Raw genomic sequence first — 144,179 nt, forward strand, 5'->3', positions numbered from 1 at the left:
ATACGAATCATTTGGGCATCTTGCTCCAGTAAGGAGGCAAATAGGAGGCAAACCATGAGTGAGCTAGCCCGTCTGTATCTCCTTTAAAATACTTCAGCATGGAGATACACGTGTGTTTGCTAATCTGGATTTGTCTTTAGGGTTGGCTAGCGCATCCTCTGCAAGTGTGTTAGAGACACAGAAGCTATTATCTCACACTGGATTCTAAGCCTAGGGACCGTGTCCCGTGTGGTCAGCAGCCTCTCCCCTGGGCCCGCGTCTCTGTCCCCGCTGTCCCGTGTGGTCAGCAGCCTCTCCCCTGGGCCCGCGTCTCTGTCCCCGCTGCTCCCTGAGTTCACTCCCACTGGTCTCCCAGCTGCTCCACGCCCGGCAGGCATTTGCCCTGGGACCTTTATCCGGTTCTTCCTGCAGCCTACTATTCTTTTCTCCTGGTTGGCCTTTTAGCCAAGGCTTTGGCTTACCACGACAGTGGGCTTTTCACCTTCTGAATTGGAAACCTACCCTCTTTGACGCCATAGCCTCTGCCCTTTCTCCTGCTATGCTGCGGTGCCTCTTATCCTGGCCAGAATCAAGAGTTGCGGTGTAAACCCTAAAATGAATGGAGCCATGGGGTTAGGCAGGGTTCCTACCAGCCCCCCAACACACACAACTACAAGTTGCCCAAAGGTCACTGAGACCTTACACAGAAAACCACGTCTACAAAGGCGTCTGCCCACACTATTTAACCCTGCAACACACACTCTTGTTATTAATCATTGTGGCCTCTAAATAGGTGATGTAATCCTGAGTTTAAAACTTCCCCTTTCACCAACCTCTATGAATTTGTCATAGTTCACTGTGACATACATATTGTCACTGCAATGCTCTTTTGCCAAATATTAGTTTTCTTTGCCCCCCCCCCCGACTGCTACCAGGAAAACAAAAACAGTAAGAACCCCCCCTGGCTTCCATTTCTTGGAGTTCATTTCCATATTTTCTGTGGTCATATGCACATAGCTATTGAGCTTTTGTGATCCTCTCTTAAGAATATCTTCCTTTGGTCTCGCTGAATGTCTAGAGAGCTGTTTATGACCAGTTTAATTGGGGTGAGATGGAATCTTCAAAGTTTTGATTTACATCTCTTTTATGGCCAGGAACGTTGAACATTTTCTCATGTGAATTTGCCATTCTTAACTTCTGAGCAGTCTCTCTTAAGCGCCTTTGCCCATTTACTAATGGCTTATTAGTTTTATGAGCTCCTTGTATATTTTGGGTATTAGGCCTTTGCCAAACGTATTGCTGGTAAAGATCTTCTTCCTGCTGGCTGTCCTCCGAGTTTAGTAACTGTCTTTTGCTGTAATCCCACTTGTCAAGGGTCTCTATTGCTGTGCTCCTGCGACTCTTCAGAAAGTCCCCACCTCTACCTAGAAGTTCTCATGTTTCCCCTACTCCCTCTTGCAGTAGTTTCAAAGTTTCAGATCTGACATTGAGTTCTTTGATCTACTTTGAGTTGATATTGGTGCATGGTGGCAACAGGGATTCAATTTTAGTTTTCTACATATGGATGTCGTTTTCCCGACTCTAATTATTAAAGAGTCTATCTTTTTTCCGCTGTTTAGCTTTGGCTTCCTTGTCAAATATCAAGTAACTGTAGGAGTATGGCATTATTTCTGGGTCTTCTAGTCTATTCCATTGATCTTCCAGCCTGTTTTTGTGCCAGTACCAAACTGTTCTTGCTATGATAGCTCTGCAATAGAGCTTGAGGTCGGATTGTGATACCACCAGCAATTTTTTCCTTTTTCTTTTTGCCTAGCTCTGCTTTGGATTGTTTTCTCTCTCTCAGTCAAGAATGTCATTGGGATTTTGATGGGGATTGCATTATTTGCATTAAAAATGCATTATTTTCACAATATTAATTCTACCTATTCATGAACATGGGAAGGCTTTCCATTTCCTGATGTTGTCTGCAATTTCTGTCTTCAGATTTTTCCTCCTTCAGAATCTTGTATAATTTTCACTATAGGCATCTTTTGCTTGCTTGGTTAGGTTTGTTGCCCCCATTTTTTTTTTAGGCTATTGCAAATGGAATTGTTTTCCCAATTTGGCTTTTGATTTTTGTGGGTTGATTTTTTTTTTTTTTTGTTAGCCTCGGCACTGTCCCTGAGCTCTTCAGCTCAAGGTAAGCACTCTACCACTTGAGCCACAGCACCACTTCTGGTTTTCTGGTGGTTAACTCGAGATAAGAGTCTCACAGACTTTCCTGCCCAGGCTGGCCTTGAACCGTGATCCTGAGATCTCAGCCTCCTGCTAGGATGACAGGCATGAGCCACCGGCTCCTGGCTAGGTGGGTTGATTTTAATGAGTATCTTTAACAGATTTATTCTGCATTCTCTGGGTAGTGGGGTGAGGAGCCTTGTCTTTCTGCTCACTTCTTCTTTCTCTCCAGGTGGCTTGCCTCCTCACTTCATGGTGGTCTTCCCGAGGCTTGGGTTTAGTTGGTGCACAGCTGTGGGAGGCCCGTGGCTGGGTGTGGAAGGAGCGCTCCTCCAGGGGGAGTTAGTACAAAGACAAACAAGTGTGACCTCTTGGGGAGGGAGTCTCCGCTCCTGCTCAGCTCAGGGACTCCAGAGTTTTAAAGCACTATCCCTCCCTCCAGTTCAGTTCCTGGGCTTAAAACCACGCCATGCATCTTGAATTATTTTGTCATGTGCATTTTTCTTTTCAGGAAGAATGTTTTACATTGGTGGTACCTACGAAATTACAATTTATCCTTTGCAAGTCTGCTTTCATGGCTCATACCCATCATTCAGCGGCTTTCTGATGCTAGAATGAATCTTGCCTGGTTTACAAAAGCAGCTAGCGATGACTCTGGGCAGTGGTGGGGGAGTGATGGGCAGCATAGTGTCTGAAATGTTAGGATATCTATCTCCGTCATGAAACAGAAACCAAGTATTTGAGAAAAATATCATCAAGTGTAGTATTTTTGAGTTCTAAATCAACAAAAACAACTCTATTGTTCCTACTCCTGCTTCTGCCTGAAGGTAATTTGCTTCTTTAAAGCTTTTTATGTTTCTTCCCAAGATTAATTATTTTTTTTTCAATGCTTCGTTCATGGAGGAAAACATTGTACTGCTAAGCTATCTTCCTATGCTGGGTTCCCAAGATTGTGGGGCCTGAACTCTGGGCCTGGGCGCTGTCCCTCAGCTCTTCAGCTCAAGGCAAGTGCTCTACCACTGAGCCACCTTCCCAGCCCAAGACTGTGGAAATTTTAATTGTTTTTCCTCAAGAAATTTCGTAGTGTATGTTGTAAACGCTGGATATCATCTTAATTTGTAATCACTCTGGTGAGGCTAAACTTATAAATACCTAAGGCCAAACTCACTTGTTCTCAGAGTACAAAAGAATTTTCAAGAATATTCTTCCTTATTAACCCTTCATAAATAAAGCCATGGCAAACCAGTCTATGCCTTGATGGAAAGACGAAAATTTCTACATGTGTGAAGTCTTAAAAGAATAAAAACATATCGGGAGAGTAGTCAGAGCTCTGGAAATGAATGATACAAACTGTGGAATGTTCTTGTGCTAAATCAATTTGTAAGTGTGAGAAAGTTAAAGCTATAGAATGGTTGCTTTATTTTTCATCAATGACACAAAATATTTATACTTTGTGCATATGATAAATAACAAGAAAATACTCAGTCATATCACTGACTAAACAATAAGTATGTGCAAGTCATTTAGTCTCTACTGGCCTCAGTTTTCTTTCCATTAAAAATGAGAGTTTGACAGGGTTGATTCTAAGGCCCTTTCTACGTTTAATATTTTGGGGATACAGTAGAAGCTATGAGGATAAATGCATGTTTTCTGAAGGATTAGTGAGGCTTGAGTTCAAGGGCATAAGTCACATCTTACATGTACATTGCCTAAAGAACTTTATCTACATTCTTATACATATCAGATAAGGAAAATACATGTTGATATTTTTAATGAAATTGTTCTTTCAAATAAGTTGATAAACTGAATTATTTCAAAGGAGTTTTCCCAGGGCTACTACTTTATGGTAAAAATGTATAGATTAGGCCAAACAGTATGGTTAATGTCATTTTAAATTTAAGGATAGAAATCTTGTCATTAAAACTTCCTATTTTCTTTGACAGGTTATGAAGAAACTACAGATTATACTTATTTTACTTAGTTTTTCAAGTAAAGGTGAATGAAGTACCTATAACCAATTAGTGATTTTCCTATTACCTAACTCTACCTGATAGAATATTAAGTGAACAAACTGAAATTAATTGAAATAGTCAACTTGATTGAAATAGTCAATTCCTTAGCCTTCCTCAATGAGGCTAAAATAATTGCCTTTTCCATACTTTATAGTCTAAATTTCATGAAGAATAAAACTGAGAAGCTGACATAAATCCAGTTTTATTTGTGTTAGTTGTCGGAGGCTTTGTTATTAGTCAGGAAATCAAATTGCTTAAGAGACTATACTTGATCTTTACCGCCACTTACAGCATAGGTTCCACTGTTAATAAAAGCTCACAGTTAATCACTTGGTGGAGGACGCTTTCAGGTACAGGATGAAGTAAGGGGCGGAGGCTCTGCGGGAGGCGTGACGCACGGTGGAGGCGGAGGCAGGAGGAGAGGGAGGATTACAGAGTCAAGGCCAGGCTGGTCTACATAGTGAAACACTGTCTCAAAAAAAAAAAAAAAAAAACCCAAGGTCCTTCTTTTAATAAACTTTAAACAGAGAACATGTCACATGAAATGCTAAAGAGTTTATAAGCAGGGAGAAAATGAAATTCATGTGTACCCTATGCGGCATGCCTCTTCTAATAAAACACAGTAAAGGCAAACACATGACTTTGGTTCATTCATTTGCACTTTATGCTGGGTTTTAATAGAAATTAAATTAGTCACGTAATACGCACAAGGTAGCATTTGTTTTCCAGTCTAGTAGCTTTTCACCATCCACAGGGAGTCTCAGAGAAGTGGTGTTCAGCACGGTGATGCTGCTGGCTGAATGAGCAGCGTTCGCATCGGCCGCTCGTAACAGAAGACAGGGGGGTTGGACTTACTCTCCAGCAAACAACGTGGACACATAAGAAGCACAGACCCACAATAGTATCAACATGCATTATTAGGCCAAGTTTCAAAGTTAACCCAACCCACAGGGATTTCTTCTAGGAGGAGCGCGCACAGGGATGACTTTATCGAGGTCCATAGCCGTAGTAGTAAGGCTCATCGGGGCGGAATCCGTAAGCGGTAGCAGGGCGTGTCAGGATGCCCACCGGCTGGCCAAAGCTATCCATTGCAAGGCTGAAAGGAGGAAAACCAGTGATGAGCAGGTTAAATTAGAGACCTCAAACCTAACATCTATACTGCCAAGAGTCTCCTGCTACAGTCACAGTTATTTCTACTGGTATCACTGCTTTTTTCTTCTCATTCACATGTGTGTAATAAAATATTTATTACTAAAAACATGTCTGGAACTCGGCCAGGCGCCAATGGCTCACGCACGTTATCTTAGACACTCAGGAGGCTGAGACGTGGAGGATCACTGTTTGAAACCAGCCTAGTAGAGAAGCCTCTAAGACTTCATTCTCCAAAATAACCAGCAATGACTCCAGTGGTAGAGCCCCAACAAACTCTGAAAACACAATCCAGTGCCAGGAAAAAGTCAAATCTATAACAGAAGGCCCTAATATAGTCTAAGAATCAGATCAAATACTCCTGGCTGAGTAAATTATTCATATATATGGCTCTTTGTGACAAAATATAAATTTATTTTACATACTAGCAATAATCAGTATGTGTGGCTAGAAAATGATAAAATTAAAGCTGTAGAAAAAAGTTCTGCGCTTGAAAGTCTGTCCCGTGAAGACAGGGGCAACTCTCCCTCTGTTAGGACAGGCTGCTAACCCGTGGCCAGATCGTAGCACAAGCCCCAGAGGCACAAGGGATGTCTCCCAATGTGAAAATGAGCATCAGCAGTGGCGAGCGAAGTCATATGCCTTTTGAGTTGACAACCAACCGTTACAGGTTCTGATTCAACTACGGTGTGGAAATTAAAGTGGAAAGGTCATCTTTTGAGTTGTAAAGGCAGCCTGAAGCATACATATACTTGCAATTACTTTAAAAATGTATTCTTGCACTCAAGATACACTACTTCAAAGGAAATCCGTTCACCAAGTGCTTTTCAGGAATGAGTGAGCTACGCAGCGCTCCGGAGAGGTGACCCAGCGCCCGCCTCTGCCGCAGAGCGGCCAGCACATGCTCATGCACAGCGCATGCAGTCCAGGCATGGACTCGCGAGGGCGATTCCAACCAAAGGAAGCAATTTAATGTGCAAGTGTAAGCTCTGAAAAACAGACCGAAATGACGTACGGCTGAGATTGTACTAGATGGAAACATGCTTCACACCTGCGGAACCTCAACGTGATTAAAAATAGGTTCCCTGAACAAAGTGAGATTAAGTTGAAACATTTTACTAACCAATTAAGATTTTGGATAATGTGCATGTGTGTGTGTGTGTGTGTGTGTGTGTGTGTGTGTGTGTGTGTGTGTGTGTGCGCGCGCATGCTCATGGGTGTGTATGACAGAACTGAAGAGCATATGCAAAGAATCAGAATATATGAGACACATACTTCATGTGAATCTACCTCTCAGAGGAGTAGAATTTCTAAAATTTAAGTTTCCGTTAGTATCTATACTGAGTAATCCTAGACAAATAAAAATTTGAGTGTTCCTTCATTATGAAAAATAGCATGTGTATAATTTCCAAAGTTGGTTGAAACTCGTAAGTCTGAAGTCTATTTTGAAATGGTTAAAATATAAGCATCTCTTCTTACCTTGGTAACATGGAAAATAAATTTAAAATTTGAGATTATATATACACAAACACATATGGTTCTTTATTATATGCATATGTAAAATGTACATTATATATGTATAACATGTATAATATGTATAATATATGTATATATATATATATATATATATATATATATATATATATATATATATATATATATATATATATATTTGTGCCTGTCCTGGCGCTTGAACTCAGGGCTTGGACACTGTCCCTGAGCTTTTCTGCTCCAGGCTAGTGCTCTGCCACTTCAGACATAGCTGCTCCTCGGACTTTTTGGTGGTTAATTGGTGCTAAGAGGCTTTCCTGCCTGGACTGGCTTTGAATCTTGATCCTCAGATCTCAGTCTCCTGAGTAGCTGGTATTACAGGCATGGGATACTGGTGCCTGACATAGAACTTAATACTAGTTTAAAAGTAGCTTAAAAGGTAATTTAGAATTTATTGGATTCAGTGAACTTTTGTTCATTCTCAAGATACACCTGTGTCAGTTTAGAATTACAGAAAAAGCTGGCTGTTGATATGTTTTCTCCGGTGGGCTGAGGATAGCAAACTGCATGTGGCTCTAGAGAGCTCTCAGCTACCTAAGGATTGACGGCATGTGTGCAGATTGCAATTCAGTCTCCTCCATCCCTCTACTCACACCTGCCTTTTATCGCTCCATACCCTTTTAACACTTCCAATGAGGGTGGAAGCTGAAATTAGTTGTCCTCTTTTCTCAATTTAGGGACTATGGTCACATAATGGATTACTGAACAAATATGAAAACTATCTTCAGAACAGAGCATCTCACAAAGGACCTTTTGCCTAGTGTTGCAATTCTGCTAGAAGAGGACGGTCCTCCACAGGGCGTTTAACCACTCACTCAGAACAGAGCTCCTCTCCAGCGGCGGTGCTGGCAGCAGCAACCAAGTGGTTCCTTGGTGACAGGGTGACCTGGACCCCTAAATCAGGAGTTCTGACTGATAAAACTGGGTCCTCAATGAGAAAGGGCATTTAAAGGCTCCTGGGGCTTTAAGAGGTTCTCCGGGTATCTCCAATGTCAACTTCTATGACTCCTAGGCAAACTTCTGTAATTTTTCTTATGTGCTTTGCCAACAGTGAAAATAACTTTAGTTGTGCCACATGGGCGATATTTTCTATTGTAAATTATATAACTTTTCGAACATATCATTTAGGAAAAATTAGGAAAGAAAATTTGAAACTGACTCTTAAAGCAAGCTTTTTAAATATTTAATCATGATGATTAATTTGAAGGAACGCTGTGAAGTTTATGGGTACCTTTGTATTATACAAGAGCAACTAAAATAAAGTAATATTTTTAAAATCAAATTCTCTCTGAAACTACAACTTGCTTCTTTAATATCTGTTTTGAGTCTAATGGGTGGGGGGGGGGGGGTGGGAAGTACTTCCAGAATGCTCAAACCTGAGGTAGGCATTCTTTGGGAACACGCCATACTAATCTTACTTGTGTCTTGAGATAAGGATGTAGCCTTGCTAATATGAGTCTGATTCAAATCTAGGAGAATCTATAGTGAGTACTCCTTTAAATCAGGCGTCAGAGATAGGGACATATCTGTTCTGCCAAGGGCCATTTGGGTATTCACAATATCATTCTTGGGATGCACACAATTATCAGATGGTTAGGGACAGCTGATGAGATGTGTCTGTCACATTGTACACCAAATGGTTGCTCAGGCCAGATCCTTCAAATAGAAATACAGAGACTCTTTATGTAAATTCTAAAAGGGATAGAAATCAGGCTTACAAAAGGGCCGCGCTATAGCAAAAACTGTTCTTTTCTTATTCAGGAAGACTTGACTTGAACAGCATCAGAACCGGGGAAACACCTCTCTCATGTGCTGTCTCTGCTCTTCTCCTGTGTGACCATTCTGCTTTAGATTATAGTTTGTGTGTGTGTGTGTGTGTGTGTGTGTGTGTGTGTGTGTGTGTGTGTGTGTATGATTGGTTACTTAAGTGGATGGAAGCTCACTGTCAACAGTGTGTCTCTATGTGTGCATATTCTTTTCCTGTCACTTCAAACCTACATAAAAAGTTACATTTCCTTTCGCATTGATCTAAGGAGCAACTGTACTACTTTTTCTTCACAATTAGATAGTGATAGTTAGCCTTTATCCTAGTGTTCAGATAACGGATTTGGAGCCTTTCCCCATTCAGTATTTTTTTTTTGTATAAATTGTGTGAGAAGATAACCAAGAATAGTAAAGACAACAAATTAATATGATATTAAGTTTTAGAACCTAATAACTGTGAATTATTCTTTAAAGTGAACAATTATGTTTAAAATTCACCAACAAATATAAATTCACTTCTGAGTTGGTTTGTACAAATGTAGAAATCTAGCATACAGGAAGCAGGAGAATGAAACTGGTCTAAGTATTTATGAGGCTTGAAACAGACCCTTCACAGCATTCATTAGAAACCTGAACGTGGGATGGTTCACAGGGAAAACAGAAATCTGTAAATGACACGTGGTGCTTCGCATGCAGCACATTACAAGGAAACACAGCCAGCATGGGCCCAGGATCCTCAGGGCACTGATCGGACAGTCCTGTGGCGGGGAAGCAGGTCACCTACCTCTGGCTGTTTGTGAGCTTTAATTAGTGCATGTTTGCAAAGCACTTTGAAATCCTTGGATGACAAGTGCTGCATAAGTGAAAAGTATCATCATTATTTGATTACAATTAGATACAGTGATGTCTTTTTCTTCCTTTATATTTTAGGTCAGCAATATAAAGACATAGCAAGTAAAATATTCATGAATGAATAAATTCAACCCACTTGTTTCATATGCTCAGATGAGCTCTAACTTGAAAACAGTTTCAGAATCGGTGTTTACCCTTCCGTTCACAACATCCTGGCCAGAGAGGATCCGAGGCTGTGAGTACGCCCCCAAGACACAGTGCTCATTACTCTGCAAAGGCGGTCCGCCGAGCTGCCAGGAAGTTTTGTAACCTCTTCCAGCCTGGAACCTCTTTGACTGAACCACCTCAAATGCAGCGGTGGGCTGGGCTTGTATGCTTTGGAGCCAGTGAGCGTGGGAAGACTGATTTGGTCATGATGTGATGGTATACTACTCTAGTATGTGTGTAATTAGTAGAAAACAAAAAAAATTAATTCTTACAGAAGAATCCTGGAGGCTAGAAATCCTTCATAGAAACTAGTTAGTTCTATTTCATAATATTTTATATTTCCAGGCATTATATATATTTACTATCTTCTCTTTTTTTTTTGGGGGGGGGGTCTGGTTGTGGGGCCTGAACTCTGGGCCTAGGCGCTGTCCCTCAGCTCTTCAGCTCAAGGCTAGTGCTCTATCACTCGAGCCACAGTGCCACTTCCGGCTTTTTTTTTTTTTCTGCTTATGTGGTGCTGAGGAATCGAACCCAGGGCCTCATGCATGCAAAGCAAGTGCTCTACCACTGAGCCACCTTCCCTGCCCTTTTACTATCTTTTCTATTAGAATGTGGGTACCACAAAAGGCCAAGATTGTCTTATTTTTGGTATTACTGTCACATTCAACAGAGAGCAGACTTTAAAGAAGTATCCAAATGCATGGATTGAGAAGTCACAAAGGATAGGTAGGATTTCAGAGCTGAAGAGAGGGAGATGTTAATAGCAGCCTAAGGAACCAACGGCAAGAAAGAACTAACCATCAATAGACTTAAGTTTAAAGACACAAAGCTGTGCTCTAAGTTTGTAATGCAAGCTGGAGGTAGAAAGGTAAATATGGAAAGCGAAGTAAGGGCCAGACCCTGAGACTCTAGAGGGCGGTATATGCCTACCCTCCCAGTTAGGAAAGCAGGAAACGGAGATGGATGGAAGTTCAAGGCATGCCCAAACCAAAAAATGAACACGATGCAGCAGGGTGCTGGTGGCTCACATTTACAACTGAGGCTCAGAACTGAGGACTGCAGTCTGAAGCCAGTCTAGTCTTCAGATGGTATTTCCAATTAACCAGCAAAAATTCTGGAGTGGAGGTGAGGCGTAAGGGGTAGAATGTCAGTTGTGAGCGAAAAGCTGAGCAAGATCGAGGTCCTGAGTTCAAGCTCTGGGACCAAGCAAACACATAGACCAAAACCCAGGTGTGGAGGCACATACCTACGATCCCATCTTCATGGGGAATTGGAGGCAGGAGAATCATGGTCTGAAGCCATTCCCTGGCAAAAGCAAGGCCCTATCTAAAAAAGGCAGAAGGGTGAGGGGTGTGGCTCAAATAGCAGAGTGCTTGCCTAACCCGGGTTGAGAACCCAGAGAGACAGAATACTTAACACACTATACACTCTGGGGGAGTTGTGAACGGTTGTAAGACAGCAAGTGGCAAGTTCTGTGGTAGGAAGGGGGTTCAGAGGCAAAGGCATGGGAAGAGACTATTACGGCTGTCCAGCTGTGAGATCGTAAGGGCTGGGAGGCAGTGACAGCAACAGTGACCACATATGCTGTATTTGGCAACAAAAGACGACGTCTTTCCTCTTTTCAAATGAGTTTTTAGTTATAACTGCTCGTTCAGAACTGAGAATGAAGGAGAGAAGTTAACAACTGCCTGAAAAGTTTAAAGGCTGCAGTCAATGAATATGAAACATTATTTTGCTTCTGTAGTATAGGGAAATGCTTCATCAAATAACTCAGAGGCTGCGGTATTCCATGTAGGTGAAATTAAATAGCAGAAGAAAACTGCCTCTGTTTAATAGGAGGAGAACATTTTCTTCTTCAAGTTATGAAAAGAAAGTAAGAGAGAAGTAAGGCCTATAAAATAATACCTAACATTTGTAAAGTGCTGCATGATTAGATCTAAATGCCTGTAGTTTACAGACTAGCCACTAGATGGAGATCTTGTACTGCCACTGAGTACTCCTAATGCACAAGGCCTAACAAATTTAAACTCCGATACTTAACATTAATAGAAATGAACAGGATGTGGTTTGTAGCGCTTCCTCAGATGATCAATCCATCATTTTATAAATGTGAAATAATTGAGAGCTACACAGGAATATCAGTAATATGCAAAAACTTTTGTGGCATGCAAAAAGCATTTGTAAATGTGGGGACCTAAGAAAACAGGCTGGAAAGATGCCAATCATTGTGGACACGGAAAAAATACAGTGCACACGCACATTCATAGTGTTAACATGGTTCCTTGAAGTAATACCAATGGTGTCTTTTTTCTATAAAATTTACCTATAATACACACACACACACACACACACACACACATTGCTCAAAGGTATTACTTTTTGCTTTGAACACACATTACTGTATTACTAAGAAATTGAAATCCAGGAGCATAGTTAAGTAGTCTTCACTAATATATAAAATACGATATATATTATTATATAGTATATATTATATATTAAGTTTCACATTTCACATTTTTCTTTCATTCTTAATCTTTACATGCATAGGAAAATTTCTTTCATTATGATGAAAACAAATGTCTAATGTATCTTAGAAAATCATAGTTTGAATGAAATCAAAGTAGTATTTTCTCCCAAATTAAGGGCAAATTAAGTGAGTAGTAGGAGGCTGTATTTAAAGTACTCATCTGGAGTTTATTAAAAAAAATTCATATAGACATCTGTCAGCTCTAAGAAAAAAAAACTACTACCTTGGGGACAGATTTCTTCAATTTAGTGACTATGCTGAGATGCTTCAGATAAACTAATTTGTACTAATGACGGAGGGAGCATGTGTAAAACAGTCACTAATCTACTCCAAATGGTAAAGAAATCCTACTTCACTCGCTTGAGTCTGGGCATGAATTTCTCCTTTCTTACACGACACCTTAATCTGGTAATTCATCTCAAGCTATTTTACTGATTATATTATTTTTATGTGGGCCTTTTAAAATTAGAATTTTTATTCGACTTTGTCACTGCACTGTTTTCTATTAAAACTTATCATGTTTCGTACTCAGTGAGATTCTTCTCTTAATTCTAGTTTGCCTAGTGTATCTGATGATTTTCCTTCATTATGACCCTTTCATTATATGCTTTCTAATTTTTTTACTGTGTTTAAATTCAATCTTTTCCCTGTTGTTTCTTGAGTTCTAGTAATATTCCTGGAGAGAGAATTTTTTTAATGACATACCTGGGGTTTGGGGAACTATCATTTAACAATCTGTGTTTTGTTTTTCAGTACTAGGACTGACTTACGGTCTCATGCTTGCTGCCATCTCAGCTACCCCACTAGTTCTATTGCTTCTATTTTGGATCTCATGCTAATCTTACCAGGGCTAGCCTTGGGCCACGGTCTTCTTACTTCTACCTACCAAGTAGACGAGGCCACAGGTGTGTGCCACCTCGCACAGGGTGGTTTTTGGAGACACGGCCTCATGAACTTTTCCCCAGACTGGATTTGATCCTCCTCTCACTGGCAGACTCTTGAATTTATTTAATGTAAGGTCTGAATCTGTGCAGGTGAATGGAACAAGCTTGTGGTTTTCCTTCTCGTGGGTCACTAGCTCTCCTACACAGGGTTTTGCAATGCAAGACAAGGTTTAGGAGTTTCTCTGGACTGGCGGATTAAAATCAGTACATTCTCTTTCATTTGAAGAAAAAGGCAGGTAGCTGTTTGAGGAGCCTGGCTTTTTTGGAGAACTGAATTTCATCTTCCTATACTATACAACCTATACCCGTATCAATGCTCCTGTGGGTGGTTATTTAATTTTTTGACACTTAAAATATTCCTATCATTTGTGCAACTTTGCTCATGTCCTACACAATTGTGTCACACTTCCTCTTAACATTTCTGTGCATCTATAACGGGGAGTCTTCCAAGTTAGTCTAGGCTGCCCTCTTGATGGGAGTCCTTTCCATTTTCTTACTTAATCTGTTCTGCACTAAGAAAAAAAAGATAAACTTTGTATCTTTGAGAGTCAAAACTGGCTCTCTTAAAGAGAACAATGATTTAGAAAAAGTAACATAGTATTAACAGGCATTTTATTTGCCCTGATTTGTAGCTAATAACAGAAAGGGCACTCTTTGTAGGCACTAATGGAAGTTGTCAGATAAAATGATCAAGCTGAAGTGAAGCAGGCTTTTGATAATAATGCTTTAGTGAATGCATTCAGTATCAAGCAATGTCTCATTTCACACCATCAAATGCCGGGGAACGCGATGAGTGGCTGAAACAGCCTCTCGGTCAATAAACGGCGCCATTAGCACCTCTTCTAAATAACTGTTTGTTACTCGTTCAACATTTATATAATCTGTCCTAATGCCTTGATTTTTTTAGGTTACAGAAATTACAGCAGTTAAGTTTAGAGAGTATCAGCGAGTAGCAATGCTTTCTCAGTGCCAGTGTAACCAGACCGTCTGGTACTGCGTGAGTTAAACCCTGAGCACCACAGCTAATTACTGTGTAATGCTAACCTTAGTTGCTGGTTCATTTTGAGACTCTTTAAAATATGAACTGTGTATTTTACCCCTATGCACTCTCTTAATGATTTGTTTTTTTAGACTGAAATCACTTCCAGCCATCAGTTATACTCTTAGTCTCTACATATGCACTTTTGCAAGCACAAATATTTCTTTTTCCTATTGGTCTGCCAGCCCTGTCAGAGCAAATTTTACTTTAAACTAAATGCTATGATACTTAAAACCTCTTGGATTACTCAGGCTGCTAGTGTGATCTATGACCTTGTAAGAATGACAGCTGAACCTTCCAATTTGCTTACACTGCTGGTGGAGCTGGAGAGCACATGCCAGAAAGGAAAATGTTTCTGATGTTGAACAGAGAGAATTCCTGTTGGAAGTGGGAGCGGGAGGCTATTAAGTACTGAAAAATACTAATAAGAAATGAAAAGAAACTAAACATGCTGTAAAGTTGAATACCTAAAACATAATTCAAGAGCTAAGGTTAGCAATCAAACTCTTTAGCTGGTCTAGCTGGTTAAAACATGAGTAATGGTCTTTAGTTACTCTAATTTAAGTTCCAACTAGAATCTTTGTCATAATGCACTATCAAAATGAACAAGTTCAAGAAGTGGAATATAAGATAAACTTATCCTAAGTAATACACAGAATAGGATATATAAATTTTCTATCATTATTAGTTAGGATTCTGACAAATGAACAAAATCAAAAAAGTAATGTCGATTTTCTAACAACATGCTTAGCCCTGGGGACATAGTATCAGTCTCCTTTAAATGAAATGTTAATATGAATTTTCTGTAAACTCATGTTTCCAAAGCCTTTAAAATAGATAGTAAATAGTTCAGGATACCTTTCTGTAGCTTTGAAGTGCTTACTTTACTACCTTACATAAGATGGGGACAAAGGCTTGACTTTAAAAAAAATCTCAAAAATCTCACCAAATTTATGATATTTAATGTAAACTTTCCAATTTGTCTCATATTTACTTGTTTCATTTTTTTGAACAAATAATAGATAAATTATATTAGTTTGATAAAAATCAAGCAGTGATTGGTAAAGATCTTTTTTGGTATTTAGTTTTCCAGGATTAAGGGCAGAAATAGAGTTAACAGAAACTAAGTTAAACTAAGTTAAACACATTAAAAGTCCATATAATTAAGTACTCAGGCAGGAATATTTAATTCTAAATAAATTTAAAATTACAAATATGTAAAAAAGCATTTCGCTTTATTAGGATATTTAAAAAGATCTATTGGGAGTTATTTTCCACTTTCTAACCATCAAGTCAGTAATTGCAGTAATGAATAGAGGTCAGATAGGTGTTAGTGTCCTTTAGCACATTTTGGACCTTAGAACAATCCTTTATATATCAACTTTACAGTTAGCAAAGCTTTGCATTTAAAAATCTCTAAATTAATCTTATAAACTTTCTTGGTCCTTAAGAGTAAGAATGTATTTTAGCCAGGTGCCAGTGGCTCACACTTGAAATCCTATCTATTCAAGAGGCTGAGATCTGAGGATCACGGCTCAAAGCCAGCCCAAGCAGGAAAGTCAATGAGACTTATCTCCAATTAACCACCAAAAAAGCCAGAAATGGAGCTGTGACTCAAGTGGTAGAGTGCTAGCCTTGAGCACAACAGTTCAGGGACAGTGTCCAGGCCCTGAGTTCAAGCCCCAGGACTAGCACCAAAAATAAAAAGAAAGAAGAAGAAAAAAATGTGTTACATCATGAGTGTATTTAAATCGCGGAACATATTTTTTTTTTTTTGCTTAGATTTAAGGCTAATTATTTATTAGTTAATTACAAGTCTTGCAATGATGAAATAAGGTGTGACTCCATTGTTTTCAATATGACATACTATACATTGTACACCACACTGTCTTCAATATGACATACTATACACTGTACACCACACTGTCTTCAATATGACATACTATACACTGTACACCACACTGTCTTCAATATGACATACTATACATTGTACACCACAGTCTTCAATATGACATACTATACACTGTACACCACACTGTCTTCAATATGACATACTATACACTGTACACCACACTGTCTTCAATATGACATACTATACATTGTACACCACAGTCTTCAATATGACATACTATACACTGTACACCACACTGTCTTCAATATGACATACTATACATTGTACACTATACAGTTGAAGTCTATGATGCTAACAATTGTTTATCTTACTTGTGGCCTTATTGCTATACCTTAAAATTATTTTTAAATTAAGCTACAGTTACATGAGCAAGGTAATGAGTACACTTCTCATCCAGCATTGCCGCCTCCGCCTTTGTTTTTAAAGAGCATAACGGTACACTGTACTTCTCCTTTATCAATCGCTACTCTTTTATCACGTATACGGTACCTCTCCCTTCATTTTGAGGACTAGCCATTTTATTAAATTCAGCAAAAAAACAACAAAAAATAACAAAATGAACTTACCTACTCTTGTTTATGTTAAAGTTAGTGGTATACAATGCGCTCTAAACTAGGGTGCCTGGATGATATTTCTATCTTCATTGCTACAATGCCTTTGTCTATATCTACAACTTGGTCATTTCTTCCATTGTAGAATAGTTATCAATTTTAATATCTCTATGCCTTAAGATGACTACATTTCCAAGTTTCGAACAAGAATATGATGTATTTGGTGTCATTATTGTTATGACTTATGAAAATGGATAATTTCCTTAACTATGCTTAGGAAATCTGGCTCCTGACATCTAACCTAAACATTTAAGTGCCATTCTGTCACACTTAGCCTGCTCCTTACACACGCTTTCTGTTTGCCTGTACAGGGCTCCTACGTAAGCTACAGAGGAACACTAATTATAACTGCACTAAAATAATGCCATGACCAGCCATATGTTCCTTCTACTATAGCAAGACTGGACTGCTGTGTAAATAAGATTATTTGATCTAAAACCTTCACTTTCCACGTCATAATTAATGCTAACGAGGCAACTTTTAGGGTCAACAACTAGGAAACTCTCTTTCCATACCTTCCCATGCTATTTATATTCAGTGAGGTTATTTTTAAAAGGATAAATCAAGGGCAAGAACTGTAGTTACCTCATAGAAATAATTACTTCCCATATGGCTGACACATACCTGTATTCATTTTTCTAAGAGTAATGGTTTCTGTCAGAGAAGTGTACAGGTCATGAACACACAGAGGATGGAGGATTTCTTCTGCTCCGTGATGGTCACTGTCTTAGGGGTTGTGCTAATCTAACTTTCTGACTTAAAAACAATCTGGGCAACCGTGAGAATTTTCAGACATATGGGAATGTACCATACATTTAAAAAATTATCTGTGTTTACTCAGGTGCTAGTGGCTCATGCCTGTAATACCAGCTATCCATTCAAGAGGCTGAATGGAGTCCAGAAGACTCTGATCTCCCATTAGCTGGTAAAAAGCCACAGAGATGTGGCTTAGGTGGTAGAGTGACAGCGTTGAGTAAAAAACACCAAGTGTGGGTATAAGGCCCTGAGTTGAGTGTCAGCACATGTGTACAAAAAAGATCATCTGGGCCAGGCTCATGCCGGCAATCCTAGCTACTCAGGAGGCTGAGATCTGAGGATCACGGTTCAAAGCCAGCCAGGCTGGAAAGTCCGTGTGAGACTCTTATCTCCAATGAACCACCAGAAAACCAGAAGTAGAGTTGTGGCTCACGTGGTAGAGCGCTAGCTTTGAGCTAGGGACAGTGCCCAGGCTCAGAGTTCAAGCCCCATGGGAAAAAAAAGTAATAATCATCTGCCTCCTGAGTAAATTCAAAGCCAGTGACTGGTGGTTTCCAGTGTGCCGGCCGGGAAGCGTGTGATTCCATGGTGCCTGCCTGGACAGGGGCAGCCACTGCCAGCGGCCAGGGCAGCTCCTGTGCTCCTCATCATGCTCACTGAGAATGAAGTAACTTTACAATAGTGTAGTATTTGCAAAGGCCTTGACAACCGAACCTTAAAAATGCTAGAGGACTTTTTAATAATCGCTGTTTATTTATTACCCCAAGTAAGAACTCAGGATGTGGTTTGAAATGCTAATGAAAATATCAATTTCCAACCTCTTTTTTTTTTTCTTCTGGTGCTGGGGCTTGAACTCGGGACTTTGCACATGCTAATCATGTGCTCTATGTCGAGCTGCATCCCTCTGAAAGATGTCAACTTTAAGTTACTGGTGCAACATAAAACTCACCTGCCTATCCATCTATCTGTGCCCCTACAAGCCTCTCCTGTCTTTTCACATGGGAAGGGCTCTCAATTACCCACTTGATATTGTCTACACAAACAGATTCCTTTTTACGATTCTTTTGTCTTTTTAATTTCTGATAGGCCAGTACAAAATTACCTTGTTTTTGCCGGGAAAAACCTGAAATATTAAGAATTTACAGAAAAGTGAGATGTATCAACTTGAGATACAATTATTCTAAAGTTAAATAAACAAAATAGCCATGTATACTTAAAGGCATGCAACATTCCTTAAGACAGGATGTGAGGAGACTTGGGAAATTACTATGATCCTGTTTAAATGACTAATGGTGGTGGAAAACTCCTGTAAGCTCAGCTACTTTGGAGGGAAGATAGCAAAAAGGGTGGGAAAAAAGGCAAAAAACATGATATATTATCCCCCAAATAACTGAAAACCAAAGAGGTCTACAGGCGTGGGTCAGAAAGGTGGTGGGAAGTCCGAGCGGATATGAAGTCCCTTCTGCCAGCTCAAATCTGAGTACCACCACACATCACACTAGTACCCTATGAAAAACGAATTATTTAAGATCTTCAAAGGTAATAAAAAAGGGCTAGGAATGTGGTTGAGTGCTTGCCTAGCATGCATGAAGCTCCGGGTTCGATTTTTTAGTAGCACACAGAAAAAGCTGGAAGTGGCGCTGTGGCTCAAGTGGTAGAGTGCTAGCCTTGAGCAAAAGCAGCTCAGGGACAGTGCCCTGGCCCTGAGTTCAAGCCCAGGGCTGATTTTGTTTTTAAAGGCATTTGCTCATTATGCCTCCGTAGTCTGAGACACAAAAACATGTAGCTTTTACGTAAAAACCAACATAGACGTAGACAAAACTTCATCTATACCCAAAGGAACAGTACAAATATAGTTTTAGAAATTACTGAATTTTACTACTATTCTTCTCAAACAGTAAAACCACTAACACTGAAGTACATTTTATTAGAGTGCCACACTTATCTCTAAAGCAGGTCTTCGTTCTCTCTCATTCACAGAAGTACTGAGCAGTTGTGAGAATACCAACTAATGCCTCAAATTCCTACAGGCAGATTTTACATCATAATCCACAGCTGATCCTTTAGACTCCAGACAGGCCCCCATTCTAGGGCAGCCACCAATAATGACAAAGTCTGTGTCTTTGTAAACACTTTGTGATCTGCATCTAGCAGCCGCAGGTTGAAAGGGTTCTTCCCTAGCTATGATGTCGGTCACCTGCTCCTGGGGGACCCTCACACACTCTCCTCCCTCCTCGGTCCTGCCCATGTGTATTAGCTACCTATCTGTGTAAACACAGGCAGTGCACCTTCTGAGCATGAGATGGGAGGCACAGAAATCAGTATTTACAAACAAGCTTTCAGATACCATGGCTCTCCCAAACCCCATGGTTATTTTTCATTTTGTAGGATAGTAGTGCTTTTTTTGGGGGGGGGAGGTCAGTCATGGAGCTTGAACTCTGGGCCTGGGCGCTGTCCCTGAGCTCATCAGCTCAAAGTGAGTGCTCTACCACTTGAGCTACACACAGCGCCACTTCTGGTTTTCTGAGTGGTTAACTGGAGATAAGAGTCTCACAGACTTTCCTGCCAGGGCTGGCTTTGAACCGCGATCCTCACATCTCAGCCTCCTGAGTAGCTGGGATGGCAGGCTGAGCCACCCACACCCAGCACTAGTGCATGTTTAAAGGGGATATCTCCATGACCAAGGCACGGGAGCTTCTGTCTGGACTGATCCATTCATGCTGATTATTGGTGCAACCTTCTAAACTCTAGTCAATTACGAAAACATCAGAGTGCAGTGATTTACAAGTTGTTCACATAATTTAAGAAGTTATATTTCTCATGTCGAAAACGAACTTTACAACTTGAGGGGGGGGAGGATTGGGTGGGGGGGAGGGAGGATGGGAAGGGATGGGAAGGGTAAACAAAGGAGGCGGCTACAATGCTTGATAAGAAATGTACTCACTATCTTGCCCATGTAATTGTAACCCCTCTGTACAGTATTTTCACAATTAAAAAAAAATTAAAAAAAAGAAGTTATATTTCAAAAGTAATGCAATTCTTTGTCAAACTTTTCATTTCTTGACTTAAAATGGCAGAAAACCTTAATCTATGTCATTAAAGAACACTTACCATAATATCTAATTAGTCTTTTTCTCATAAAAATAATTTATGTTTCTGTAACAGAAGTTAATAAAAAGACCACATTCCACGTAGTAGGCTTTTAAATATAACATGGTATTCTTTTCTAAAGGCCATTAATTTTGTTTCTTCTAAAAATTACTCAAAATTAAAAAAGTCCTTAAGATACCTATTCTACTGGCTGTACATACACCCATACACATATGGATTTATTTTACTCAAGATGTGAGAATAACATCAATTTGGCAGGAACAGGTAAAAGATTACTGATGTTCAAGTGCTAATGTCAGAATTAATTAATTTTCTAACCCTGGCAATACTCAATAACCTTCAATACTAAAAAAATCCAAGCAAGATGAACTAAAGACTAACAAAGGAGGCCTGAATGTGTGTTTGGAACTGTATTTTAACACCAACTCCAGGCTTCTCAAAGGACAGGTGACGTCCTCGGTGCTGTGCGAGTCCCTAGATCCCACCCCAGTGTCTGCCACATTTACAAGCCAGCCAGAGCAATGCTGAGTGAAATTATGTAAACTCTAAATGTTCTATTCATCTTTCTGCATGAAGAGTTAGAATTTCAAATGCAATTCCAAGAAAAGATTCTTGGAGGGAGTAACATTTGAGCTGCCCATTTGGAGTGGGAAGGCTATTCAAGCTAATCACAAAGGTCACAAAGTGAAAAGGACTCTTCTTGAATGAGAAAGAAAAGAAGCCTAGAAGAGTTAATATACGCAACTGGGGTATTTGTGACACTGGAGGACAAGGTAAGAGTCAAACAATGCAGTACCCTAGGTGGAACAGAGGAAGAATTCTATGTCTTATTACATGCAGATGTTTTATGATCCAATTTGAGTCAGTCTACAAAGGCAAACAGCTGGACGTGTAAGTGCTCCACTACTGTGGAGAAGGCAATGGCAGAGAAGAGGTTAGACTCAGGGAAGAGTCCTCAGCCGACCACGTAACTACTCGGTGGGTGAGGTGGCGCGTGTTGACATGGGAGGAGCAAGGGAGCAAGTCCGATAATTATATGGAATGTTCAGTTGATAGGCGAAATGGGGAGTGTGGTGCTCAGAGAAAAACGCAGCTAAAAACAAGCTACGGACAGCCTATCGAGTCATGTCGCTCAGGTGAGATCCTACAGGTTGGTGGGTAGTTAGAAAACAGGATGCCCTCCTCAGACGGTATGGCTACAGAAGAATACTGCACCCTGAAACAACTGGCACTCCAAAGGTGCCAAGAGGAGGAATGGCTGGCGGAGAAAGAGGACATTGAGAAGGACCAAAAGCTCAGGAGAAAGGTCAGGAAAGTGGTGCATTTAAGAGCTGAAAGCAGACTTTCACAAGGCAGGGCTTGGACAACCGTGTCAAACACAGCTGGGAGTTAAAGATGGAACAGTCTGTCCCTTGGAGGCTGAAGAGAAGAGCACATGGAAGTCTGTAGAAAGGCCGTCCGTGGGGAAGTAAGAAATGGGCAGCAGCTGGAAGGCAGCGTGGGCCCAGAGACAACCTCTGGGGACTCCAAGTGATGTCTGCATGCTGCAGGAATGGCCCAGTCGAGGGGCAAGGGCGGCATGGAGCAGAGAGACGCCTGGCTGGATAGCTGGAATCAAGGGAAAACGAAAAGGAGGATAACCTTCACTTACATGTGTGCTCAGAATGAGTTTAGGAGTGGGTGACAGGAAGATAATCTTGAGCAAACTGCTTATTTCCCTAAATTTGTTTCCTTAACAATGTCTTCACTCAGTTGTGAAGATTAAAGTTGTGCTCACTAAATACACTGTAATCCATGTTACCACCACTATTGCTGATCATACCTCCAACTGTGGACAGATCTGGATAATACAATAAGAATAAAGATTAAGTCCGTATGACAATGCGGCCAGCCTTGTTCCTAACTCCTTTTCAATAATTTCATTTAAAACTGTACTGAACTGCTTATGTTCCAAAAGCATAAAAATCTTCGTTTCACTGAAGATTTATGTTTTTTTAAAGGACCACAAAACTGAAAAAAAAAAAAAACTAATGTTATTTTGTACAGAAAATTCCTGTGAACATTCAAGTCCAGAATTTTGAATTTGAACTTGCAGGAAAAAACCACCTACTGACCAGCCTGCCAGATACAGTCTAAAATTTTATTTTAACCATTAAAAAAAACATATAAACAATCACAGGCTTTTTTCAAACAATAATTCTAAGAGTACAAGCTTCAATTTTAAGATAAAACGTTTCTACATAGTACTACATTTCTCCTGAGTACTTTCTAGAAAGGTCAAGGATCCTCAATACTATACCTCGCTCTTAAAATTTTCAAAACTCTCCTCTTTCTTACCCTCCTTTCTTACTTGGATAACCAACAGCTTGTATTTTTCCAAAAGTATATCTTCTATTTCATGAAAAATCTCCAATTTAGATGCATTCTCCTAAGTTCTTAATAATGCTTTTAGTGATTGCTTTTACAATACTTACTTAAATCAGTAAATGGGTATGATACACATTGACTTATCCCATCATTTTGATTGTTATGAGAAAGGAATGATTTAAGTTTGTGAATTAGATGGCTAAAGCCTTAACTGTAACTTCAGGGGTGAGAAACTAGAAACTGGCTTCTTTAAAAGATATTTTATTCAATACTATTTCATATTTATATATGTAAATATGATCCATATAAATGCAAAAAAATATATATTTTGGCTGCCATCCAAAATGACCTCTTGAGAAAGTCTCCAAATTTCTTGACAAAACTAAGTCGCTAAATTTTAATTACCAGAAAAAAGAAAAAGTATAAATGAAAAATAATTCAATATATATAGTGAATCAAATAATAAATGATTAATGGGAGAGATCTGATTACAACAGGAAGAAAATAGATTTTTTGTACTTTATCATAAGGGATGTATATATTAATGTAAAATCAGCTTATGTGTGCTTTGAAATTTCATTTATTAAATAGATATTTGTAACATTTCCTCCAAATGTAGGGCCCTATTTTTCCTTTAAGAATAGCTCTCTTACAGGGCTGGGAAGGTGGCTCAGTGGTAGAGTGCTTACCTCACATGCATGAGGCCCTGGGTTCGATTCCTTAGCACCACATAAGCAGAAAAAAACCAGAAGTGGGGCTGTGGCTCAAGTGGTAGAGCACTCGCCTTGGGCTGAAGAGCTGAAGGACAGCGCCCAGGCCCAGAGTTCAAGCCCAGGACCAACATAAATGGAAAGGATAGCTCTTATAACACGGTAACTACATTTTCTGGAAAACTTCAATTTCTTTTAGATACTATGATATCGTCTCTGTAATCAAAAGTAAAAAACAATGTTCTGACCCATTAAATAAATTCAATTAATTACAAATTTATGTTGAAACTGAACATACCATACCAAGGTCAGAGCAAAGGACTGGATTTTATTTGAAGAGACAACTTCCTGGTTGGAGTCTTCAGGCTAGCAGGCCTGTAGTCTGCCCACCCTGCCTCACCCTACCGACGACACCTCCTGGGCATTACTAACATTCTGAATTTCCTTTCCAGGTTGCCCTTGGACCACTTGACTCAATGAAGCAGTTCACTTGAAAAGGAGGAAAGTTCAATACAAGGCGTTGCAAAGGCAGAGATTACGCTGACTGCACTGTCCTCACGCATCTTAACTGAAAGTCTGCAAAGGTGCAGCTGACTGTGGTTTGGTATTTAACAACATGCCATCAGTGGGGGGGGGGGGATTGTATTCTCATTAACTGCTGCAGATTTACTGCAGTGAAAAAGGGCTGTGTAACCCGAGAGGTGACAGTACAGAAAGATCAAAGCCAGGGACTGGAAACTAAATAAACCCTCTGGCTACTTCCTGCAAGGAAAATTCACTTTGGCAATGTAAAACAGAGCCCAGTTAAAAACTACTCTCAGTTTTATGAGCTGTCATAGCAGCTCAAGTGGTTTGGACCAGCTGAGTTCAGAACATTATATTTCCTTGTTTTTGTCTTAGATACTTCTACAAGGAGTTTTATAGACTACCCCTCCTTAAAAACACACCAACAAAAAAACTCTTAGTTGAAACGGAGAGGGCAACCACGAAACTTATTAAAGCAGGCAGGTCTTCATTTGCACATTCCTTTCTCATTTACAACAGCTCAACATTTTACTCGTAGATTTACTTGGCAATATAAATTTACTTTAATAATTCACCTACAATCCGTACAATTCTTGTTCAAACTAAGTGCAAATGAGTTTACACTGCCCATACGGCTCAGGTGAGGGCTGAGTCATTTGTAGCAGCACATCTTCAATGGCTATGGGCAGTACAGAAAATATGGGAATTAATTACTATTATGTTTAAAAATGGATAGGCCCTGAGTTTCAGCTGTTTTTAAACAATATTTAAGAAAATATATTGGGTTTTATGTTTTCTACATAAAACATTAACAATTGTTCATAAATACTTAAGCCACACTGAAACACACGTGGGCTAGAATCAATCTATCTTAAATTAAGAAATACTTTTCACTTAAGGAGTCAGTTTCGTGTCACTGACTCCAGACTCAGAGGAAACAAAAGGCGGTGTGCTCGGGGTGCTCCGCTCCTCTCATTTTCTTGGAGGGAGGCAGTGCTCATTAACCTACAACATAACCAAGTGCTCGTTTCACTAGGGTAGAAATAAGCAAGTCTATAAAGGTAAAATCCCATATATATATATGTATACACACATATTATACACATATGCTGTTACTTAAACACATATATTTAAGTAAGAGCATGTCCTAGGTCAAATGTATCACAAGAGCATTCATCTTTGCATTATTTTCCTCTTACACTTATTCCTCCAGTTTTGGAAGACAGAGGTCCCTGTGTAGCCTAAGTGTACATTAAAATGGAGATCCTCTGACCTCGGTCTCCTGAGCGTTGGGGTTACAGGAATGAACCACCATAGCCAGCTAAATTTAAAACTAACTCTTCTATCTCTACAGCCAACAAAAACGTATGAACTTAACACTAGATAATATTCTTAAGTGGTGGTGAGTTACTTAACTGACTGGGAAGTCATCACTGGGTTAACTACTCTGTTATTCCTTCTAGTATAAAGGTACACCAAGATCAAGGTCAAAACAACTGTATGGAATCTGGTCATACTCACGTTATTTTATCTACAGATTCAGTCACACTGAACTTCGTCTCCTAAAGTCCTAATAAAACGATAATGAATTAGGTTTTCATTGGGAGTATCTTTGGATTTATACACAGCTATTCTGTGTGCCTCCAGAAATACTGCTTAGATTAACAGGTCAAAAATTAACACCAAGTTGATGAGGGCCGACCTGTTGCCAAAAACTTCTCAGGCTTCTAATAAATCTCTAAAGGAAAGTAAATAACTGAAAATACGATTCCAAGTTTGGACTATAACTTCTCTAGGATTATAAAACATCATCCCAAGTTTCCAGCATCCTAAGACTTGGTTTTTTTTGGCTTGTATTTCTATATTTCAGTGAAGTTTATAGTTTGCTAATGCTTATGTGTGATAATCTAATAAAATCCGGACTTAAAGGTTATAGGCCCAATTTACTAGTAAAACCTTAATTCAATTCTCCTTGGGAAACACAAATCATTAGTGTCTAAGTCGTAGAAATGAGTTGCCTTGCCTTTTCAGTGCTGGAAAGAGCATGTCTTGATGAAAGTCTCAATAAGACAGCAAGTGAAATTAACATTACGCAGCCCACGAGCATTTCTGTAATAGCGCAAAGCAACAGCGTCGGGCAGGCGATGCTCTCCGTGAGTTAACTAGCTGAGTGAGCAGCCCCTGTGGCCATTTCTCCTTCCACCCAGAGACACTCGCGCTCAATCTTTATACAACTGGATTTAATCTGCAGAGAAGTTAGTGAATTAACCAGAGATTTTAAAGGTAGTAAACAACTTAATGTGTCAATAAATTCTTTGCTGCTTCCTCCAAGCAAACGTAGAGAACCAATTTGTAGCAAACCAAATCAAATATATTAAAGCAAAACAGGTAGACAATCTGTCATGTTGCAACAAGAGGCTACATAGCTTACTGTAATTTTTGATAGAATTCTCTCTAAGCTTCCTCCAGCCCTGTTTGCTGCTTGATTAATCTATCTCCCCATCATCTGCCCACTGAGGCAGTGATGATCTAATACAAAGAGTGCTGCTTCTTACCAAGCGTGAAGACCTCAATGTGATTAGCTATCTGGTTTTAAGCTAGTCTCTGGGCTTTAACGCCCACATTGTTAAAATGGGGACAGCACTACTTTTTGCTCTACATACTTGATCAAATGTGAAACATGAAGACATAAATGTTAAGTAAATCCAGGTTATGACGCTGCTCACACAGATTTAAATGGTTTTAAAAAACCTTAAACATTTATTCTTTCAACATTTTAAGAGGTTCTTAGCGCATTCTGTCTAGTTCTTACATAAGAAAATCATCACGGGTATTCAGGAAAACAAAGCGATTTCACGTAAGGCTCATGGAAGGTGAAACGTCTCACAATACAAACTCTTCCTTGGGGTTGGGGTATGTCTGCTATCCCAACTACCCATCCGGCAGGGATGAGGATTGCAGTAGGTAGTAAGGTCACATCTCAACAACTGCTGGGAGTAGTGGTGCAGCTATGTAACCCCAGACATGAACAGGAGGATCAGACTCCAGGCTGGGCACTGGCCCTTATTCAATAAAACGACAAAAGTAAAATGGGTTGGGGTGCTGGCCCAAGTGGTAGAGTGCCTGCCTAGCAAGTATGAGTTCAGACTATTATACCAAAAGCAAACCAAAACAATATGAACCGGAAACCAAAGTTTCTGTTTACTTGCCTTGGTTTGATTCTCATCACAACTGTGTTGTTACATAGACATCATCATTCATGTTCATGTTACCCTGTTTTTAAGTCTAACAGTACAATGGTAATTTCCCCTCCAGATAGATATATAGATATATACATACACACACACACACACACACACATTTTTTTTTCTTATGAAAGGCTTTATTCACAAAAATTTCCCATCCATTACTACTTCATTAATACTGAAGGTATAAAGAACTTGAAATTATTTCTATTGATCAAGGTTGAGCATAGTTAGCATTTAGCCCTGGGCCTAAAATGGACATTTATGCGTCTTGTCGCCTGGGACAGTAAGTATAATCCGTAATAGAAGTGCGCGCGTCAACGTTTCCTGTTTGGTTGTGCTATGACTTGAGCTCGGGATCTTGCACGGCTGGCAGACCTTCCGCCACTCGAGCCCCGTCTTTAGTCATTATAAACATTGTTGTCATTATTATGGTTACTGCTATTTCGCCAGTGTTTGAACTCAAAGCTTTGCTCCCATTTGGCTTTTCTTTCCTTCTTGCTCATGGTTGGCACTCTACCAAAAAAAAAATCTAGCTTTTTGCTGGCTCATTGGAAAAAAAAAAAGTCTTTCAGATTTGTCTACCTGAGCTGGCTTTGAAATGTGACTCAGACCTCAGCCTCCATACAACTGGAATTACTGGCACCAAGTGTGCGCTTTAGCTACTTCTCAGAGAAGAGTCTTATGTTTCTACTTGGAGCCAGCCTCAGAGTCTGATCTAAAGGTGTGAGCCACGGGCACCCACTTTGCATTCGACATTTTCTTAGATAGCCTTGTGCTTGTATTTGAAGGCAGCCTTGGACTGTGAGCCTATTGTGTAGAAATGCTTCCTGTGTATCTGGGATCATAGCTACAACCATCATGCTCAGCTTGCCCGGGCCGACCTCCTGATCTTCACTTACTTAGTCTAGATTACAGGTATGTACTACCTAGATTCTTTTAGACAGACTCATACGCACTCTGTCTGGCACTCTGTCTGAAACAGAGGAATTTAAAACACTCAACAGGACCTTGTTGTTAATACCTACCCCAACGCTCTTCTCTGTGTGTTTTAGTCCTGGTTTAACAAAATCCTATTTAATCAGCTTTGCAAACATCCCAATCTCGACCCTCTAAGAACAAGCAGTAGGGACCAGGCAAATGTGCACGTCAAGAACAATAAGTAAATAAAAGGCTTATCACAAGGTGTTTGGTAAGCTTTGTTCATTGTAATACTGTATTAATATTACTCTTAATAAGAGTTGCTCCTTACACTACATAGTTAAGTATAAGCTACATAGTTAAGTATAATTAAGGTGGCCTTACAATGTAAGAAATCAGTCTAAATTTTACATGAAGAATTTTAGTCTTAGGAGAAAATGATACATTAACAAAGTTTAGATGAAAATTATTTCTCACAGCTTAATGAATTCAGCATGATTTTGAAACCAACATTTCTACTACGAACTAATGTTTGGAAAGAATGGCAGACAATGGGAGGTATGAATATGTAAGAGGTAAGATGGAGGCCCAGCAGTAATGCACACAAAAAAGGCAAGGTGCAGCTCTCTCAGAAACAGTCAGGCTGGACAAACACAGGGCGCACAAGGACCGCTCAGATGGGCACGCGTCTCCTCTGTTTCTGATCTCAATGCAACGGTCAGCAAGCGACATCACGGTGCCTACCACAAAGAGTGCCAAGCGCTCTGAAAAATATTTTTCAAAGTCCCAAGGAAACCTAAGCAGACTCTGCAACTTTTTCCCAGTTTATGAAAATTGGATTCCTATAAAAGAAAAATGGACCATTTTTACTGCAACAGAAACTGATTTGTTAAAGCTGGAAGCAGTTTAAAAATACTCTTAACATGAGGTTCTTGTTAGTCTTGAAAAGTAAGAGTTATAATAAAAAAGCGGTCCAAAATATGGTATGAATTCATGGTATATAACCAAAAAAAAGTCTTGCTCCTATTATTTTTAATTAGCTTTAATAGCAAGTTCCATTTCACTTTCTAACTCCAGTTCAGCTCTGGGGAGGGGAGATTTACACTTGACGTTCTGGACTGGCAGCTCCACGGCAATGCCTTGGAGCCCTAATGCATTTTACATTAGCTTGAAATGTCGGGAAATCCTGGCGCCAAGAGGTTCAAACCAATAGTGACACATGCCTAAGGCCCAGGACCCGTTGTCCAGCTGCCAGTGTCTATTTTATCTTGCAGACTGGATGGATGAGTTTAGCAGTCCTCACTGTTTCCGATTAAACTGTCTGGCTATATTACCAAAGGTAGGCTTTCAGATTACGAAGGGGCCTTGACGTGGATTTTGGGAAAACACCAATTTGAACTGTTAAACACTTCTCTGAATCTGGCTTGATTTCTCGGAGTTTCAGACATTTGTCTTAATACTTACTAAACTTTAAACACTTTTTTTTTTTTTTTTGTAAAAAAGCTCCTGACATACAAATTTATTCATTAGCTTGCAGGAATGGGAGATCATCCACTCAAGTAGAAATATTTGGGGAAAAAAACAAAGGCAGAAGTGGCGCCTGGCATTCTGGTACTGTTTCACATTTCTTCCACATCCAGCTGTCAGTGAGACCCCTAAAGACAACAGTGGTGGTGGCGCTTCACCTTTCATACAGTAACCTGCTATTATGCTCCCCAGATAACCTGGTAGGCCTTAGTTATCAAAGACATATGATAAAGCAGGGAAAGAGTCTGTAAATCATCGGGGCCATTTTCTCTGATTTCAATGACACATGCATACATGCATACGCACAGACACACACACACAGATACACATACAAAGCCTCCACAGGAACAACATTTTCTTGTTTTAGAGGGATTTAGACAACCAGTTTTTTAATATTTAAAATTCGGTTTAAGACTTACTCTTTCACAGTCTTAATTTTTTATGGTATCTATCTAGTCTGCTTATTCTCATCTTCAAAGTGGAGATAAAGAATAGAGTTCAACAACTTTTGCTTAAAGAACTTATCATTTAACAATGCTCATGCATTTTACGATAAAAAACGTACAAAAAAATAAAAAAGAACGTTTCCTGAAAAATATTCCTATTTTAAAATCAGTTAAAGTGGAGAAATTAAAAAATAATGTATTGAGTCAATATTATTTGATCTAATGAGCTCTGAATTTATCCATTGGATCTTAGAAGCTGAAAGTCAACCATTAGTTTAAAATATCTGACATATTATACAGCAACATTGTCATACTAAAATGTGAATAATTATGTATCAATTTAAAATACTTTAAATCTCTGCATAATTAAAAGATATGCCAAACTTAAAAATCCATGATTGGTGAGCATCAAGAATATCATATAAAACCCATTAAAGGGAGAATCCTAAATATTAAAAAAATGGAATAAGGGCTGGGAAGGTGGCTCAGTAGTAGAGAGCTTGCCTTGCATGCCTGAGGCCCTGGGTTCAATTCCTCAGCACCACATAAACAAAAAGAAAAAAGCCGGAAGTGGCGCTGTGGCTCAAGTGGCACTCTTGCTAGCCTTGAGCTGAAGAGCTGAGGGACAGCGCCCAGGCCCAGAGTTCAGGCCCCACGACTGGACCCCCCCAAAAAATGGAATAAATGAAAAGGTAAACAAATCCAGAATAATAAAGCAAAATGTGGAAAAGAACAAGTAGACCTCCAGCTGTATCTCTGTATCTCTACAGACAATGTAGAATCCCACTTCATTTGATTTATTATTTAAAAGTTTGGGGAAGTTCATTGCATATTACTTCTTCTGAAAATAAAAAAGTAGGAAAGTTATGTGATTTAAGGCCTGAAAAAGTATAAAAGTCAAAAGATGAAAGACTTAACTTTCTCAAAGGGAGGTGCTTCTTCTTCTTCTTTTTTTTTTTTTTTGGTTTGTTTTTAGAACAGTCCTGGGGTTTGAACTCTGGGCCTGGGTCCCGTCCTTCAGCTCTTCAGCTCAAGGGTGGTGCTCTACCACTTGAGCCACAGCCTCACTTCCAGTTTTCTGAGTGGCTTATTGGAGATAAGAGTCTCACGGACTTTTCCTGCCTGGGCTGGCTTTGAATTATGATCCCCAGATCTAGGATTACAAGTGTGAGCCACTGGCACCCAGCTACTTACAGCTATTTTGAGTAGCTTATTGGAGATAAGAGTTTCATGGACTCTCTTGTGTAGGCTGGCTTTCAACTGCAATCTTCAAATCTCAGCCTCCTGAGTAGCTAGGATTGTAGGTATAAGCCACCGACACCTAGCAGGACGTACTCTTTAAAAAAATTCCCTCATAAAAAATAATAAGTAGAACTTCACACTCTTGATTTGAAAAAGTCTAGAATATCTTTTATTAACTAACTTTTTAAATGTGCATTACTGTCATGTATCTTTTATAAAGTATAAGAAGCTACTTATATATTCTTAACTTTGAAATAAACAGAATTTATAAAAGTATTTTCCCCAAGTCACTGAAAATAATCAACAGAAACAAAAACAAATGACTCTTAAAAATAACCTAGTCACTAAACCTATGTGTTTCAAATGTTTTTTATCATTTGGGAAGAATGGTCATTCTTAAAATGACCATTTTTAAAAACTAGAAATAAGAGATTTTGCTTAATTGGGTTTACAAGATTATTATTTTGCCTAGTATTTAAAAATGTGTATTAAGTTTTAATTTTTTTTAGACAAAGTCTTACCGTGTATCCCAAGTTGGTCTCCAATTCAACCACCCTGCCTCAGCCCCCCACTGCTGGGATTAGAGTTCTGAATCACCATAACCAGTGCTGTACTTGATTTCGGTGGAAATGTTCAGCATCCTTAAACTCACACAATCATATTGAAAACATGAAACTAGCTGAGCTGGTTCACAACTCTGACCCCAGCCCTAGAGAGGTTAGAGAAGTAGACTGTCAGGTGTGAGACCAAGGGCGAGTTCCAGACCAGCCTGAGCTATCGACTCTCTCTCCAAAGAAAAAAGAAAGCAAACCTTCACATAGGTAGTTAGTAGCAGTCTGTTTTCTTTAGATGGAAATGTTTACAAGATATACAAAAGTATTGTTTGGTTCACAGTGAAATCAAGTGAGAGCATAGTAATTATAATGGCTGGATAATCTTACAAATGCTATAAGCAAAATTCTGTTATTTTTCTTTTTTCAACTGTTTCAGAAAACACTATACAATGAATTATCATATGATATTCAGTTAAGTAACTACACTATATATCCAGAAACACCAGAAGCAATTAAAAGTCATATGGTTTTTAGTTTTCAACCATAGTTTGCTTTTATTTTTTGAGGCAAGAATGTCTTACAGTGATGATTCACTGTACTGATAAAACCATTTATCGAGCGCTTTTTTTTTTAAATTGAAAAGCCACTACAGAAGACTGAGCTACACATTTCAGTTAATACTCCTAATGTTTTCCTATCACATTCTCAAACTTTGGGTCATGACCTTGAGTGAATTGTGAAATCAACTTAACGAGTTGAAATCCGTATTTAAAAATGTAATCAAACTAACACTGTACATTATAGATAGTAAGAGTATCATTTAAAGAAAATTTTCTTCTACACAGACATATACACAAATGTACACCTACATACACATACATACATGTATGTAAAAAGTATATATGTGTACACTAGGTGGAGAAATAAAAAGCACTTCTTTTAATATAGTCAGCGATAAACAAGCTTACAAGTCACAAACATATATTTTGTTTCCTCCAGCATTTTATACTGGAAAAACCATAAACTTTGGTGACTTATAGATCTGAGTTCAAATCATAACACTTCTATCATAACACTTATGTTTCTTGACTGCTTTGGTTTTTCTTGTGTGGGTTCTGGGGCTTAGACTCGGCCTGGGGACTAGTGCTCTACCACTTGAGCCACAGCTCCGTCACAGCTTTGGTGGTTAACTGGAGGTAAGTCTCATGGGCTGGCCTGTGTGGGCTGGCTTTGAACCCCAAACCTTGGGTCTTAGCCTCCTGAGTAGCTAGAATTACAGGCATAAGCCACTGGTGCCTGGCTAACTTAAAATGTTAGAGCCTTGATTTTTCACTCCTAAGAGATATAATTCTTGATTTAAAACATTGTTGTAGGGGCTGGGAAGGTGGCTCAGTGGTAGAGTATATGCCTTGCATGCATGAGGCCCCGGTTTGATTCCTTTGCACCACATAAGCAGAAAAGAGCCAGAAGTGGCACTGTGGCTCAAGTGGTAGAGCACCAGGCTTGAGCTGAAGAGCCAAGGGACAGTGCCCAGGTCCAAAGTTCAGCCCCCATGACCAACCAAACAAAACACAAAACATTGTTGTACACATTAAAATTAAAGAGATGAATATATATAAGACACATTATATCCGACAATCAATAATGGTTGAAGACATTATAATTGCAATTGAATTTAAATAATTATTAAAAGTGATCATTAAAGGTTAAATTGCATTTATCACATTTTATCATTCATTTAAAAACACATTAATGAATGGATCTCTTAAACAGAAAATAGCTTATACTAATAAAAATAACATTTTAAAAGCAGAAATTAAATCAATAGTTTGAATTAGAAAAGTAAGCTTCAGGAAAAATAAGATTATATCTATTATATTAGATAATATGAAATATCAACTATCAGCCTAAATTAAAATACTAATAGGTGTAGTATAAAGAGGAAATACTGTTTATATTTTTTGGCAAATTAAGAAATCTTTAACTCTATGAGGAATGAAGCATGGAGGGAACTGCATTTTTTTATTTATCTTTTTTTTTTTTGTCAGTCATGGGGTTGAATTCAGGGGCCGCAAACTGAGCTCTTTTGCTCAAGGCTAGCACTCTACCACTTTGAGCCACAGTGCCACTTCTAGTTTTCTGGTAGTTAACTGGGGATAAGAATCTCACAGACTGTCCTGCCCAGACCATCTTTGAACTGCGATTCTAAGATCTTAGTCTTCTGAGTAGCTAGGATTACAGGTGAGCCACCAGCCCGCAGCAATGGAACCATATTTTAACTACACAACAATGCTGGCCTGTCAGATATTTGTCCTGAAATATTTTACTTGAATGCTCTCTACAGTAGAAAAGTCATCAATTTAAAGCATTAACTTTTCTGCATAGTGACATTTGAACAGTTCTTGTACTATGCCTCTTTGTTCTTGGTTCTGTTTAATTGAAAACATCGAGGAAATAACCTGTGTTCAAACTCACCAAGGTCTAGTCTGTTTCAACAGTGTTTCCAAAGTGGTAAAGAATCTGTTCAGATCTGTGATGTCCATTTTTTGCATGGAATTAACTTAAAAGCAAACAAACATGCTCTTGAAAAGTCTGGGTCCCTCTCCACTTTAACAGAAAGGATATAAAAATTGGGAATGAAGAGAATTTTAACTTTTCAAAAACAAAAGAAACACCATACATCTGATTTTTCTTGGAAGTCTTTACCTGCCAGAAAACGCATGCTGCCCAGCCACATCTCCATTCTGAAGGTGATAGTCACTGAAGAAGTCTGGACTTATGGCTCCTTCGGAGGTAATTAATCCATCTAGAAATAAAGTGATAACTAGTAAAGTATATTTGTAAGGAATAACAAGGAAACGACCCTGTCAAACCGAGAGCGGCCTTCAGCGAGGGCCAGAGGATATCCCACAGCAGTGAACGTAGAGAGCAGCCTTCGTATTTTACACCTAGGCAACTTTCACTTGTGGAACGTAGAGTCAGGCATATCAAAAAACTAAACATTAACAAACATACAAACTGACAGTGAAATTTCACCTAAGTAAAATTTTATTCCATGTGTTTTAAAAAACCGTGTATTCTACAAAGTTAAATACTTTTTGATGACTTATCTTCATTAAAATCTAAGTTATTATATATTCCTACTTTTAGGACTCCCCATACTAAATGAGTCCATACCATTATGCTTTAGTTCCTTTTTTTTTTAAATTATAAAGTACTTCTGTTCCTAAATTTAAGTCTCTGGTACTGTTTCTCTAATTTAGAGTTACATTATTTCTAATTTGCTCTTTTATCTAAGAATCTAGATAACTTATTTTTATAGAATCATAAATAAGTTAATAAAAAGGGTCTGAGGGAAAAAAGATCTATGATCACTTCAGGGCTGTCCTATGCATGGAACAGACACTTTGGTATACGGCTTTTATTTAACCATCTGGATGACACTGAGAACTTCCATGTCTTCTGAAATGATCTGGGTTGTTGAAGTCTAAATACAAATATTGGCCAAGTTATATCCATCACATTATTTAAAAATTTGGCACATGGAAGGCAAATTATTCACCAAATGATTTAGTCACCAAACCATTATTGCATACCTAACACATCACAATAGGAAATATATAACATTATGTATAATATAGAATTATAATACATAAATGTTTTGAATAATTTTTATAAAATATGTACAATGAATTATTAATAAATAATACACAAAAGGAGTATATATATGTACCAATAAATGGCAGTGTTTAGAAAGTTCTTCTTAGAAGGCAAGGGAGAAAAAGTATAACTAATAAGTTTGGAAGAGTAGGTAGAATTTAAATAGCAAAATCCGAAGAATGGGAGTATTAAAAAATAGAGTATCTGATACAAATAAGTTAATAGAGTTGGCAAATTAGTCCATTTACAAAATTTCATTTGTATAAAACTTCATTTACTAAAAACTTTCATCCTGCTCATTTTAAAAAGAAGACTTCCATACTGCTCATTCGGTACATATATCCATTTGTGACACATCATATATTAATGGACTAGAATATTATTTAATTATTGAATTGTTAATAGATACTTTTGGCATTTATCTTGTGACTCTTCTAAATTTAAAATACTTGAGTTTTCACTGAAGTTTTAGTAACATTTAGTTCAGTTTTTATGTTCACTAGATATTAGGTTCTGTAAATCAAAAGACCAGCAGCTGTTGGAAATGCCAAGATACCACAGACTGACAATAAAGCACCAATTTATAAATAATAAATAAATAAATTTTATTTGTATGTAGGAGTTTGTGACATGGCACTATAATTAACAACTACAAGATAAAACATTTTCAATAAATCACCTTGTAAAATTAAAACCTATAATTGAGCATGATGGTTTGAGAATCCTGCCAATTTTGGAGGAACAAAGAACATTAAATAAAATGTTGAAATAATATTCATACACCATTTTGAAAGTGAATGCAAAGATGATCACAGTGGCACAGCAAAAAAGATCTTAGCAGTCAGTATTTCAGATATATATAAACCATCTGAAAGAACTTTTACCATGTTTTTAGAATTTATAGTTAGGAAATGTGACCTAGTAAAAGTAAAATATATAAGAAATTAAAAGTGGATCAAATTCTTGTTTTTTAAATCCAACGTTTCTGCTGTTTTTACAGAAAAAGTAACAAAATCTATATATGAAAATGTCACAATGAAACAAACCTTCCTTGTATAAATAATATATGCTAATAAATTTTTTTAAAAAGTGAGAATACAGGAAATTAGGATATCATAAAATAGCATTCAAACTAAATTTTTTTACTTCAAAGTTTTAGCCAGAAAATTTATAAAGATAGATACAATTAGCTTGTAACACAATAATCCAGATCTTATATAAATAAAAGGAATACAAATATATTTCTGAAATACATTTTTTTTTTTGGATCTGGTCGTGGGGGCCTGAACTCTGGGGCCTGGATGCAGTCCCTCAGCTCTTCAGCTCAAGGCTAGTGCTCTACCACTTGAGCCACAGTGCCACTTCTGGCTTTTTTCTTTTTGCTTATGTGGTGCTAGGGAATCGAACCCAGGGCCTCAGGCATGCAAGGCAAGCACTCTACCACTGAGCCACCTTCCCAGCCCCTGAAATACATTTTTAAAGTTCTAAGGTACTGCACAGGGTGTAGTTTTATAGTATCAATGGCACACCTTATGGGCTAGTGAGAATTGGGTAGTTCTGACATAGGAACTTCTTCTCTTTGACAAATTAGGGATTAACGTTCTAGTAAACTCTCATAGAAACATCTCATCAAAAGCATTCCAACTACTTTGTTAATATGTGATTATTCATGTTGAGCAATTAAAATGATTTCTTTTTGAAAATACTAAAAATTAGACATACAAGCTGGAGCTCAAGCCTGGGATTCATACAGGCTAGGCAGGTAGTCTAACACTGAGCTATGGCCTCAGTCCTCACAAACTCGATTACAAACCCCAAATAAATTTAATAGTAGGGTACTTTTTAAGTTTCTCCTCACAGCTAGTACAGCTACAATGAATAAATACATTTGAATGATCACAGAACAAACAGAAAAAAGGAGATACTATACAACAAAACATCCTAACTCTGGAGTATCATACATATATAGTTATTAAATTATACAGGATAACAGTTTTACAGTTATGTAACAGACCTTGCTACGATGTTCCAAGTACAACGATAAATATGGTTATGAATAAATGGAGTGTATACTGGAACAGTGATAAAAATCAAAGCAGATAAATTACTGACCTCTTGATTTCTAAAAGCCAGTAAAAAACTATCTAAGAAAAATCATGCACAGGGGCTGGGAAGGTGGCTCAGTGGTAGAGTGCTTGCCTTGCATGCAGGAGGCCCTGGGTTCGATTCCTCAGCACCACAGCTGGAAGTGGCGCTGTGGCTCAAGTGGTAGAGCGCTAGACTTGAGCTGAAGAGTTAAGGGACAGCACCCAGGCCCAGAGTTCAGGCCCCACGACTGGACCCAAAAAAAAAAACAACCATGTACAAAAGTGAAACTTACAACTTAGTATCTGTTATATTGGATTACTAGACTACTGGACTCTTGTGACTTTGTGGAAGGAAATGGATGACAATAACATAGAAAGTGAGAAAAAGAAATTACTAAAATGATGAACATTAACTTACTTGGGTACACTTGGTAAGATACAACATTAAACACAAAATAATGATTTTTACAAATTGTTTTAATCTTCATATTCTAGAAATATATTCACATTCTAAGAATAAGACAGATCAATCATGATTGATGAAGAACATAAACAAGTAAAAAGTCCTTTGTATAAAAAGTCAAGTGTGTAGCAGTAAAACTGTCTGTAAGTTACACTATACTCTTTCTCTATTTGTGAGAAGCACCTAAGCAGTTTACTTTCATGACAGCAAAGGAAATTAATCAATGACTATAGTCACTTTTAGATCCTAAGGAAAAAGTACTAAGTAAAGGGGATACCAGTCTTATAACTCTAACATTCTTACAAAAGCAAGAGAGAAACATATGTTTTGACTGACACCTAATCATTTGAAAATAGAGGGTGGCTCTAATGATCAGGAGACAGAAAATATCATTTCATTTTAAAGTAAAAGACTCAGAAGAATCACATTTGGCCCCTGTTACTAACTTTGTTTTTATAGGAAGCAGCTCTAACAAGACCTCTCAAACAAACTAAGTTTAAAATATTTATCTGGGATTTCCAAGCTACAGCTACATGTGATAAAAGAAAAGGGGCTATTGCCCATCACGTATAAAACTGCAGAGACTCAACTTTTATTTAGTCCACGAACTTCATGGAAATAAACAAAAAAAGGAATAAACTAAAAACATATTAGACAAGTTGCTATAAGAACTAAACAGCATGATATTTTCATGGTCACATAAATGTTATCAACAGGGTACAGAACTTTTAAGACAAGCTATGATTTTTGTTTACTTTAAGAGGTTAATAAAAACAAATTTTAGAAGTGTAATACAACTTAAAAATTCATTCTGAAATTTTCTATGCATTAAAACAATAAAGTTGAATATGAGGTAACTGACACTTTCAATTTTGGAAGCGGAATTGATTCATATTGACACATAGCTATCAATCTCCAAGGAAAGAAACTTGATTCTAAGAATATTCTGATTCCTATAAACAAAACAAATCACGTCACCCATATTTTACATCATTCTACTTCATGGATACTGGATATTCGACAACAGCTGCTTGCTATTACCGAACTTGGAAATTCTCGTTGGTTGAAATTAATGATCTTTTCCATCTGGTTTGAAACACAAAGCAGCATTTCATAACTGCTGTAGAGTTCAGTGAGGAAGAAATCTATTCAATATTCAAAATGTAGCACCAATTTTCTAAAGTTTGAGAATATATATAAAATATGAAAGGGATACAGAGTATGCTGAGGAAGTCTGTACAATATAAATTCATGAAAATGTGAATAGACAATAGTATTAGTGATTAGATGTGATGCTAATTAGTAGTGGTTAAATGTGATGATAAACTATATTATCAGCCATTTATTAATCACACACAAATTCTGATAAAATGAGAAAAACATGAATTGAGAACAAAGTAAACATATAGTAAGACTACAGAGTAGGAAAAAAAGATGAGCCATTAATTCGGATATTATGTGTGTATGTATGTATTTATTTGTGCTGGTGATTGACATTGGAGTCGTTTGGGTATTGTCATGAGCAATACCCCAGCCATAACACTTTTTATTTCCAAATTCTCACAGAGTTTCAAAAAAATTACTTTCCTTTCTCTTCTCAACTAAATGACTTCACTGCTGTAATAGTAACACTGGTAGCAGCGGAGAACACTAAAAAAGTCAGAATGTGCAAAATCTTATCTATCTATCATTCCTGGAGAAAGGCAGTACAGCATAATCAACAAAGTAATAATATATGAAAAGTTTGGACAAATATTAATTTTTGCCTTGAAAACCACTAACGTTTATAAAGGGGGAGAGAAATATTGCTCCAAAGTACCTAAAGTGTCCTACTAGTCACTAAGTAAAATTTAGTAGTTTGCTATTAAAGCAAAATATACCAAAATTAAACTGTGAAGTACCTAAGAATATAAAATATAAATTAATGAATTATATATTTATTAATAAGAGTAGAGAAAAATAAGTATTTTATTTTGGACAGCAGTCAGAAAAATTAGTATTTTATTTTGGACAGCAGTCAGAAATCTTGGTACCATTCATTTAGAATCTATGTTCTAGAGAGTCATAAACTTCTAAGAACCACTAATTTGACTAGCACCCATTTTTTTTTAATGGTGATTATATCAAAGACATACTTGAAAAGATAACAAGTTACTAGATTTTCTTGGTGTATATGGATGTTACATAGCAGATCAGTCATCAAAAAAAGTGCTTACACGTTTTTGAAATGTGCAAGGCTGGCATAGCTAAATGCTGATTTGTAGCACACAAATTGTTTCTTTTGGCCTTGGTGCTGCCTTACCTGAGTTGTAGAAAAGGTCAGGTCTTTCCAGAATATCTCCTTCATGGATGTACGGCTCAATTCGGTCATCACCATACAAGTACTGCTCACTCTCGTCCATCTGGCGGCTCTCGACCATCTCCAGCCACTGAGAATTATGCCAGCGAAACTTTTCACTCTGAATTTTCTTTGCCCATTCTTCATCATATTCCTATTAAGGAAAAAAACGTCAACTGTTATTGTCTAAATTCATTCCCATGGTGTTAGGTAGAGATATTTTTATTTCATGAGAGAAGATTTTGAGAGCTTTCATTTGGGTCAGAGGAGACATAAAAATATACCTATTTAGAATAATTTCATATAAAATCAATAAAAAAAAGAAATACATATTAAATAAGTCTCCTGGGATTATCAATTACTAATGTAATGCCAAACACTGGAAAAGTTAAATTGCATAAATTCTTATTTGAATATTACCTAAATATTGAATTGATGTAAACAACTTAGAAAATTTAGGTAAACAGATGACAGCTCAGCTTCTAAAGGGTTCTTGTGGGTATAACTATCTGTAGCACTAGTGGCAGGCGGTTAGCATAACCTCTTTTAATATATATACCTATATATATTTGTTTAGTAATAACTGTTGGGGAAGAAGTACTATTAAAGTACTGTTTATAACTGATGAAACTAGCTTATATCAGAAAATAGCAAAATTAAATTTTAATTTCTTCCAACCCCAAAATGCTATTATCTTATTTATATTTATCTCTTTAAATGTCTATTTCTTGTTGAACAGTAAAGTCCTCAGAAGACTATGTCCTACTTACTGACCTATCCCTGGAACACCTGTCACAGAGAAAGTTCTGGATGCATGTTTTGAGTGACAAATGGGCAAATCACTCGTACGGTGATGTCTGCAGCAGAACCTTCTCTTGTTTTATAGATTATAGTTATTTCTTCTTTTTCCTTTTTTAAAAATTAATATTTTTGGCTAGGCTCTGGTGACCTATGCCTATAATCCTAGCTACTTTGGAGGTTGAGATGTGAAGACTAAAGTTCAAAGCCAGCCTGGTAATGAAATTCCATGAGTATCTTATCTTCAATTAGCTAGCAAAAAAAAATGAGGGTGAGCACCAGCCTTGGGCAGAAAATGCTAAAGGACAGTGCACAGCTCTGAATTCAAGCCCCAGTATAAACACGCGCGCGCGCGCACACACACACACATTTCAAATGATACATGAAAACAATAAAAGCTGTACAAATTTATGGAATACCATGTGGTATTTTGTTACATGTATATTCTATGCATTATGTATATATCTGACAGTCCTGGGGCTTGAACTCAGGACCGGGACACTGTCCCCAAGCTTCTTTTGCTCAAGGCTAGCAGCCTACCACCTGATCCACAGCTCTACTTCCAGCTTTTTCCTTATGTGGTACTAGGAATGGAACCTAGAGCTTCACATACGCTAGGCAAACACTCTACCAGGAAGCCATATCCCCAGCCTCATATGATTTGACTCTTAAAGGTCACACATATCTCCTCAAACACTTATCATTTGTGGTAAGAACATGTAATCTCCTAGTATTGGATAAACACTATGTTTATCCAATCCGCTACTGTGCAACAGCACACCAGAACTTCTTAATCCTCTCTTCCTGCAGCTTAAGTTCCTACTGATCACACCTTCCTCGATCGCTCCAGCCTGCCCACTCTGCAGCCATGCTCAACTTCTTTAAGACCACACTTCTTATCTCATACAGCAGTTATATTATTTCTATGTCTAGATCATTTCACGTAATGATACCTCAATACCACCTTGTTTCATGCATACTGGTGTAAATGGCAGGATTTTATGCTTGTTTAATACTGCATACTATATATGTACTACATTTTCTGAACCCACTCATTAGCTGGTGGAGAACTAGGCTAGTTCCATTTTAAACTAGTGTGAACAGTGCTTGGTTACACATAGACTTATATCTTGTTGGGAGATTACATAATTTTTTTTTGTCAGCTTGAACTCAAGACCTGGGTGCTGTCCCTGAGCTTTGGTTTAAGGCTAGCAATCTACCACCTTGATCTACAGAACCACTTCTGCTTTTCTGAAAGTTACTTGGAGATAAGAGTCTCACGGTCTTTTTTGGTCAGACTGGCTTTGAACTGTAATCCTCAGATCTCACCATCTTGAACAGCTAGGATTACAGGTATGAGCCACTGGCACCAAGCGATTTTTTAAAAATTTAAGCTACTTTTAACTAGTACATTAACATTGAAGCGTAAAGATGGTAGTGTAGATGGTAGTGTAGAAGAGTAAAAATGGTAGTGTGCTTCACAACAGGGTCAAGCTCATCATGATGAATAAGAGGTGGACAAAAATGCATTTGGTCAAATGCTGAATAATTTTCAGCTTAAGCTAATGTAAAAGGTTATCATCACAGAATTGATTTCTGCTGTAGAAAAATTAGTGTTGTGTGTGTGTGTGTGTGTGTCCATCCACATGCATGCACTCCTGCTGCTCCTGGGGATTGAGCTCAGGGCCTGAGAGTTACCTCTAAGCTTTTTTTGTCCAAGGCTAGCACTCTACCAGTTGAGCCAGAGCTCCACTTCCAGGTTTTTGGAGTTAATGGGAACTAAGAGTCTCATAGACTTTCCTGTCTGGGTTGGCTTTGAACCGCGATCCTCAGATCTGTCTGAGTAGCTAGAATCATGGGTGTGAGCCACTGGAGCTGGCAGTCTAAACATTTTAAATGAACGCACAATGTCTTCAGATCTGCATGTTACGTTCAAAACAAATCTCTCGCCAGCATCAGCTAACATCTAGAGCGTTGCTCATTCCCCCCCCCCTTTTTTTGTGAGGAGGGGAGCACTGGAATGTGAACTCAGGGTCTTACACATCAGGTAGGCATTCTACAGGAGCTTCTCTACCAGCCACTTTTGCATTAGTTACTTGTTGAGAGAGTCTTGTTTGTGCCGAGGCTGACCTGGACTGATGTCACCTATGTGTCCCTAGAGAAGCACATTCCCTGGAATGGGAGATGAGTACCAAGCATCTAACCCTTGGGGGAGATGGAGATGGAGGCTTACTGAAATGGGTTTGTTTGTTTTTTCCCAGGCTGGTTCTTAAACCATGATCCCCCTGGTTTTTACCTCCAAAGACACCCATATTGCTCACTTTTTAAAACATACAAAGATTCCCTGGATTTTTTTTTAAGCCTGGTTCTGCGAATGGCAATTTTGCCATCAGATTGAGCTTTCCTTCTTTTTTTTTTTTTTTTTGCCAGCCCTGGGGCTTGAACTCAGGGATTGGGCACTGTCCGTGAGCTTCTTTTTGCTCAAGGCTAGCACTCTACTACTTAAGCCACAGCACCACTTCCAGCTATTTCTGTGTGTGTGGTACTGAGGAATGGAACCCAGGGCTTCATGCGTGCTAGGCCCGGAGTCTGGCACTAAGCCGCATTTCAGCCCAGCTTTCCTTCTTCTTAATAGTTGCCAACAGTTCTATCAGTTGTCAATCTATATTCTACTATAATTACTCAAATGGTATGCAATTAAGAGCCATCATAGACATTAATCATATTTTTCTTTAAACACTCTTATTTAACTGGTAGAATATCAGTATTTAAATCTCTGTAGATTTGAATCCCCAGATACAATGCAAACCTGTATTTAAGACTGACTGTTCATATTACTAAACCTTTATGAATAAACGTAATGTGTCTATTAAAAAAAGACTGTTCAGATATAAAAATGAGTCCAGATGCCACTTTGTTCATATTACTGATGTAATTAGTGATTAAATGTGATAGCAATTTATACAATCATCCAACCAATCATCAGACACAAATTTTTCTTATAAAATAAGATATGCAGAAATCACTTAGAAAACTTATATTGAGAACACTTACTAAATATTAGCCATTTCCATTAATTCATTCAAGTGACAGCTCTCTGGAAAAGATATAATTATGCCTATTTTACAAATGAGAAAATGAGGCCCCAATCACTTGGCCCAGATTACACAGCTGGGCTATTATACCAGTGCAAATCTTGATTCAGCAGTGTGGAAGAAGCACTTAAACAGGAGAAAACACACCTTGGCCAAAGCCACTAGAAAACAGATTCTACACTGAATGACAATATGGTCTAAGTGACCTTCAAAGTCAACTTTCATCCCCAAGATTTTGTGAATGGGTTGGACTGTTGACAAAGTAGTAGTAGGAAGGGTAGAAGTAACTTCTGGTTTCATATATTGTATAACAAATTATATTCCCAAGACTTATTTCTCTGGTCACACCTGGGAAAGAGAGCTGAAAAATATTGCAGAGATGTTCATACAGATCTCACTGGCTACAGATTCTGGTAGTTTGTTTATCCAAAATTATCAGTGATACTTAATTATGTGGTTACATACATTGTAATCAATTTATAAGTAATTTAGCATAAATGTTAAATATAACCCTGAACTATTTTAAAATTTCACAAATAGTATACTTTTTGGTTCCATGTGTATGTGCTCAGCTAAATTTGCAAAAAGCAAAGAGAGACTGCCATATTAGGGGTGGCCAGATAATTTATAAAGGCCTGATTACATATCCTTACTGTAGGAAAAAAGAATGAACTTACCACAGCCACTGAGTAAAAAAATGTAGTGCGTAAAGCAAAAGTAAAAATAGTATTTTGGAAGAAATTGCCCACAGTAACTGGATATTTTGTCTAAAATATGAGTTAGTTACAGGTCATCCTAACTGTAAGAATATGTCTTACAGTATTAGAAATTCTATTAAACCCACATGAAATGCTGAAAGTAATTTTTTTCTTTTAAGCATAGTAGCTTGTTTCCTTTGGCAAGAGACATAAAAATAACTTTTTATTAGGATAGAAACATTTAAATCTGGCTGAACTATCTTAATGAAGATGTTTTCAAGGGATATTATATGATGATTGTTTCATTAAAATTTGTAATTCAAGTATATGGGTTGCTAGTGGAAAAACAAGACTTAAGTTCCAAAGGCATATGAAATATACCTTTTCTAATCTAGTAAGATGAAAATGCTTCTAATAATTCATGTGAAATAGTACAGATGTAGGTTAAAAAATAAAAACCACACATCTATAATATGTATTTACCCTAATAATTTTTTTTTTTTGGTCAGTCATGGAGCTTGAACTCTGGGCCTGGGTGTTGACCCTGCACTCTTCAGCTCAAGGCAAGTACTCTACCACTTGAGCCACAGTGCTACTTCTGATTTTCTGGTGGTTAATTGGAGGTAAGAGTCTCATGGACTTTCCTGCCCAGGCTGGCTTTGAACTGCAATCCTCAGATGGACTCAGTCTTCTGAGTAGCTAGGATTACAGGCGTGAGCCACCAGTGCCTGGCTCCTAATAATTTTCTTTATGAAGAAAAAAATTCCTGTCTACTATACAGTTATCATAGACATCTATAGATATTGATATATATCATATATATCACATATAAATCATATATATAATCTCCCACATATATCACATATATGTGATGTTATAATATATATGTATACATAATGTTTTTCTCTCTCATACACATACATATCTCTCCTTTAGGAACTTCATATATTTACTTAAGGCACTTGCTACAAACTATACTGAATTAGGAGTCAAGAGATCTGGTTTCTACTTCCAGTTCTGCTACAAACTTAAGTAGTAACTTACTATACAAGTATTTTACTCTCTTGGCTTCAGGTTCGTTATTTGCAAAATGAAAGAAATCTAGAACTTGTTCAAGATCTAATAGTCTATAAGTAAAAACCTATGATTAATACTATTGCTTTATAAAGATGTTAAAAACAACGATCCCTATTGCTTTATAAAGATGTTAAAAACAACGATCCCAATTAAACTGAATAATATTGTAGCGTAGGAGTTTCTCAAGTGATATACCAACTCAAAATGAAGTATTTATAATGGAGTACTTATAATGCACTATGTGATTCTTTTGTTTCTTTTGTATGTTCTTCCCCCACGGTATAACCCATTTTCACTATACTTGATTCAGGTGTTCTGCATTTTGTATATACGTTTTTATAACTTGGGGAGTGGAAGAGATATAGCAAACTGCTGAAACAGGGATACAGGCTGACCCACTGTCACAATGAGATGTACAAGACACTATGTTGAAAACGAACTTTACAATTTGGGGGTGGTGGTGGGAGGAGTTGGGGAGGGAAGGGATGGTAGGGGAAAAACAAAGGAGGAGGTAACAATGCTCGATAGGAAATGTACTGTACTCATGTAACTGTAACCCCTCTGCACAGTGTTTTTACAATTTTTTATATGTGTGTGTGTATATATATGTATGTATATGCATATATATATATATATATATATATATATATATATATATATAAAGACAAAATGAGTATCTTGTATCAAAGGTTTTTTGTTTTTTAGCCCAGGTGCAATGTTTCTTGCCTTTAACCCTAGCTCCTTGGGAGGTAAAGATAGGGAAGAGTGGTTTGAGGGCAGCACAAGCAAAAAGTTTACGAGATTACAGTTTCAACAAGAAAAGCTGGAAAGAAAGGCCTACAGAGAAGAATTGACGGCCAGCTGGCTTGGGAATAAATGTGAGACCTTTTTTAAAACTAAAGTGAAAGGGTCCTGATAGTATGGCTCAAATGGTAGAGCATCTACTTAGTAATACAAAGCCCTAAGTGAAACTGCCCCATACTGCCAAACATATTTTAAGGAAATAAATTCACCATGTATTAAATAAGATTAATTCAACACCTTTTCAAAATCTTTAATCCCCTCTTAAATATGCATTCCCCACTTCAGATCAGGAAGCATCTATGAGAATTTAGGTATTCCCAGTTCAATCACAGCTTGAGATGTCATCAAAATCTCTATTACACCTTTATCCTGTCTGGAGATACTTTAGGGATACAGTCATTTTTTTCTTTACTTTTGAAATCCTTTTCCCCCCATCAGGCTGTCTTTAAGTCCTGTATTTAAAGGAAAACATGCTTTGGCTCTTATTTTCTTTTTTTCTCAGCTCCTGACATTATGATCTTAAGTACTTAGTTTCTATACATTCTAAAATGTCACGAGAGACTTATGGTTTGATTTTACATGGAATGTGCCATCCTTTTTGAAGTCCTACATCATTTTGTTTACTACTTAACCACTGCAACATTATGAAGCCTTAACCAGCCTATTATCAGCGTCTGTTCACTATCAGGAAAACTCTTTTGTCGCTGGCTTCCGTCACACCTTGTATCTGATTAACACACTATAGGATAACACAGAGCTACATAGGTCTGTTTTGTGTTTCGAAGTAACTGATGGGAAACAGATTTTCCTTTCTCCTTTAATGTGGCAGCCCCCTAATTGAGACTGTAATATGGTTTATTTAATACAATTTTTGTACTAAATTAAAGCAGGTCTACAGTAATTTAGTTGCTCATTGAGATTTAAGGCAACAGCTGCTAAAAAATGCTTCTTATACCTTAGAAACTATTTTCCCAATGGTATGTGTATATATACACATTATTGTATAATTAAACACATATAATAAAGTTGTTGACTTTAATGCACATATTATCTATTTCTTAACAGACTTATTCCAAGAATCGACCTTTGGTCTTTACTGAGTATTTTGTAAAGCAGGCTTTCAGGTACAATTACCTCCTCACTCAGCTTGGGCTTATAGCAGGGAAAGCTAACCTGTGAAATATCATGTCACAAGTCAGAAAACAGAGTAAAAAATGTAAATAAATAAAAGATATTCAAGTTAAAATTCATGATTTTTCTCTATTATGCTTGGGTCTTTTAAGTTCAGTTGTAGCCAATTAAACAATAAAGATGAATAATGAACAGGCAGTTAATATACATACACATCCATGTATAGGTACATTTTTGTGTATACTTAAAATTCTAACAAGCTGGAAAAATACCCTGTTTTTGCCTCTGTTCATGGAATATAAAAATGAACTACAAAAGAGGATCAACCAAACTTTTCTCATTAAATTCAATTTAATTTTATAGAATTAAGTGAACCCCAGAAAAAAAGAAAAAACTCAGAAAACAAAAAAATCCAAACTTATACTGTTAAATTTTGAATTACAAAGGCTGGAAAAAATCCAACCAACCACCACTACCAACAACAACAAAAACAACCCAAGAATCAGCTATTCCCTGGAAAGAGGGCTGAAGAAGTTACTGTCAACAGCTCACTTGAAAAACCCCTGTTCTGTGGCCATTCCTAACTTCATGCCAATTAAAAGTGACTATCGCCTACCCATTTTATTCATTTTTATCCATTCCCTGCGATTACAAAGGCATCTCTTGAGTTCTCTGCCTAACTCAATAAAGCCTCTACTATATTTTCTTTTCATTGTACCATGAGATGCCTTTTAAGATGCTCTCCCTTACTGGAAAGACTACTAATAAATCCATGTTTCTGTCTGGTGCAGGCTTTTCTGGATATCTTTGTGGGGATTCTAACATTAATAAATAAAGAGGCTATTTAAACCTGTGCTGATTTATCTCATTTTAATATGCCAGTCTTACTAAATATAATTGTCTGGCTTTAAATGGAGATATTAGTTTATTTTTCCAAGTTTAAAATACTAGATGTTGAGTTATTAAAATATATAGTTCCATTCATGATCATAATTAAGAGTTATTGAAAAGAAAGAGATACTATTTCAAAATCTCAGTAATACAACCTATGTTAGTACAAAATCTACAGCCAAGTCTGTTGCTGGCTAGAAAGACATGAAACATCAATTTTTTTTTTTTTAACCAGAAAAACTAGTTAAATCTCTTTTCTCATAAACACTGTCATAAGGACAGCACATCTCCTGATAGGTTCAAATAGGACACTGTTTCTGAAAGAGTAGCTCATATGTTTAGGTAACAGTCCTGGAGTTCTCCAAGTTTAGACTAAACTTTGATATTCAAGAAACTTCAGGTTGCTGAGCTTTGTATTCTTAATATCTATCTTAGTGTTGGAGACATCGTGTATATTGAGTAATCACGTTTTAGGTATTTGACATTTTAGGTAAATGTGGGAGCTTTTGAGGTTCTTAAACACAACACAAATTTGAGAATATGTTGAAGAAAAGCCTATCAATTTTAGAAGCTCCTTAGATCAGATGTGTAGGTTCTGCTCTTCCTTTGAAGATTCCCAATGTTTGGAAGATAAAGGCAGGGTCAACTGCCTTGTAATCTTGGTAGGTTAAGTTGCTGGGCTTCTTTCTCTTGGCCTTCCTGCTTTCCTCTTTAACTGCCATTCCCTTCCTCTCAAAACTGTAAGTAACCTAGACAAACACTAACAACTTACTGATGAGTCTAGAAAGACTTCATCATGTAATACAAGTAATGTAATCCTCCTCAGCGCACAAAGTACTACCACCACCCATGTTTCAAGTTATCAGCTCAACCCTTGGGACCAATTATTTAATCAAATCATCACTACTGCAATATATGCATAATTTTAGAGACAATCCTTTATTTGCACAAATAAGGCTTGCACAAATAAGTGACAGAAATGTTTGTAACCTTAAATACAAAGGTCTTTGAACTACAAATAGGTCCACTCCGGATTTTGAGCTTTTAAAAATAGCTCCAATCCCCGTATTTCAGATTTCTTCTTCTTATACAATATAGTCAAAGTTGAGAATATTGACAAGCCACAATCTAGCAGTGAGAAGAATCCAGAGACATCATCCACTCCTACCCTAAACAGGGTCACTAGTGCTTACTACACACAGGTTTTTGTAATCTCCTTTGATAAGTATTTTTGAGTGTTTCAGCACCTTTGTTATATTTAATTAAATTATGCTAATTTCCTCTTGCTTTATTCTTGAAAAAGAGTCAAGATAACTATCAGGATGAGTTGTGATAAAGCAGGCTCAGACTCTCTGGTGTAACTATTTCCCCAGTGGAACTAGGAGATGTTTGTATGTAATACAGTAAGATGGCTTATTTCTCAAACTTCTCAGCAAGCTAACAATGCAGCTTTTGGTCTGAGACTAATTTATAAACTTAGACCAAAACCCAGGCTAAACAGAAATTTAGAATATGGATAATTACCAAATAAGGCATTTTAACAATAGCAAAGGTAGCTTCCTATTTACTAGGTAAATGACATGATCAATTCCTTTCAGTTTTGTCTGAATTAGTTTAGTGCCCTGACATGAAGTTTACCAATGCCAAATTTAGCCATTTTCTGGAACAATTTCAAATGTAAACTATAAACAGTATAGGTATGGTCAAAATATATCCTCCAAATAATGTTCCACCGTTTAACTTCAAATAGCGAACAGATTACCTTCCCATGCCACTTCAAAAAATCAAGAAGAAAATAAAACAACAACAATAATCAACAAAAATAACAGTTAGTTGTCCCAAGGAAGGAAAATGTTGGCCCAGGTAGTTAGTCTACATACAAAGTCCTCACCTATGTTTCAGGGTTAGTCTAGGTTAAACAGAAATACGTTGAATGACCATCATGTGATAAACACATCATATATATTTTCTTTAATCCTTGTAATAGGTCTCTAAACTTTAGAAGTCTTATTATATATAAATGTAGTCTTCAAAAAGTTAAGTGAGTTGCCTGAAATTATTTAGCAGGTAAAGGAGAAAAGTAGTTAGCTGTATCCTGATATGATTCGCTTGCCAATTCAAGAAGGATAAAGATTCAATTTATGGCCAGAACCGAAACCCAACTAGTAAGAGCAGAAAAATGTTTTAGGATCAATAATTTCATATTAAAGATGAGCCAGTGTCTTGAACCTTGTAGTAACGGAATAGCACAAGGGCTATTCTTTCAGTAGAATGTTAGATGTTTCCACAGTGTGGTGCCCTTCTATTAGCTCTACTAGATTTCTAAGAAATTCAGCCATGAATATGAGCCAGGTGAGCAGCATAGCCAGACTTCCAAATTACCCACATGTGGATACTTTTAATAAGTCTCGTTTTCTCGTAGTAAGTTTTTCGGAATAAAGTTTTCCACAGTGTGAAATGATCCATTATTCCATGGCATTATATCAAACACTTACTCCAGTATTGGAGATTTATAGAGAGATTAGGTGAACTAAATTGCTCAATTTACTTGTTCCAATTTTTTTTAAAATACTAACTCAAAAGCGATCACACAGAATCTTAGGGATCTACGCAATCAGAGCTAGTTGTTATATTACCAATTTAATTTTGCTGATTCTTCTTTGAAGTCCTCACATTAACAAGGCTCTTTATGATAATAAACATAATTTTCTTTGTAGCTCTACATTTATAATGCTGACTAGGAATTCTAAGTACTTTCAAGTAGAGTATGATCTATAAAGCAAGACAAAGACTGAAAAGCTCATTGGATTCAGAAACATGAGCTTACTTTAGTGAGCACCATTTTAGTGCAACAATGAAAGAAGACAGGATTAGCATAGGTTGCAAGGAGGACAGAGGAAGGAAAGAAATCAGACAAAATAGGATTTTTTAAAAACTTCAGTTTTTGGAATCAGAGAGCTAGATCAGTACCTTTTTAGAAAAGAAAGAGGATGTATTGTGGAGTGGTCTCCAGTTTGAGATAAGAAACAAGCCCACAATTTATATGAAATGGGAATCAAAATAGTTTCAGTCATAATATACTTACATTTTATGCCATATATTTTTATGGTTGAACTGAGCCAAGCTCCTGGAGCTAGCTGACATTCTAACCTAAAGATACCTCAAATGTAAACCTGCAGCTATCTTCCGTTTATATTTCCTCACAGAGAGGTGAAAAGTATGCTGAATGGATGCATAACAGACTAACAAGTCTTTTATCATTGTTTAAAGGAAGATAATCACATGTGTGGACCTTTAACATGTTTGTTATTCTTATATTATGTACTTTATATGTAATGACATGGTGATCTATTAGAAGACAGTACATGGCAATGAAATTATTCTTTTGGAGTATTAAATATTCTATACTCACAAGCCATGCTACCCTTTCTCTCACAAAATACAATATCTTGGTAGAGCAAAGATCTATTCTGGCTTAGAAATCAAATCTCTTGGTCATTCAGTTCTAAATCTGTACGAAGTATATTGTCAAATCTAAAAGGTAGATGGCAGGCGTCAAATAGACACAAGAACCTGACAAGACAGCTCCTGCTAGGAACTGTTTACCTTCGTAATGAAGCCACTAACAGAAATGCCAACACAAAGTTGTTTCTTGATCATATTTGTGTAAAAAGCTAAGTTAAACTTTTTCCCCTTAGGTCTGGGACCAGAACCTGCTGCCACCTGCTCACTGCCTAGTGTCCTACAACCGAGCCAAGCCTCCAATCTCTAACTTTTTTTTTTTTTTTGGGTCCAGTCGTGGGGCCTGAACTCTGGGCCTGGGCGCTGTCCCTAAGCTCTTCAGCTCAAGGCTAGCACTCTACCACTTGAGCCACAGCGCCACTTCCAGCTTTTTTCTTATATGGTGCTGAGGAATCGAACCCAGGGTCTCAGGCATGCAAGGCAAGCGCTCTACCACTGAGCCACCTTCCCAGCCCCTCTAAGTTAAACTTTTAGAAATACTGAAGAGGTTATAACTTAGGAACTAAAAAACTGTTGAGCTAAAATTCAGCTTAAAGAGGGAAGCAAGTTGTATATGCTAAAGGTAAAAGAAAACAAGTCTACCTATATACCAAAAATTCTGAAATAGCGGGAAAAAACTTAACAAAATTTGATTCATCTTAAAAATTTAGTTGCCTGATTTTAGAATTGATTTATAATTTTGCCACAAATTGTCATCAAACTTCCTGCTATAGAACAATTTCTCTGAAAACCAAGTGTTTCCAAGATGACAGGTAGCTTGTCCAACTTGGAATATGTACAAGCCTCTTTAGAGTGCCCATCATTAAAAGTCAAAAGTCACAGAACTTATCTTTAAAGAGTAAATTCAGTATCACAGAATTTCTAAAGCTTTAACCAAAATACAAAGTTGATACTGAAGGAATAGTTCAGAACATTTACCAAATGTTCTATTATACTTTGTGTAAAAAGAATACTTACCGCTATTATATCTAATGTATTGTCACAGACCTTCCTGATTTCATTATTTTTATCATGCATCAGGTCTATGAGATATGCTGGAGCTTCTGAATAAAAATGGTTAAAGATAAAATAACTGAACTGTGATTGTGACACTTCAATTAGAAAATCCCACAAGTCTCTATATTTAAATGCTAAGCGGAAATTTTACTTCATATTTTAATATAAAATCATTGTACAAGATGACCGAAAACACTATTTAATTTCTGTAAAAAAAAAAAAAAAGGTAAGCAGAGTAGAGACATCAAAAGAGAAAAATGTAGGTAAGGAGAAAAAAACAACAACAAATATCGGAAGTGTAAGGCCATTGTTTTGAGGACAGGAAAATGATGAAAATCAACAAAGAGGTAGCTGTTGATCTGTGTAGCTAAGGTTACAACTTTCTTCTTTTTACTTTTGTTTTCATGCCAGTACTGGGGCTTGAACTCTGGGCCTCACATTATTGCTGGGCTTTTTCACTCAAGTCTAGCACTCTGTCATTTGATTTACACCTCCACTTCATGGACTTTTCTGCTCAGGTTGGTTTCAAATCTTGATTCTCAGATTTTAGCCTCCTCACTAAGATTATAGATGTAAGCTACTGATACCCCTTGTCCCCCTATCCTAGAATCCGTTTACCTATTTTAGTATAAAAGTTCAAGTAAACTTACGTCACATAAAAATGAACAACAGAAAAGAATCACATCCAAACTGAACTAAATGATTATTATAAGAACAAAAACCAAAGGGAGATATGATAAAAATATTTTCACTACAGAAAGCATTTTTTAAAGACAGAGATTTTAAAATAATAAATACATATATGAACAAACAACATGAAGCAGAATTAGAAAATTCAGAGAAATAATTCAGAAAAGAACCTAAAATAAAGATGAAAACATCTTTTCAAATCAACACTAAATGTAAAATAACACAAAATAAATGCAAAAGAAGCCACAAGAAATAGAAAGCAAAAAAAAGAAAACTACAAAATTAAACAAATAAAAAGATCAGAAAGGTATAGACATAAAGAGCTAATATAATAACACAAAAGAAGAAAATGTAATTGAACAAAATACTAAAAATTACAATTCAAGACCATTTTTCAGATATGGATTAAAATATGACAAAACTCCACATATGCAAAGTATATTTAGAAAAATAACTAAGAACAACTCAAAATGTAGTGAAACAGCTTAATTGTGAAGAAAACAAATATCCCGGCAAAGGCTTTTTTAGGGAAAGGAAACTAACCTGTCATCAGACTTTAGGGAGAGTAATACTAAGCAGACTGACTCTAGACTTCTCACTGGTAGCAAAATGCGGGCCAGGCCAGCGGAAAACTGCCTAGTGTCAGCTATATTCTGCTAGACTAGTACTGAAGAGGGCAAATTTGTTATTCCCAGAGATCTACCTTGTCATTTATAAGTAATATTTCTAAGTATAAAATATTTCACTTTGAAAGACAATCAACTCAGAGGAATAGAGGACTACAAGAAAAAGTAACGAAGACATTGAATGGCAACAGCATGCAGAATCTTCTTTAGATTGCACTATGCTAGGCACAGTGGAAGATATCTCCATTGCAGTTAAGAGAAAATTCCTGAGGTGTTTTGCAGTTATTAAATACTTGACATATGGATGACAGCCAAAGTCATTTGAACAGATGCACTTTCCCATATAGAGTAAATAAGATTAGAAGAGGACTAAGTAGTCCTAGGAACCTCTGAAATTTAAGTTAACAGAGAAGGAAGTTCTGAAAATGTTTAAGCTTCTAGGAATCAAAATTAGACAAGTTGATAAATTGTTCTCATTAAATTTTATCCACATATAGATTGAATATTCTTTATCCAAAATGTTTGCAAACAGAAGTTCCTACTTTCAGATTATTCATTTCAGTTCTGGAGTATTTAGTTTTACATAATGAGTGTTTTGGGGAAGAGACCAAAGTCTAAACATAAACCCATTTCTATATATCTTATATGCACAGATTGAAGGTAATTTCTGTGCACCTGTGTTTTGACTGTAACTACTTACATGAGGCAGATTTCTACCAAACATTTCAGATTTTGGAGCATTTTAGATTTCTGATTTTCAGACTAGGGATAGTCAACCTGTGCTAACTTAGAATAAACAATTCCAATGGAAAATACCCTGTGAGCTAAACTTATTTCCAAGTTTAATGCTTTCTATGTATTTCAACATCTGCAGGAAGAAAAAACCCAAGATGTATGTTTCCTTAATGTGCAAAATGTAATTATATAAAAGTTGAAAGGATACGTGTTTCCTTGATTATAACATCTCTTGTGGCTTGGTGGAAAACCATCTGGTAGAAGACATAAATTATCTGGCATACAAATTCATCATCTTCTTGTTGAGCTGAAAGAGGAAAAAGAAACTTCACATGAAAGAATACTATACTCATAGTATATAAGCAAACAGAAAAACATTTTAGGTAAAAACAAAATGAGTAAAACTAAAAGTGAGGAGCAAGTAAAAGGCAATTAATTTAAATTATTTGTAATACCGGGTGATATATATCATCTGTACCTAATCAATAAACAAATTTCATAATGACATGTTGTCAGAAATTATATTAGATAGGTTCCTGGTAGTTACATAGACAGGTGCTTATTTTGAAATAGGAACAGAAACATCAAGATTTTGAAAAAAAAAAAAAAGCTTTGTTATCTCTGAGGTTAAACTACACTACTTGAGATAATTCATATCAAGAGATTACATAGCTTGAGGAATCTGGGGACAAATCTGGTTTAGGAGCTTAAACTGGGGCTTGAACTCTGAACTCTAAGATCTTGCTTGGCTTTTTTACTCATGTCTAACTCTGCTATTTGAGGCATGTCTCTAGTTCCAATGTTTAGCTGGTTAATTGCAAATAAGAGTCTCTTGGATTTGTCTGCCTGAACTGGATTACATCCTCCTGAGTTGCGAGGCTTACAGAAGTGAGCTACCCCAATTGAGCTGAGGAAAACAATTCTTAAAGTAGATGACACTTTCTAAATTTTAGGTTTTTGTTAGAAATGACACAATCGGGCTGGGATTTAGCTCAGTGGTAAATGACACAATCAGGCTGGGATATAGCTCAGTGGTAGAACACTTTATGCACAAGGCCCCTGGCTTTGATTTACTAGTACCACGAAAAACAAAGGACAGAAAAGGAGAAGGTTTGAAGGAAGGAGGTAAAGAAAGAGAAAGAACTGGCCCATTAGAAAAAGAGATATTTTGTCTTGTTGAATAATACTTAAAAAACTGAACTTTACATACTGGCATAAAGTATTTTAGTTTCTATCTAATTATAGTGATAAAGTTATATAATCAGATCAGCTAATTAATAAATGGTTAATATCACACAAATAATTTAACATAATTTCAGAAATATAAATACTAGCTACAAAATTTGATTTGCTAAGTTTGGCATAAACTCTTGGTCATACAGTTCCATGATATGTTAGAAACATATTTCCTGACTGACACAGTATCTAACTAGTTGTAGAGTATATTGTGGGGTCCTTAAAGCTCAATCTGTCCTAAATGAGCTCTTTCACTAACTTCCTAAAACTAACTAGGCTGAAATTTTCACTATTAATTATTCTCTTGATACAATGTTCTCTACTTAACCATAAAGTTTTCTTTCTTAACCTTGAAAAACCAATATATACTTCCTTAAAAGAATATCACATAGTCTATGATATAATAACCTCACACCAGAGAACATCAAAACACTGTAAAACACTAAGCTAGCTGGCTTTGTTAACTTTGCTTAACCTACAGCTAAATTCTCTCAAGTCACTGTAGGAAGCAATTCCAGAGCAAAGAATCCTTCAACTTTCACCAGCTCTCCATGAAATCTTTATTCTCATTTATTCTACCATCTTGCCTTCGCCCCCCTCAACTCTCTAGTAGCTCAGTATCTTACTTAATTACTTCTAATATAAAAACGCTCTGTGAGAAGGGTATATTCAAAGTAAACACATATGGATCATTTTAAAAGGAATACTTAAAAAATACGGCAGGGGCTGGCAAAGTGGCTCAGTGGTAGAGTGCCTGCCTTGTGCATGAGGCCCTGGGTTCGATTCCTCAGCACCACATAAGCAGAAAAAGCCAGAAGTGGCGCTGTGGCTCCAGTGATAAAGCACTAGCCTTGAGCTGAAGAGCTGAGGGACAGGGCCCAGGCTCAGAGTTCAGGCCCCACAACCGACAAAAAAACAAAACAAAACAAACAAGAACTACAACAACAACAAAAAACAGGCATTATGTCTATTAAGATATATTGTGTTAAAAGTTTACAATGCAAATTTTAAAAAATCAAGAGAGAAAGGTATAAAGTACTTTAAAAAGCATTCCATTCCCCTGTCCATATCTAATGATCAATAAACACAAACAAGTGCTCAATTTTATTAATCATTAGGGAAAGGCAAATTAAAACTACAATGAGATCACACTAAGAAGACTACAATTAAAGGGACAACAATGCTCAGAGTTGTAGTGATACAGAACAACTGTAACCCTCCTACTTTGATTTTTTGGCTGAAAATTCACCCAGCTACTTTGGTAAACAGATTGGCAGCACTTATTAAAGCCAATCACATACACACTCTTTGGCCTAGGAATTCTACTCTGATGTATGTATCTAATAGAAATGACTACATATGTTTACCAAATAAAAAGTTTAATATGCTCTTAAGGAATATTATTAAAAATAGTCTTCCCCTAAAACAAACTCCACAAAACTTAGCCCTACTACCCACGGACAGTACAAAGGAAATGATATATTTTTATAATACAGTACTATACACAGCAATAAAAAATGAACAAACTTCTGTAAATAACATAGATGAGTCTCACAAATATAATGTAGGACAAACTAAACCAGATTTTACTTATGTCAAGTTAAAACTCAAGCAAAACTAATTTATCTATGATAAGATAACGACCACTTTGGTGGAGGTTGTATTGGGAAAGGAAATAGGTACTTCTGTGATACTGACAATTTTTACTTCCCTATGTGGGTAAAACAATCTATTGTATTCTTTAGATGCCTCATATTCACATTTTAAACTTTAATATTACTAGCTGCTTTTAAAGTATAAGATGCTACAGAACTTGGCACTGATATTTCATTTGTGTACATTCTGTGTGGATTTTGGAGAACAATGTGCCCTGACTTTGTGTGAGCAATACAAACACAAGGGTATGACTCTAGGCCTATGATGTCTACTGTAGCTACATGCTAGGACAGCTAATTACATGAAAATTAAATTAAAATTGTGGTTCTAGCTGGGCGCTGGTGGCTCACGCCTGTAATCCTAGCTACTCAGGAGGCTGAGATCTGAGGATCCAGGTTCAAAGCCAGCCCCGGGAAGGAAAGGCCGTGAGACTCTTACCTCCAATAAACCACCAGAAAACTGGAAGTGGCCCCGTGGCTCAAGTGGTAGAGCGCTAGCTTTGAGCTGAAGAGCTGAGGGACAGCGCCCAAGCCCAGAGTTCAAGCCCCACAACTGACCTCCCCCCCAAAATAATAAAATTGTGGTTCTCGGTTCTGACAGTGTTTGATAGCTATGCAGTCTAGATAGCATAGAACAATTCCATCAACACAGAAAACCAACATGCAAAGTTGGACAGAAAGAAGAAATGATGCAGTACTATTTGTAGGTAATTGTCTATACAATTATTTCTGAATTACTTTATGCCAATATTCTTAACTTTGCAACCTAAATCTCTATCCAATCTTAGTTTATTCCTTGCTTCATTTTGTTTCTTTGAGATAGAGTCTTGCTATTTAATCCAATTCACTAGACTGATCTGAAAATTACCATCTCCCTGTCTTGCCTCCAAGAAGCTGGAATTACAGGTATGTACCTTCGCATGTGTTTTAATTCATTTTCCTAAATTAACTATATAATTTAAGTTTCTATGATTAATATAACAAGGTAATGTAATACTCTTTCATGTTGCAGACTTTGAGATTTAAATTTTAAAATAACATATTTAGACATTAACATGAAAAACTTTAATTACCATTGAGTAATTCAATCAGTGCAGGGATTATCCCAGATTTAGCTAGCAGTGCAGCACAAGAATCATCCATAGACACAGTTCCAATCATTATCACCACTTCTAAAACGAGGTCATCTTCTGCAGTACCTACGAAAGGCAATTGTAGAAAATTTTCATTAACATGTCCTGATTGACACCTACTTGTATTATCAAAACTTCAATGCATAAGGACAATGAAGCAAGTTCTTGTGAATCTTTGACATAGTTATAAATTTTTCATTTTGCCAAATTTTCCATCTTTGCTGATGACAACTTTGAAAATACTACTGAATGATAACGTAGGCAGAAAATAAAGTATTTTGAATATTTCAAAGAGCTGTGTGTGTGTGTGTGTGTGTGTGTGAGAGAGAGAGAGAGAGAGAGAGAGAGAGAGAAAGAGAGAGAGAGAAAGAGAATCTTTCTACTTGAGAAGAAGGTGGTATTTGGTAACTTATAAAGAGATAACTAAAAAAGTTTTAAGAAAAAGGGAAGGGAAACTAATACCAAAAGAATATATTGTTAAGGAAATGAGAATATATAGGTAAGACAGGACAGTAGAACCTTTTTGAGAATGGAATTATGGTAAGAATATACTTTGCTTAAACAACAGTAACCACAGTGTTATTTTAACAGCTTTATCTAAAAGAATAATTATGCAAAAGTGAAATGTGAAATACTCAGCACAGACCTGGCTTTAGTTTATCCTTAAGGTATGGAACTAACTTGTACTCCTTCAGAACCAGTTCCCAGTCTAAATCTGGAATGGTAAGATTTGCCAGAGTTCCCAAACACTCAATCACAAATTCCTCCTCTTCATCGCTGGAGATCTGAGCTGCAAGGTCCCCAACATAATCCTGAGGACAGCAGAATTTCAACAGTTAAAATATTATCTCTGAGAAGAGCAAATGTGGTAAGTTTACCATGGGAAAAAACATAAGTATCAGAAGAAATTCTTCACTTGATCTTAGCCAAAAGGCCGAGAAGCGATTCAGAAGAAATTCTTATGTTTGATACTCTGGACTTAGCGTCCTCAGAGAGCCTCCTGGTGATGCCCACAGAATGGAGGGTTTGAGAATAGACAACAAACCCAAACCACCACCTTACAGTGCAGACTGGGATTTCCAAGAGCTAAACTTACAAGGAGGTTTAAAACGGAAGAGCCATTTTAGTCATGAATATTTGATTAGAGCTCAGTAATAATTGTCTTTCTAAATGTATGAATGTACAATTATCAATGTACAATTTACAACCCTCAGATCCACTTTACTAGAAAACAAAGAAACTATATTTACAATAAACAGCTTTTTGGTCGGTCCGTCATGCTGGGAAATGTTCCTAATCATTTTCATCAGTAACGGGTCCTTGAACTTTAGGGCCCTTTTCATGAGCATCTTCAATCCATTTCCTGAAACAAAAAGCAGAAAATTCCCTAAGAAAATTAGCTTTTTTTTTTCTTTTTTTAAATTTTTTTATTGGTCAGCTCTTCAGCTCAAGGCGAGCGCTCTACCACTTGAGCCACAGCTCCACTTCCGGCTTTTTTTTTTTTTTTTTTTTTTTTGCCTATGTGGTGCTGAGGAATCGAACACAGGGCCTCATGCATGCAAGGCAAAGTGCTCTACCACTGAGCCACCTTCCCAGCCCTGAAAATTAACTTGTTTAATGATTATTTTTGTTTTGTTACAAAAATTTACATCTAGTAAAATATTCAAACCTTAAGTGTCAAATTAGATTTAGATAAATGAGCGCACTTGTGCAACCATACTGTACAATAATACATAGGAACTATCTCCTGCTCGCTCCAGAAAGCTCCTTCTGTGCCTCTCCTAGTAAATTCTGTTCTCTAGATACAATACTTTCTTTTTTCCTCCTCCTCTTCTGCCTTTTCTATTTATTCTACTTAAAATACAGTTTTATTATCTACAAGTTCATAAAAATAGGCCTGTACGGTTTATGATCTTTTGAGTTTGGAATATACACCACAAATTTAAAAAAATACTTATAATCCAGGAAAAATTATACTTCTACAAACTTATCCTAAGAATAGAAAACAAAAATTCAGAGAAAGGAAAATATAGTGATTCATGCTTGTATTCCCAACAGTGGCCAAAGACCCTCTATATTCAAGGCCAGTCTGGAGGCAAAATTCAGAGAAAAAATAATTAGTACAACATTATTTGTAATACAAACAAAGTGCCAACAAACTACATATAAAATACTGGAGCCGGGCGCTGATGGCTCACCTCTGTAATCCTAGCTACTCAGGAGGCTGAGATCTGAGGATCATGGTTCAGAGCCAGCCTGGGCAGAAAAGTCTGTGAGACTCTTATCTCCAATAAACCACTAGAAAACCAGAAGTGGCGCTGTGGCTCAAGCAGTAGAGTGCTTGCCCTGAGCTGAAGAGCACAGGGACAAAGCTCAAGCCCAGAGTTCAAGCCCCATGACTGACCAAAAAAAAACAAAAACAAAACAAACAAAAAAATGGAATAAATTATGGCAAAATTGTTTTATAAAAGTATTTAATCATGTAAAATGATATTCAAGATACTAAACATAAAAGATAATCATGAGAATTACATTTTTATTTTAAAATAAAAATATAATGAATCATTAAACCAATTTGACTTATATTTATCTCTAGGTGATCAAAGATTTAATTATTTTTCCCATTTTTTAATTTGTACTTTTATGAACATTTCCTACATATTCTGCCTTTCTTTCTTTCCTTCTTTGTTTGTTTTGTTCTTCATTGGAGACTGACACCAGGGCCTGTGCATGTGAGGCAGAGCTCTACTACCTGAGCCAGGCCTACTCCCTTTGTGCACTGAATTGCCTACTTGTGCCCATGCTGTGGGCAGCCAACACGGCATCTGGCCATGTGCTTCTGTGCTTCTGTGTAGCTGAGAAAACAAGTGTGTGGGAAAACAATGGGGTAGCCAGCCAATAACAGAGATGGTGTCTGGCATGCTTTTTTTTTTTTTTTATAACCAGGCTGGCCATGAACTGCAGTCCCTTGCTCTCCGCCTCCAAAGCAGCCAGCATTACAGGCTTGAGCTAACGCACCCAGCTTATACTGCTTTCCAAGCACATAAAATACAAATCCAAAACCTTTTTACTGAAATACAGAAACAATGACCTAATATACTTGTATTTTACTACTGTTCATTGTGAGTGGTAAATAAAATTTTCTTTTCATATAGAAAAAGTTAAAAAAAATTACCTTTCAGCTAAGCACTGGTGGCTATTCAAAAGACCGAGATCAGAGGACCTTGGTTTGAAGCTAGTCTCAACAAAAAGTCCCTGAGATCTACTTCAATTAACCAGCAAAACTGTTGTACTAGGGCTGAGAATGTGGCTGAGTGGCAGAGTGCTTGCCTAGCATGCACGAAGCCCTGGGTTTGATTCCTTAGTAACACCTACGCAGAAAAAGCCAGAAGTGGTGCTGTGGCTCACGTGTAGAGAGCTAGACTGAGCATAGAGAGGCTCAAGGACAGTGCCCAGGCCCCGAGTTCAAGCTCCAGGATCAGCAAAACAAAAAACAAAAAATGTTGCACTAGAGGTATGGCTTAAGTGGTAGTGCGCCAGTTGTTAGAGAGCAAGCCCTGAGTTCACACAGGCCCTGAGTTCAGGCCTCAGAACAGTAATAAAATAAATATATTTTATATCATATATATATATGTATATATATAAAATTTCAAATCAGCACTGACATTGGTTTGTAAAATGTTCCTGAAAGTATCTCCACTCATGTCAGAAAATTATAGCTATAATGAAGAAACTATTTAAAGATAGAACTTACATTTATTCTGTAACTGTTAGCTCCTTATTATCTGCTTTCCATTCTGTGCCAATTATATGACAAGGAGGTTATTTATGAAGGTCAAAGGCACTCACCTTCACAGATAAGCTGTACATTTCTCTTGTTAGCAGCAAGATTAATGCAAAAGGAAATCAGTTCCAAGTCAATTCGTTCATCTGAACATTCAAAGAGCATCTTCATTAACTAGCAAAAAACACAGGACATACTTAACTCAAAACAGAAACTCAACTTTTTGAAGCAGAATCTGATAATGTGTGATCTTATATCATATACTGGAATATAATGTAATGTAATCTACATTTCAACACAAAACTAGCATGACTGATTCACAGGTGATGAATGAGATGCTCAGTAATGTAAGTTACCAAGTACAACGGAGGACAGAGAACTATTAGGTAAGCCTCTGCAGTTAAGAAATGAAAAATACTGCTTGGAAGTTGAGCATTTCAAGCATTACAGGAAAAAATGTAACTTTTCTAAAGGACTAAGTGAAATCTCAAAGATTGATTAGAGTTTTAATTAGGAGATAGAAATAAAATGTGACTTCATAGCTGAATAGACACTGGGGTTCAGGTAGGAGAAGGAGTCAAAGATGACTCTCAAGATCTTTTTTTGTTGTTCATGGGCCAGAACTATGGGCCTGAACTCTGGGCCTGGGCACTGTCCCTGAGCTCTTCAGCTCAAGGCTAGCGCTCTTCCACTTGAACCACAGCGCCACTTCCAGTTTTTTCTGCTTAAGTGGTATTGAGGAAATCAAACCCAGGGCCTCATGCATGCCAAGCGAGCACTCTACCACTGAGCTGCCTTCCCAGCCCCAACTCTCAATTGTACCTAGCAATGACTTGGATGATGGTACATATCCCCCCAATAATATAAAACCAGTCTAGGACAAAAATCTTAAATGATAATCCAGTTTTGATTTTATGTGTGTTGAGTTAAAGCTGCATAAGACAGTCTAGAAAGTGCAGGTATTCAGCAGGAAGTTGCAATTGTACATCTGGATTTATGTCTTGACTGAAAGTACATTAGGAATTGTCTTATATGGCTGATAACGGAAGTTGTAGGCAAGACAGTATAGATTAAAATCAATGATAAAGGGAAAAGGATCTGAGAAGAGGCAGACAAAATGCTAGGAAAAAGTTGGTTACCTATGCCAACTGACAATAATCTAGACTTTTCATTAGTAATATTTGCCAAAAAAAAAAAAAGAACTTTTGATGGTTTGGAGAAGAGAGTTTTCTATTTTAGGCAAATCAGCAAACTAAGTGTATATTATGTAAGGATATATTTCTCCAAGTCCAATTTGCTACTAGATATGGAAGCTACTCCTAAGATTTATAAAATATGGAAATTAAAAAATTCCATATTTAATCTTGGGGCAATACTTTGTTTTTAGAATAAAATACGGCTTCATGAATCGGACACGTTTTAGACCTCATTCTGTTAACTCTTGTTTTGACTGCTCATTGTGTTAATCCCATCCCCTCTTTTCTTGCGGGAGTGGGGGGCTGGGAGGGGGAGGCATGCTATGGCTTGAAGTCAGGGCCATGTGCTGCTAGGCTAGCTATCTGACGTGAGCCACCCCCAACCTCTTTCAGATAACTTCTGAGTTTCAAAAAGGATATATGACCAACATGCAAAAATAGTCATTGCTATGTGCTAGAACAAACAGCTGGAAACCAGAGTCAAAAACATCACTCCAGTTGTTAGGTATCATTCTTACAAAAGCACTGATCTATATGCTGGAAGTAGCAGCAGAATGATTTGGCATATAGCATGCCTTTCCTAACACTGCAGCTCCTAACCACCATGTTATACGGGAGTAATAACACTTAATAATGCTTTAGACTAAAAAGATTCTCTAGTAAATATAAAATTCAGTGGATATATATATATATATCTCAAATGTTGCTATCATCCATGTAATATATATATATATATATATATGACAAATAAATGTATAGGCATGTGTATAAAATTGCCAGTATAAAACCTGATAATGAGTAAAATGTGATAATTCTTTAATATGTTTTCATACTAGAATGCAAAATTTACTATAGATGTCTTCTGAATTTTTACTACTATTGAGAAACATTTTAATAATGAAAATCCGTTAAATTGAAGTGATGTTTTAAACACACAAAATAGGTGCAGAAGCTCATGTCTGTAATCCTACCTACTCAGGAGACTGAGATCTGAAGATTGAGGTTCAAAGCCAGCCTGGGCAGGAAAGTCTGTGAGACTGTCATTTCCAATTAATTACCAAAAAGCTGGAAAGTATCACTCAAGTGGTAGAGTGCTTAGCCTCCAGTGAAAAAGCTAGGGTAGTTTTCTGGTTCTGAGTTCAAGCCCCAGTACCATCATAAACAAAACAAAAGGAAAATAAACCCAAAAACATGTATTACTAATACAAAGTGTGCATTTCAAACTAGCCTTTGGAATTTGGAAAATTACCCTTGAAAACAGAGGTACAGGTGATTTGTTTAGAAGTGAGGGATTAAAAATAAATTTTTATGTCAAATTACATGTGGAAAAAAATCAGAAGCTACATTTAAAAAAATGTACATGTTTCAAAAATTAACTGCACTTTCATCCTCACAATAGAGATAAATTAGGACTAAGTATGAACAGAATGTATTATAATATGGAATGTTTTTCATGAGAGAAATGCTTCAATATTAATGAAAGCATTCAAATTTAAAATGCTTAATTCAAACTCCAAGCAACAGAACAACATTGTCTTCAATTTGATTGCTACCCAGAGTACTTCAAAAGTAAGTGTAATCACTGGCAACTAGGAAATATTAAAATTAGATTTGTTCTGTTTTAGCGGTCTGTTGTCATCTTTTAGTAATTTAACAGGAAAGCCCTGAAAGGGTTTTAGCCTGTGCAATGAAGAAGCACTAGTGTTCAATCAGACCAGTCCCACATTGAGTATCAGATACCAAAGACCAAGACTGAAACCACTGTGTCTAGACTCTCTGGCACCTGACTTCACTTATTTACCAGTGACCAGAGACCAACCCCTGCAGCTCTCTGTACGCACATACACCTCTACCACCCCCACCCTCTACCCAAACATCTTTGAATGATTATGCCAGAACTCTGCAGGCCTCAGGAATCTCTTCTGACTGGCTACTCCCTAGCGTTCTTGTTTGAAGTGATGCTCTGGTTTCTGAACTTCAGCAGATAATGGCAGGCAAGAGCAAAGGGGGCTGTCAGAAAGGACGTTTACCAGCATTCAGCTGAAAAGAAGCATGCAGATCAAAGAGGGGCCCAATAGGACAACTGTGGTAAAAACATGTGGATCACTATGAAGACTCTTGCACTCTGTTCTAGGGTAAAAGATTAAATAACATCATGACATCACTACCTAGCCATGTACTTTGATTGGCCATCCTATTACCAATAACTACTTTTATAAGCATCTGGATAGCATTTGCACCTATTTAAACAAAACATGCATCTCAGAGGTCTAAATAACAATGAACTGTTAATGTGTACTTTTAACTATTATTAGAATACAACCATTAACTCCTGGTTATCCCAAATATGCTTACTTGAAACAATCTACCCAATGAACCCGTTAAGACTGTGTATGAAGGAAGATGAGATGGCCCTCAAATCTTGCATAATAGTGATAAATAGGCAAAGAAAATGAGAATACATTGGGCAGCTAGGTGCACTGAATTATAAAAGAAAGCAAAGCAATATAGTAATAAAGTTTCTGAGGCATGTTGCATGTAAAATCATCTACTCTGGATGTTAAATATTCTGAAAGTGAATGCTGATCTAATTATAGGTTTATCCAATAAAACACATATAAGACAGTAAATAGAACCATGAATGGGTCAAAAATAGGAAAGACTTGACATTTTATGAAGAGCACCTGACTTTTGTGCAGTTACTTGCACTACACACAGCCAGTTACGTAAGCTAAATTAGATTATATATAATTATATATACACACAATAGGATCTACTGTAATTGAAGAATGTAATCACTCTTTTCATAATCATTTAGAGTAATACGAATTATAACTGGCCAATGCTTTTCTACCTTTGGTTCTTTTAGGCTTTCTTTTGAAAATTCATGGACAATACTTGAAGATCTTTATTAAACAAATATTAATGTGCACAATTCACACAGAAAAAAATATTACGTTATCTTACAGCCATTCCAATCTTAACATGGTTTTCTTTAGGAAGTAAGTTAATCAGCTTGCTGTCACCAGTAAATTTAAGTCTCACTAGTTACAACATTATTTCTGAAAGGAATGTCTTTTTAATTCCTGAAGGAAACTTGGAAATGCCATTTAATATCTAATTTGCTTTCTATCCTTGCTTTATTTTGCAATGAACTTGGTACTGGGTTAACAATAAGTCACTTTTTCCTAAACATGTCAAAACTGGGCACTGTGAAGTACAAGTTACAGGTTGGATAGCACTTTGTGAGCAAATATATTCTGGATATCATTTGTTTTCCTCAAAACATTGCCTCCTAATAAAAAACTTCAATATGCATATAACATAACAGGGTGAATACACTCTCATGATTTCCATGAAACCTTACATTCTAAAAAGAAAACAAAAACACAAATAAAGCCCTAAAAAATCTTGAGCTTTGAATGAGTGTTGGGAAGTTTTGCTAATAAAATACAGATGATAAGTGTTCTGAAAACCCTACTAGTGACATATATGAATGACACTAGAAACAGCAAGAAAATCCATGCAGTAACATCGCTCTTAAAGAGCTACAGAAAAACTGCACAAAAATTTTAAAAAAGAAACTGATAACATCTAAAAGGTAAACAGGCTTTTGTGTTTGATTTACTGGCTTAAAATAAATTTAATATTTTATTTTTTATACTAAACATTCTAAAGGAGAAAGCTGTAAGTTATATACTCTTCCTCATTTGCACCTTTAAATTTAATGTTATTCTTTTCAAAAACTAAACTGGATAGAAAGAATCAATCTCTCCAAGAATATTATTCTTTCTTGGCTGCTTTCCAATTCATATCCTGCAGTCAATGAGATTCTGACACTAAATGAGATCGGAAAAGGAACACCCTTTGAAACTGCAAAGCAGAAAGTCCTTAGAACATGTGGAGTGTGACTGTAGTAAATCATCTGTAATCTCTTTTTGACATGGCTACTCTTTTACTGAACACTTGTTTGACAAAGGGTTTGATTACTCTGTGCATGAGCTATAGTCTGACACATTTTATCACCATAAAGGACCCTGTCTTGTTAGATAAGATGTACTGTATATTCTTTGAAGGATGTCTATTTTCTACAGCCATAATTAGTTTATCCCCTGATATGAAAGGCAAAGAAACTATCCTTCAGAGTTCACCAGTTTCTCAAATATAAGTAAAAAAAAATAATTCCAAAGAAGCATATTCAATTTTAACTCTGTCCCACTAAATTAGAATGAATAAAAGACTAATGAAAAGAGAAATTATCATCTATTTTTACTGTGTTTTAAATACTCATGTAGCCTACATTCCATAATTCATATTAGGATGACAAGGAATTGCCCAGTATTATGAGAACATTAGTATGACTGTCATATTTTCCTGAATTGCTTTTTAATAGCATTATTTTTACTATATATTATACATATTATAATTTTACTTTTCTTATATTAGAAAACTATTTTGCAAAAAATAATATAATATCAAAAGCAGCCCAACCTGGGCTTTGAATATGATATCCAGAGCTTAATTTATTCATAGTTAATGACACAATAACGATTGCATGAATGTAAATTTCCAAAGAGCACAACCACATACATAGAATCACAAACATTATGAAGCAGTCTATGAAAAAAAACTGGGGAAATGGCACGGTGGTTCATTGTGGTAAAGCACTAGCCTTGTGCACAAATTCTTAAGGACAGTGCCTAGGCCCTGAGTTCAAGCCCCAGAACTGGAGCCACAAAAACTGGGGTGTTAGAGGCATGGCTCAGTTGGTAGAGTGCAGCCAATGAACAAAAATGTGTAATAACAAGTTTGAACCCTGGTCACAGGGGAAAAAAAAACTGGTAATCTCCTTCAACATAAGTAAACCTAACATTAGAAGTATATCAAGCAATAGAGTCAAAGAAAAATCTTTCTTGAAAACAGGGCTATTGAACCAAAAGAATTTTTTTTCTTTGTCAGTCGTGGGGCCTGAACTCTGGGCCTGGGCACTGTCCCTCAGCTCTTCAGTTCAAGGCTAGCGCTCTACCACTTCTGCCACAATACCACTTCTGGCCTTTTCTGCTTGTGTGGTGCTGAGCAATCAAACACAGGGCCTCATGCATTCAAGGCAAGCGCTCTATCACTGAGCCACCTTCCCGGCCCGAAAACCACAAGAATTTTGATGAAACATTTTTCCATTAGAGAATGTGAACCACTAAAAAATTAACTATATACAAGATTAAAATGTAAATTATTAACTTGAGAAATATTCATAGTACAGAATTAGCTATATATATTGCTTTTATTTATTGATAAAATAAATATATATTGATAAAATATTGATAAAATGTTAATAGAAAAAAAATACTAGAATATGGAAAATAAACACATGAAACATGTTCAACTTCAGTAAACACCCATGAAAATGCAAATACATAGAAAAATTGATCCCCTATATTTTAGAGAGAAATTAATAACTGCTACTGTTAAAAGTGAAGTACTAGGGGCTGGGAAGGTGGCTCAGTGGTAGAGCGTTTGCCTTGCATGCCTGAAGCCCTGGGTTCGATTCCTCAGCCCCACATAAGAAAAAAAGCCGGAAGTGGCGCTGTGGCTCAAGTGGTAGAGCGCTAGCCTTGAGCTGAAGAGCTGAGGGACAGCGCCCAGGCCCAGAGTTCAGGCCCCACGACCGGACCAAAAAAAAAAAAGTGAAGTACTAGTTGGAAATATAAATGAATGCCTTTGTAGCATTTGGCCTAAATGTGTCAAAGGCACAAATGTTCACATATTTTGATGCTTATTTGAATTTTAGAAATTTAAACTAAAGAAACATTCATAGATGTGGATGAGAATTTACAATTATGATATTTATAATATTTTCATTTATTTTGTTTGCTAAACTATAAACATTTTCAAAGAATGTTCAGTGATATGAAAACATACCATGATTAAGTGATAAAGCAACATATAAAATTACATATACAATATAATCCCTATATATATATATATATATAAAATTTTTTTTTTTTTTGGGGGGGTCGGTCATGGGGCTTGAACTCTGTGCTTGGGCGCTGTCCCTCAGCTCTTTAGCTCAAGGCGAGGGCTCTACCACTTGAGCTACAGCACCACTTCCGGTTTTCTGGTGATTTATTGGAGATAGGAGTCTCACAGTCTTTGCTGCCTGGGCCGGCTTTTAACCATGACCCTCAGATCTTAGTCTCCGGAGTAGCTAGGATTACAGGTGTGAGCCACCAGCGCCTGGCTAATCCCAATATATTTTTATCTTTTAAGCAGAGAGAGGCCAAGGTACCAAAATGTTAATTATCCCTAGGTTAATTAAAGTTATTTTTATTTCTAGACAGTCTTTTTTAAAATTTTCAGGGCTAGAGACAGAACCCAGGCTTAGCTTATTTTAGACAAGAGTTATATATGTTATAAATATTTTTATACAAATTTATATTAATTAGAATTTTTAAGGAAAAAAATCTAACAAGAGGGTGAAAACATTTATAGATCTTATAAACTAGTTACCTGTGGTATGCAGTCTGTGTATGCAAACATAGATTTAAAGCGGTCATCCATGCTTATATGGTAAAGTACACACATTGCAATCTGTTTGTAGTTTTCATTGCCTAAGGATAAAAAAGAAAAGGGTACAATGATACATGTGAGATCTATCTATTATTTTTTTCAAGTATAGTAAGTATATTTATTTTATTTTTTTAATTTTTTCTATTATTTTTAACATAGCATTCAAAGTACTTAGATAACTCTGATCTATAAAATGTATTACTTGATATATAAGTTCTGAAAAACAGGGCTCTGATTTACCACTTATTCCCTGCCTTGAGACTAGCACTTAATACAAAGTAGGTACTTAAGTAACGGTTGCCAATATTAATCATTAGGCATTCACCTATCACAGCAAGCGTCATAGTAAACTGAACTCAGGGCACTGAATCTTCAAAGCAATCTGTCAAACAGATCTTACATCTCTTCAGGTGAGGATCATGAGACTTAAGGAAAAAAAAAATACTTGCCTCATATCTTTTTAAATGATTGAGTAGGGATTTAAGAGGATTGTCTGCTTCCAACATCTTTATTGGGTTATCCTATAGTAATTATCTTAAATATTTTTATATCATAGGGTCAAACTATTTTTCACATAAACTGTTATCAGTCCTTTGGGACTGATATATGTAGTACAGTGCATTTTTAAAAATAATTATTTTTAAAAATAAAATATCTAGGAATTAGCTTAGCCAAAGATGTAAAGGAACTATTTGGTGAAAACTACAAAAACCTAAGGAAAGAAATCATAGAGGACACTAGGAAATGGAAAGACCTCCATGTTCTTGGATAGGAAGACTTAATATAGTGAAAATGGCCATACTGCCAAAAATGATGTACAAATTCAATGCAATTCCCATCAAAATCCCAATGATGTTCTTTACTGAAATAGAGAAAACAATCCCAAAATTCATATGGAACAGCAAAAAACCTAGAATAGCCAAAACAATTCTAGGCAAAAGAAACAACGTGAGAGGGATCACGATACCGGATTTCAAGCTCTACTATAGAGCCATAATAACAAAGACAGCATGGTACTGGCACAAAAACAGACCCCAAGACCAATACAGATTAGAAGATCCAGAAATAAAATCACATACACATAAGCCAGCTGATATTTGACAAAGGAGCCAAAGACATGCAGTGGAAGAAGCATACCCTCTTCAACTACTGGTGCTGGGAAAACTGGGTGGCCACATGCAGAAGACTAAGTGAACCCCAGCCTATCATCATGCACTAACATCAACTCAAAATGGATTAAAGATCTTAACATCAAATCTGAAACTCTGAAACTGCTGCAGGACAGAGTAGGAGAGACAGTAGGCAGGAACTTCCTGAACAAAGTCCCAGAGTCACAACAAATTGGAGAGAGACTCTACAAATGGGACTACCTGAAAATAAAAAGTTTCTGCATAGCTAAAGACATAGCTACCAAACTAGAAAGACAGGCAAGCAATTGGGAAAAGTACCAGCAATATATCAGACAAGGACCTAATATCCATTGTATATGGGGAACTCAAGAAACTAACCCCTCCCATATCTAACAAACCAATCACTAAACTGGCAAGGGAACTAAAGAGAGACTTCTCAGAAGAGATAACAACGGCAAAGAAACACATGAGGAAATGTTCGCTATCCCTGGCTATAAAAGAAATGCAAATAAAAACAACCCTGAGATACCACCATACCCCAGTCAGAATGGCCCACATCCTAAAGTCAGCCAACGACAAATGCTGGAGGGGATGCAGAGAAAGAGGAACCCTACTGCATTGCTTGTGGGAATGTATACTAATACAACCACTTTGGAAAACAGTCTGGAGATACCTCAGAAAGCTAGATATAGACCTCCCCTATGACCCAGCCATACCACTTCTAGGCCTCTACCCTGAGCAACAGGAACCAGGATACAAGGACACATGCACCTCCATGTTTACTGCAGCCCTGTTCACAATAGCCAAGATATGGAAACCACCCAGATGCCCCACCACAGATGAATGGATCAAAAAATTGTGATACCTATATACAATGGAATATTATGCAGCCATTAGAAAGGAGAAAATAATGGCATTCACAGGGAAATGGATGGAAGTAGAACAAATCATTTTGAGTGAGGTAAGCCAAGAGCTAAGAGACAAATGGCACATGGTGTCCCCGATATGTGGATGTTAAATCCAAACTGCAAGGAGATACGACAAAGTAAACAAGACTTGAGAAACAAAGGACCTCCACTCATCTGGTTGTATAGTTGCTGAAGGACTCCATGTTCTTGACTACATATACGGTATATACATGTGCACATCTGAGGGAAGCTAGGAAAAGGGAAATGGGAAAATATACAACAGAGGGACCCATCAGCTGCACTGGACCTAGATGAAAATGAACTAAGGCACTCAAGGGCAGCGATGGGAGGGAGGGAATGAGAGAGAAAGAGGGAACCGCTGACACTAAGCGAAACGAAAGAAAGGTTCATATCACCCAAATAGTTGTATTGTCAAAGCTCACAGAATTTACAAACATTATAGACCCTGATAATGACAGTCTGCCTTGTGAAGGTTAAAATGTGTTTGTGACTTTAACTATCATTATCTCACAACACTGTGAAACTGTGAAATTTATGTAACCACTTACTCACAATAAAAATTTAAAAATTATTTTTAATCTAGGCTTTATATATCTTTATAAAGTATTTTTAAAACCTATTTTCTACTGCTTATGTAAGTAATACAAGCAATAACTTCAGATACAATAATTAGTATTTTATATATTTCTCAGATGAAAAGATATTTTCACTAAAATCTGCAAGGTCACCAATTCAACTATGAAGAATACAATGTATTCAGGAAATACGTGTGTGTGTGTGTGTGTGTGTGTGTGTGTGTGTGTGTGTGTGTGTGTGTGTGTGTGTGTGTGTGTGTGTGTGTGTGTGTGTGTGTGTGTGTGTGTGTTACAAGGGTTGAACCCAAGGCCTAAAGTTTGCTAGTCTGGTGCTCTCCTACTTGAGCCACATCTCCAGCCTTGTTTTTTGCTGGACTGGACTCAAACTATGATCCTCCATATCTGAGGTACCTCCAGGATTGGGAGATATTTAAAATGCAAAAATGAAGCTAATATTCATATAAAATATAATATTTATACCAATGATTTGAAAGTAAGAACTGTATTTGGAGGGAAATGAAATGTAAAAATTATGAAGTAGAGGTAAATTAAATGTTTCTGATCTTAATATTTTAAGACTAGCACAATGGAAAGACTTGGAAAAAATTATATTAAGTGAAGTAAGCCAGGCCCAAAGAAACATAGGTCCCATAATTTCCTTTATTTGCAATAACTAGTATATGTCTGAGTCAAGCAGAAAAGGCAGATAAGTTGATGTTAGGGAAATGAACCCTAAGATATGTATTCAAATGTTTCTTTCATGTGATTGTTTCTAACACATTTATAAGATGATTTCTTTGTTGCTTTGTATGTCCCTCCCCCACGGTATAACCCCTGCTTTCACTGTATTTGATGTCAGTATAATTTGTGGAGGGGAAGGGAAAAAACAAATTGTTTAACTAGGGATACAGGTGGACCCATTGCAACAATGAGATGTACAAGATGTTATGTGGAAAATGAACTTTCCAACTTTGGTGGGATGGGGGAGGAGGATTGGTTGGGGGAGTGGGGGGAAGATGGGAAGGGATGGGAAGTGGAAACAAAGGAGGAGGCTACAATGCTTGATAAGAAATGTACTCGTTATCTTGCCCATGTAATTATAACCCCTCTGTACAGTATTTTCACACACACACACAAAAAGACTAGCACACTCTAAAGATTCACAGATTTATTTACTTATTTTCTTGGCACTTGTGCTGGGACTTGGGCACTATTTTGCTCAAGGCTAGCACTCTTACTACTTGAGCTCCACTTCAGCTTTTTGGTGGTTAATTAGAGATTAATGAATGTCCTCCTTCATTAATGCTGTTGAAATTATGTGCTTCGAGTTGTCTGTGAAAGAATTAGGCAAGAGAATGCTGGTAGAGCAATTAGCTTAGTGTCGGACACAAACTAAACCAACTCAATAAATATATCTTAGTATGCTGACAACAGTATTTTTCTGTTTTACCAGTAGAACCATGATACATAAGGTACTTCGTGTTTTTCTACCAAGACTGGTGCTATAACTAGAAATAAAGTCGGTTTGAGAGGAGCAGAGTGGGAGGTATATTCATAGCCTGTGACAGACCACCTGTCTTTTTTATCTACTAATCTTCCTGTAACGCTTGACGATTCCTCAATTGTGGAATTTAGAGTCATTTTATATGCAGGGCTCCACTCTGACCCGTATTTCATAAGAATTGACATAGTTTTGTGATTCTTATAGTTATAAGCTCCTTAAATAGCAAGCAATTGAGAAAAGAAAATAAACTCCTTCCTTGCCCTGCACATACAAATTATCTTTCCTCCTCCTGTGCTTCTCTGAGACAGAACAGTACTGCCTTTCACCTCTGGAGTGAGGCAGTGGTGTGTGCAGAGTTGATGGGTTACCAAGTGGACAAAAGGGTACTAGAGAAGTCTGAGATCATGGAAGACAAAACTCACAAGCTACCTACCATGCTTTACCTTTTTTTTTTTTTTTGCCAGTCCTGGGGCTTGAACTCAGGGCTTGATACTGTTCCTGAGCTGCTTTTGCTCAAGGCTAGCACTCTACCACTTGAGCCATAGTGCTACATCCTGCTTCTTCTGTTTATATGGTACTGAGGAATCGAACTCAGGGCTTCATGCATGCTAGGCAAACACTCTACCACTAAGACACATTCCCAGCCCTTCCTTTACCTTTAAACGGCATGTCCCAGATAAATAAAAGTTAGATGAGCAGAGGTATTACCCCTTATATCTTGTCTGAAACGAACTAGAGTAGAACTAGTGCTGTGAAAGGTGGTGATGACCGATCTAAGGGACTGTAATACTGTATTTAGAAGTCTATCTGACTCAAGCGGCTGATGTGTCTTCTGGATTTGTCTGGGTCAATTTCTCAGAACTTAAGCAATGATATATAAATATCTATGAAATTAATTTCTCCCTTTCTGTGTTTATTAAATGAATGAAAAAAGACACAAACTGGAGTTCCCTCTTCATTCAGAAACAATAGGTATTTTATAAATCTCTTGTTACTCCCATTACTTTCCTGATTCTAGATTTCTTCGTATTCTATTGCTACAGACATTGTTTTACTTCCAAGAATCTTCAGTGCGTGAATGAAGACTATAGTATAAAAATCACAGAAATTATTTACCGTATCATAAATGAAGCATATAGCTTGATGGCATGTAACAGCTGAAAGCTACAACCAAAGGACAAACATTTAAGGGCAAAAGTGAACACATGGAATTGTGAGGTACCTACAGATAACCTGATCTCATCTACTTCTGTGCTCAAAATCCAGCTGAGCACAGAAAGTAAAGGCTTTCTGGCAGGAAACATTTAGTATTATTACTTAAAAAGCTAATTTGTGGATCACATAGCAATAAACAGTCATTAGAGAGATTAAACTGGTAGTAAAGTGAAAAGCTTATCCTTTATTATAAACTAATAAATAGTTTTCTTCATTCAATGGGAGAAAAAGATATCTAAATTCTTGAAAAAAAGTAAACTTCAAGGGGAAAAAATTACATACCCTAAGTAAATTCCTACAAGAAATGCGGATTTGGAGGATATGATTTTCTCTTAAGAATTCATGACTAGAAACCATGAACTTGAGCTAATCAACTATGATCCATCCCTCTATACCCTGTTCATGGCCAACATTTCAAAAGGGCTCCTTTAAGACTTACAGACATCAATTATACCCTAATGGCATCCCAAGTATAATCAGGCTAACAACTGCTATTCTGTCATGGTACCAAAGGCTCTGTAGGTTTTGAGCAGAGTAGTGAAAAGACTGAATTTTTTCAAAGGAGGTTCTTAATGATTGGAGGTGAATTAGTCAAATCTGTTCAAGTAATAAGGGCAGGATGGAAAAAAAGGCCTAGTCATTATAATTCCTTTGGTATTTATGGTAATAAACATGAATCATGATGAACTCACTGGCTATTAAATACAGAGGTCATAAGTACTTCCATAGGATTTCCACAGGAATTCGACGTTAATTAGCTGGATCATTATTTGAAAGTGTTACTGAATTATCTTAGCATTTGTGCAGCCATTCTCCCCAAATTGGTCATTCCCAGCTGAAGGTAGTTAATACCTTAACAAACTGGCCATTAACTCCAGTAACTGATTTCGTGGGAATTATTGCACTTATAAAGTACATTCAAGAGTTTATAAGAAACATTGCCCCTCCCCCCTTTCTTTTTAAAGAAATTTACAGCTGTAATTCAGCTGGAGCAGCTCGGAGAGGGGGAAAAAAAATCAGCTTTCTGGGCTGTTCTCACAACTGATTTTCTGCCAATTAAAGGGCAAAGCACATGCTGATGGGTTTTGAGTTTTAAAATGCCTTCAGTTTTTTCACCTCTGAAGTGATTAGTCTCAACACTATCAGCTTCTAATTTTGTAAGACACTTGGGATTTTCCATTCACAGTTCAGTCAAGCAGAAATATGAGTTTTGAACCTAAGAACTCAAAGCCAAATTTCCGGTCTGTAGCAGACCCAGCCCAACACTTTGTGAAAACAGAGTGAGAACACAAGTTATGGGCCACATTATTAGCTAGATTCTCATTCCCTTCTACACCCCATGTCTTCATTCAAAGAAAGTAGTCCCTTTGAAGTCACAAGGGCTTCGTGCAAAGGTAGAGAGAAGTGGAAACATGAGCACACCTGTACTGGAAGAGAGCAGCAGTAAGGTAATACATTATTCTGGAAAACCTGTATGAATACAAGATGCTTCAAAAAAAATCACATCTCTAAGTTTAATACGGCATTACAGCCCTAAAAGCCCAATCAATAATACAGTATAATGAAAATGCCATAGGCTGAAACTCCTACTTTTAAAGATGACTGCAACAATTATTCAATATAGCTATCTACTGAAGGTAGGTACTCATTACTTAACTTTCGTCTTTAAAAAAGAAAGTTTAAGTTCCGTAGAGCACTTTTATTAATTTATTTTTCCATGTGCTGGTTATAGAAGTGAAAGCCTCAGCCTGCTAGGTGAGAATTCTATCACTGAACTACATCCCAGTCCTAGGACATCTTTAATACACATCTTATGCTTATTTCTCACCTCATATAGTGCAAATACATAATACGTACTTTAGTTTAGCTTTAGTTTAAATTAAAATTTGGACCGACCAGTTTTTAAGATTGAAATGATATTGGATGGTGAACAGGCAAAAGTCACCAGGTTTTTACCAAGAGTTAAGTGGGGAAAAAATGACAGAATATATAGGTCACAATTGACCAGTGTGAAAAAAGCACAGCCGCAGCTTTGGGCTGTGTGATTTTTTTTCATCAGTTATTTAACACAATGAGAATTTTCCACTAAGCTAAACGGGTCTTTATAGGATTAGCTGTTAACTAAATGAGTGTTCCACTGTCCAGAGTTCCTGATGGGAATTTTATCCTTCCTTTAGTGTGTTCGACTAGTTATAAAGTTTACTTTTCAGCAAGTCTTCACATATCGCCTTGTCGTGGAATTGTTGCTAATATTCAGAGAATATTACAAGTTTTTTATAATAAGCCCTACAAAATATGCAGAATTGTGATGCAAATGACAAGGACCGAAATAAAGCCATTAACAACAACTGCCTTCGCGGTTACGGGCCCATAATCACCGACGTACTGTGCTATGGCCAACTTTTACTATCTAGAAATGGAGACACCGCAGGCAATAGTCACACAAACAGTATTGGAACCATCTGGTGATAGAAGAACCCTAAGAAAAAAAGGCTTTTTGATTTAATTGGGAAAACAGGAGGAAGCATAAATTTTACTGCCATTAATAACTTCAAGCAATCTTGATATGACTCTACCTCACCCTGACAGCCAGACATGTGCTTTTTGTTAAGAGTGTTTGCCACATGTGACCCCTATTGTTTGCTCACTTGATCAGGTAGGAAAATGTAGGTTTATTTATAGGATAAATGAGGCCTATTAAAACTGAGAAACAGTGCAGTAGTCTGTGAGGAGCCGAGTTATGAAACATGTGTGAAATTCCATAACAGTTTTGTAATAAATAGGCCAAACAAGTTAATTTTTTAAAATGTACTTTAAGTTTCTTAAAGAAACCATCAATAAAAAACAATATACTTTCAAAAAATGTGAAGGCCTCCTATTCAGAAAACATTATTCTGACCACTGTTGAACAGGCTTTAAGAGTCTGAAAAGGCTACACACACAAAATAGACAGTTTATTTCATTCTATGTTGGTGACAAATTAAAAATTAGTTTATATTAAAATGCAATGAAAATGCGAATTTAACATGATGAGAGAATTTCAAAGGTGTTCAGAGCTTAACTTTGTCAATTTTGTGTTAAGGATACATGACAGAATTGTCAAAGGAAATCACCCTTAATTTCAATGAGATCAAAGTTTGGAGTCTTATAGCATCTACGCTGGTGATCTCACATAAGAAGGGAAATCAGACTTGTCTAAACCAGAAAAAGTCAATCATTTGTCACTTGGCGCTTGACTCTTGACCTGGACTGAGTCCTAGATGCAGCTGAAATCTTTCCAGCCTGCTAAAATGCCTTTACTCCTAGATTACCAAATGTAATGTAGACAGAAGAAATAAGGTGCCATTCTTACCCTCAAAACCAATTCTGGGTCTACCCACGGAATACAGAGGAACACATTTATCAATTAGGGACCCCTACCAAGCTTTAATTTGTTGTCCAATGAAGACAATATGGTCTCATGTTATTCTTACTAAAAAGCTGGGTCCTTTGGAAATGATTCACCTGAAATTGCAAAACAGGCCTGACATGTGCCATTCAGTCTAAAATTTAACTTTTCTTAACTGTATTTTTTTTGTCTTTTCTTTTTTGGTACTGGGGATCGAACCCAGGATGTTGCACTTGCTAGGCAAGCGCTTTGCCACTGAGCTACATCCCAGCCTAAAATTTAACTTTTCTGACACAACCAATAAATTCGCTTCTACAAAAACAAATCATGCAAATTAAACACAAACATACAACTCTTAAACCTAGAAAAGGGAAGATTCATACAGAGATAGGAATTTGAGTCAAGATTTATGCCATCGCTGAAATTTTAATAGTAGTAATGTTCAGTACAATATCTAATTATCACCAAATAATGTAGCTCTGGAGCTCAGAGGAAACGATTACTGAGCTAGTTCACTTTTCTGTTAAGTTGCAAATAGGTTAACCAAGTTGTCAATGAATATATATAAACCTTGATTAACAGCTATACAATCATTAAAACTATCAAAATTTAATAATGTCTGTAGAAGAAGAATACCTCCTCAATTTTTTTTTCTCCAGTTCTGGGGCTTGAGGCCAGGGCCTTGGGTTTGTGAGGCAGACACTCTACTCTTAAGTTCCCCTCCTGTCTCTTTGCCTTCCCAACTGTAGGGTCTGGTGTTTTGCCTGGGGAAGACTGGGAGCTTAATCCTCTTATACTTGGCGCCCACACAACTAGGATTCCAGCACACAGAGTCCACTGTGGAAGGGGCTCGGCTAACGCTGCTTTGAGAGCTGCTCTTGAGCTGGGATCCCGTTACTCCCCAGGTCGCTGGGTTATGGGAGTGCAACACTGCATGTGAGGCCTCAGTTTCTCATTTTTTAAATAACTTCTCATTTCTGCTTATAAATGAACTAAGGGATGTATCAAGGTAGGGCAATTTGTATTCTATTTGTATATTACAGACTTCCGAATACTTTTCAGGAACAGTTTGCTAATAGGATTAAATCTCTCATTTTAATTTATGTAAATAGTGCTTCTCTAACTACTTCTGATGGAGAGTAAGGTTTCAGTCTCTTCTTGTCCAATGTGGATATCTCATTCAGTAACCATTCACTTTATTAAGTCTTTTCCTTTCTTTTCTTCCTCTTTACCTTGACTAACATTTTTGAGTCTTTCTAGATATAAAATCAATACCTGCTAATTCTCTCATCTGATTCTCAGAGCAATTCTCTATTTTATTCCCTTATTTTCTGTAATAAGATGAAAAATTCAGTGAACATCCATTGGTTTACCTAATACCACACTCAGTTAAAAAAGAGTAAAGCAAAGTCTCAAGCTCAGCTCTTTGGATCTTTATTCCTTTCTTCCATCCACCTATCTAACCATCCATAAAATACTAAGATCCTATAATATGCCTGGTATTGTTCTAGGCATTGAGAATAGAAACATGAAAAACACAGACTCAACTTTTATTTGTATGAAGCTTATAATTTCGGGGATGTGGTAGTTAGAGGTATTAGTACATGGGTAGGGCAAAGAAAATTATATGAAATATGTTATTTAGTAAGTACTATGGGGAAAAGTGAAATAGGAAAATGGTAAAATGAACATCAGGACCTAATGTTTACATTTTTAATAGCCTAGCAAACATCAAAGACCAAAAGAGATGAGGCGAAAGGCCACACAAAAACTCGAGATGAGCCGAGCACTGACGGCCCACGCCGATAATCCTAGTTACTCAGCAGACTGAGACCTGAGAAGTGTGGCTTGAAGCCAGCCCATGTAGAAAAGTTCACGAGATGCTTATCTCCAAGTAACCACCAAAAAGCCAGAGTAGAGATATAGCTCAAATGGTAGAGCACCAGCCTTGAGCAAAAAAGGCTAAGGGGCAGTGTCCTGGCCCTGAGTTCAAGCCCCATTACTAACACATCAAAAGAAAGCAATAAGCCTATGCATATTCTGGGCAGTAGAAATAGCAGGGTTACCTGCTGAGTTCAAGGAATAGCAGTGAGGCCCATATTCCCTTAGCCAGAGCACCAGAATGTGTGTTACAGTGGTGAGGAGACAGGCTAGCATTATGAGAAGTCACCAGAGGATGGATGGAGATTTAACTTAAATTTATTTTTTATTTTTTTTATTGTAAAGATACTATACAGAGGGTTACAGTTACATGAGTGAGGTAAAGAGAACACTTCCTCTTGAACATTGTTACCCCCTCCATTGTTTTCCCCCTACCATCCCTTCCCTCCCTACCTTCCCTGAGGTTCTTTTTTTTTTTGTTGGTTGTGGGACTTGAACTCTGGGCCTGGGCGCTGTCCCTCAGCTCTTCAGCTCAAGGCGAGCGCTCTACCACTTGAGCTACAGCGCCACTTCCAGTTTTCTGGTGGTTTATTGGAGATAGGAGTCTCACGGTCTCTCCTGCCCGGGCTGGCTTTGAACCACGATCCTCAGATCTCAGCCTCCTGAGTAGCTAGGATTACAGGCGTGAGCCACCAGCGCCCGGCTTCTTTTTTTTTTTTTGATTGTGATTAAGTGATTACATAATTTCTGGAATTTCAGTATTGTGGAATAATGATACTCATTTAAAGTCACAAGTTCATTCTAACTTTCCTGGAGCAAATTGTCTATCACTAGTCTATAACATATAACAGTGTTCACATGTTATACACCATACATGTGATCAGCAGCATGGGGATATTTAGTAGTGGTTCTACCAGATGAGTGGGAGTTCTTTGTTTCTTAATTAACTTAAATTTGATACCTGTGTGCCATGTTAAGAAGAATCTGAGGCAAGGGTATAAACACAGCTCAGATGAATGCTACAATATTAAATCAGGAAACAGGAAGGTGGCTGGGACCAGGGAGAAGCAGTAATAGTCTACAGACAAGCTTTGACTAGATTACCCAACAAACCACATGTAAGTTGGGAAGAAAGGCAGCAGTCAAGAATAATGTCTGCTCTTCCTGTCACCTGGCCCTGAGTTTTGGTCTAGATAACTAGAAAGATGATGTTACTATATACTGAGCTAAGAAGACTGAAAATACTGGAATTAGGTAAAGGTAGGGTGGCGATCAGGAGACTAATGTTTAAATTTACTAAATCTGAGCTGCTAATAAAGCTTCCAAATGGTAATGTTGGAGTAAAAATCAGAGAGGAAGCTGGGATTATGTTTCTGCTTGGGAGTTATCAGTATAGGCAGAGTATTTAAATGGAATGGAGGAAGACACCAAGACAATAAATACAAATAGAGGGAAAAGTTCTAGGAGTAAAACCTGATGTGCATTCTATGCCTGTAGATGAGAGAGATGAGAGGGAAGCAGAAGAGGAAAGTGAAAGGTCTAAGCACTGGAAAGGTAAACCACAAAAGTACTGTGTCCAGGAAAACAAATGTATAAAGTTAGGGGAGGAAGATATTGTAGCAAATGCTGCTGATAGGTTGAGCAATGTGTGAGTACAGGGAACTGACCACTGCTTTAGCAAAGTGGAGGTTAGAAGTGTGAAGTACAATGAGGGTAGGGAAAGAAAATGAGAGGAGCAAGGAGGAAGAGGAGAGGAGAGGGAGACAGGCAGACATGGGGAGAACGGAAAGGTGAGAATGAGTACGAAGGGGAGAGGAAGCATGGTGCCCGGGAGATGATGAGCAGAGAAATGACATCACAGATGGAAGATGAGAGGAAGCATGGTGCCCGGGAGATGATGAGCAGAGAAATGACATCATAGATGGAAGATGAGAGGAAGCATGGTGCCCGGGAGATGATGAGCAGAGAAATGACATCATAGATGGAAGATGAGAGAATTACGAACAATGTCTTAGGATGGAAGAAACAATAGCACATTTGTATGAAATATGTGAGCAAACACCTGAGGATACAGCATAGAAAGGAGATTCCCTGAGCAAGAGCCTGAGCAGGAGACAATGCAGAGACTACTGCTGCCCCAGGAAAAGAGTATTGGCCAGAGAATTGGAGTTAAAACAGAAGACTGTTTTAAAATTATATGTTAATATATGTAACATACATAGTATATAAATAATTTAAAATAAAACAAAGGAAAATATATAGCAGTTATAAATGCTATGACTTCATGGGTTCTAAAGATTCTGGAGCCATGTGGACATTTGAAATTCTAGAACACAGTAATACTCGCTCACAGACTTGTATATTACCCTCACCACTGCAAATGTGAATAAATGATCATAAAGAACGAGAGACACACAGCACTTCAGCTTGTTTACGAAACCCATGATTTTAATCACAATGCTATGGTGCTTTCATAAAAATTTCAGGTTTCTGAAAGAGGCTAGGGACATAGTTCTAATGGCAAAGTGTTTGTCTAGCAGTTGAGAAGTCCTGGGTTCATTCAGTTCCCAGTACTGGAAAAAAATCTTATCAGTTGAAAAATAAATATAAAAATGTATTAAAAAATAAAGATATATTTTTAAAGACCCTGCTACTGACTGGTTATGTTCCCCGAATTCAGAAACATAATCCATGTTGGGGGGGGGGTGAATATACCCTGGGGACAGAGACCTGTATATGGGATTAGGTTCCTTACCAAAGTCAAACCAAGACGGTGGTAGAGCAAGATCCTCCAATGACCGTCTCCCTGTGCACAAGCGCAGTCATCTTAACAGCTATTCCTACAGGAAACCACCCTCACAAGTGTTAAGGACCAGGTATGGCTTTTAGCATACAATAAAGAAGGATGCACGAGGAAGGCAGGGCGGAAAGTTGCCTGTGTCATACTCCCCCAGCCCGAACCAACTCAGCATGAAAAGAACGCTTCCATTAAGTTCAGGTCTTAAACTTGAAACCCTGTACTCTGCATGCCATCTCCAGACCCGTTCCCCTGGATGGACCCTCTGGATGACATGGGTCCAGTGGCCAGGAGCTGCTTCACAACCCTTCCTCAACTCTGTGCAGTGTGGCACAGGGGAAGAATCCAGTTTCTAGGAGGCAGGGTAGGTAATAAGCAAAGGACTTTGCCTTGAATCTCAGTGCCAAGCTGGTGGAGCCTGGTGGAGCGTGACACCAGTGCATCCAAATTGCCCATGACCATACCCAGTGCCTATGGACAGAGCGTCTGAATATGCCCTAGGACCTCGAGGGGGCCGAGGACTCCAGAGGGCTGGACCTGGGGCTGCCTGCCCAGGCTGGGGCACAGGGACTTCAGAACAGTGGGCAAACCATCCCAGTCCCCGAGGCTCAGGCACAGGTTCTCCAGAACAGTGGGCAAACCATCCCAGTCCGGGCTTTGGTCCTGCCCGGAGCCCCAGTTCTCACCACTGCAGCCCAGCACTGCAGTGTAGGTGGCCGAAGACCACCAACCCCATCACACCCCTCTCCCCAGGCGAAACAGCCGAGAATCACTGTGTCCTTGAGGGAAGGAGGAAGAGATGGGAACAAGTAATTGCTTTAAAATTCAAGATTAAGCGTTCCATGGCGAGTCCAAGTGACAGAATATCAGAAGAACCTCAACGCAGGCTGGCAAACACAGATAATCACCGGGGGTCTGCTTGGGGCTCATAGTAACTATTTTTTTCAGACTCTTGTATTGTCCAGGCTCAGACCTGGGGTTTGGGCTTCCCCTAGAGCAGACACAGTGACAATACACCAAGGGGGGATTCACCAGAAAACTGGGTTTGTGGTGCCATCTAGTGGTAAAGTGGCAGCAGTGGCCACAGACTTGGAGAAAATAAGCTCTAGACTTCATGGAAGGACAAGCTCATTACCAGATTTCAAGAATGAAGGTGAGACATCCACTATATTCAAGCACACACCAAGACATTTCAGAGAATCACGATCTCACCAAAGGGTAAAAACAGTGTACCAGATGATGATGACATTAAAGAAAATGACAATAGCTAAAACTTATTAAGGAAATACTATATGCCTATAAGGTATTGTTCTAAGCACTTTGTATGCAATACTTTAATATTAAAATGAACTCTCTAAGTTTTAGGTGATTATTACATCATTTTGGAGATAAGAAAACCAAATAACAAATGCTTTGGGTAACCTGTTCAAGGTTATATGGTTAAAAGTAAACAATCATAATTCTAGTAAGATAGACTCTGCAAATTGAGCTCTAGAAACTTATATCCTCAGATTTACTACTTGTTTAACAAATAATGCAGTGAGTATCATGTGAGTAATTTCCTAGAAATCATTTTTGGGGACGGGGGTGATGGGGATTGAAACTGGTCTTACACTTGCTAGGTAAGCACTTGGACACTCAAGGCACATCTACGTCCTTTTGCTTTTAGTTGCTTTGCAGATGAGCTGCATGATTTTACATGGTACAAAGACTGCCATCCTCTTACTTTACCCAAGCAACTGGGATTATGGATGTGTCAACCATTTCTGGCTGATCTTGAGATAGGGTCTGGCTAGCTTTGGTCTGGACTAGTCTTGAACCACAACTCTCCTATTTCTACCTCCTGGTATTATATGTGTGCCACACCACACTTGGCCCAGAAGACTTTTTTGTTCGGAAGGCTTTTGAACACAGATCTTAATTTTCCAATGAAATTTCATTATCATTAATTTTCCAAAAGCATACCTAGGAGTGCAGTGAGCTTTGGAAGAAGTCCAACTTGTACCATCTTATTCCTTAGTCCTGTGTCGAAGGACAGGTTGAGTAAAAGCCGGAGGGTGATATTCAGGAGATCTTCATGCTCACACGGTATCATTTTTACCAGTTTTTCAACAATATCCATTTCTACCTATGTAAAATGATAAAATGCACTGAGGTTCTATTACAAAATAAGACACAAAAGATTACAAATAATTACTTTCCTTTGTATTTACTTAATGAATATCTATGCTCTCTGTAATGATGAATTAATTTTATGTTTTATTTCAATATGTAAAGTTTTCTGAGATCAAATTTTTGAGGGGAATATCTCCGTTATCCCTTCCTTCCCGTATTTGGCTTCATCAACTGAAAGACAAATGACATCTGATCCTTGAAAATAATATAATAATTAACACCACCCACTATCTACCAGACCTTGAACAAGATCAAACACAAGCTCATCTTGGCCTTTAAGGGTCCCTTATTCTAGTAAGAATGAACAAGTAGGACAATGAATGTACTATGTGATTGAAAATAGACAATCTGATAAAAATTCAATGCACAAAAGAACTCTGCATACAATATGGAAGAAGGCATTAACCTATGTAGAAGAAGCGAAGGAAGGAAGGAAAGGAGGGAGGGAGGGAGGGAGGGAGGGAGGGAGAGAGAGAAAAAAGGGAAGAAAAGAAGAGAGAAAGGGAATGACCATCTAGGATGTAGAAAAGCTAATGAATGGGTGTTTAACAATAAAGGAGTTTATTGAGGAATCAGGATATAAAGTGTATGTGAGGATTGGCAGAAGCATCAAGACAGTTTTAGATTACAAAGGAAGGCTTTTAATACTCTGCTAAATGTTCAGATGTTATTCTATAGGAGAGTGTCCTTAATGACAAGGTCACTTACCAAGGGCTGATGTGGTCAAAGTAGTTTCAAAGTTTGGAACATTTTTTTTTGTTGTTGTGTGTGTGGGGGGGGGTCTGGTCATGGGGCCTGAACTCTGGGCCTGGGCGCTGTCCCTCAGCTCTTCAGCTCAAGGCTAGCGCTCTACCACTTGAGCCACAGCGCCACTTCCGGCTTTTTTTTTTTTTTTGCTTATGTGGTGCTGAGGAATCGAACCCAGAGAATCAAACTCATGCATGCAAGGCAAGCGCTCTACCACTGAGCCATCTTCCCAGCCCCAGTTGGAACATTTCTGAGATCCACATTCCCTGATAACATAGAAATGGAAATCTCTAGCCCCTTTTCTTCAGTTAATGAAGAATGCTAATAAGTAGGAAAATGAGGGTGAAGAATTATCTGAAATTCTGTCATGCTTACTTTGAGATGACAGTCAATGGACAGCTGTAAATCTTGTAAGTTGGGCTTCTTACGACAACATTAGAGCAGACCAGCAGACCTCAGCTAGTGGGCCTGGTCTGGCCCACCATCTGACTTACTGGTGGGGGAAACACGCTCTCTGGCTTATGGGCTCTACCGCAGTGGGAGATCTGGGCAGCTCCACAGAGGCTAGCTGACCTGCCAGACCTCGAATGCTATCTGTTCATTTTACGAAAGACTTGTATAGATTTTCTATACATTTGTATCAACATACCTATTAACACTATGCAGTGAGAATTACAGGGGGCATTACCAATTATTAATTTGTCAATGGAGACCCAATATTAAGCCTTTAAAGGTAGCTATCAAAAACAAATTTATAAAAACATCTCATATCTTTAATATGAGTAAATGCTAATAATAGAGTAAATAATATACAGTAAATGCTAAAAAGAGAAATTCTATATAATTTCATTCTTTGATGACAGCAAAGTCATTAATCATTTCACTTTTCCTTTTACTGGAAATCTAAAACATTTATGTATATTGTGTTTTTCATATGCTTCTTGCAACTTCCCACTCGCCTTGCAAAAAAATCACATTAATAATAGAACTCTATTTTTTTCCTGTCATGCCATGACATTGTAAGAACATACTTTTTTTTTGGTCAGGGCCTGGGCACTGACCCTGAGCTCTTTCACTCAAGGATAGCACTCTATTACTTTGAGCCACAGCACCACTTCCAGAACATACATTTTTACAAAGAAAACCTTTTTTTACTTCAGGTTTCTGTATACACTACAAGGAATATAGACTTGCCACAATAATTTTTGAAAAATAGTAGCCCCTGAGGCTCCATACTACCTTATCATAAAGCTTCAGTAATTAGGAGAAAGAGGTGTTGGTGAAAAGAAATACAGTTTAAAGGAACAGAAGACAGTATCTAAAACCAGAACCACTAAGGTATGGTCAATTGCTTTTCAATGAAAGTACAATTTTGATAAGGTTGAAAGGCAATTCAATGATGAAAGTAAGTAAGTTTTTAACAAAAGGACACCAGAACTGAACTAAAATGGACTTCTATATTTAAAAGTGAATCTTAACCCATACCTTATACCACATTCCAACTTAACTCAAAACAAATGGATCCAATACAACAAAAACCTCTCCCCATAAAGCTACTTAAACAAAATGCAGGAAAAAACTCTTTATGAATGTAAGTCAAACAAGGATTTTTTAAATACAATAGTAAAATATACTCAATTAAAATCATTTTTATGCTGGACTTATCAAAATTAAAAACTATGCTCTTTACAGGATAAGGGAATCAAAAGGCAAGCCACTAAGAAAGAAAATTCTTGCAAACATGACTGATAAAAGGGATAGCGATGCATCAAAAATATAGAAAAACTCTCAAGAATTATTAGTAAGAAAAATCAGCAATCTATGTAACCATATAGCCTCTCTGTTGTCCCTCTGATAATTGCATTGATTCACTTTTTGTTATATTAATAATTTATTATGTGGACATAATCAAAATTATATAAGTAATATGATATAACTTAAACACTAATTGAGAGAATATTTCAGGTACATATTTATTTTTAAATATCTGTCTAAAAAGTAAAACAGCGGTAGTTCACATCAATAGCACAAATAACTAAACCTTTAAATGGATAATACAACTTTATAAATGGACTATCCAACTCTATACTTTGTGCGCATGTGTATGCATGTGCTGGTCCCAGGGCTTTATCTCAGAGCTTTGTGCTTTCCTCACTCAGCTTTGTCTTGAGCTACATCCATCCCAGCATTCTGTTGTTTAACTGGAAATGGAATCTCACAGACTTTTCTGTCTGGGCTGGTCTTACACCTAGACCCTCCAGGCCTTCACCTCCTAAGTAGCCAGTCTGACAAACATGAGCCACCATTTCTTGGTCCCTCACCATTTTAAAAATGAAATTTCTAGAGGCTATAGCTGTTAGGGCTACTGTAAAATCTTCTTTCAGATTTACCTTAGGAGAAGGGTAAATGTTTACTTTTTATCAGAATATCTTAATATGGATATGGCTATGCTGGTCTGTATAAAGAAGCTTTGAAAGTTACCATATCATTTTTATTCTCCATAAAAATGCTGAGTTTCTTTAAGAATGATACAACGAGAATGAGCAGCTCAAAATTGTCCCGATCAAGAGCCTTCACCAGCATGTGAACAATATTCTTATTTCTCATCTTCAGTTCTGTGCGAGTATCCTCAGCAAGATTTAGAAGCAAATAAAGAGCAACTAGAAAAGTAAAATAGGAGAGTTAAGTGACATACTGAATCAACAATTTAAAAAATCATTATCCACCAAGATAACAGATAAAGTTCAAAACAGGTTTTATATTAATTTGCAATTTTTACTGTTACAATATATATTCATGCATAGGCATATGGGTATATATAAGAATATGTAAATAATATTCATTACTGTGGTGCTGAGGATATTACAACCCAAATAAGACAATGGTTCCTACTCTCTTGCAGCTTAGAGCTTCAACAGTCATCAAATGACAACTAAAGGTAGATAAATCATAAAACAAACAGGGAATAATAATTTTACATGTTCAGAAAATAAGTTATCATAAGATTTCAACTAAAGGCTGCTCTGTTAAGAGCTATAATGAAAAAATACAGCATACCTAGAACAATATTTGAGATACCAAAATCTATTTTTATGTTTAAACTGACTTGGTTAGTCACTATAAGAAAAGGGTATATGAAGTTCAGTAATACAGCTGCTATGCCAATATAGTTGAGGTTCATGTCTACTAGTTCTAAAGTAAAATTTCTTTTAGATCCCTGTAATAAATATGCTTAGTTTCTTAGAGGAAACTCATTTAATTATTCCCATTAGTTACTAAATATTATATAATAGGTATTTTACCTTGATTGACAGAGCATATGTACACATACACATACAACTTTGAAAATCTGGCATCTTCTCCAACATTCTGAGCTAAAATATTCAACCCCAAATCTTCAAAAAATTCAATGTAGTTTTAAGCTTTAATATTTATAAGGCAATAAAAATATTTAGGGAGAAAACAAATATTTCCATGCACAAAATATTATCAAATGAACAATGAGCTAAACTAAAAGCCCCTGGCAGAGCACCAGCCAGGGGCTGAGACCCTCATCATCTTCACCATCACAAGACTGCATCTTATCAATGTCTATGAAACCATATATTGGAGTCTTACATCCTTTGATAAAGCTTAGGATGAGGGATTCTGTTTAATTAAACAAGAGTAATATCTTGAAATTTTCTACATGAACTAGGAGAGCAATAAAAAATCATGTTATAAGTAAGCTGGATATTGAGTGACAGAAGATTATCACTGAAAAATTCACACTGGATTAGAGTAAAGTTAAGATGTAAGCAGGGAAAACGTATGGTGAAATTCAAAACATTATCACTCAAACTAAAGATAGAAGAAACTGAAACATATGAAAGTTTACCTAACTTTCCATTATTCTCATATTAGCTCACTAGCTCACTGGTGTGACAAAAATGGAACCAAGCATTTATATAACAAATACTTTCTGGATTTTCTATTAGTTTAGGAATTCATACCTCGCAGTAGCTGCTCCTGTTTTACCACAAGCCCCTGGTATTTTTTAAATGTTTTTTCATAATCCTTTTTCAAGGTCTGATTTTCAAGGTCTTCATCAAGTAAAAAAACAAAAACCAAACTTAAGTTAAGGATCATACATACAAACTGAAGCTAAGAAACCTACTGAAAAAAATCTAGAAGAACAGCACTCAAGTTTTACATGCAACTTTTCTAGTTTTATTTTCTAGCTAGTAACTTAAATTTTTCTCTGCACAATAATTGAGGTAGAACAGATATCTTGACCCATTCTCAAGGGTTTTCCAAGGGCCTAAGTAAGGATATGTTTGGATTTCATCTAATACTTGGATTCTTAGAAATCCTATGCGAGTATTTTGTGTAAAATGGGAAATCTGTAACTTTCAAAAGATTACCAAGTGGACCCATGCACAAGATTATTGCCATGAAGAGACTTAGAACACTAAGAACACTAACTTTTACTTTAAACACATGCCCAGAACATTCAAAGGGCGCAGATTCAATCTAAGAGGTCTTGGCTTCCTGTTCAAACTAGAGATGTTAAAAGAGAAAAATGTGAAGAATAAGATCCACTTTTTCCATAAATGAAAGGTCAACCATGTGTTATACTCTCTCAACAGGAATAATGTTTTCATTTCAAAAGGTATAAACAAACATTGACTTCAAGCACAGGTCCTAAATTTAACTACAAAAAAAAAATAAATCCTCACTTTTTTTTGCACTTAAGTAGAAAAATACATCTTGCCCGACAAAAGCTTAGGCTAGCTTCAACACAAAATGTGTATCCATTCCTATCAAAGAAGTCTTTGTGCTTGCGAAGGACCTAAGTAGCAGTAGCTAGTGGCACTTCCTAAGAGCAAGCGATACAGAGTAGCCACTTTGAGATTCATGCAGTTATCAACTACTGTCTCATTAATCATGGTTGTAGAGATGACAGAGATAACAACCTGATTGTTTTAATCTTCATTAACTTTAAACACATTCTTGCGTGATTCCATGCAATGTAACTAGTAATTAAAAACAAAAAAAAATGACAGAAACAGAACTCTAAAAGGATATCAGCTTTCTTCTTTTTAGAGAGTTCTTCTTGCCAGAGCTCATGTCTCTTTAACTCATGATCAATGATATTCATACACAGAGCTCCAATTTTATAGTGAGTGATAAGTCCATGAAACTGAGAAAAGCTTTAAAGAAGAAATTATAATATATAATTAGTGGCATATATTTTGTTGATATAGAAAATTTAGTTTCAGCAAACACTGGCACACCCATGTATAAAATATATAGATTAACATATCCATAGTATAATTATATACATATGTATACGATATTTATACATATATGTGTATATATCTATAACCATATATATGTTTATATAAGTTTTAACATACCTCCTTTAAGTATTATTAATTTTAAGAATTGAATACATTTTTATTATTAACAATTATAACTCCTGAGCTAGCCTATGATGAAATTTCAGTCTACTGTCTAGTAAAATTAATAATGTAACAACATTAGAGGCACATTTTATTTACTATATAAAATTAACAACAGCTGGGCACTGGTGGCTCATGTCTGTAATCCTAGCTACTCAGGAGGCTGAGATCTGAGGATCACCGTTCAAAGCCAGCCTGGACAGGAAAGTCCGTGAGACTCTTATCTCCAATAAACCACTAGAAAACAAGAAGTGGTGCTGTGGCTCATGCGGTAGTGCGCTCACCTTGAGCTGAAGAGCTGAGGGATAGTGCCCAAGCCCAGAGTTCAAGCCCACGACCAACAACAACAACAAAAGTAACAACAGAAAATAAACCTGTAACATATTAGCGACCAGTGACCAGGTTTTACATGTTTGATAATTATTCCAAGGAATAATCATTCCAAATATTCCAAAAAATATTTAATTGCTAATGTTGGCACATTTTTAGAACAGAGGTAATAGTCTTTAGAAATTGGCTAGACATTCTTCATATCATGCCTCTTAAGAATATATAAATGTTTAGGGGGGCAGGGGGAGGCTGGGAAGGGATGGGAAGGGGAAACAAAGGAGGAGGCTACAATGCTTGATAAGAAATGTACTCATTATCTTGCCCATGTAATTGTACAGTATTTTCACACAAAAAAAAAGAATATATAAATGTTTAGATACAATATTATTTAGTCAGAAAGAGAATGAAATCCTGCCATCTGGCCACATGGATGGAACTGGATGAGATGAATTAGGCACAGAAAGACAAATGCCACGTGTCCTTGACTGTATGTGGAAGCTAAAAACGTTGTTCTCATTTAGGTAGAGAGTAGAGTAGTGGTTGCTAGAGGTTTAGAAGGGCCAAGAGGAGGGGAGGAGGCAGGATGAACACAGGTGCCAAACACATAGGAAAAGGCCTAATAATGTTCTATAACACTGCACAACTGCTATAGTCTACAACATTTCACAATCTATGTTTATAACGAACTGGAAGAGGAGAGTTCAAACATTCCCAGCACAAAGAAATGATAAACGCTGAAGGAAACAGAAATGCTAATTACACTGACGTGATACCTGTCTACTGTCCACACATACCATATATATGTATATGTGTCCATATATATCCTAAAAATATGCACAAAATTCATAAAGTATTATTGAAATACAAATGTGATTAAATCCGACACATAATATATAGCATGTATGTGCTTGTTTCTGGACAGGTATGCATATATAAAACAAAAGCATTTACTAAATACTCTAAGAATTTTAAATTTTAATCATTTAACTTTAAAATCTATATGAAGGACACTATTAATATCTAAATTTTATACATGAAGAAACTGAGGCATAAGTAGAATAACCAAGATCACATAGTTAAATAGGAGGATGCAAATTGAGACAGTCCTCCCAAAAGCTATCCTCAAGCTCTTGACTCATTGAACCAAGTCCTCGTGTGTGTGTGTGTGTGTGTGTGTGTATGCGTGTGTGCGTGCGTGTGTGTATGCGTGTGTGTATGCGTGTGTGCGTGCGTGTGTGTGTATGTGTGTGTGTGTGTGTGTGTGTGTGTGTGTGTAGAGGCAAGAGTGAATACAGACCAAAAACAAGAATAACTGAAAATGATAGAGAATCAGCAACAGGAGTAATATATTGCTCAAAGGTCAGCACACAGCACAGCCAAGACTGAGTGTATCACTGAGCCAGTGATATACACACATCAATTCAGACTAGATATATTACAGTTCTTATACCTACCTGGAAAAGCAGAAAAAGATATAGATTATGTTTGTGGCTAACTCGACACTCTGTTTCCAGTCTTCTCTTAGGACTCTTGCTAGTGCACCAAGGGCAGTTTCTGAAGAAAAAGAAGATATACACAAAAGGTTACCTGCCTTGCTTCTCTGTAAATGCTGATTGGTTTTAAATGTCTACTGATCAATAAATAATAAAGAGAAAATGGAACTGGGACAAAAAAGTAGGATGTTTCCTTCCAACATAGGAAGCTATTTTGAATGCTTGATCGATGTAGTCCATGAACATTATCAGCATTTATTACAGCTATTAAATATTCAGTTTATTTCAGCTTTCTGGCTATTTAAATGGTGAAATAAGAATTAACTGTATTAGTAAACTACTTAGTGGTGATTTTAGCAAATAAAAAAAGACCCTTTGATAGCATTTTATAGTATTTACACATTCATAATGTAGAGCACTGGAATGTTTTGCTTTGATTAGTTATTCTTAAGTCAAGGTAGTAAATTTTAGTATGCAAAACTTCAAAAAAAAAACCCTATGTATTAAAGAATCTAATTTATAAAAGGTTAAAAGCTAACTCAAAATTAATCTATGAATTGAATGTGATGACAAATAAAATTTCATGATATTCCACTGGATACAGTTTTATGAAAATAATAATAAGCAAATTCCTAAAGGAAAAAGGCAAATTTCTCTTATATATTCTAGAACTCTAGTCAAGATATAAAACAATAACTAACAGTATAATATTAGTATGAACTCATCAAACAGACTAATGGAATGGAGAGGGAGATCAATAAATCAGATTTATGAATAAACAGGAATAGTACCTAGCATAGTACTAGTCCATAATTTATCTAACCCATAATAGAATGGTAGGTATATTGTACAAAATGTATGTTGAGTACTTGGTAAAGACTGTTTACTAGCTGAACACTTGGAATAAATGGATATTCAATGCGGAAAAAATTAAAATGAAATGCCTAACCTCTCACTTTGAACAAATCTCAACTGTTAGACAAAGGATCTCCAAAAACATATTCTGTAGGAAAATGGGAAAACTGAGAAAACAATGAAGTTTTTCATAACGGAGGAATAACCTAAAGGCTCAAAGAAATTCTCAGTGTGTAGTGAAGAAATCACCGCCATTCCAGGTGTATAATCCTAGTATACAATCCTATAATCCCAGCTATTCAGGAAGCCTACAAAAGGCCAGGCATGGTGAGGCATTCCCGCCATCCCAGCTAGGGAGAGGCATACAGCATGAGGACCATGACCCAAGGACAGCCAGGAAAAGAATGGCAGACTCCACATGAAAAGAAAGCATAAAGCAAAAAAGGCTGAGGGTGTGGCTCAAGGAGGAGCAAAGTTACTTGGGCCCTGAGTTCAAACACCAATACTACCAGTAAAGATGCTGAGATCTGTGGTGATTCATCTTGCCCTAATTCTATCTTCGCCACGGGGTTCTGGGGAGTGTTGAAAACAACAGCATCACAACTCTGACATCTGTGCAAGCCAGGAGGCTGGCACGAGTCGTGGAGAACAGTCTGAGGCTCCCCACAGTCCCCACATCCCACCCCAAACTGCCCCTATGACTTGTCCTTGTGCTCCATTACAACTGCTCCTTCTCAGGGAGCTCAATGTCAAGTCTCTGACTTGAGGCAGTGCTTGCTGTGCATATACTTGAGGTATTTGGTGGAAACTACAGATGGTAACAACACAACTGTGGCTTCACTATGTCGCAAAAATTGACAAAAAAAAAAATCTTTAAATAAAAAAGACAGATGAATTCTCAAATCTGTTTGAGAGGGCAGATGCCCCTCAGCAGATGAATGATCAAGAAAATGCAGGATATATACACAGTGGAATTCTATGCTTCCATCAGAAAGAATGATATTGCACCATTTGTAAGGAAACAGAAATACTTGGAAAAAATTATATTCAGCGAAGCAAGCCAGACCCAAAGAAACATAGGTGGCATCGTTTCCCTCATCTGTAATGACTAGAATATGTCTAGGATAGTCCTAGCAGAGGATCACAACAGCTCAAAAGCTATGTGCATATGACTATATAAAATGATGCTTATCGAAATGAACTCCAAGAAATGGAAACAAGAAGTTTTTGTTTTTGTTTTGCCAGTCCTGGGGCTTGAACTCAGGGCCTGGGCACCGTCCCTGAGCCTCTCTGTGCTCAAGGCTAGTGTTCTACCACCTGGGCCACAGTGCCACTTCTGGCTTTTTGTGATTATGTGGTACTAGGAATCAAACCCAGGACTTCATGCATGCTAGGCAAGCACTCTATCACTGAGCTACATTCCCAGCCCAAGATTTTTTTTTTAGTGTACTGTTTGCAGTTATTTCTTTTTTTTTGTTTTCCCTTTTGGTTTATTCCCTGGTGTTTTTGATTTCTGTATCCTTTGTCTTGTATATTAGTTCATTTTATCTGGGGACTTTACAAAGCTCTAGCATACCCTGGAGGCCTCAAAAGCCATGCATAGGTGCAGAGTAGTGTACTTCCCAGGAAAAGACTTGGGAAGGCCCAAGCTCTCATCTCTGAATGAAGCGAGGCAATGTACAAGCCAGAAGTAATGGCATAGTATTGTATAATGGAGCATTAAAGGTGTGTGTGTGTGTAGAACATGCACACGCAAGTGTGTGCATGCACATACACACGCACACACAGACACACATACAACAATCCCTTCAACAAAGTCTGAGAGACTTACTGTCTGCCATGTAAGAAAACTTCTCTATAAAACAGCTGACCACTAAGCTAGAGCAAAGAATTCAGTGATCATATTACACAAAGGATATAGACATTATGAAATGAATTCACAAATCTCACTAAACAGCATCAACAGCAAGCTTTGGAGGTAGTAGAAATCTGATTTCCCAAGTTGTCATTTCAACAGGAAGAAGGCATGCAAAGGAGAATCTGATTTCCAAAGTTGTCATTTCAACAGCAACAACAAGGCATGCAAAGAAGAATAAGGCCTCTACTCAGAAATCAAACTGCAAACACAAACTGCTCATGAGAAGACAAAGATTATAATTACATAAAAACTAAAGAAAACTATCTCTAAAGACTTACAGGCGTGTGCCTGTAATCCTAGCTACTCAGAAGGCTGAACCCTGGAAGACTTATTTGAAGCCAGTCTCAGCAGAAAAACCTGACAAACTATCTCAAATTAATTAGCAAAATGTCAGACTGGAGCCATGGCTCCAGTGGCAGAGCCAGCCATGAATAAACAAGCAGAACAGAGCTTGAGGTCCTAAGTTCAAACTGTACTAGTGCACATGTACACATAAACATATACACACCAAAAAAAATTTTTAAGGGAAGTCTGTGAAGGTACAAGAATTATGTCTTAAAGGGTGCATATTATTTTATAAAGAGCCAGACAGAAGTACAAAATTCACTTAGGGAGTGACATCCCTCCCCCCACCAATGGTAGGTCTGGTTTACTGTGCTTGCATTGGAACTTAAGCTCTAGGCCTTGTACCCTTGCTCAAGGCCTGTGGCTCTATCACTTGAGCCATACCTCCACTTCCAGATTTTTACTAGTTAATTGGAAATAAGAGTCACTTGGTCTGTCTGGGATTGACTTCAAACCTAGATCTTCAGATCTCAGTTCCTAAGTAGCTAGAATTGTAAACTTTAGCCACTGGTGCCTGGATTCGCCAGGGATCTTAATAAAATATATGAATTAGAAAAAGAACCCATTCTATGAACACAAGCCACTTTAGATTCAATATGAGGAAAAGAAAGAAAAAAGATTGAAGACAAAATAACCAGAGTCTCAAAGGCCTATGAAGCACCACAAAACACAACATGACAAGAATCTCAGAAGCAAAGGAGAGTAAAGGGCAGAATAAATATCTAATGAATATTATGACTATATACTTCCTGCTTATTGAAAAATCCTAATTCACACTGCCAAGAAGCTTAACAAACTGCAAGTAAAATAAAACTCAAGGATATCAACACTAAACAACTTTATAGTGTTCAAGTGGCAAAAAAGAGGGCACAAAGAATGATGGAGAAAAGCAAGTTGACATCTGCATAGGACCACAATAAGGTCAATAACTGATTTCACATCAGAAACAGGAGTCAGGAATGCAGAGAGATAACAACATTCAAAGTGCAACGGAATTCCTGTCAATCAAAAATTCTATTTCCTGGGCTGGGAAGGTGGCTCAGTGGTAGAGCGCTTGCCTTGCATGCATGAGGCCCTGGGTTCAATTCCTCAGCACCACGTAAGTAGAAAAAAAAAAGCCGGAAGTGGTGCTGTGGCTCAAGTGGTAGAGCGCTGGCCTTGAGCTGAAGAGCTGAGGGACAGCGCCCAGGCCCAGAGTTCAGGCCCCATGACCAGACCCCCCCCCCCCCAAAAAAAAAAATTCTATTTCCAGCAATTCTCTTTTAAAACAGGAAAAACTCAATGCTTGGTAAACAAAAACTTTAAGACAATTTAAAGTAGCAGGTTCTCTTCTCCCAGAAGTACTAAAAGGAATATTGAGCTAAAATGAAAGTACACTATTTAGAATTTAAATCCACATAAAGAAATTCAGAGATGGGGAGCGGGGAGGGTTGGGTGGGGAGGCAGGGGGAGGATGGGAAGGGATGGGAAGGGGAAACAAAGGAGGAGGCTACAATGCTTGATAAGAAATGTACTCATTATCTTGCCCATGTAATTGTAACCCCTCTGTACAGTATTTTCACAATTAAAAAAAGAAATTCAGACTACTGGCAAAAGTAACTACAAAAGTAACTATAAGACAAGATAAAAATTTCCAATGGTTGTCTTCTATCTGCCTTATAAGAAAAATGTATAGAATGGTACTTACATAATATATATTAATGACCTTATAATATACAAATACATATTTGCACAATATAATAGTACAAAATGGGTTATTAGAGTAAACATTTGCATATTGTTAAAATGAAGTTGGTATGAATTTGAATAAGATTGCTTGAAATTTTTTTCTCAGATAAAAATAATTCAGGAAAACAAGACCACAAACCCTGGCAGAAGCTGAGTGCTGGTGGCTCAAACCTGTAATCCTAGCTACTCTGGAAGCTAAGGGTTGCAATTCAAAGCCAACCCAGGCAGGAAAGTTCTTCAGACTCCAATTAAACATCAAAAAGACAGAAGTAGAGGTGTTGCTCAAGTGGTAAAATGCCAGCCTTGAGCAAAACAGCTCTAGCTCCAGGACTGACAAAACAAAACAAAACAAAAAACCCAAAACCAAAACAAACACTGGCAAACCAGAAAATATCAACACAAAAGAAGGAAATACTGAAGGGATAGAACAAAAAAGGTAAGAGACACATAGAAAACTAATATAAAAATGTATATATAAAATATATATATAAAAATATATATATAAAAATGCAAATATAATAAAAACATAAAACAAATCTTACATGTATAACAAATATAAAATGATGCCAATCCTACTTGATGAGTGATTTCATTAGTGTAAATGGATTAAATACTCCAATGGATAAAAATAGATTAGAAAAACCCACTATGATACCATAATCCAATCAAACCCTATCTTCAATAGAAACTCTTTAGATTCAAAGACACAAATGATGATAATGAAAGGGTAGAAAAGAATAAGCTGAGAGAGTCAGAGAGAGAAAGAGAAGGAGGAAGAGACTCAGAAAAATACTCCTAAATAAAATGATTCGTTTTTAGAATATAAATATTTAAGACATGAAAATCACTTGTGTATGCATACACATAAGATATGAATACAAACTTCACAGAGTAGGAATGCTTTTTATAAACACAAATCACCATTCAATAGTAGTTCTTCCAAGTTATCAGGATTTCGAGCAAGCTGCAAGATCAGAGCAGAACCCCGAACCTTGTCAGGAATATCTTCATATAATAACTCAATGTATTCATCCATATCATTTATGTTAGCAATCTCATCAATCTGAAACAAAGATATAAGTACTCAACTACAGATTCGTTGTCAAAGAAATGATACTTTGTGATACTATCAGAATTAACAAATTACCAATAACTTATAGCATCCAACTTTTTATAGATGAAGATTTTATGCCCTTGGATACTAGGACGTAAATACAAAAAGCATGAACTATGGCAAAGATGGACATACATAAACTCTAAAGTTTGTCTATCAGTATAAAGAGTTTGATTTAGTTTTTGTCCTGCAGAGGATGGAAACCAGGGCCTTGCATATATTAGAGAAGCACCTTACCACAGTCACATTCTCTGCCCCATAAAATATTCAAAATATAAAGTATTTTACATATATTACAAAGTAATTTGTGTTTACAGAAGTACATTAACTGGTATTTTAAAATATACTATAATAAAAACATCAAGATATTTTACCATTTAAAATAAAAATGTCTAAAAAGCACACCAATGTTTGTCATTGTTAATTACTTATTATCTACCTTTCTCAAGGACCTCTAAGTTCAGTCATCATTGAAAATTCAACATTTTATTAATGTGGTTATTTGCAAAAGTATCTTACAATTAATCCTTTATTAGATCAGGATTCATATAGACTTACTTCCATTCCTTCAAAAGGAGGTGGATCTTTGGGCTTGCTTGATTTTTCTTTCTTTTCTATGAAGAATGAAACAAATTTAAATGAGAAAAACTACATCTGTTTGATTCTTTATAACTGGAAGCTACTAAAATGAAATTTTTACTGAAATCTTTTTTCCATGTGTAAAAAATGCTTATTTATAATTCATTCAGCTAACCCCAATGATGCTATCAAAGGAATATAGTATATTATTAGTACAAACTAATAAAATATATACCACATGACAAAGTTTATGTTGGACAGTAACTTTAAAGTCCTCCTTGGCTAACTTTTGGGATAAGTATACAGATAAATTCTCCAATAAGAGCCAAAATAGTAATTCTAAGTATGTCTATTTTCCCCTTCCTAATTCAAATTTAAGGCAGGAATAGGTAAATCAGTAAGGCAAAGAGAAACATGAGTAGTAATAGTAAATGAGCAATATGAAAACTAAAAGTTAGGGGCTGGGAAGGTGGCTCAGTGGTAGAGCGCTAGCCTTGCATGCTTGAAGCCCTGGGTTCGATTCCTCAGCACCACATAAGCAAAAAGAAAAAAAGCCGGAAGTGGTGCTGTGGCTCAAGTGGTAGGACACTAGCTTTGAGCTGAAGAGCTGAGGGACAGTGCCCAGGCCCAGAGTTCAGGCCCCACGACCAGACCCCCCCCCCAAAAAAAAAAAAAAAAAGAAAACTAAAAGTTAACAGAAAAAATAATAAAAGTGATGGGTAAATTCATAAGCTAAAATAATTGATTCTTGTCTGATAAGTCAAATTAAAGTAATAAATTAAGACAAATACTTAAAATTATATTAATTGAATTCTTACTTATTCCCAAATAAAATATTCAAAGGCTTTAACACAAATTCTGAGACATTTATTATACTGAGTTATTTAATTAGAAGCATAAATATATTTTCTATGACCCTAATCAAAAACAAAAACAATGAATGCATATTAAAAGAAATCAGAAATATCAAAATTTTGATTTTAAAACTAGCAGATAAATAAACATATAATACAATAATCCATTATTGTAGACTATTAGGAAAGAGGAGACCAGAGAGTAGAGGAGATAAGAGAGTAGGCGTGTATGCATGTAAATAAATAATATCAAAACACATTATATACAAGAACGAAAATGTCACAATAAAACTCATTGTACAACAATGTGATATTGAAAATATGGTTGAGTAATATTTTTGTCTGGAAATGGTTAAAATGCTAGAGAAAGCCTGTTCTTTCAAGGAACACAAAGATAAATAATTTTCAGAAGACAGCCACCATTCTAGATAATGTCCTTATAATCTCAACAGCTAAGTTTTGCCTTAAGTGGACAACTTAGTATGCGAGAAGTTTCAATCAGCGAGGAAAAAAATGAATTATACAGTTATACAGGACCACCCTCTAGGGCAAGGGTTCTCTGGCTCTGAAATATCAAACACCAAATTAAAATGTTAAGAAAAACTGAATAATTAAAAATAAGCATAGATTAAACTTAGCAAAGCACTGCATATAGTCATCAATAATAATATCTAGAGAATAACATTTGTTGAATTATTTTGTCCATATATTGTTCATATTTCTTTAATTTTAGGAAAGAGAAAATACTGACTTTCCTTGAAAACTCATTCTTTTCTTTTCATGAGTCTACAGGTATTTTATTATAAATGCTTTTAAAACTGTACTGATTTGGCACTAGGAAAAATTAATTTTAACTATTGTACAACCTACATTATTGTACATACAAAAGTTCAAACATTGCTGATTTTGCTCACTTCAAATTTATTTGAAGATGTTATCTCTCCTCATATATAGATATCCTAACAAGATATTTCTGAGAATATTTGTATAATTTTTTTCTTGATAATGTTTTCTATATCTTGGTAGGTGAGTACTCACTGGTAACAAGTATACTTCAAGTTCAAAATGCCTTTTTTGCTTTTAAGATTAAGTGTACAGCCATTCAGTTCATTCAATAACATGTGCATGCATCTGTTAAGATTCAGTGCTAGGAGAATTTATTAGGCACAGGTATTTATTTGCTGTAAATATAGAGAAGACTAATCTGGGCAAAAAAACTCCCAAACAAAATGTTAATATTTATGTACTAAGTCCAGTCCAAATTTGAGCACAGACATGTTACTGTAAGAGTATCACATTTTGGAGTGTTTCAATGTTGAAAAACCATACATTTGGTAAAGATTGTGAAATGGGGATAACTATTCAAAACTGAGAAAATAACTCAAGGATAGAGCATTAACCAAGCAAGCAAACCAAGTGAGAATGAGGCCCAGAGTTGAAAACACAATACCTTCCACCAACCCCAAACATAAAACACCACCACCAACGACAACAACAAATACCAACTTGCTGGGTGCTGATGGCTCATGCCTTTAATCCTAGCTTCGAAGGTGGCTGAAATCAGAGGATCAATGTTCAATACTCTGATTGATCGAATCCTCTGCTATCCTGAGCAGAAGAGTTGTGAGACTCTATTGACAACTAACTAGATTGGAGGTATTGCTGAAGTGGACAGGACCACCTGTGAGCAAGCAAGCCGAGCAAACCTAGGGAATTCAACACCCCCCCCCCACACACACACATAATCTGTTTTTATTTTTGTAAATAAGTACTTCTTAGTGCTAATACTTTACTTGCATAATTCTTTCACTGAGGAAGTGAGGATAGGAAAATGGCAAATAGATATTGGGGAATAAATAGCAAATAGATACTGGGATGTTCCAATAGTTACATCTTTAGGATAGACTAAGGCATAGGATATATATTTTAACACTTAAACAATCCATTCAACTAATAAATCAAGTATCATTAATAAATTTGGAAATTTCTAAACTTTTTTTTGGATCCGATCGTGGGGCCTGAACTCTGGGCCTGGGCGCTGTCCCTCAGCTCTTCAGCTCAAGGCTAGCACTCTACCACTTGAGCCACAGCGCCACTTCTGAACTTTTAAACTCTAGTTAGGGCACATAAAATAGGTTTTATACTTTAAATTCTCTCCTTTTATTAATTTACAACCAACAACAGATTCCTTATTTATTCCTTATTTTGGTAAATATATATTCATTACATGTAAAATGAAACAAATGAGATTGTTTTATGTGGAAGCATAAAACCTACCACACTGAAAACTAATATGCTTATTCATTCTTCCATTAGTTTACTTGTTCATAGCACACGTGATAAACCTCACTCAAACTCAAAGAAGCTGAAATTGTAATCCAGCTCTGACTTTGCATTTAAAAGTCCAGCACTCCGCTCACCTTTCCCTGACCACGAAACCCGGCGGTTCTGTAGGTAGTACAACAGCTGCTCCACATCGTTCAATTTGGAGGGGTGGATGAGTTTACACTCTTCAACCACTTTTCGAGCCAGAGAAGTTATATCTGTGTTAGCATTCAGACTTTTCAGACGAATACTGCAAGGATATCCAAAAGTCCAACTCAGATATGGTAGAAGTACTCCACAGATCCAACACTACTATTTTAAATTAAGATAACAGAGTCTATATGCACTTGTAAAATCTTAATGAAGTATTACATATAATTATGCTTAGAAAATTTAAAGGAATTATTTTCTATGGTTTGGACAAAGAAGCTAACAAAGGAAACAATTTTTTTTTCTGAATCTCTAGGCAGGACAGCATATTCAGAGGTCCTGTTCTAATGCAGCCTTTCAGATATAAAAATATATGAATCTTTAATCAATATTGATTTATGAATTCGTACTGCAACAAGTAAATCATTTTCTTGACCTTTCCTACTGCTTTTTTTTCTAGTTAAGGACAAGACAAAACCTTGATATTTTTAGATTTTAATTGCTTTGCTGGCAAGAATATAGAAAGTAGAAGAAAAGTGAGATGTATTTTAAGACCTATATGGGAAACTTTGAGTAACAGATGAATAAAATTTACATGTAAATTAGTACATCAAAAAAGTTTAACACTCCCTCCCATCATCTGAATATAACACAAGTGATTCACTGACAAGCCAAGAAAAGATGGCACAGTCTGACGACAAATGCCCGTTACACAGATTCATATATGGGAAACAAAAATTGGACTCAGAGTAAAAAGTTAATGTAATGACAAAACACTCTCAAGTAGATGCTTCTTTGCAGATCTTAAATTCACAAAGAGGAAACCAATCAAGTCTTCATGCTGTTGAATGAATGATTTCTCAGTAAAGGGACCAGGGTGGAGAAGTCAAGGAAATGGTCTGGGAAGCCAGTAGAATGAGTTAAGATATTAATCCCAATAAAATCTAAATCTTGTTCTTTAGAGATTCACCATCAAAAGATATTTTGGTGGCTTCAAATTGTTGGCAATTAAAAATAAAGACTTTTGCTGGGCAAATGCTACATAATATGGTTAGCCTATTTTTGGCTTCGTAGGAGACCACCAAATTTTCTTGCAAAATATATGCTTATTTTATTTTCCCATCAGCTATAAATGAAAGTCCTTATTATTCCACATTCTTGCAGAATCTGCTATTGTTAGCACTTTGCACTTTAACCATTTTACTAGTCTACCTTATTGTTTTAATATACAAAGGCTTACAAGCTTCTTTTAGGTGTTTTCTACCACATACATAGTAGCAACTTGATGCATCCTTTTCTACTCAGAGTAGCAGACAGTTCCCTACACCTTCATTTGTTAAGAAGACATGAAAAAATACAGGTATATTGAGAAATGTTTTAGAAAATTTTAGCTGTATGGGTACTGGACCATTCCTATAATCAACATATAACATTTTTATTAGGCACTTCATGCTTATTACCATTTATCAAAAACTTTATCACTTGTATTATTTTTGGACCATAATCACCAGTTTCTCAAAACAAAATCTGTACAAAACTGGAATTCTCATAAAGACAAGCTTGTAAAATTTCTTTACCATATCTGGGCCACAGCTTTGATGACTCCAACTTAATAACAGGTTCAATTCATACCTCTCTCATCCTATATGAGATTCCCTTCTGCTACACCACTGAGAAAATTTCTTGAATTACAAGCACATTTTCTTTGTGTTCAACAATATGATTACTCTCCAAATCCTGGGCAGCCAGGGTTGATTTCCTGTTTGAGTTATTCAGGTCTTTTCTTGCTAAGATTTAAGTGCACATACCCTAATCACAGAACAGATTCTTATGCTTGTTTCCAACTCCCTGCTGAATGTAATTCTTGACTAAAAAGCCTGAAGATTTTAAAGCACTAATATTTTTGTCAAATTCTACATTAAAAAACTAGTGAGGACACCTTAAGAACTAAAAATTAAATTTCTCTTGAAGTATGGATACATGAGGTTCTAAAGTCAAAGAATCCAATCTGCTGCTTTTCTTGGGAAGTCAAATAGAGATTGTTATGTGTTCTCAAAATATATAAACTTTGGCAAGCAATCACTCAAACGTAAATGGAGAGGAGAATGTGACAAAAAGGTGCTGTAAAATGTGTAAGAATGCATGTGTAAAATCTCTCTTTATTGTAGAGGATTCATTCATTTTTAATGCATTATTAATGTCAGTTAGCCTCCATCCAATCCAAAGACAAAGGACAGTTAAGGTGTACTTAAGCTACTCAGCAAGTTCTCTTGAAGACTGCTATAAGCAAGGGTTTCCTGGCTGCAGCACTATGAATCTGTAGGTGGCTAGCATGTGTAGTACATCATAATTAGCAACAGTCAACTGGCCTCTAGCCAATGTATGGCCATGCCCTCCTCCTCCTTACAAAATATCTACAGACACTGCTAAATACCCCCTGTGGGAAAAACCACTCCCAGTTGAGGATCATCACCATACACTTAACGTGCTAAATATTATCACATGTGTTCCCAGTAACTCACAAACCAGGAAATAATAGAATTTTCTCTAACTAGTTACCAAGTAAAAGTTAGGTCCTTTCATTTATTTGTTTATGGAGAAAGGAGGGTTGAATGAGAATATTAGTGACTCCCAAATCTAAATTTCTGAAAAGCGATGGAAGGCAGGCAAGATCATCACCAGCACAAATCCAGGCTAGTGAAAAAACCCAGTTCCCAAGGGACAGCTATACCAGCAACTAGGAAAGTGCACAAGACACTGGGAGAACTAAAACTAATCTCTTGAGCCAGAAAAATCTTGTGATATTACTAACATGTTGCAGAGGACTAGATTTTCAAGTGAGTATTCAAGTTCTGTGTCCTAACTGGGAACTTCTGAAAATCATACTACTTCATGAAATTCCAGGAAAGAGAAAACCTAGGGTTTTTAATTAAACTGAAAAGTCCCATATACATGTAACATTTATGACTGACTTTACAAGTTAGTAGTGACAGGAACATTTTATTTGGAATAAACATATTTTATAGTTACAGTTTAATGTAATTTCTCTAAGATAACCTCTCTCTAAAGATGCTGTGATCACCTACTGCCTATGAAGATCAAAGTGGCATCAGGTCTGTGTAGATTCACTACTTACATTTTTTGGCATTCCTTTCGTTCTCCTAACATGGGATCCCCCATTTCTCCAAGAATGGTGGCCTCCACTTCATACTGGACAATGAGCGCCTTTTCTGATGGGTGTACATCAATATTCCCTCCTTTAACTTTCCTGAAATACAAAATACAAAAAAACCCAAAAAACCTCATGACATGGCCGTGATTTTTAACTAGTTCCAAAAAATACAGGCTGGTTTATATATGCCTTTGAATCAAACTTACTTTTAACTTGGGAAAAGAGACAACTGCATAAAGTACCTTCACATAAATAGTGCTACCTTTGAAAAATACAGTTACCAAAAGTACCATGCACAAAGAAAATGAGTGAAACAAGCAATTAGGATGTCCTTGTAGAGAATGACAATGACAATAAAACTTACTGTCATTCTCTTCAACATCAAAGATAGCTACCTCTAAATTTGTATTTTAAAAAATAAACCTTGCCCTTTCCAACCATGTGAAAGGTAAGAATTGTCAAGATGTAACTATTTGGGTTTCTATTTTTTTCTTAAGATGTATTTTTATTGTAAAGATACTGTACAGAGGGGTTACAGTCACATGAGTAAGATGAGTACCCCCTCCTTTGTTTTCCCCTTCCCTTCCCACTTCCCCAACTCCTCCCCACCCCAAGTTGTAAAACTATTTGGGTTTTTCTGTATGATAAAGAGCTAGTGAAGTACCGAAAACAAAATAAAAATTTAAAGTTTTCTAAAAAGTAAAATAAACCTACCTAATCCATTTATTTCGATCACAAAATGACATAATGGAATTATATAAGGTTTAATATATAATGTATCATGTACTGTTTACCATGGCTGTATAAATTATAACATTAGTTTCTAAATAAAATCATAACCACAACTAGGCCACATGACAAATAAGCATTTACAAAACTTTGTATGTTGGATAGTCATTCACCTCAAATCAACACTCATCTCCATATATGTTATACTCTCAGTAGTAATTTCAGAAACACCCCAAATACATTTAATTCCCAAACCCCTAAAGTTACAAAATGAACTGCAATAAATAATGTATTAATCAGTATTTGTTGCTTTACCATTTAAAATGATAAAAATGAGTTGTACTAAAGGAAATTAAACAATGGAAACAAATTTTTCACTCTTAATCACAGCTAGCCAGCTAGGTCATAGAATCTTTTAATCTGATGAGATACAATACAAAATACAGTAACATGTCAAATTTATTCAGATTACATTAAATTTAAGGATGTTCTTCCAGCTAGGAATACTTTGACTCATTATTATCAATGTAATTTCTAAAATGATCCATTTACTTGAGTTATTTATGCAGAGAAAGGAAAGGCTCTGGAGTCAGTATTAGGAAATGCACAAGAAAATTGCAAAAATAAAGGTGCTAAATTATTTTGGAAATACAATTGTAGGGATTTTTTAAGTCTCTATGAGCCAAGATACTTTAGAAGAGTAATATAAATCACTCCATCTGTAACTGTATTAAAAATGTTACTTTGGGGGCATAACATTCTTAATCATTGACTTCTGAAACACATCCTTATGTTTGCAGACTTCATGTGGTTTCTGATATTACGATGATCTCTGACATACAAAATAAATGTCTCTTACATTCATCACTAGTTTTCTTGAGAAGCAAAAATAAAAGTACCTGGCTTTTCATTAAAAAGGTATTTTTTGAAAAATTATTGCTGCCAAAAGGATTACAAAATAAAGTTGTGTCAAATAACAAATGAACACGTATACACCTGGCACTATGCAATAAATCACAGGCCACTGCAGAATGCCAAGAGTTGTCTTATGCATTACATCTAAAAAGGGTCACAAAAAGTAAGTTTAAGTTTTGCTTAAAAGTCAGGTATTTAAAGACACTGAGAAGGAAAATCTTTGATATTTACTCATATTTATAATTTCTGATGGATGCCATCAAAATAAGTTTTGCATTTCTGCTACCAAGATAAGGACTTGATAATGAAAATGTACAGGATTAGGTGTTTAAAATCAACATGTATTTCAAGAAAATTAAAAAAGCTGAGGACTGAAATATGTATATTTGTATCTGTTTGAAGGCATAGAAAACAAAAAAATCACAGTGCTAAGACCCAGGATAAACTGAAAATGGAGAGAGGTAGGTCAAATTTGAGGCTGCTTTGTCCTAGGGGATATTCACTAATTGAATAGTTATAGCTAGATGTAGTAGAATCTTTTAATAGTCACATATGACTAGGGACACAAAAACTGAGTTCAGAGTACTCAACAGCAGTTGCCTTGTTAATGCTCTAAACTATGGGTTGAAAGCAGGAGGACTATATTCTAAGACCAACTGTGAAATGAATGTAGACTTGTCCCCAATATGCTACCAACTCTAGCTTATTATATCTGAAAACTAATTAAGAGGACCCTCGATTTTAAGTGCCCCTTTACTATCTAACCATGAAAAAAGGAATCCTCTGAATAGTAAGAAATAATCCTAAATCTTAAAGGACTTGTGTTTTGGTTTGTTTTTTGCTTGTAGACAAGAGGGCCTTGCTGTATTATCCAAGTTGGTCTTGAACTCTTGGGCTCAAGCAATCCTTCTGCCAAGCCTCTACAGTTGCGGGGCCTACAGGCACACTTCATGTGATTAGTGTCCCAGCTCCCAATGGGTTTTAGGGTATTTATATTCATCCATGATATCAAATCAGAAACAGTGTATTTATAGTTAATAGTTAACATAACTAAAACAACAGACAAAAGGATGAACAGTGAAAGTTTGATTCAGAGCTACACATTGAGTAGGCATAGTATATGTGAGTGAAGTCCTAGGACAAGAGACGAGAGAGCATGCAGGCAAAAGAAATATATTAAAAAATAATCATGGGCTGGGAAGGTGGCTCAGTGGTAGAGCGCTTGCCTTGCATGCATGAGGCCCTGGGTTCAATTCCCCAGCACCACATAAGCAGAAAAAAAAGCCGGAAGTGGCGCTGTGGCTCAAGTGGTAGAGTGCTAGCCTTGAGCTGAAGAGCTGAGGGACAGCGCCCAGGCCCAGAGTTCAGGCCCCACAACTGGACCTCTCCCAAAAAAATAATAATCATAACGGTAGCGAATATAGTGACAACAGCAGAGTGGGGAACTGCAAAGGCTAGCGTTTCCCCAAACACTGAAAAACAGAACCTTACTGGATGTGTAGAAGATAGCCCGCCGTTTACGGTGCACAGTGAGTATTCCGTCAAAAGAAAGGTTACACAAGCAGGGTAGATCTCTGTGGGACTTCCCCTCAGCACGAGGGTTTGCAGTCAGGTATGCTCTGAGTTGAACTGTGCTTGAACCCCCTTGTGGGCTTCGACCTAGCCTTACACAACCTTGAGGACAGCAGCCATGTACCCGTTGTGGACAGCTGACTGCAACAAGAGCCAGTTAAACCCATCTCGCCACGAATTCTGCTTTGAGCCTGCCATGGAGTTGTTAAGCCATCTCCATTTGGCCTGACTGGGAACTGTGTCAAGACGGCACTACAAGTTGCTGCAGATAGTACTAGTGACGTGCATTAGTAGGCACGGACCTATGCTAAGGCCAGCTTCTGCATCTCAGACCGCTAACTTCACTGGAGCTATCTTCAAGTTTGATTCTTCTTTCCTGTGCTTAAATCTGCTGTTGAACACCCCTGCTACTATTTTCCTTCAGTTATTCAGCTGTAATATTTTTACATGAACCCTTTCATAATGCATGTCATTTTTTCCAGATTGACTGCATTGTTTTATTTTATTCTACTATTATAAAGGTGATGTACAGAGGGGTTGCAGTTACGTAAGTCAGGTAGTGAGTACATTTCCTATCAGACAGGGTCACCTCTTCCTTCATTTTCTCCCAGTTTTCTTCACTCTCAACCCTCCTCCCGTCCATGGTTTGTGTTTGTGTGTGTGTGTGTCGGTTGTGGGGCTTGAACTCTGGGCCTGGGCACTGTCCCTCAGCTCTTCATTCTCAAGGCTAGCGCTCTACTACTTGAGCCACAGCACCACTTCCTGTTTTCTGGTGGTTAATTAGAGATAAATCTCACAGACTTTCTTGCCTAGGCTGGCTTTGAACCATGATCCTCAGATCTCCGCCTCCTGAGTAGTTAGGATTACAGGTGTGAGCCACCGGCGCCCAGCTCATCCCATGTATTTTTACTAGTACTATTTATTTGTATTTTTATTGATACGGTTTATTTATTGAAATAATACTTTCTGGCTTTCTTTAATTCTAGTTCTAGTTTTCTTTAGCTTTTTAAACATATGTATGACAAATGATTTAAAGTATTTGTCTAGCAACCTAATGTTCATTTGGTATAATAGATTTTTTTTTTCTAGCTCAAATATAGCAGAAGCAAATGGGCTATAATTTCAGTTCTTTCTGCTGAAATGTGGGTATTCATTATGATGTACCAAAAAGGATGAAGAAACAAAAGCAAGGAAAGAAGGGAGAGAGAAGAAACAAGGGAGAAAGAAAGAAGGGGAGAGGCAGAGAAACAGAGACATTAGTGGTAAAACTGCTCTGTAAGAAATGCTAACGGGGGTCCTTCCGCTTGAATTGAAGGAGACACTAGACAGTAAACTGAAGACATGTGAGGAAATAAATAATATCGTTAAAGATAACTACTAGTAAATATAGAGGCCAGTATAACTGTATTTTGAGTTTATAATACCTCTCCATATGATTTACAAGAAAAATATTTATAATACTAATTAGAAATCTACCTTAGTGGACACACAATTTAAAATATTCAGTATATGACAAGATAAGAATGTATAGAAGCCAAATTTTTATATTTAATCTAGATTGGTACTTATTTTAAAAAGGTTAGTAAGTTTAGCTTGCTAATCATAATTTTCAAAGCTATTAAAACATACAGATAAGAGGGAATGACAATACAATAAAAATCAATAATACACAAAAGATAATAACAAAGGAACTCTGGGACAAGGAATGGTATGACATACAGAAAGATGTTAAGTCTTATCAATAACTACTTTAAATAAAGTTCTGAGTTAAAAGGCAATGACTGGCAAGCTGCATAATTAAGAAATGATCCATGTATATGCTATCTACAAAGTAGTCACTTTAAATCCAAGCACATGAATAGGTTCAGAGTAAAACGATGGGAAAAGATACAATGTAAACGGCATTCAAAAGAATGATAGGAAAAGATACAACATAAACAGTATACAAAAGAATGATGGAGGAAAGGTGGCTCAGTGGTAGGGTGCTTGTCTTGCATGCATGAGGCCCTGGGTTAGATTCATCAGCACCACATAAGCAGAAAAAGCCAGAAGTGGCACTGTGGCTCAAGTGGTAGAGCACTCGCCTTGAGCTGAAGAGCTGAGGGACAGCGCCCAGGCCCAGAGTTCAGGCCCATGACTGACAAAAAAAAAAAACACAAAAGACACAAAAAACAACGATATTATGTATAGACAAAACAACAATTTCTTTAACAAATATTATACGGCCAGATAGAAATCCATGTGTAAAGAATGAAACAGGAACCTTACCACACGCTACATATAATAGTTAAATTGAAAGAATAAAAGATATAAATTTAAGAGCTAAAATTATAAATGCTTAGGAAAAAAACTAAAGGTCTGAAATGCAATCAAACGAAACAGCAACCAAAGAAACAATACGTAAACTGCACTTCACAAACAAACAATAAGTAAACTGCACTTCACAAAGTTTTGACACTTTCAATACAGTGAAAAGACAACCCATTTTACTATCTGATAAAGGTCTAGAATTTAGAATATATGAAAATAAAACTTTTTCTATGGAAGAAAGACAAATAGCCAAGAAGCATGTGAAAGTTCCATGTTATTAATAATTATGTAAATGCAAGCCAAACTCAAAGGACGGTATCAACATAGCCATAACCATAAAACAATACAAGAGAGTAACAGGTGTTGGTGAAAACTTGGGCAAACTGGAATGCTCACACATTGTTAGTAGGAAACCTTATTTGCTCCTCAGTAATGAATATAGAAATACCTATTGCCCAGTTACTCCATGCACAGGAACATACTCAAAGATCAAAAACAGGTTTCAAATAAAACTTTGTAGTGTTTATAACAAATTAATTCCCAATAGCCAAAAGGTAAAAACAATCCAAATAGTCATCAACAGATGGATTATGAATAAATAAAATGTGTTATATCTGCAGAACGAAGTATTACTCAGCTATCAAAAGGAATGGAATGAAATAGTGATGTCTGGTAGGCCACCGATGGAGCACAATTATACTATGTGAAAATGTATGGCTTCAGAGCTACATGCTTATTACATACAACACATAGATGATACCAGCATTTTCTTTCTAAGTGTTTAAATTCTGTATTATATGCTAGAGTATAAGTGCTATAAAGACAAGGAAAAATATGTTTTCTATGTGGCTGAATAACTGTTTAAGGAATGAATAAATACCATTCATCCTTTAAAATCCCTCAATAGGGAAAGTTTTAGTATCTTTAGATGATTGGACAAATCATTTGCCAACGTGAACCTTACATGAAGTTGTATGTTATAAAATCATCCCTTATTCTCTGTCAGTAGGAACCTGTTATTTGCCAAATGCTTGCAAGTCTGAAGAGGAACAAATAAAACGTTACATATTATCCACAAAAAAAAATAAATCCCTCAATGGTTCCCCAATATCCTGGAAATAAAATTTATGTTCGTAAATCTTACATGATTTGCCTTACATTTATTTCTAGTCTCATTCTGATTCTATTTAATAACCTGTGTTCCGGCACAGTGCCAGAACAATGATAGGTAAGACACACATACATGTGGCCTTCAACTTGAGTTTATGGACCAGAATAAAACAGAGACTATTAACACCAGGCGAAAACAAGGTATGAAGTACTATGAGAACCTAATAGGTATATCTGTTCTGAATTGTGGGCTAGCAAAAGGAGACTCAGGGAAGAGCTACGAAAAAAAGTAACATGTAAGCAAAATCCGAGAATGAAAAGTTAGCGGCATAAAGAACAGGGCAAGTATGGGACAAAGAGAGACACACAGGAATCAAGCACGGACACACACAAGGACTGAGAGAGGGTTCTTTCTGCAGGGCAAAGTGATGCACTATTGGAGCAGAGGGGAACAGGGAGAGGTCAAGTTGAAAAGGCCTCAACTCTGAAAGCATGGAAGGACATAAGTCTGTGTCACTACACTTACTTGTTTGTGCCTCACTAAGGCTATGAGTTGTGTGGGTTTAGTCCCGGGTGACATTACTGCACAGGTGGCACTTATTCAATATGGTTACCTCAAAACAGTACCAGGTAGCAGCTTGGAGGACACTGTTCTAGAACACACCTGAGGCTGGGTGCTCCCCAGATCAGGAGGGCTGGTCTGCTTCCAGCCCAGCCCAGCCCTGTCCCTGGTCCCTGTCCCTGTCCCAGCCCTGCCCCTGCCCTGCCCCTGTCTGGTCCCTGCCCCTGCCCTGCCCCTGTCCCAGCCCTGCCCCTGCCCTGCACCTGCCCCTGTCTGGTCCCTGCCCCAGCCCTGCCCCTGCCCCTGTCCCAGCCCTGCCCCTGCCCCTGCCCCTGCCCTGCCCCTGTCTGGTCCCTGCCCCTGTCCCTGCCCCTGGTCCCTGCCCCTGTCCCTGCCCCAGCCCTGTCCCTGCCCCAGCCCTGTCCCTGGTCCCTGCCCCAGCCCTGTCCCTGCCCTGCCCCTGTCTGGTCCCTGCCCTGCCCCTGTCCCTGTCCCTGGTCCCTGCCCCTGCCCTGCCCTGCCCTGCCCTGCCCTGCCCCTGCCCTGCCCTGCCCCTGCCCCTGCCCTGCCCTGCCCCTGCCCCAGCCCTGCCCCTGCCCTGCCCCTGCCCCAGCCCTGCCCCTATCCCTACCCCTGCCCTGCCCCTGCCCTGCCCTGCCCCTGCCCCGTCCCTGCCCTGCCCCTGCCCCGGCCCTGCCCTGCCCCTGCCCCGTCCCTGCCCTGCCCCTGCCCTGCCCTGCCCTGCCCTGCCCTGTCCCTGCCCCTGCCCTGCCCCTGCCCCGTCCCTGCCCTGCCCCTGCCCTGCCCCTGGCCCCACCCCCACCCTGCCCCTGGCCCCGCCCCCGCCCCATCCCCATTCCCGCCCCTGCCCCTGTCCTGCCCCCACCCCCGGCCCCATCTCAGTCCCCGTCCTCACCCCTGCCCTGTCCCTGGCCCTGGCCCTGCCCTGCCTGGCCCCGCCCGGCCTGTCCCTGCCCGGCCCAGCCCTGCCTGATGGGAGGCTGGGCACCGACTCGAGTGGCTGAGAGTCCTGCGTGGACGGCGACAACTACACAGGGGCCGCCCGTCCAACCTGGGCTGTCCCCTCCCAGCCCGCGGGCGCCGGCCAGGGGCGGAAGAACGCCCACGAAAGACCTGACCTCGCCACGGCGGCTCCCCTCCCCCGCCCCCTCCCCTCCCCCGCCCCCTCCCCTCCCCTCATCCCCCTCCCCTCCCCCGCTCCCCCTCCCCTCCCCTCCCCTCATCCCCCTCCCCCACCCCCCTCCCCTCCCCTCCCCCGCCCCCTCCCCTTCCCTCATCCCTCTCTCCCTCCCCTCACCCCCCTCCCCTCCCCTCCCCTCATCCCTCTCCCCCTCCCCTCATCCCCCGCCCCCCTGCCTCCCCCCTCCCCTCCCCCCTCCCCTCCCCCCGCAGGGCAGCGCTCCGGCCGCGCTCCCGGGCGCCGTCGGGTGAGGGCTCGGGGTCCCCGCACCCGCGGGGCGCCCTGCCCGCCCGGTGGCCGCGCCCGCGCCCGGCCCCGCCCGGGGTGGCGGTCACCTCTTGAGGTATCTGGCGTCCTCCCCTTGCATGGCGGCGGCGGCGGCGGCGGCGGCGGGGGCGGGGGTCTCCGAGAGGCCGCGGGGCACTTCCGGGGTGCCGGGGCCCGAGCACCCCAAAGGCGAGGACCGCCGGGAGGCCTGCGAGGCGGGGCCGCGGCGGCGCGACGGTTACCAGGGAGAAGCCGCCGGCTCCTCCCACCGCGGCTGGGGCCCCGACGCGCAGGAGCCGCCGGACCCGCCCAGTGCCGGCCGCGCCGGGCCCTTCCCACGGCGCATGCGCGCGCCCCGCCGCGCCGGGCTCCGCGCGCAGGCTCAGTCCCGAGGCTCCGGCCCCCGTGACTCCTTTGACGGCCCCCGGGAAGGATTTGGCGCTCCCCGGCGCGGCGTCGCCCCCGGGCCACACTGCCCCCTGCAGGCCGGAGTCCAGAAGGCCGTCCGGGTCCGCCGCGGGGGAATCCCGGGTCCCCGGGCGCGCGGGGCGTGCCCTGGGGAAAGGGGCCTGCACGGGGTCCGAGGATCAGGTTCCGAGCCAGCCTGGGCCGGCGAGTCCGCGAGGCTCCCACCCGCCGGCCCAGAGCAGAGCGACGTGCGGGCGGTGCTCGGCCCATCTCCCAAGGCCTCGGGAGCGTAGTGAACCGTTAACACCCCTCCGGGGACCCCCCCGCCCCGGTGCAGCCCGTTCGGACCCGGCCCCGGCCCGGAGACCTGGGGCGACGGCCCCCGGAGTCCGACCTCCCCGCCGAAGCCGGCGCCGGCTGGGCCCACCTTCCTAGGCCTGTCACCCCGGGCTGAAGCCATCACCGGGTTTCCTGAGCGGCCGGGCCTGGAGTTCCCACAGTCCTGCATCTGACTGGATTTCCTTTAACCCTCCAGAACAGCCGGAGCCAGGAGGCCACACTGCCACCCCGTGCACTGCCACGCCCGTGCACTGCCACGCCATGCACTGCCACGCCGTGCACTGCCACGCCGTGCACTCACTGCCACGCCCGTGCACTGCCACGCCCGTGCACTCACTGCCACGCCGTGCACTCACTGCCACGCCCGTGCACTCACTGCCATGCCCGTGCACTCACTGCCACGCCCGTGCACTCACTGCCACGCCGTGCACTCACTGCCACGCCCGTGCACTCACTGCCATGCCCATGCCCGTGCACTGCCACGCCCGTGCACTCACTGCCACGCCCGTGCACTGCCACGCCCGTGCACTGCCACGCCGTGCACTCACTGCCACGCCCGTGCACTCACTGCCACGCCGTGCACTGCCACGCCGTGCACTCACTGCCACGCCCGTGCACTCACTGCCACGGCGTGCACTCACTGCCACGTCCTGCACTGCCACGCCCGTGCACTGCCACGCCCGTGCACTCACTGCCACGCCGTGCACTCACTGCCACGCCGTGCACTCACTGCCACGCCCATGCACTCACTGCCACGCCCGTGCACTGCCACGCCGTGCACTCACTGCCACGCCCGTGCACTCACTGCCACTCCATGCACTGCCACGCCCGTGCACTCACTGCCACTCCATGCACTCACTGCCACGCCCGTGCACTCACTGCCACTCCATGCACTCACTGCCACGCCCGTGCACTCACTGCCACTCCATGCACTCACTGCCACGCCCGTGTACTCACTGCCACGCCCGTGCACTCACTGCCACGCCGTGCACTCACTGCCACGCCCGTGCACTCACTGCCACGCCGTGCACTGCCACGCCCGTGCACTGCCACGCCGTGCACTCACTGCCACGCCCGTGCACTCACTGCCATGCCCATGCCCGTGCACTGCCACGCCCGTGCACTCACTGCCACGCCCGTGCACTGCCACGCCCGTGCACTGCCACGCCGTGCACTCACTGCCACGCCCGTGCACTCACTGCCACGCCCATGCCCGTGCACTGCCACGCCCGTGCACTCACTGCCACGCCCGTGCACTGCCACGCCCGTGCACTCACTGCCACGCCGTGCACTCACTGCCACGCCGTGCACTCACTGCCACGCCGTGCACTCACTGCCACGCCCGTGCACTCACTGCCACTCCGTGCACTCACTGCCACCCCGTGCACTCACTGCCACGCCGTGCACTCACTGCCACGCCCGTGCACTCACTGCCATGCCCATGCACTGCCACGCCCGTGCACTGCCACGCCCGTGCACTCACTGCCACGCCGTGCACTGCCACGCCGTGCACTGCCACGCCGTGCACTCACTGCCACGCCGTGCACTCACTGCCACGCCCGTACACTGCCACGCCCGTGCACTGCCACGCCCGTGCACTCACTGCCACGCCGTGCACTGCCACGCCGTGCACTGCCACGCCGTGCACTCACTGCCACGCCGTGCACTCACTGCCACGCCCGTGCACTCACTGCCATGCCCATGCACTGCCACGCCCGTGCACTCACTGCCACGCCCGTGCACTCAGTGCCATGCTGTGCACTCACTGCCACGCCCGTGCACTCACTGCCACGCCCATTCACAGGCAGTCACTACAACAAGGATTCTGGCTTAAAGACTCTTGAGCTCAAGTTAGTTTTGTTCACCTCTGAATTTTCAGAACAGATTTAGCCCATAGCTAGCACTGAATAAATAGGTGGTGGTAGAACAGAGAACCCGAGCTTGAAGTAAACAGCAGCAACAAACCTGGAAGAAATTCCTAGAAACCAGAAAGGAGAGGGGCTGAAAACCGGGGCAACGTATGGGTCAAGTGAAAAGCATGAATCAGAGAAGGTAAGAATTATGTCTGTGATGGGAAAAGTCTGAGAAGAAAGTAAGGGAATACTTAACGTGTTAATGGGGGCACAGAGTCCATTTCAGTATCAAAAGGCAGAATCACTACACTTAACTCAGTGCATTAAATAAGTAAAAAATGGACTCAGCAGCAGATAGAGTATAAAATAATCAAGAGTATAAAAAACACGCTTATTAAAAGTAACCACTACATCAAATCCTTGAAGAGGTCTTGGAAATTGACAAGTAAAAAATTTACACATTCAATCCCATCTCTTTTGAAAGAAACTATAGTTCATATCCTTTTTACAGAAAATGCCTGAGTAATAGAGAAAAATAATATTTTGCAAACTCAAAAACTGGATACACCTAAACACTATTTACTCTAAAATAAGTTACAACATGTCAGTTATTGTTACCAGATTACTACATAAGTGATAAATGTTCTCCATTTGCAATGAGGAGACTTAGCCATCTGCATTTTAAACAAGTGATCTTAGTATCATTAACGGTGTTTCTATTAAGTATATGTAACAGAAGGCATACAAAATCATCCATGAAGTATCCAAGCTATTACGACTGATATCAAAACGCCAAATTAAGGAGATTACCTTGAGGTCATTTTTTTTTGTTGTCAGTTGTGGGGCTTGCACTCTGGGCCAGAGTGCTGTCCCTCAGCACTTCAGCTCTTCAGCTCAAGGTAAGCTCTCTACCACTTGAGCCACAGCAGGACTTCCAGTTTTCTGGTGGTTAATTGGAGATAAGAGTCTCATGGACTTTGCTGCCCAGGCTGGTTTTGAACTGCAATCCTCAGATCTCAGCCTCCTGAGTAGTTAGTGGTATAGCACCTGGCTTCAGTTTGATCTTATTATGCATTGTAACAGGAACATAATTGCAGGGTGTGGTGTTATTTAGAGAAATAGAACCCCAGGGAACATTAAAGACCAGTGGGCTTGAATATAACTGAAGTGGATTTTCAGGTACTGTGGGAAAATGGATCTTCAATAAATGATTATGGGATGCTTGGTTATAGAAAAATGAAATTAGAGCCTTATTTCATGCCATGAGTGAAAATCAATCCTACCTTGGATATATTTAAGTGGGAAAATAGAACTTTAAAATATGTGGGATAAATCAAACTATCTTTATGAATTTTAGTTAAGGATATATTTTAAAAGCAAGACACAGAAAACAAAATAAAATACCAATAAATTCTCGACATTAAATTAATAACTTGTTTATCAACAGAAGAAATCAAAAGATGACAAAGTATTTGCATTGTTGATTTTTTTCCATTTCTTATCGCTATTGTAAAAGTGATGTTCAGAGGGATTACAGTTGCATAAGTCAGGTAAACAGTACATTTCTCTCCCAGTTTTTCCCTCCTAATCCACCCACAAGTTATACAGTTCATTTTCAACATAGTATCTATGACTACTACTACTGTGTTTGTTCACCCTTTGTCCATCCACTTCCGCGCCTCCCATCATCTTTCCAAAAACAGATAAATGAACAAAAGAAAAAGAAAACAAAACCAACAACAATGCTTCCATTTCCTGGAGTTCATTTTGATCAGATGCACCTAGGCATTGTGCCTTTACTTTATGGTTCAAAAAGAAAGACAACTGAACAGGAAACAGGCACAAAGGGGAAAGAGGAAAAAGAAAAAGGTGATAACAAGAAAAAGTGATACATAAAAAGGAATGTCAATTTACATAGTTACCACCACGCAAAAAAATAGGACTGGACCCTGGTAGTTCACGTCTCTAAGCCTAACTACACAGGAGGCCAAGTCCATGAGATGCTTATCTCAACCACCAAAAGAAGCTGGAACTGAAACTGTGGCTCAAGTGGTAGAGCACTAGTCTTGAGCTCTGAGTTCAAATCCCAGGAATGGCACACACGCACACAAAAAAGGTTTAGTGTGGTGAGAATTTGATGTTCTGGTAATTAGTGAACATGTTAAGCTAAGTGTACATCGGAATGGCCACTTGATAATAAACCACTTGAATATCAAATGTCTTGGATTATTATATGAAGTTGAACAGAAAAAGTCTCAGCAATTCTACTCTTAGTTCTCTATGTCAAAAAAAATTCTAGAACAAGTGCACAACGAAGACTGTTCCAAGAAGTGTCAGAATAGTATTGATGTGTTGTAGAAAAAGAAAAACTAAAAAATGGCTCCAAAATACTTTCACAATAGAATGGATGAACACATTCAAAATACTTACCCCAAACTATATTATACAGCAGAAAAAGTCAACTATCACTACCCACACAATAGAGATACTGCACAGAAAATTATATTGAGAAGAGAAAGCAAGCTGAAGGTTATGTACAGAATGATTCTTTTGAATACTGCAGTATAATTTAGTTATAATAAGATGTATTCTTTATGGCATATAGTTTGTAGAGGTTTGACAAGCTCCTAAGTCATATAATGATCCAACTATTAAAAAATTGTTTGACAGTTCCATCATCCAAGAAAATTCCTGGGTGTTCCTTGTAGAGACATCCTATACGCCTAGCTGCAGGCTCTGAAAAATGACCTGCTTTCTCTTTTTATAATGTTGCCTTTGCCAGAATAGCGTCTAAATGGAATCAGATGTAGTGTACCTTCTTTCACTTAGCATAATGCATTTAGGCGTCATCCATGTTTTTCTTCAGTATTGCCATCTTTCCAATATTAGGAGATATTCCATTGTATAGACACTCAGACACCAGTTGAAGAACATTTAGGTTGTTTTCAGTTTTTGGCAATCATAAACAATGCTGTTCTAATCGTGGGATACAGGTGTTCATGGGCACTGGTTGACTTTACTCCTACACAATTATCTTAAAGGTGACGTGCTCAGTTGTTTGAGGAATGGACTGTAGGGCCACAGGTTGGAAAGACCTTCTGCTTTAGAGAAGTTGTGTGTACACATGTAGATAACAATATCTCCCTGTTAAGTCATTTATGCACAGTAATATACTTATGTTCTCAGGGATAGACCGTGAACCTGGTTTTTGGGTGGGGCAATGTTTTGCCTGTCACAACGATCTCAGCAATAACATTACATGGTTAGAAATTAGCAACTGTTTAATAGGAACATGGGCTGCTTGGATATCATACACATCATGAGTGTACAATGGCACACCCGTGTGGAAAATACTCCAGCACTTTCAGTAACGTTTGCCTGAACCACGTAACCTAGCGTTTCTCTGCTATGCTTTGGTCCAACTAAACGAAAATAAAAGTCCACAAAAATTCTTGTCCCTAAGTGTTCGTTGCAGGTCTGTTCATGATAGAGAATGTCCACTGATGTCCCAGTAGATACAGATATTTTCTATTCACGCAACAGATCTGCAGCTCTGGGAAAACGATGAAATGGTGACGCGATGAAGACGCACTGTCTCATAAATCCTGCTTTCTACAACGGCTTAGTAAAGATGGACGGTTTTTAAAACCCTTCTGAGGTACCCAACGCAAATCAATCTAAAAGAAGATGAAGGAAGCAGAGGTCTAATGTATAAAGCTCTTGAGTAGGAGCATTTATTATCATAGAAAGTGGACAAGTAGTAAATGCTTGGTGTAGTCCACAATTAGGTGGGAGTACCTGAGCCACCACTTACTCACTATTCACTTGGCCTTGAGCAAGTGGAGTCAGTTTTATTGTTTGTAAAACAATGATGTATGTATTCTAGAGTTCTGGCAAATTTATGTGAAATTCACATAAAGTTATATTTTATGCAAGGCCATTATCACATTAGTGGCTATAATCAGTATCAAAGAAATGAAGAGTTTGTAAATCCAACTTTTACCTGCCTACTATTTATTATGTATTGCCTATTTATTAGTCATAGGACTTGAGTCACTTGAGTATTGTCTACACTATTTAAAAATGTGATACTCATATAGCAAAAGGTGGTGAGGGGAATGTTAATTTTTTGTGAACACAGCATATACTTCAGAATTACATGATAATGCTAGTCAGGGTTATCATTATTTCCACTTCCTTCTTAAATTTGTCAACCCTACTAGCCCAAGTAAATGTTAAAAGGGATTGAGAAAAGTGCTTGCTGCCTCAGATTTATAATTTAATAAAAGTGAGAAAGTGCAAAGCTATATAACATCCCTCATGACAGCACTCATGTAAGTTCAAAGAACCCTAACGATAATAGTAGCATGGAAAGTTGGTTTCGAGAAGGTTTTGGGGCAAAAGGACCAGACTGGATTTCACTGGAAAGCCTTAATATCTCCCTTTGGTGCTTGAAGCAAAATTCTTCCCCCTACCAGCATTTTCCAAGCTCCAGATTCAGTAAAGTGCTCTGTATTCTACTGCATACACGGTAATTTACGGACATGGTTTTGTTTATTTTTCTTCAGTAACATTGAATGAAAGATACAACAACACAGATGTTTCATTATACTTCCATTGCCAGTGGTTGACAGAGTAGTTAATATAAAAGACAGTCACTGTTTTAAAGCAGGGTATAAAGTAGTTTTCCAGTAGGTGAGTAAAAACAATTGCTGAACACATTGCCATATGTCATAATGGCAGCATGACACAAGCAGAATGTTGACCCCAAAGCAGGAGTAATCTGTTCAGTTTAAGGGATAGAGGGTCAGAGCAGGACTCTCAAAGGATGAATAAAATTTTTTTCCCACAGTGGACATCATAGGGATGTTATAGGGAAAGGCATTAGTATACACACATATGGACAAACAGGAAATTCTATGTTGCAATCAGGTAACAGTCTGTGTGATAGATAAACTTAGAAAACCCAGGAGGGAATGGATCATGAAGAACTTGATGCTGGAGCGTAAAATACTTGGTTATCTTCTACAGGCATGAAGTGGTGCGGAAGCGTTTTTGTACAACAAAGTCATGTTGAGATTCATGGCTTTTAGGCATAGTAATTGTTCTGTATTTTATCCGTAGAGCAACAAAAACAGTAGTGTAAGGCTTATGTGTTTTAAGTAGCCCAACTACGCTGCAAGAAACATCGTCACCATATTCAGGAATATGTATCAAAATGGAAGAACGCTGAGTGAATGAGTGGGCTTGGAGAGATGGGAATGTATGGTGAAAGAGATGACGCTGAGCGAGATGCACTGTATTCACAGACACGTACCACTATTTAAGGAGAATGAACTAAACCTACGCCAGTCCTTATACTACAACCGTCTACAGAAAATTCTTTCTTACCTGGCAACTGCCTTTGGGACACCATCAAATGGCCACTGTGGTCCAAAGAAACCACAGCCACTGGATAGTAATGCGGTCATCTTCTCACTTCTCAGATAAAGTTGAGCTCACATTGAACATCTTAATGCAAAGGAGATCTCAGCCCAAAAGAGCCTTTACAACACATTCCTCCTTGATAGTGGTAACCTCTGTTGACAACCAATATGATGTAAGAAAACAACTATGACATCACTGGATTGCTCCAAGAGTCTGAAGGGTGGAAGTGGCTCACACATCCATGAGTAGTGCATTCTTACGCTTTTGTCCTTCCTCAGATATTCTCATAGGTTGAATAATCCTTTGAGAACATAGAAATGAAGGTGTTAGCTAATGTAGGCAGGAGATGTGTGTTTGGCTGCATAGATCTGTGTGCATTTGTAGATGTGGATTTATACATACATGTTCAAGAAGAAGTTCCTTGTGAGAAAATTCTGTAGCTCCAGTTATGCTATCCTGTGTGTTCTTTTGGAAAAATGTATCCTAGTACTGCCAGATCAACTAAAAGCAACTTCTATCACAGTCCATGTGTGTGACATACCTTTTAACTCCTAAGAACAGATTCGTTCCTACAACCTGCAGAGTGGCAATAATAAATTTGGAGTTGGGTGAAAAATAAACATGCTTCTGGTGTGGGATATTTTATTTTTCACTGAATGACATAATCTCAGTGTAAATATGAACATAATTATATCATAATTTTAATTCAGCTTGAAGCTTTTACTTCTCTCCATTTTTCTTCTTCTTCACTTCTATTCTTGCTCCTCTCCCTCCTTCCCTCCTTCCCTCCCTCGCTTCCTTCTGCATATGGGCAGCGCTTGTGATATAGAAATGACTACATTCCAGAAACAGAATCTAAGCTTTAAGTTTCCCCCCTCCCTGACATTTTGCCTTAAATGCTTCACGTGCCTCTTTGTTTCTTTATTAACTTAAATTTTCTTTTTTTTTTGTCTTTCTATTTTAAAACATTGCTTTCACATTTTTTCTGCTCTTGTGCTAGTATGGATTTTTAAACTCTCTTTTTATAATTGGCCTATATATACTCATTTATGGAGTATACAATTACAATTCAATAAATATATACAATGTATAATGATCAAATCATAGTAATTAACATTTCCATCTTGTAAAATGTATATGTGCACGTGCCAAAATCTTTAATCTATTTCCCCTCTAGTTACTTATCAATAAGCCCTCCTTTCTATGCATGAGTCACTATCCACCAAAGCAGTTTATGAATACGGTGTGTCTTTATCAATGTCACCTTTCAACCTCCTTGCTCACCCCTCCCAACCCACCCTTCCCTTACTTAACTTAATTTTAGGTTATGTATTGACTTTTAACAAAGCACTTTATGTATGCATCTTGATCTGTGCCATCTCACTAGGTAAGCAAGGGGTTACAAATGACTGAGATGAAGTGTAATAGTCTATGGAGCACACAAGCAGAATAATTCTCTAAAAATCAAAACCCAGCAAAATAAGTTCCAGGAAATGGATACTTGCAAGATGAGAGAGTGGATCCAATGGGAGATGGGTGGAAGAATGGAGGGGAAGGGAAGAGAATGCACACAAGCATTAATTGTAGGGCTGGGAAGGTGGCTCAGTGGTAGAGCGCTTGCCTCGCATGCATGAGGCCCTGGGTTCGATTCCTCAGCGCCACATAAGCAGAAAAAACATAAGCAGAAGTGGCGCTGTGGCTCAAGTGGTAGAGCGCTAGCCTTGAGCTGAAGAGCTGAGGGACAGCGCCCAGGCCCAGAGTTCAGGCCCCACCACCGACAAAAAAAAAAAAGGAAAAAAGAATTAATTGTATATCCCACAGAATGGAGAATGATTATTTTATTTTGCTTCATGGGGCTTAAATTCAGGATCTTGAGCTCACTTGACTTGCTGGCTTGCCTAGTGCTCTACCACTCGAGCCACAAGTCTGTACCTACTGTTTTTTTGCTGGTTATTTTGGAAATGGAGTCTTGAGAACTTTTTGGCTGGGTTAGTAGTTTCAAACTGTACTATTCAAGAGTGATCCAACAGATGTTTTTAGTTCTCAGGAATTACAAAAACTTGCTACTTCTCCTTAATTTTTCTCACATAAATGCCATTGACATACAAGTCTTGGGGTTGTTAACTGCATCTCTCCATGCTTCTATTTTAAGGTTTGTATTGTGCTTTGTTAATTTGGTCTTGTCGTTTAGTGTCTTTTTTTAATGTAGTGATTGGGAAAAAACAAAATCTTTGCCACCACTGATAGAATCTCACAAGGTAAGGTAATCTTTATATAGCCAACGAATTCAAGATCTGTGGAGCTATCATTCCTCTGTTGTTGTTGTTGGTGGTGGTGGTGGTGATGATAGTCAAGTGGCTTGAACTCAGGGCCTGGGCGCTGTCTCTGAGCTCCTTTGCTCAAGGCTAGCACTTTATCACTTTGAGCCACAGTTCCACTTCTGGCTTTCTGGTGGTTAATTGGAGATGAGTCTCATGGGGACTTTTCAGCCTGGGCTGGCTTTAAACCATGATCCTCAGATCCCAGCCTCCTGCATAGTTAGGATTACAGGCAAGAACTAACACTTCCAGGCTGAGTTAACATTCTTTTTCCAATACTTGGCAGCTAGCAGCAAGAGGCAAGTGTGTGTGAAGGTATGTGATTCATGAGTACACAGAAAGCCACTAGTGCATGATATTCCTCCCTTTGCTTTCTCTTTTCTCCCCATCCCTTTTTCCTTTCTGGCTCACTTGCAATTCTTCCTTTCTCCAGAGCCCATATTTAATCAGCCATTTCTGCAAAGCCTCTTCAAATTCATTAATGCTATACTTCTGCCTTAGAACGTGAAATCACGGAAGTGTTTAATTAAAAAATCTTTTTAAATAATTTTTTTCAGCAAAATTTACCCTCAAAAGGACTTTTTCTTATTTTTGAACACATGCATTTCAAACGAGAGCTACAAATGTCAGATTCTTTACATCTGTCTCATCAAGATATGGCTATTTACAAGTAAATTGGTGCTTTTAGTTTAATGAATCTGCTTATAGACATTTTATAGAACCTGAAAAATCTACCATCACTACTCAGGAAAGCACATTGTTTTTTTTTTAAAAAAATTAAATCTGGAAATCCTTGAGTTTACTCCCAAACTTTAAATACACCAAATTTAAAGGTATTTTAAACAGCTAAAATCAAAATGCTCTAGTTTTGAGAAAAATCTCTTAAAACTATGAGTTTGCTATTAAGCTCTGAAGCCGAAGTTCATAAAATCCCATGATCTGTTATTTAGGGTATTTGGCTCCTGATACTACTTGACTGAAACAAATTCATTCACAAGTGTTTACATGGTAAAGGCTCCCAAGGAATTCATACTATAGGATCTGTAATATTAAATCTATAATTTCTATTTCCATAATCTTCTACAGAAGACCAATTAGTAATTAGATCTTGGGAAGAGGAATTTTGCTTAAGGTATGAAGTCACTGCTCAAGACCAAAGGTATTCTATTTCAAGCCAGGTCCCTTTATAAAATCCTGTTCCAGGATTTGGCTCTGTAATGGATTTCCCAGGTTGGTGATACACCACATAGAAAATGCCATTCCTTATTTCCTCCCTCCACCCTCCCCCCCCGAACTTCCTGCTCTTACTGTGAAGGCTTAGTTCATACTTATTTGAGTTTACATACTGTGGTTTGCGTAAAATTATCCTTCACTCATCTATACATAGTAGATAATGGTTATTTGCCTATAAATCTAACAGGTTCTGAGTTTTATTTACCCTCCTGCTCTTTGGGGTGCTTTCTGAACAAACAGGTAGTTGTTCTTGAACCGGTTTCCATTTTTATGGCATTTGGAACTGGTTCATCTTGTTGCTTTGTGTGCTTTTTTGCAGCTAGAGGCTCCTTTCATGATGTTGACTCTGGAGCTGGTGTGAACAGAGCCGCTTAGAAATGCTGGAGCGTTAATATCCTGGAGTGTGTCTTGCTACATATAAAAGAGCTCTTCTCTGAGTTGTTGGGGGCTAACTCAGACATGTGTCTTTCACAAAATACACAGACAAACACACATAGCAATGAAAATACACCTACACTCACCTCTCAGGCTCTCTGATTTCACATGTGCACAACTAGGCCAAGAAACCTGATCCTACCTTGATTGCAATGTTGCTTTGCATTCATTTCTAGAATGTAAGAGACGTACATATGTTTCTCATTAATGCTTATGTTTGATTACTTGAAGTAATTTCTAAAAATTAAATAAATCTGTATCAAAAATTGTCACTTTGTGTTTAAGAAGCACAATTAGGTCCCTTGTGGAGGGAGTAAAGAGAAAAAGAATGAGTTGAAATATTTCTACCTCTTTATATGTATTACCATAAAGAGGAATGGCATTAAGACATATTCATTTAAGGTTCAAGGGATTTTAAAATCGCTTTTGAACAAATCAAACGCAAAGTAAGCCTTACTTATATAAAGGAACTCATTTAAAATAGAGCCCATTAATGAAATGTGATTTAAAACCATGTCTGTTTTAAATATATGTTCAGAATTAAGTTATTGGCCAGGAACTGAAAGTTAAGTAAGCTGATACTTGAATATAATAACTATAGCTTTGGAAGTGTATTTATTGTTTCAATCTATAGAGTGGTGTGATTGGTAAATTATCATACCCAGTATAATATAATTAGGTCTAAAGTTCATACATTTCCAAAAGTGAAGTTATTTGAAACTACCTTAATTTTATCCGGCAACTTGAGGGCCATTTTCCAGTTCAGGCTGGTAATGTCATGACTTCTTTAAAATAGAGAAATAAGTCTCTTTCTCTCTCTCTCTCTTTCTCTCTCTCTCTCTCTCATCTATATATCTGATTCTAGTCAGATGTTAAATGTTTCAAGATCTAGATATCAAATTGACTTTGTCTCCAAACTCTAATTCTTTCGATTAATTCTCAGATCCTATAGATTTTAGATTGTACTTTGTGGACTAGTTATGTTCTTTATTTTCTGTGTTTCATGATACTTTGACTTCTTGGTGGAGTGGCTGGGGACATGAAAGGGACTGCTTTCCCCAAGCTTAGGGGATTGGTAAGCATAGTAAACAACTTATCTAGGGATATGCCATTGGTACCCAAGCCAACCAATTAGAGACCACATCCCAATCACCTCCCTTATTAAAATCTCATTCATTAAGTTAATACTTATTCTCACTCTCGTAAATTATTCCAGATCTGGGTGCCAGACAATTAGGAGCTACTACTGTAGTCACAAACCTGTTTAAATCATTGGGACTATCAAATCGACGGGTAACTCAATGTACCTTTCTTCATCAAATTTTTCCCATGAACATACCAGTATGGGCTCTGGCTCATAATTTTCTCTACATTCTTCTGTTTCTTGACTTACCTTCTCCATGTGAGCCTTCACATACTGCATAGCATGACCCACTCCCCTGGGGAACTAGAAATACTAAGTCATGTTTTCATTGGAATTGTTTCTTGATCTGCTAGTCTCATTATGCCTGATGGGTATGAATCCGAGAAACATGTTTTGCCATTGTGCCCTATCATTTGCTCCGTGACTCTTTTTGCTTCCAAATTTTAACACATTTATCCGGCCTATGGTTATTGTTATTAGCCGCCACTAGATACTTTCTTTGGGTTGAGGTATTCTAGTGTGAAACTCCCACGTCCACAGGGGTAGCAAGGAATCCTCACAGCTCCTGGGTCTTCACGGTGAAGCATTGCTCTCCTACCAAAGCCTAACTCAATCCTCACCGCTGTCTCAGGGATGGAGCTGAGTTTAACCATGAGGTGATTCTTACACCGGACTTTCCTACCTACTGTGTAAGGCCCAACAACAGTCTTACTGCACAGATGGTATGTTAGATGCTAAATCCTCTATGAAATATGAGAACATGTTATCCAATTTTCCGAGTTCATTTCCATTCTGTCTTGCACACTCTTATACATTGTCTTTACCCCACCTCTACTTAACCATCTACTTACCATCCATCCAAAGAAAGCAGGACCTTAGACAGAGCCTTCAATCCCCTGTGAAGATTTTTCTCATCATTACCACCTCTTGAATTCAATTGTATTTTAATGAAACAATTAATTCAATATGCAATTGAACATTTTCTCATTTGTTATATTTCCTCTGTATTCATTTACGCCACTATCTAGCCAAATTACTAGATTTTAGCATGAAAATAAAATTATATATCTAGAGTAAATACTATTTTGAGTGATGACTTAATCATTCACTTAGATTAATGGCATAGCCATGTGAATTGTACATATTACTGCCATCATGAGATCAGATGAGCTAGACCTTGGTTGGCAATAAGGTAAGTGCCAATATTAAATGGGTGTTGGAGTGGTTGACCTCAGGACCTTTGATTTCGGAATGATTGGCTAACCTAAAGATTCTGCAACCTCTGAAATTCAAAAGACTTTTTTAATGTTCATAATTAGCACTTGCAAAAACATAGAGGAGGAGATGCTGACCGTGGTGCTGAAGATTTAATTGGATATTAGGCACTTATCTTTATGTATGTCTTAATATGGTCTAGTACAACTATTATTTCTCTCATAAATTACATTTTTGATATGTGGGCCTATATAGTACTATTAAACCCAGAACTCTTATGATCAGTTCTAACCAGTATTTCTTCAGACAGAGTAAAGTATAATATACAAATACCTGTAAGCATTCATGAAAATCAGACCTCTTCATTGGGGAAAACAAGATTTATTGTATAGAAGTGTATGCTCATGTTGGCTTAAGGGATAAATTTTCACTTCTAGACATAGTTCTAATGCTTATGGCAAGAAATAAATGTTTGTAACATGATATTCTGAATTAAGTAGATTTGATGTCATTCATCTGGAGACAGATTGAAAATGCATAGATTTTCCTATTACATTACCTTACATTTTTCCTTTTTGTTAGTCATGGGCTTGATCTCAAGGTCTGAGACCTTGAGCTGTCCCTGATGGCTAGAGCTCTACCACCTGAGCCACAGCATCACTTCTGGTTTTTGAGTGGTTAATTGAGCCAGTTTCAATTTTTTGCCAGTTAATTAGAGATGAAAGTCTCAGATTTGTCTTCCCAGGTTGGCTTTGAACCATGATTCTCAGATCTCAGCCTCCTGAATAGTTAGGATTACAGGTGTGAGCCACTGCCAGCCAACTCCTTGTATTACTTATTTAAATTTGATTATATTTACTTTTAGTTTTATTTTTACATTTTCTTTTATTATGTGTGAAATATCTATCTCATTACTTTTGCTTTTTTCCCCATTAATTCATTTAATAAAACTAATTTACCATATGGTCCACAATCCATCATCCAAAACTTTTGGTGTCAAATGGGTTTCAGAATTTAGTATTTGGGGATTTTAGAGAAGAAATATGATATATATTTGTATGCACATACACTATATGGTAATAATCTTCAGTGCAGTTGGTACTAGTACTCCATGTTTACATATATTAAGGCAAATTTTTTCAAAACATATTTTTCTGGACACTTAGTAATTCAAAATTATAAATGAGGAATTATGAAGTGAATTGCCTTTAGTCTGTCTTACTAGTGACCTTGCTGTTAGTAAACTCTAAAAAATATCCTAGTTTTCAAAATAGTTTATTTGTATATTTTTTTAATCAGGTGCCTATGTCTTCAATTTTATTGATGGTTTTTATCATTGACCTTTTGATCTCATTGAGATTTGATCTACTTTCTTTCAATTTCTTACTTTCTTTCAATTTCTTTGTTGTAGAATTGTTGACATTTATGTTTTACTTTTGCTAATATTTCTATATTGGGATTTCTGTATGTGAGTAGAAGCTTTGGGTTTTGTGCTGAAACTTTATTAAAATTATTCTCCATCTCCAATAGCATGTAGTTCTTTCATTTCATGGACCCTTTTATATAATAGTTACCTCTGATAAAGTCCCCCATTTGCTGATTTTTCCATTAGATTTAAAAGCATTTTATCATAATTATTCTAAAGTCCCTGTGTGGTTATTTTAACATCTGATCCATCTCTTACAAATTATCGTTTAATGATGGGAGATATATATATATATATATATATATATATATATATATATATATATATATATGAGTTTTGATCGGCTGCGTGGTATTCTGAGTAAAAAGTATAATAGGTACTGAGACAATAATCATCCTTTGAAAAATGTCATTTCTGTGAAGTCAGTGGCTTACCCGAGCTGGATCTCAGTTCTGTGATTGCTTCAATTATGTTCAGGGCACCAGAGTCTGTCTGTCTGTCTGTCTTTTGGTGTGGTCAGCAGCCGCTGCAGTGGGCAGTGGGAGCCTTGGACATGCAGATAGCTCGCTCTGCTTTGATCTCTGACTGAGTCAGGTCTCCCTCTGTACTGTTTCGTGCCCCTGCAGGGAAAATGACGACTGCTTTGGGCCTGACGCGAGGCTTGTAGTAGGAGTTGTTGGAGGGAAAGGGCAGGAGAGGCTGCTGGGTTTTCCGTGGCTGCCTCAGACTTCAGCAGCCGCTGCCGCATACGCCTGGCACTCACGCTCGCCTCGACAACTATCGTCTCACCTAATCCAGGCTCTGGAGCACGGAAGGGCTTCTCCAGCTCTCTGGCCTTGTCCTTAGGTTTATGTTTACGTTGCATAGCTGTTGATAGTTCACTTTTAACTTTTCTGCTCTCTTCTCAGTCTTTTTTGTGAGCTTCCTTTCCCTTTCCCTTCCCTTCTCTTTCCCTTTCCCTTTCCCTTTCTCCTTCTCTTTCTCCCTCTCTCCCTTTCCCCTTTCCTCTCTTCCCATTCCCCTTTCCTCTCTTCCCTTTCCCCTTTCCTTTCCTGTGGATACGTAGGCCTTCAAAGGCCGTGTGCCCTGGGTGTTGTAAGCTCTAAGGGGGCACCTCTGCTCTCTGCTCCAGTCATACCTACCTCCCTACTATCCACAAACACACCAGATGCGCTGTCGTCTCTGAGACACTGGCTGCTAGCTCGTTGACAGATGATGCAAGGCAGAGTTTCTCAGGGAGGACTGCGCTGACTATTTTTTTAAAATTTTTTATTGTGAAAATACCATACAGAGGGGTTACAATTACACGGGCAAGGTAATGAGTACATTATTCTTTAACCTCCACGCCATTGTCTTCTCCCTCATATGCTTCTGGGTAGGTTGTTTTTGGTGTTTATCTTTCAACAAGTTCTACTATTTGCATTCATGTTTTATCTAGGATATAATCTTTAGGAAGCCAGGAATCATGGTGTATAATATGGAATTGGTACCTACAGCAGTATGCAGTTGGTGTATAATAAATGTGTGGATGAACTGATAGATGGTTCTGTATCCTTCTTCCATATCATATGGCAGAGATCCTTTAATTTAGCAATATTTCTAATAGAAGGGTTACTTTCATAATTGAACATTTCAGCATTTCACTGCCTCCATCTGTTTTCCACCTTGTAGACAGAATAATCTTTCCAAACGAAAGCCTGCTGATGCTAAATGCATCTCTACCTCTTCTCTTTGCTTGAAGGCTTACCAAGTGATTCCCTATGCTTTCAGAATTAAGGGTTGTTTCTTTTTTAGAATTCCTCGATATGGTCTAAAAAACTGCCTGGATTGCTTCTTACCTAATCCAAAAGGTCTTTGCGTAGCTGTTGTCTTTTTTTGGAATGCTCCTCTCTACATTTCTTTTTCTTAACTAACTATAGGAACAAAGCACGATTCTACACGGAGTAGAGGAGGGGAAAGAGGCCACACGTAGAGAGAGCCGGAGCTTGAGCAAGACTTCGTGGAGGACAAGCCCTTCAGGAGACACCGCCGCTTCACACCGTGTCCTCTGACGTGTTTTCAGCCTCATTTTAACGTCCAATAATTCAAATCCTCTTTTAAGAACCACCAGCTAGACGGCCAAACCTCCTTTGATGAGGAATAACCTTTTTTTTAAACATTTCTAATTCTGCTTATTCCTCACATCTGACCGCAGGGCATCATTTTCTAGGAGCGCGTACCCCCTTTTCACAGGTTCTCCCTCTTAGCATTCAGTGAAGAGACACAGCCTTATACACGTAGAATTAACTATCAGGTAACTTTTATCGCCCTCACTGGACTGCATGAGGCCAGGTTTGAGCCTAGTTTTGATCCTTACTGTCCATCAATATTTTACTCAAGGTGGCTAACCAAAGCCACTTCTAAACAATGGAATTGGTGTAATCTATGCAGGCGTCAACTGTAGTTATACATTAGTTCTAATCTAAGTACCAACCATGATAGGCTCCCCCAAATCTTCAGGGCTCCTTCCTTCTCCAGGCGGCAAGTTTGATAAAGCCTTGGCTGAGCTGTGCATGTTTTTCCTCTCATGTGGATCTTCAACTCTGAAATGTTTATTTCAATCACCGTATTATTATTATGTCTGTGTCTGTCTTGGGGCTTGAGCTCAAGATCTGAGTGCTGTCCCTGAGTTTCTTTGCTCAAGGTTAGTGCTCTGATACTTGAGTTATGGTCCACTTTGGCTTTTTTGGTGATTCATTGGAGATTAAGAACCTCAGGGTATTTTCTCCCCAGGTTGGCTTTGAACTGTAATCCTCAGATCTCAGCCTCCTGAGCAGCTGGGATTATAGGTTTGAGCTACCATATTAAATCTTAATGAGAGGTTTTTCTAGTATCAACTGCATGAATGCTGATTTTTTTGGAGTTATTGATCTAAGAACCAGAAAACCTCACAATTTTCTAAAAATTTGCATTCTAAACTTTCATAAACATTGGTAAAACCACTCTGAATCAACACAACACTTTCATATGATTCAATAGCAGCAAATGCTTCCAGAATGCGAAAAACAAAGAGCAAGAATAAGCGAACAAGCAAAACGAAGCCAGCACGGAAAAATTCACTTAATGTATTTTAGCCTTTTAGACTCGGTTCCTAATCTAGTCTACAGAATTTCAGATACAGAAAGTGACTCACAGCATTTGGTTTCAGAATTCATTTTAGTTCCAAGAGGGGTGATTTTTCATCGGACTGATCTTATCAGTAAACCTAGGATTTTTTTTTTCAGCAGAAATGATTAATTTGCCTCAACCCAGATTATTAAATAGCCTCCACCCAGCTCAGCTTCTGGTAGGTTTTACAGATCTGTAAAAGAGATGAGTCACTCAAGAATTCCACCAGCAGTTAAGAAGTAGGGAACAGTTATCCGGCTTCATTTAGCTTCCAATACAAACCTGTTTTTGCCTAGTCTCCAGCTACCCTGGATGTATGCACACAGATACAAATATAGACATGTGCTATTTTAAATTATGTTTTCCAAACCAGCCAATGTCCTTAAGCGCACAGAACACACAAGCTGGCCAAAATATTATTAAAATCAGCCTGGAGAGCAACGCTAGGGATCAGGTGGTTTATGACTTCGGCCATCACTAGATATTTAATTAATCTGAAGTACGCTCTACAACCAGAATGATAGGCCATTTCACAGGAATCCCAGGGATAGCTTTTCAAGCCTCACTTCATTATTGTCTGGCTTTCGTCAGAGAGCCAGAGCCCGAGAATGGTCCAGGGAATATGTAGAGGAGGTCTGGCCAGTAAAGTTTCAGAGGTTACCCTGACCAGAGGCTGAGATTTCCTGGCCAAGTCTCTATGTGCTATGTGTACAGTGCTGTTAGAGTCCATGTAGCCAGTGATCTGTACATAGTGGAACTGGAAAAATCAAAACACACCAGAACAATGCTCTCCCCTTCACATCCACTGAAAGACAACTGTGGTTAAACAAAAAGGAAGCAGAAAACACACTTGATCTGGGAAGTTATGCTGTGTGAAAGACGAAGATCATCCAAAACAAATAAACCCTCGCAAATTCCCTCTCCAGGAAACACATTCCCCCCGCCCCCCCCCCCAGAATGATCATTTTATAATCAGAAAAGCCCCAGAGTTTAACGTATGCCTTGTACAAATGTCACTTCCAAGTTTCAGTGCTAACCCAGAGGAAATATTATTCTAGTGGTCTCTAAGGCCCAATGTCTAGGTGTTGGCTACATGATAAACTTGTGTGGAGCTTTCTTAGTGAGATATAGTCCTCCAGAGAATTGGATTTTTCAAGGCTTACTACAACCCCACTCTTTAAAATAAGATTTAAGCTTCCCTTGTCAGGCTCTTTTAAGAGCTTTTTAAATTTCTTTTATTTTCTGCTTTGACTAGGTTTTAATCCCTACTCCCTGGTGATGATGTTCGTCCATCCCAAGCATTTCATGTCTGTTTTCCCAGGATCTGGAGCTGTCTACACAATTAAAGGTAGCTTTGCTTCTCTCACAGACTCTCCTTAGGGGAATCATTTGAGGCATGAAATGCAAAATGTTGTTGTTGCTCTTGTCAACAAAATAAGATTTTCTTTCTGTAATGATGACAATATTACAGTTTTTTAATTTTTTTCTTCCCTTAGGCAGTTCTCTAGAGCAGATTAAATAGTGACAGACGAAGTAGATAGTGGGAAGAAGGAGTGGACCATGCTAGATAGAACAGAAATTTGGTAGACCGGAGCTACATGTCTTCCTCTGGTATTGGAGCTATTTTAGAAATTCCATCGCCTGAGTATCAGCCATTAGGATCTGCCCAGTGTTAGGCTTAACCAACACCAAGTCTCATGCTTACTACCTTCTCCTATAATTAGTGATTGAGGGCTTGCACAAACTAGGCTGTATGAAGTTGCAACCGTGTTTGTGAAGGCAATCTCTTGGCTATCTAAGCTAATGATAAGTTGGTTCCTTCACGTCTGAATCTCACAGCCCCAAGGAGCTAGTGCTTCAGGGGTATACTGAGCCCCATGTTGCCTGGTGATGCAGGCTGATTAAAATCTGTTTATCCCAGATGACTAATGAGTTAGAACTTGTCAAATATTTAATTGGCACTTGCATTTACTTTTCTGTGAAGGAGCTAGGAGTTTGGAGAGTTGTTTATCTCATATTTATTTGTAGGAATTAGTAATATATTTGAAGTACCAATTTTTGATTAATTATTGGGATTAAAATATTTCTTATGAATTTGTTGATTGGCTTTTTACTTTATGATTTCCTCTCATGAACAAACTTTGTTATTTTAGTTTTGATGTAATTTTATTAGTTACTAATTTGTTTATGACTTTGCATCTTAAGAAACATACCTTTTTGTGGTAATGGGGTTTGAACTTAGGGCCTCCTGCTTGCTGTAACTGCCTCCATTCTATCTTCGTGCTTGTTACTTTACAGACAGGCTTCAGTTCTGGCTCAGGGATGAAAATGGACTTCAATCTAGCTGTTTATGCTTCCAGTTGAGTGACCAGTTCTTTGTTAGGCTTCCGATTGAGTGACCAGTTCTTTGTTGAGGAGGGCTTTTATGAAATTTTCTGTCCAGGCTGGCCCCAGTTTGTGATCCTCTTCATCCCAGCCTTTCAAGTAGCTAAGATTACAGGCGTGATACACTGGTGCACTTTTTTTCTTTTTAAAAGATATACTTCTTTAAAAGATATATTTCTTTTTAAAAATATAGTTTCCTAACACAATTCCAAGTATTTGTGGATTTCATTTTGCACACGTACGTCTTTAATCTGTCAGAGATAGGCTTATGTATGAGAAGAGGGAGGTATTTAATTGATGCTAACGCCAGTATCATTATTGAGCACTATTTTTGTCTCTCATCAACTTATATGTGAATAGACTGTCTGAGGGCTCTGTTTTCTGTTTTATTAACCTTTTAATCTACCCCTCTGTTAATAGTACAGTGTTCATTTCATTTTTCCTGAAGTAGGTTTCTAATTTTTTTGTCATTCTTCCAAGGAACATGAATAAGTGTTAGTTTTTCTCTCAGTCTGAAGTGTCTCTAGTTTATCCTTTCAATTGAATTTCAATTTAAAGCATGCAGACTTTTAATTTGATGAGTATTGTATGTTGACTGGATTTCCTCAAATATTTATCTTATTGCAACACATATCCATCCTTCCTTCCTTCCTTCCTTCCTTCCTTCCTTTCCTTTTCTTTTTCTTTTTTGTCAGTTGTGGGGCCCTGAACTCTGGACCTGGGCACTGTCCCTTAACTCTTCAGTTCATGGCAAGTGTTCTACCACTTGAGCCACAGCACCACTTCCCGCTTTTTTTTCCTGCTGATGTGGTGCTGAGGGATCGAACCCAGGTCCTCATGCATGCAAGGCAAGCACTCTACCACTGAACTACCTTCCCAGCCCCAACACATATACTTTCATACAACCTTTCTTCTTAACTTTCTTTCCTTTCTAAGTCCTTACGATAATTTATTTTATTTATTTTTTTCCAGTCCTGAGCTCAGGATCTGGGGGTTATCCTCGAGCCTTTTTGTGCTCCAGGCTAGAGTTGTACCACTTGAGCCACAGTGCCACTTCTGGCTTTTTCTTAGTAGTTTTATTGGAGATAAGTGTCTCATGGACTTTTCCTGCCCAGGCTGGCTTTGAACTGCCATCCTTAGATCTCAGTCTCCTGAGTAGCTAGGATGACAGGCATGAGCCCTGGTCCTGGTGATACTTTATTTTTTAAGCAGTAGTTACTCCTCACCAAGGAATCCCCTGTGAGAAGACAAATAATGATGGAAAAGTTCAGTTTCTATCTTCTCTTGCTGTAGTCATATTTCTTTCTTCTCCATTGATTGTTTTCCATTCCTGTCTGGAAATCAGATGTCTATGGTACACTTGAGATCTATGTCATAACTTCACTTTGCTGGTATGAATGTGACCAAGAATGGTGTGAGGCGGCAACAAATAGAGCATTTCAGCCGTGAGAGAAAAATTGCTGGCGTAAGGAAACAAACGTAATGAGCCAGAAACTAGCTTAAGCTATACTAGCATGAGAAATGGTCACAAAATGTGCCATGACTCACAGAGATAAACAAAATTTTGACAGAGGCATTTTGTACAAACCAATCAGTCTTTCACCCCATTCAGGAATTATAAGCCTGAAATCCAGATATCTTAGAGCACTTAATAATCCTTGTCCACATATACATAAATAATGTCCAGTTTATAGTGGAAAAAAGTTAGTTCTGCAAGAACTGAGAAACCTGTCAACATCAGTGGCCAAATAGGCAATGCTGAGTAGTTGGAACCAGTCACTTCTCCCTAGCACCAAACATCCTGACATCTGAACATTTATCAAAACAGTACCAAAATGTTGGAGTCAAGAACAGCCTCCTTTCACATCCATTAATACAAGTTACAAAGGAGAATACTTTAGTCTTCTACTTAGGTTTTTCCTACAGCAACAGAAAGTTCCAAAGGATAGATGAAGGAACACTAATAGATATGTCAGGTGGATATTTTTCCTGACCAATTCTCAAGTGCATAGAATTCAAACAATCTTCCTGGCTGCTTGGAGGTAACCCAAGAAGAAGTAGATAGACAAAGGGGCTTTATTATGGTGCTTTGCACATATACATATAATTTAATAAGATTAACCACCTCATTGCTTTCTCTTTCTTCATCAATTGCTTTTGGTCTCTTATTGTTCAATAGTTTGTGTTGACTTTTGTTATCTTTCAGTTTAGAGCCTTTCTGCTTACAAATTAGAAGATAAGCTTTAAAAAAAGCTGGAAGACTTTTAGTCCTGTTTGATACCATCTACTCGATTTTCATCCTCATGAGAATTTACTGAGTAAAAATGATGCAGCATTGTAAATCCAATATGAACTATTGAAAAAGACTATATTGGTACGACAGAAAATGTAAGCTGGAATTAAATATAAAAATTTAGGTAATGTACCCACTCTTGAATGCAGAAATGCACTCAAGAAATGCAGAAGATAAAGGAAAAGAAATCAAAGTCAAACAAATAGAATCCTTACTTCCTTTTCCAACAAAAGATGAACACACATGCAATCTTCAGGAAAGATTATGATGAGATGTCATAAATTGACAAAAAACCATGCACTGATCTGGCACCAGTGTAATTGCAGCTACTTAGGAGGCTGAGATCTAAGGATCTTGGTTTGAAGCCAGCCCAGGCAGAAAAGTACCCATGAAACTCTTCTCTCCAATTAATAACCACTCAAAAAACAGGAAGTGGCACTGTGGCTCAAGAGGTAGAGCATTAGCTTTGAGCACAAAGAGGCTCAGGGACAGCCCTCAGGCCCTGAGCTCCAGTCCCACAACCTAAAAAAAATAAATGCACAATGGCTAAAGAAGTTATTCATTGCTTCACTGCTGCAAGTTGCTCAGAAAGTCATCTGATTTAATGAACAAAGTACATGTTTTGCAGGCTAGTAAACCGAGTGTGGCTTGCTTATCTTAGAGTCTCTCTGTCAGGTTACAGCTGAACTGCTGGCTGAGGATGGGTTTGTTTCTTACCGCCAACACGTTGTTGCTCTGGTTCATTTCTTCCTGGGTTGTTTGCCTGAAGACTTGAGTTCTTTAACATGTGAGCTTCGTGATAGAGCACCTGACAACAGATGATTTCCCTCAGAGCAAACAAGCAAGAGAAAGAAATAAGATGACCAAGATACACTTACGTGACAGCCCCTCCCCTCTACTGCATATTATTGTTTAGGATTGAGTCAGTAAGGCCAGGCTACACTTGAGGGAAGAGGATGATAGAAAGGCATGCAGAATAAGCAGAGAGGAAGTGAGGGTTTGCAGAGGCTATGGACTGGAGGTTTGGGGTTCCTCAGAACTCGATGCTAAAATTCTAATCCCGAAGTGGTGCAGTTTGGAGATGATGCCTTGGGAGGTAATTAAGAAAGAAGCCGAAGCACTTATGAATGGGATGTTCAGTGACTTTCTAAGAAGAGACATAAAGGCTCAATCTCAGTGTCTGCTCTCCGTCATATGAACATACAATGAGAATAGTTTCCGCTGGGAACAAGAAGAAAGTTCTTACTGGCATAAGATCTTGAAGTTCCCAGCCTCCAGTGAAAAATAAATGTTTACCATTTAAGCCACTCACTGCTGTGTGTAGATTGTTATACAGCCTGAATTTACTGGGGCCATTTTAGAAGTTGCCTACTATCATGAGTGCATTGATAAATATGGACACACAGACACACACACACACATTTGTGTATGCACACACGATGCACATTCATGGGGTGATTAGGTACACCTGGTATAGGGCCATTAACACGCAGAGTTCATGCTTCTTTTCCTGTTAGGAATGTTAGCAGAGCACGACAGTATTCATTTCTGCAAGGAATAGATGGCATTCACAGGTTTGGGAATCTGAGCTGATTTAACAGGGGACTATATAAAAATATGTGCCACTGTAGTGAAATATAAGAACTTGGTTTCTATCAGCCTGGCGCATCGCTGCCCCTAGGCTTCCGGCAGGGAAGTGAAAGAGAAAGAATCAGAAGGACGAGAAGACCTCCAACAGAAGTTACCATTTTTCCTTAAAGGGAATCTGGATACAGCAGATGCCCACAGAACAAAGCCGTTGACCTCCCTTGTGCACAAACACAACTAAAAGCCAGAGGTGATGGGCCGCACAGACGTCATCGATACAGGCCCATAGTAACATGGAAATAGTAAAGAGTAGATCTGGAAAGATAACCTGAAGATACAAAGTATGGACCACAAAGGTATTTAGGATGAAAATTACATCTACAATATAGGCAGAAAGGAAGAAAGAGGCTTCCATAAATAGGCTTTCTAAATGGAAGAGCTTGCTGATAGGGACGGGTATTTAACATCAACATGGACTTTCAAACAATTGCATCTCTTGAAGATCCTTAAAAATGGGAAACACACATCCATCTCTATAAAATAATGTGGGGAAACTACTGATGAAAGGCATGTGAGTGGCTGAGACTTTGAAGGGGCTCTTGTAACTCGAGGACTCCGCATACCAGGAGCAGAGATGGAAATCAGGGAACAGGATCTCCTGCAAAATATCCCCCACTCTTTGAAATGGAAATTAGGCTATTCCAATTTAGGAATCAAATTAGAGCAAGCATTCTTCGGGGTGTTAGCAGGCTGTGCTGGAGCCTGCCTGAAGCAGCAGCTAAAGGAGGGAAGCGTGCTTTTTTCCCTGGGTGAAGCAGGATCCCTCCCTCGGCCTGGTTTCATCTTTACTTAGCACCTGCTGGCTTGGGGTGGTGTCGCTCAAGCAATCAGACTGTGTGAGTGTGCCAGGGCCTGCTCTGCCCGGTCTGTGCCCCTCCCTCTGTGCATGCCCCATGACGGCTTGTCCTGATATAGAGGGATTGGGGACTGGTTTAAAATGTCAGTCTCAAGTTCTTTTAGGAAGAGAAAGTGAATTCAAAGAAACAGACAGACAAGTGTCCTTGCTCCACTGGAAGAATTACCATTCCCCTTGGCTATGGCCCACCTGGGAGCCCATTTCGCCTTTAGATCCCGCTGGCAGAAGACGGACGATGAGCTCTGTCGACATAGCATGTCCTTTGTCCTTCACAAAGCCATTCGCAATGACTTCTTTCAGAGCTATCTCTACCTGCTGGAGAAAATCCCCCTGGGTAAGTGAGGCACAACTCTTAGTTTGAAGGGATTGTGCGAGGTTGACAGATATTTAGAAGGGAAGTTAGGACTAGGATACTTCTCAGATACACACACACACACACACACACACACACACACACACATCAGGGTCGGTGTGCTGAAATGTTTCAATGGCATTCTTTTATGCAGAGTCCCAGATCAAGTGATACCTGGCAAGGCAAGCCTCTATTTTGGGATGACTTTGCTTCTCTAGGTTGTTGGTTGGTTGCCTGAGTATTAGGCTTATACAAACCTACTTCTTGAGTTTTGGACAATATAGTTCATCTTTGCAAAAAGCTGGAGTTGGACAAATTAGGCAATTCAGAGATGAGCATATTAATTCAATATTATATCAAATAAAAGTTGAAAAGGTGAAGAAATAGTGGGTCCAATGAGCTCAGCATGTGTGTGTGTGTGTGTGTGTGTAACCTTTGTGTGCATATATGTGTGCGTGTGTATAAACTTCTCCGGGTTTCCTGAGTCACACATTCAATCAGGGAACCTGAAAGGAGGCTATTTTACTTTGGTCTTTGAATAAGAAGGATAAGACCTGAGGTAGCAATGCGTCTCTTTTTTATTACTTCCTCTTATTTTCAAAGACTTAGACAACAGATAAATAAAGGGCTTATCTGGTTTGTACACACTACTTTCAGCCTCTGTGCAAGCAGTTACTTCAGCACACCAAACACTACTGAAGAAGAAACAACTTATGATTAAAGACTTTGATTTATATTTTCCTCAATGAGAGCAGGACCGCTCTGTCTCAGTCCTAATTTGTTTTCTTAAGGTTGCCTGAAAGCCCCATTGTGTAATTGGCGTGGCCAGAGTTTCCAGCTGTGCAAAGGGCTATATCGGTCTTGGTATTGCATTCAAGAAATTAGATGTTAGAAGCCCAACAAAGTTTCATTTATAAACCTATTTCTGAAGCATTTTTAATTCTAGGCATACAAATACCCTCACCTGATAGGTATACAGCTTTCTTATAAAAACACTCATCTATGACTTTCTTTGATCCTCACAGCTCTCTATAGGATAG

At 38.3% G+C, this 144,179-nt stretch overlaps 2 protein-coding genes and 1 pseudogene across 2 annotated transcripts in view; 1 reads left to right on the forward strand and 2 right to left on the reverse strand.

Annotated features, from left to right (window-relative positions):
- Positions 1–4,391: 4,391 nt before the first annotated feature.
- On the reverse strand, positions 4,392–116,973 carry Kifap3 (kinesin associated protein 3). Its single transcript, XM_042674349.1, has 20 exons — positions 116,730–116,973; positions 107,960–108,091; positions 104,769–104,923; positions 101,474–101,529; positions 100,723–100,864; positions 94,917–95,016; positions 92,756–92,880; positions 91,681–91,779; positions 90,170–90,348; positions 86,732–86,894; positions 71,288–71,388; positions 63,650–63,758; positions 61,051–61,163; positions 60,447–60,612; positions 59,741–59,866; positions 55,985–56,083; positions 53,687–53,772; positions 40,678–40,867; positions 34,872–34,971; positions 4,392–5,301 (listed from the first exon to the last, which is right to left on the reverse strand). Exons 1-20 carry the CDS (start codon positions 116,759–116,761, stop codon positions 5,193–5,195), a joined length of 2,382 nt encoding a protein of 793 aa, XP_042530283.1. The 5' UTR covers positions 116,762–116,973; the 3' UTR covers positions 4,392–5,192.
- On the reverse strand, positions 60,640–60,746 carry LOC122104004 (annotated as a pseudogene).
- A 25,994-nt stretch (positions 116,974–142,967) lies between the features above and the next one.
- The window catches only part of Ntmt2 (N-terminal Xaa-Pro-Lys N-methyltransferase 2), a 17,452-nt gene continuing 16,240 nt past the window's right edge, over positions 142,968–144,179 (forward strand). The window contains exon 1 of the mRNA XM_042674296.1: positions 142,968–143,121. Within this exon, the coding sequence (XP_042530230.1) occupies positions 142,968–143,121 (154 nt within the window). The remainder of the gene's footprint in view (positions 143,122–144,179) is intronic.

The sequence above is a fragment of the Dipodomys spectabilis genome, unplaced genomic scaffold, assembly GCF_019054845.1.
Source record: "Dipodomys spectabilis isolate Male_0828 unplaced genomic scaffold, ASM1905484v1 ptg000019l, whole genome shotgun sequence".
In the NCBI taxonomy this organism is placed as follows: Eukaryota; Metazoa; Chordata; class Mammalia; order Rodentia; family Heteromyidae; genus Dipodomys; species Dipodomys spectabilis.

Coding starts and splice junctions, on each gene's coding strand:
- Kifap3 (XM_042674349.1), bottom strand. CDS start 116,761: ATGCAAGGGGAGGACGCCAGATACCTCAAGAG. Junction 108,092..116,729: donor GACGCCAGATACCTCAAGAG/GTGACCGCCACC, acceptor TTTGTATTTCAG/GAAAGTTAAAGGAGGGAATA. Junction 59,867..60,446: donor TAAGGATAAACTAAAGCCAG/GTCTGTGCTGAG, acceptor TGCCTTTCGTAG/GTACTGCAGAAGATGACCTC.